Here is a 144179-nt window from a genome sequence, read left to right as displayed (position 1 = left end):
GGTTTAAACTTACAAAAATAGAGGTAAATATTAAGGTAACCACAAAGAAAACTAACAATTCTACACACACACACACACACACAAAACACAGAAAGAAAGAAAAACATAAACACTCAGTAAATACAAAATCAACAACAATGAAAAAGATGAGAAGAAAATATATAAAGAAAAACAACTCAGCACAGAAAATTAAGTGGAACAAAGGAACTGCCAACAGCACACACAAAAAAGACATCAAAATGACAGCACTAAAGTCATATTATCAATAATTAGGCTGAATGTAAATGGACTAAATACACCAATTAAGGGACAGAGACTGGCAGAATGGATTAAAAAAAACACACGACCTATCTATATGCTGCCAGAAGAGACACGCCTTAGACTTAAAGACACAAACAAATTAAAACTCAAAGGATGGAAAAAATACATATCAAGCAAACAACAATCAAAAAAGAGCAGAAGTGGCAATATTAATTTCTGACAAAAAAGATTTTAAAGTAAAATCCATCACAAAGGATAAGGTAGGGCACTATAGAGTGATTAAAGAATCAATACACCAGAAGGACATAACCTTCATAAATACTTGCGCACCCAATGACAGGGTTCCAAAATACATTAAATAAACTAACAGCATTGAAAAGAGAGATAGTCCACTCCACGTTAATTGTAGGAGACTTCAAAATACCACTTCCAGTGAAGAACAGAACATCCAGAAAGAAGCTCAATAAAGACACAGATCTAAATGCCACAATCAACCAACTTGGCCTCATAGACATATACAGAACACTCCACCCAACAGCAGCCAAGTACACTTTCTTTTTCAATGCACGTGGAACATTCTCCAGAATAGATGACGTATTAAGCCATAAAGCAAGCCTTAACAGAATCCAAAGCATCCAAATATTACAAAGCATCTTTTCTGATCATAAAACCATGAAAGGAGAAATCAATAACAGAAAAAGCAAGGAAAAAAAAAATGAAACACATGGAAACTAAACAACACCTTGATCAAAAACTACTGGGTTATAGAAGAAATTAAGGATGGGATAAAGAGATTAACAGAATCAAATGAGAATGAAAACACATCTTACCAGAACCTTTGAGACACAGCAAAAGCAGTTCTCATAGGTCAACTTATAGCAATAAATGCACACATCCAAAAAGAAGGGCCGAAATCAAAGCATTAACCCTACAACTCAAACACACAGAAAGAGAGCAGCAAAAGAAGCCCTTGGGCACCATAAGAAAGCAAATAATAAAAATTTTAGCAGAATTAAATGAAATGGGGAACAGAAAAACAATTGAAAGAGTTAACAAGACCAAAAGGTTGTCTTTGAAAAAGTTAATAAAATCAATAAACCATTGGCCAAACTGACAAAAGAAAAACAGGAGAGGAAGCAAATAACCCGAATAAGAAATGAGATGGGAGATATCACAGCAGACCCGACTGAAATTAAAAGAATCATAACAGAGTACTATGAAAAATTGTACCCCAACAAATTTGAAAACCTAGAGGAAATGGATGAATTTCTAGAAACCCACTACCTACCTATACTAACACAAATGGAGGTAGAACAACAAAATAAACCTATAACAAAAGAAGAGATTGAAAAGGTAATTCAAAAACTCCCAACAACAACAACAAAAAAACCCTGGTCCTAATGGCTTCACTGGACAATTCTACCAAACTTTCAGAGAAGAGTTAGCACCACTACTACTAAAGGCATTTCAGAGCATAGAAAAGGATGGAATACCCCTAAACTCATTCTGTGAAGTCAGCATAACCTTGATACCAAAACCAGATAAAGACACCACAAAAAAGAAAATTACAGACCAATATCCCTCATGGACACAGATGCAAAAAACCTCAGCAGAATTCTAGCCAATAGAATTCAACAACGTATCAAAAAAATAATTCACCATGACAAAATGGGATTCATACCAGGTATGCAGGGATGGTTCAATGTTAGAAAAACAATCAATGTAATCAACAATATAAATAAAACAAAAAACAAGAACCACATGATCTTATCAATTGATGCAGAAAAGGCATTAGACAAAGTCTAACACGCATTAATGATAAAAACTCTCAGCAAAATAGGAATAGAAAGGAAATTCCTTGACATAATAAAGGGCATTTATACAAAGCCAACAGCCAGCATCATCCTAAATGGAGAGAGCCTGAAAGCATTCCCCTTGAGAACGGGAACCAGACAAGGATGCCCTTTATCACCACTCTTACTCAACATTGTGCTGGAGGTACTAGCTAGAGCAATTAACCCAAAAAACCAAACCAAACCCATTGCCGTTGAGTCGGGTCCAACTCATAGCGACCCTGTAGGACAGGGTAGAACTGCCCCATAGAATTTCCAAGGAGCGCCTGGTGGATTTGAACTGCCGACCTTTTGGCTAGCAGCCGTAGCACTTAACCACTACACCACCAGGGCTTCCAGAAAAAGAAATAAAGTGCACCGTAAGGAAGAAGTAAAAGTATCTCTATGTGCAGATGATATGATCTTACACACAGAAAACCCAAACGAATCCATAAGAAAACTACTGGAACTAACAGAAGAGTTCAGCAAAATATCAGGATAAAAGATAAACATACAAAAATCAGCTGGAATCCTCTACACCAACAAAGAGAACATCGAAAAAGAAATCAACAAATCAATACCATTTACAATAGCTCCCAAGAAGATAAAATGCTCAGGAATAAATCTAACCAGAGACATAAAAGACCTATATAAAGAAAAGTACAAGACACTACTGCAAGAAACCCCAAGAGACCTACATAAGTGGAAAAACATAACCTGCTCATGGATAGGAAAACTCAAAATTGTGAAAATATCTATTCTACCTGAAGCAATCTACACATACAATGCAATCCCGATCCAAATTCCAATGGCATTTTTTAATGAGATGGAGAAACAAATCACCAACTTCATATGGAAGGAAAAGAGGCCCTGGACAAGTAAAGCATTACTAAAGAAGGAGAACAAAGTGGGAGACCTCACACTACCTGATTTTAGAACCCATTATACCACCACAGTAGTCAAAAAAGCCTGGTACTGGTATAACAACAGATGCATAAACCAATTGAACAGAACTGAGAATCCTGGCATAAATTCATGCAGCTATGAGCGGCTGATATTTGACAAAGGCCCAAAGTCTGTTAACTGGGGGAAAAATAGCCTCTTTAACAAATGGTGCTGGCATAAGTGGATAACCCATCTGCAAAAAAATGAAACAAGACTCATACCTCACACCACATACAAAAACTAACTCATAATGGATCAAAGACCTACATGTCAAATCTAAAACAATAAAGATCATGGAAAAAAAAATAGGGACCATGCTAGGAGCCCTAATACATGGCATAAGCAGAATACAAAATATTACTATTAACAACACACAAACACCAGAAGAGAAACTAGATAACCAAAGGCACTTCACCAAAGAAGACATTCAGGCAGCTAACAAATACAGGAGAAAACGCTCAAGATCACTAGCCATTAAAAAAAAAAAAATTAGAGAAATGCAAATCAAAACTACAATGAGATACCATCTCACCCCAAGAAGGCTAGCATTAATCCAAAAAAAAAAAAAATGTTGGAGGGGTTGTGAAACATCTCATAACGTGGATGAATCTGGAAGGTACTATGCTGGGTGAAATTAGGCAGTTGCAAAAGGACAAATATTGTATGAGACCACTGATATAAAAACTCAAGAAAAGGTTTAAACACAGAAGAAAACATTCTTTGATGGTTGCGAGGGTGTGGAGAGAGGGAGAGAGGAATTCACTAACTAGATAGTAGACAAGAATTATTATAGGTGAAGGAAAGGACAACGCACAATACAGGGAAAGTCAGCATGCCTGAACTAATCCAAAAGCTAAGAGGTTTCCTGAATACAACCAAACACTTCAAGGGACAGAGTAGCAGGGGTGGGGGTCAGGGGACCATGATTTCAGTGGACGTCTAGGTCAATTGGCATAACAAAGTTTACAGAGAAAATGTTCTGCATCCCCCTTTGGTGAGTGGTGTCTGGGGTCTTAAAAGCTAGAAAGCAGCCATCTAAGATGCACCAATTCATCCCAACCCACCTGGAGCAAAGGAGAATGAAGAACACCAAAGACACAAGGAAAATATGAGTGAAGAGGCAGAGAGGGCCACATAAACCAGAGGCTGCATCAGCCTGAGACCAGAAGAACTAGGTAGTTCCCAGCTACCACCAATGACCGTCCCGTCAGGGAACACAACACGGAGGCCCTGATGGAGCAGGAGAAAAGTGGGGTACAGAACTCAAATTCTAGTAAAAAGACCAGACTTAATGGTCTGACTGAGACTGGAGGGACCCCAGAAGGCATGGCCCCTGAACTCTCTGTTAGCCCAAAATTAAAACCATTCCCTAAGCCAACTCTTCAGACAAAGATTAGACTGGACTATAAGACATAAAATGATATTGGTGAGGAGTGAGCTTTTTGGCTCAAGTAGACACATGAAACTATGTGGGTAGCTCCTGTCTGGAGGTGAAATGAGAAGGCAGAGGAGGACGGGAGCTGGCTGAATGGATACTGGAAATGCAGGGTGGAGAGGAGGAGTGTGCAGTCACGTTATAGGGAGAGCAATTAGGGTCATATGATAATGTGTGTATAAGTTTTTGCGTAAGGAACTGACTTAAATTGTAAAGTTTCACTCAAAGCACAATAAAAATTAATTAATTAAAAAAAATGAAAGCAAGTCTGGTAATGCCATGCTGATGAACTAAAGGCACAAATGGGTCCCAGAATCTGAGCAGAGCTTACTTCAGGAGTCATTCGTAATGAAATACAACAATAATAATCAACACTCTATAGCACTCACTGCATGCTGGACACTGTTTCAAGCTCTTCACTTGCACCGAATCACTGGATCCTCAAATTACCCCATTATCATCAGTATTTTGCAGATGAGGAAACTGAAGTAATGAGGAGTGAGGTGACTTGCCCAAGCTGACATGGCTGGTAAGTAGAATACTCGGGAGTAGTGTGATGGGCACCTGGTTCCAGAGGCTAGGCCTGCCTGTGCCGTCGCTGCTAGTGTTAGAAGGGAGAGGGACTAGGAAAGGGCAGGTAACCCATCCCACCAACCACAATCCCAGGGTCTGAGGAGACCAGGGTTTAGGGGTTCTTACTTGTTAATCTCTACACCCTTTATCCCGCTGAACGGTGCATTCATCATCACTTTGAGGGTTAACTCTAGGACAAAGTATGGTTTGGTTTTCTGATTCTACTGCATTCTTTTTTATGGAACGCTCCTTGAGAGCAAGGTTGGTGAGACTTCGGCTTGCTTGTTTTGAACACGTCATCAGGAAAGACCAATTGCTAGAAAAGGACATCACGTTTGTTAATATAGAAGGTCAGTGCAAATGAGGGAAACTGTCCATGATATGATGGACACAATAGTGGCAACAATGGAGTCAAACATACCAACAATCATGAAGATGACACAGGACCAGGCAACATTTTGATCTGTTACACATAAGTTTGCCTTAAGTCAGAGCTGACTTGATGGCAACTAAGAACAACATTGCAATGCAGAACGGTCTTTGGAGTCAGAGAAGGCTGATCAGAGACCTGGATTCACTCCTTGGTAGTGGTGTGTTGGTGGGTCTGTTACTTAAGCTCTCCAAGCCCAGTTTTGTCACCTGTTACTATAGGTTAGGATGGTGTGTGATGATTCAGTGTCCAGGCTCTGGAATTATTTTTATTGAAGTCTTAATTATACAATAATTTTATAAGGCTGAATTGCTCTCGAACATAGAATAGCTAAAGATAATGGAAGAATTGGTCAAGTGCAAGAACTGAAGATTTCAAAGGGCAGCTCTAGAAGACAAAATATTATAATGAAATATGCAGAGACTGGAGTTAGAAAACCATAAGGGAAGAACATGCTCAGCATTTCTCAAGCTGAAAGAATGGAAGAAAAATTTCAAGCCTTGAGTTGCAATATTGAAGGATTCTTTGGCCAAAGCATTGAATGAAACAGAAAGCATCAAAGGAAGATGGAAGGAATATGCAGAACCACTGTACCAAAAAGAATTGGTCAATATTCAAGCATTTCAGGAGGTAGCATATGATCAAGAACCAATGGTATTGAGGAAAAAGAGCAAGCTCCACTGAAGTCATTGCCAAAAAACAAGTCTCCAGGCATTGATGGAATACCAATGGAGATGTTTCGAAAAATAGAGGCAGTGCTGGAAGTGCTCGCTCATTTATGACAAGATATTTGGAAGACAGCTACCTGGCCAACCAACTGGAAGAAATTCATATTTGTGCCCATTCCAAAGAAAGGCAATCCAACAGAATGCAGAAATTATCCAAACATCATTAATATCATATGCAAGTAAAATTTTGCTGAAGATAATTAAAAAATGGTTGCAGCAGTACATCGACAGGGAATTGCCAGTAATTCAAACTTGATTCAGAAAAGGACATGAGATGAGGTATATCTTTGCTGATATCTTGGCTAAAAGCATAAGATACCGGAAAGATATTAACCTGTGCGAAAGGCATTGGACTGTGTGAATCATAATAAATGATGGATAACATTGTGAAAATGGGAATTCCAGAGCCCTTAATTGCACTTATGCAGTACCTGTACATAGAACAAGAGGCAGTCGTTCCAAAATAACAAGGGAATGCTGTGTGGTTTACGATAAGGAAAGATGTGCATCAGGGTTGTATCATTTCACCATACTTATTCAATCCTTATGCTGAGCAAATAATCCAAGAGGCTGTACTATATGAAGACGTATGCAGCATAAGGATTGCAGGAAGACTCATTAACAACCTGTGTTATGCAGATGACACAACTTTGCTTGCTGAAAGGAAAGAGGACTACAGCACTTACTGATGAAGATCAAAGACCACAGCCTTCAGTATGGACTGCACCTCAATGCAAAGAAAACAAAAATACTCACAACTGGACCAATAAACATGACAAATGGAGAAAAGATTGAAGTTGTCAAGGATTTCACTTTACTTGGATCCACAATCAACACCCATGGCAGCAGTAGTCAAGAAATCAAATGACACATTGCATTGGACAAATCTGCTGCAAAAGACCTCTTTGAAGTGTTAAAAAGCAAAGATGTCACTTGGCGGACTAAAGTGCATCTGACCCATGGTATTTTCAATCACCTCATATGCATGTGAAATCTGAACAATGAATAAAGAACACCGAAGGAGAATTGATGCCTTTGAATTAAGTTGTTGGCAAAGAATATTGGCACAGTGAATAAGAGCTTGGCTGCTAACCAAAAGGTCAGCAGTTCAAATCCACCAGCTGATCCTTGGAAACTGATCACAATTGACTCAATGACAACAGGTTTTTTTTTTTTTTAGTTTGTTCAGAAGAACAAACAAATCTGTCTCGGAAGAAGTACAGCCGGAGTGCTCATTAGAAGCCAGGTTGGCGAGATTCATCTCACATACTGTGGACATGTTATCAGGAAGGATCAGTTCCTGGAGGAGGACATCTTGCTTGGTAAAGTAGAAGGTCAGCGAAAAAGAGGAAGAACCTCAAGGAGATAGATTGACACAGTGGCTGCAACCATGGGCTTAAGCATAGCAATGATTCTGAGAATGACTCAGGACTCGGCAGTGTTTTGTTCTATTATACATAGGGCCACTATGAGTTGGATCAGACATGATAGCAGCGAACAGCAGCAATAAGGCTGAAAACAATTATCAGTCTCCTACCCCAACTCTCCTTAACCGCGACTTATCATTTTTAATTTAAACTCTTTTAGCTGTTTTTTTTTTTTTTCTGGTATTAAAAAAAAAAAAACTATTTTAACCTCCACCATGTGTGTGTCAGTTTATCATACTGTAGTGGCTTGCATAACGCTGTGATACCAGAAGCTTTGCCACTAGAATTTCAAATACCAGCAGGGTCACCCTTGGTGGACAGGTTCCAACTGAGCTTCCAGACTAAGACAGACTAGGAAGAACGAGCTGACAGTCCACTTCTGTAAAAACTGGTCAGTGAAAACCTTATGAACAGCTGCGGGGTGCTGATATACTGCCAGAAGATGAGTCCCTCAGATTGGAAGGCACTCAAAGGACAACTGGGGAAGAGCTGCCTTCTCAAAGTAGAGTTAACCTTAATGATCTGGATGAAGTCAAGCTTTCAGGACCTTCATATGCTGATATGGCACGGCTCAAAATGAGAAGAAACAGATGCAAACATCCATTAACAATCGGAACATGGAATGTACAAAGTATGACTCTAGGAAAATTGAAAGTCATCAAGAATGAAATGGAACTCATAAACATCAATGCCCTAGGAATTAGTGAACTGAAATGAACCAGTATCGGCCATTTTGAATCAGGCAGCAATATGGTCTACTATGCCAGGAATGACAAATTGAAGAGGAATGAGATCACATTCATTATCAAAAAGAACAGCTGTCAGTGATAGCATAATATCCATACACCTACAAGGAAGACTAGTTAATACAATTAGTATTCAAATTTAAGCACCAACCACTAAGGCCAAAGATGAAGAAATTGAAGACTTTTACCAGCTTATGCACTTTGAAATTGATTGAACATGTAATCAAGATGCACTGATAATTACTGGTGATTGAAATTCGAAAGGTGGACACAAAAAGGATTGGTGGTTGGAAAATACGATCTCGGTGATAGAAATGATACTGGAGATCCCATGATAGAATTTTGCAAGACCAATGACTTCTTCATTCCAACTACCTTTTCCACCAACATAAATGGTGACTATACACATGAACCTTACCAGAGGGAATACACAGGAATCAAACTGACTACAGCTGTGTAAAGAGACCATGGAAAAGCTCAATATCATCAGTCAGAACAAGGCCAGAAGCCGACTGTGGAATAGACCATCAATTGCACATACATAAGTTCAAGATGAAAATGAAGAAAATTAGAATAAGTCTAATAGAGCCAAAGTACGACCTTGAGTATGTCCCACCTGAATTTAGAGACCATCTCAAGAATAGATCTGACACTTTGAACACTAATGATTGAAGACCAGACTAGAGGTGGAAAGACATCAAGGACATCACACATAAAGAAAGCAAGAGGTCATTAAAAAGAAAGAAAAGACCAAAATGAATATGAGAAGAGACTCTGAAACTTGCTCTTGAACATGGAGTAGCTTAAGCAAAAGGAAGAAATGAAGAAGTAAAACACCTGAACAGAAGATTTCAAAGGGCGGTTCGAGAAGACAAAGTAAAATGTTATAAGGAAATGTGCAAAGACCTGGAGATAGACAGCCAAAAGGGAAGAACATGCTGTGCATTTCTGAAGCTGAAATAACTGAAGGAAAAATTCAAGTCTGGAGTTGTGATAGTGAAGGATTCTTTGGGGGAAAGTATTAAGCCATGTAGGAAACATCAAAAGAAGATTGAAGGATTATGCAGAGTCACTTTATCAAAAAGAATTGGTCATCATTCAACCATTGCAGAAGGTAGCATATGATCAAGAACTGATGGTACTGAAGGAAGAGGTCCAAGCTGCACTGAAGGCATTGGCAAAAAACAAGCCTCCAGGAACTGACAGAACACCAGTTGAGATGTTTCAACAAATGGTTGCAGCACCAGGCATGCTCACTTGCCTATGCCAAGAAATTTAGAAGACAGATACGTGGCCAACTGAATGGAAGAGATCCATATTTATACTTATTCCAAAGAAAGGTGATCCAGCAGAATGTGGAAATTATCAGACAATATCATTAATATCACATGCAAGTAAAATTTTGCTTAAGAGCATTCAAAGCATTTGTAGCAGTACATTGACACAGAACTGCCAGAAATTCCAGCCAGATTCAGAAGAGAACGTGAAACCAGGGATATCATTGCTGATGTCAGAAGTATTCTGGCTGAAAGCAGAGAAGACCAGATAGATGTTTACCTGTGTCTTATTGACTATGCAAAGGCATCCGACTGTGTGAGTCATACAAATTGCGGATAACGTTCCAAAGAATGGGAATTCCAGAACACTCAACTGTGCTCATGGGGAACCTGTACTTAGATCAAGAGGCAGCGGTTTGAACAGAACAAGGGGATACTGTGTGGTTTAAAGTCAAGAAAGGTATGCGTCAGGACTGTATCCTTTCACCATTCTGTATGCTGAGCAAATAATCCAAGAAGCTGGACTATAAGAAGAAGAATTCAGCATTGTGATTGGAGGAAGACTTATTAACTGTCTGTGATATGTAGATGACACAACCTTGCTTGCTGAAGGTGAAGAGAACTTGAAGCATTTACCGATGAAGATCAAAGACCACAGCCTTCAGTATGGATTACACCTCAACATAAAGAAAACAAAAATCCTCACAAATGGACCAGTAAGCAACATTACGATAAGTAGAGAAAATATTGAAGTTGTCAAGGATTTCATTTTACTTGAATCCACAATCAACATTGCACTGAAGCAGCAGTCAAGAAACCAAACGACGCATTGCATTGGGCAGATCTGCTGCAAAAGACCTCTTTAAAGTGTTAAAAAGTAAAGATGTTACTTGGAGGTCTAAAGTGCACCTGACCTAAGCCGTGGTGTTTTCCATCACCTCATATACATGTGAAAGCTAGACAATCAATAAGGAAGATGGAAGAAGAGTTGATGCCTTTGAATTATGGTGTTGGTGAAAAATATTGAATATATCATGGAATGCCAGAAGAACGAACAAATCCATTTAGGAAGAAGTACAGCCAGAATGATCATTAGAAGCAAGGATGGTGAGGCTTCATCTGACATAATTTGGACATGTTATCAGAAGGTACCAGTCCCTGAGAAGGACATTGTCCTTGGTAGATGAGAGGGTCATCAAAAAAGAGGATGGCCACAGTGCCTGCAACAATGGGCTCAAGCACAACAATGATTATGAGGATGGAGCAAGACTGGCCAGTGTTTCATTCTGTTGTGCCTAGGGTCACTATGAGTTGAAACTGACTCGATCGCATGTAACAACAACATCTTAACCTGTTGTTAATTGATTTTTTTTTTTCATTTTTACCTACCCTCCCAGCTTTCTACTATGGTAAATGTCTATCTGGCTTTCTCATACTCCTTCTCACCAACACAAACACATACAACACACACACTCACGCACGTTCTTCCTTTCTCCCATATATTACCTCGTAACTTCGGTGCAGAGCAGTATTTACCGTGTACATCATTTTTGCTATGTAAATATTATTCATGACTGAGCCATAGATTATATTATTATCACCAATTACTACATTTCCTTTTTGTAAAATGCCTTGTTTTCCCTGGAGTTAGTAATTACCTCACTTTTTTGTTTGTTTGTTTGCTTAGTTTTCTATGTACTTATCACGACTTCACCCTGAACGCTAACTAAGTCAAGAGTGTAAAAATCTGTCCATTTAAAATATTGGGCAGGTGTGAGTTTTGCCTTTTCATGGCGACATCCCTCCTGGGGCCTAGGTACTCCTGCTCCAATGTTAGCCAGTCGCTCCCTGCACAACTGTCTTCCTGCATCTCTCTTCACTGTCATCCTGAAGATGATCTACAATTTCTCTTGTACTGAATCCCTGTTTTCTGAATGATGGATCTTTCTCATTTTCTCCCTTATTAGCTAGATTCTACTCTCCTAGAAACTTCCTAAAAAACAGACTTGTGGGAAAATAAAGTTTTCGAGACCTTTAATGTCTTAAAATGTCTTTATTCACACACTGGATTGATACTTTGGTTGGATATAAAATTTGTGTTAGAAATCACGGTCCCTCAGAATTGTGAAGGGTCATTCAATCGTTTCTGGCTTCCAGTGCTGATTTTGAGAAGTCTGATCCTGTTCTGATTCCCAATCCTTTTCATTTACTTGTTTTTCTTTTTCTCTCCGAAAACATTTGGTGTCTTCTCTTTGTCTGGAGTACACGGAAATTTCATGACAAAGTGGCTTGGCGTGAGTCATTTTTTAAATATATGGTGATGGCTTTGATGGACCTATTCAATGTTGAAACTCATGGTCTTCAGTTCTGGGAAATGCTCTTGATTATATTTTTGATAATATTGTCACCTCCATTTTATTTGTTCTTTATTTTTGGAACTCCTTTTCAGGTATTGAACCTCCTGCATTGTTCCCCCCCCCCTTTTTTTTTAAGTATGTATATTCTCTTATTTTCCCTCTTGGTCTTTTTACTCTACTTAGGGAGATTCTCTCAACTATCTTCCAACACTTTTGCTGAGTTTTTCATTTCTATGAAATTTCTAATTTTAAAGAACTTTTTTTCCCTCTGATGCTCCCTTTTCTCAGCTGATGTGTTGTTCCGTTTGTTCTTATTTTACAGATGCAGTCAAACTCATCGCTGCCAGTTGATTCCTACTCATAGCAACCCCACAGAACACAATAGAACTGCCCCTAGGGTTTTCAAGGAGTGGCTGGTAGATTCAAACTGCTGACCTTTTGGTTAGTAGCTGTAGCTCTTAATCACTGTACCACCAGGGCTTCATAGATACAATAATGTTTCTAATTTCAGTTTCAGTTAAGGAACTCATGCTAATCTTAGAAGGGTGTCTTTGGTAAAGAAAATTTTCTTATATGGACCCACATAATTAGTGTGTATATTATCTGACAAATAAAATTACTTTACTCAAAGTATACTACTCAATGGTAGACAACTACTACCACTAAGAAACCCACCATCACAAGAAGTTCATGTATGTGTCTTGGCTTTTGTGCATATATGTCAGTGAGTTAATAAAATTATTTAAAAGCAAGCATACGCAGGTAAAGCTTATTGATGGGTGGGCTTCAGCAATTGGGAGGAGACTCAGCTACTTCACTGGGGGACCTCTAGATGTCAGTATCTGTATGTTTCTTCTATCAACTTTGTCAGCTTACTCAAGAAGAAATGCACTAATCTTTAGCCTTTCATTTTACTTGGATCCACAATCAACAGCCAGGGAAATAGCAGTTAAGAAACCATATGACATTGAGTAAATCTGCTGCAAAGGACCTCTTTAAAGTGTTGAAAAGCAAAGACATTGCCTTGAAGACTAAGGTGTGTCTGACCTAAGCCATGGTATTTTCAATCACATCAATGCATGTGAAAGCTGGACAATGAATAAGGAAGACCGAAGAAGAATTGATGCCTTTGAATTGTGGTGTTGGCAAAGAATATTGAATATACTATAGACTGCCAAAAGAATGAACAAATTTGTCTTGGAAGAAGTATAACCAGAATGCTCCTTGGAAGCAAGGATGACAAGACGGCGTCTTACGTACTTTGGACATATTGTCAGGAGGGATCAGTCTCTGGAGCAGGACATCATGCTTGGCAAAGTACAGGGTCAGTGGAAAAGAGGAAGACCCTCAACAAGGTGGACTGACATAGTGGCTGCAACAATGAGCTCAAGCATAGCAACAATTGTGAGGATGGTATAGGACTGGGCAGTGTTTTGTTCTGTTGTGCATAGGGACACTACAATGCACCTAATAACAACAACAACTAGTCTTTAGGGCATAAACCTGGCTGCCAACATCCTGAGAATCTCTTATGGACAGTGGTCTGAGGGTAGGGTGTTTTAAGGAGTTACTCTCCACGCCCCTGTGTTCAACACAGTACCACTGTTCTTGGATAAGCATGGTGTTTCTGAGTAGAGTCCCTCTAATTCTACCTCTCTCATTTTCTGGGGGGTAGATTTGGGGCAGTTCATTGACTGCAGGGATCTAACTGCTCTGTGCAGGTTTTTAAACCAGCTCTCGTGTTCTTTGTCCTTCAAATTCCTACTTTTACCCCACTCCCAAGTCTTTTTATTAATCTGAGTGTAAACCTGGACTTCAAGGCTACTGCAAACCTAGGTTTCTACTTTCCTAGCTCTGCTAAGTCAGTTGCTCATTCATCTGTTTTGAAAAATCTAAAATTTTGTTACTGTCATCTTCAGTCTCACTTTCTTGACCCTTGAAGATTTATGCCTGTTGCAACCCCTTAACTGTCATTTTAGTGAGGTCTGGGGGGAGCAGGGGAAAACGCATGTGACTAATCTCATGTGTAAATGCAAGTTCCTCGAGAGGTTTCTTTCCTTCTCTGCAGGTCCTGTGCAGGTTACCAATTATGGAGGACAGCTTTTTTTTTTTTTTAATTCTTTACACTTTCTTCCAGACAACAGTTATATTTTGCTTTTAGGATTTACCTCTTCCCCAGCTCTCTCCTGCCCAGGGATGTGCCTGTGCCCCAGGCTGAGCCAATTTGACTCTCTCTCCTTGGGATTTGAATCCTCAGAGGAGGACAAACAGGTCTGAAAATACTTGTGGTCATCCAGCCCATCCAGGGCACCTGTCTATTACTAGACAAGTCTTGCTTTTCTTGCCTCCTAGACTCTAGAAGTCCTCTTTGATTCCAGCAACTAAGATTGTGTCAGCTGCATATCAGTTTGTTAATAAGTCTTCCACCAGTCCTGATGCCACCTTCTTCTTCATATAGTTCAGCTTCTCAGATTATTTGCTCAGGACACAGATTGAGCAAGTATGGTGAAAGAATACAATCCCGACACACACCTTTCCTGATTTTAAACCTCACAGTATCCTTTCATTCTGCCTCTTGGTCTATGTACAGGCTCCACATGAGCACAATTAAGTGTTCTGGAATTCTCATTCTTTGCAATGTTATCCATAATTTGTTATGATCCACGTAGTCAAACACTTTTGCATAGTCAATAAAACACAGGTAAACATCTTTCTGGCATTCTCTGCTTTCAGCTGAGATCTACCTGTTAGCAGCAATGATATTCCTCGTCCCATATACTCTTCTGAATCTGGCTTAAATTTCTGGCAGTTGCCTGTCAATACACTGCTACAACGGTTTTTGAATTAACTTCAGCAAAATTTTACTTGCATGTGATATTAATGATATTGTCCAATAACTTCCACATTCTGTTGGTTCCAATAAAGATCAAAGACCTACAGCCTTCAGTATGGATTGCACCTCAACATAAAGAAAACAAAAATCCTCACAACTGGATCAATAAACAACATCATGATAAATGGAGAAAAGATTGAAGTTGTCAAGGATTTAATTTTATTTAAATCCACAGTCAGTGCCCATGGAAACAGCAGACAAGAAATGAAACGACTTATTCCATCAGGCAAATCGTTTGCAAAAAACCTCTTTAAGTGTTAAAAAGCAAAGATATTACTTTGAGGATTAAGGTGTGCCTTACCCAACCCTTGATATTTTCAATTATCTCATATGCATGCAAAAGCTGTACAATGAATAAGGAAGAGCAAAGAAGAATTGATGCCTTTTAGTCATGGTGTTGGCGAATATTGGATACACTGCCAAAAGAACAAACAAGTCTGTCTTGGAAGAGATACATCCAGAGTGCTCCTTAGAAACAAGGATGACGAGACTTCATCTCACATACTTCGAACATGTTAATAGAAGGGACCAGTCCCTGGAGAAGGACATTATGCTTGGTAAAGTAGAGGGCCAGCAAAAAAGAAGATTCTCGATGTGGTAAAGTAGGGGGTCAGCAAAAAAGAAGATTCTCGATGAGGTGGATTGACACAGTCTCTGCAACGATGGGCCCAAACATAGCAATGATTCTGAGGATGGCACAGGACTGGGCAGCGTTTCAATTTGTTGTATATAAATTGGGTCACTATGAGTCAGAACCGAAGTGAAGGGACCTAACAACAACAGCAGCAACAATAGACTGCAGAAACTGCCTTGGTTCCTACTGATTTCAAGTCTATTTCCAGTCAATTCTGTTAACTTCTGATAACATTTCAATAACTTCTCTTTTCCTTAAGTTAACTAGAATTGTGTGCATCCAAAGAACCATGAGTGATGCAGAAACTCAAGTGCTTTCTATAATCTTACCAAAAAAAATGAAAAAAATTTCCAGATTATTGAATTACACCATCATCAAACCTAATATTCTCATGAAATCCCTGTTGTGAAATTTTGGGGAATAATTAGGGCAATGGAACCCCATAGCAGTCAGTTATTACTGCATAACAAAAATATCGCAATGTATTGGTGGCAGATCATAAGCATACATTTCTTGTATCTTCGTGAATCTGTGAGTTGACTGAGGTGGCTGTGCTTCAAATTGTGGGTGGCCAGACCTGCTCTGTTCAATGTCTCATTCTGGGGCCCAACCTGGAGGGGCAGAAGCTATTGAGTTATATTCTCCTTATGATGATGGCATTTCTGGCTGTGCCACTCCTGAGTTTACACATTCTTTCCTGTTTCATGTCTTCCTGACCGTGGCTTACATGGTAGGTGGGATTATAGAGGCCAAGTGTCTCTCTTAACAACCTCATGGGTCACACAGGCAGGTGATAAACAGAGCTGGGTAATAAACAGAGAGGTAGGACTTGTGGAAGTTTCTGGTTATAACTAATTATCTGGGTTCTAAGGACTGAAATGGAGCTCCTGGATGGTGCAATTGGTTAACATGCTCAGCTGTTAACTGGAAGGTTGGAAGTTTAAGTGCACCCAGAGGCACCTCAAAAGAAAGGTCTAGCAAAGTACTTCCAAAAAATCAGGCACTGAAAATCCTATGGAGCATAGTTCTATTGTGACATACATGTGGTCACCATCAGTTGGAGCTGACATAACAGCAACTGGTGGGTGAAGAATAAAATAGGCAAACATGAAAGTCTTGTTGTAGTTTTAGAACACACGAACAAGAGCCATAATGAATAGGGGCCTGTTGAGTCTCCAAGTGGGAGAATCATGGCCATCTTTCTAGTCCCCAGACCTGAGTCAGCCATAGACCCACACACCCTTGAAAGAAGGAGAGACTGCTGTCATTTGAGGATAAATCCTGCCGTAACACCCATAAATGAAGTGAACTTTCTTCCAAGCCCTCACCAAAGCAGCCTTGTGCCATTTGCCCAGTTTAAATGTGGTTTGGGAAAACGCCCTGACTTTCCAGGTCTGTTGGATACTGGCTCTGAGCAATACTGTTCCCTGAGGACTCCAACTGCCACTACTGCCCACCAGTCAGAGAAAGAGCTTCTGAGACTCAAGCCACTAATGAAATTTTGTAACATCTGCCCCAAGATAGGTCAAGCAGACCCCCAAACCCATGTGGTGGTTATTTTCCCAGTTCTTGAATGTGTACTTGGCAAAGATATTCTTAGCAACTGATAAGGTTGTACTTCTTAAATAATTCAAAACAAACATTTAAAAGCCAGCCTTACAGGTATTAAAAGAACAGTCTCATATTTGCCTTTAGGCTTAGATCCTTTAGTTTCTAATATAAGACACTTACTCAACTATTTGCCTTTTGGCCCTTCTCTCAGTGTGCTTGAACTGGTAATATCCCTGCTGAAATGGTGCCCAGAATAGCATGGATTATCACAGAGGTGATATGAAAAGGGAGAGTGTTTAGAGGTGATTGTTTCCCGGGATTAAGCCATTATTAATGAGGGCTAACATGGAAGTGCGTGTCTAAAGATACATCACATTGTTCATCTTCAATTTGTGGTCAATTAAATGTCCAGAGATTTTTTACTTCAATTACTGACAAGACAGAGATGCTTGTGAAAATTGATCTTTTTCATACATTTTTAATCAATGTCACTGAATTGTACATGTAGAAACTGTTGAATTGATGTATGTTATGCTGTGTATATTCTCAAAAACAAATTAAAAGAAGTTGGAAAATATAAAAAAAGAAGAAAGAAAATCATCATTAAAAAAAGTTTAGGTATGCTTTCTTACCAAATTCTGTTCTCCATGATCTTTGAAAATGTGAACGTGACTATAAAATTACACATAAATAATTCTAAAATTATTTTTATGATATAAAAGTAATATATGATCTTATTAATAGTAGAAAAATTTTGAATTCAGGAGAAGTATAAAGAAGACAACTTTTATAGCAAATGACATTGAGTGTTTTTTTTGTGCTTATTTACCATTCAATATTTTCCCATTTTTACAATCAAGTGATTTGTTTTTCATTATTGAGTTTTGAGAGATCTTTATTTATTCTGGATACAAGTTCTTTACCAGAAATGGTTTCTGTAAATATTTTCTCCCAGTTGGTGGCTTGTCTTTTCATATCCTTGACAGTGCCTTTCAAAGAGCAGATGTTTTTAATTGTGATGAAGTTCTATTTGTCAATTTTATTTTTATGGATTGTGCTTTTGGTATTGTATCTAACAAATTTTTGTCTAACCAAAACTATCAAATATTTTGTCCTTCTAGAATTTTTTTCCTTTATGCTTATGATCCATTTAGAATTAATTTTTGTATATGGTGTGAGGTATGAGTGAAGGTCTCTTTTTTCCCTTTTGAATATAGATGTCTGCCTTAGTTATCTAGTGCTGCTATAATGGAAACACTGCAAGAGAAATTTATTCTCTTACAGTTTAGAAGGCTAGAAGTCTGAATCCAGGGTGCCAGCTCCAGGGAAAGTCTTTCTTTCTCTCTTGGTTCTGGGGGAAGGTCCTTGTCATCAATCTTCTCCTGGTAGGGGAGCTTCTCAGCGCAGGGGGCCTGGGCTGAAAGGTCCCAGCTCTGCATTCTCAGGTAGGAGGTCTCCCTGTCTCTCTGCTCACTTCCCTCTTTTATATCTCAAAAGAGACCGACTCAAGATAAAATTTAATCTTGTAGGTTGAGTCCTGTCTCATCAACAAAACTACCTCTAATCTTGCCTTATTAACATCATAGAGGTAGGATTTACAACACATAAGAAAATCGCCTTAGATTACAAAATGGTGGACAGTCACACAATACTGGGAATCATGGCCTAGCCAAGTTGACACACATTTCTGGGGGACACAATTCAATCCACAAAAATGCCTAATCCTTTCAGAACACCTGTTGAAAATGCTATCCTTTCTCTGTTAAATTGTTTTTGTACCTTTGTCAAAAACAAATTGGTTATTTAAGTGTGTCTGTATTTGGACTCTATGTTGATTTATATGTATATCCTTTCACCAAAACTAAATTACCTTATTTAGTGTAACTTTATAAGTCTTGAAATAGAGTAGTTTAAGTTCCCCAATTTTGTCTTTTTCAAAATTGTGTTGGCTTTTGTTCATTTTGTTTTTCCATGTAAGTTTTAGAATTAGCTTTCTGTTTTCTTAAAAAAAAAAAAAGCAAAAACAAAAAACCTTTCTGAGATACTGATTAAGGTTGCCTTGCATCTATAGAAAAATTGAAGGAGAACTGATGTCATAAAAATATTGACATAGCCAACTCATGAACAAGATATACCTCCTTTTATTCAGGTGTTTGATTTCTTTTATCAATGTTCTGGAGTTTTCATTATATGGGTTATAAACATACTTCATTAAATTTATAACAAACTATTTCATATTTTTGGATGATATATAATGGCACTTATTGCTTCATTAAATTTATAACAAACTATTTCATATTTTTGGATGATATATAATGGCACTTATTGAAAAATGTTAAATTTCCATTATTAAGAAAGTATATAGAGACACAATTGATTTTGTATGTTGATCTCATATTGACCTTTTATACATTGATTTGCTAAATTTACTTATTCTAATAGCTTTCTGGGTATCATATGGATATCATTTTGAAGAAGAGAATTCCAGAACACTTAATTGTGCTCTTGAGGGACCTATACTTAGACCAAGAGGCAGTCCTTCGAACAGAACAAGGGGATACTATGTGGTTTAAAGTCAGAAAAGGAGTCTGTGGGAGTTTTACCCTTTTACCATATTTATTCAGTCTGTATGCTGAGCAAATAATCCAAGAAGCTGGACTATATGAAGAAGAATAAGGGATCAGGACTGGAAGAAAATTCATTAACAACCTGTGATATGCAGATGGCACAACCTTGCTTGCTGAAAATGAAGAGGACTTGTAGCACTTAATGACAAAGATCAAAGACCACAGCCTTCAGTATGAATTACACCGCAACATAAAGAAAACAAAAAATCCACACAACTGGACCAATAAGCAACATTATGATAAATGGAGAAAAGATTGACGTCAAGAATTTCATTTTACTTGGGTCCACAATCAACACCCATGGAAGAAGCAGTCAAGAAATCAAATGATGGATTGCCACGGACAAATCTGCTGCAAAAGACCTCTTTAAAGTCTTAAAGAGCAAAGATGTCACTTTGAGGACTAAGGTGAGCTTGACCTAAGCCATGATGTTTTCAATCACCTCATGCATGAGAAAGCTGGACAATGAATAAGGAAGACTGAGGAAGAATTGCCACCTTTGAGTTGTGGTGTTGGTGAAGAATATTGAATATACCATGGACTGCCAAAAGAACAAACAAATCTGTCTTGGAAGAAGTACAGCCAGAATGCTCCTTAGAAATGAGGATGAGGAGACTTCCTCTCACGTACTTTGGACATGTTATCAGGAGGAACCAGACCCTGGAGAAGGACATCATGCTTGGTAGATTATAGGGTCAGCAAAAAAGGGGAAGACCCTCAAGGAGATGGATTGACATAGTGGCTGCAAAAATGGGCTCAAGCATAGCAATGATTGTGAGGATGGCACAGGATTGGGCAGTGTTCCATTGTGTTGTACATGCGGTCACTGTGTGTTGGAACCAAATAGATAGCACCTAACAACAATAAGATACAACCTAATCTTGTAGACTGAGTCTTGCCTCACTAACATAAGTACCTCTAATCCTGTCTCATAAACATCATAGAGGTAGGATTCACAACACACAGGAATATCACATCAGGTGACAAAATTTTGGATAATCACATAATACTGGGAATCATGGCCTAGGCAAGTTGACACACATTTTTAGGGGACACAGCTCAAGCCATAACACTGTCCCTTCCTGCCTTTTGAAGTTTGTTTTTTGGGTAAATGCTGCCCTTTTGGTCTCCTATGGTTGATTGTTCTGAGTAGCACGTGCCACATTATAGCCCCGTCTATTGTTTGGCTGAAAGATGATCTCTAGGGTGGGTTCAGTTCCAGGTTTGGTGGGTATCTAAGGGCCATAGTCTTGGGGTTCCACCAGTCTCTATCAGACCAGTAAGTCTGGTCTTTTTTATGGATTTGAATTTTTTTTCTACATTTTTCTCCCATTCTGTCCAGGACTTTCTACTGTGATTCTGACCAAAGAGGTTGGTAACAGGGCACCATCTAGTTCTTCTGGTCTCAGGGTAGTGGAGGCTGTGATTCATATGGTCCATTAGTCCATTGAACTAATTTTTGAGACTGATTTTCTTCACTCCTCTTGGTTCCAGATGGGAAGAGACCAACAATTGTATCTTAGATTGCAGTTTGCAAGCTTTTAAGACCCCAGTTGCTACTCAACAAAGTGGGATGTAGAACATTGTCTTTATGGACTATGTTATGCCAATTGACCTAGATGTCCTCTGAGAATATGGTCCTACATCCTCAAGCCCAGTGACTCCGTCCCTTGACATGTTTTGTTATGGCTAGGAAGTTTTCATAACTGTGCCCCTGTGTGTTCTACTATATACATGGATATATGTGAAGCACATACAAATGCATGTGTAGAAACATTCTCTGCCAAGCCTATATATGCTCATGGTTGTACTTCTATATGCCATCCTGTACCTGATGTTAGTTTACTTCTAACCATGCGTTCCAATTACCACTCTTAAAATCTCCGGGGCTTAATTTAAAGTTTTACTCAACCTTTGAACCAGTTTCTGGGGCCTCATTAGTGTCTGCTCTCTCCACCTCGGGCCCATGTGGGGCGGGTAAAAGAAGGGGGAGAGGGACTGTGTGGAGTGATGGGGAGAAGAAATGCATACAATAGAAAAACTCAAGGGAAAGTGGAGGCAGAGCTTTAATGAAAACCCAGCTGGGAAATTTGCATCTGCAAGTTTAACCTGGAGAAAGCAAAGAAAGCCTTAGGAAGTGCTGGAGGAATCTAGGTTTGCTTATGGGTTTGCTGGATCCCTCCAAGGCGACATTTACAATCTACATTGGGGTATAGTTCACGGCAGGGACTCAGAACTTTCTTGGGGGATCGCTGCCTTTTGCCCAAGCATGACCTACTGGCATTTACAATTTTACTAATTAATGGAGCCTACATTTATGTTACTGTCTGCTGGGATAAATAAATAAGTCAAATCCCATCGTTTCTTCCCCAAGAAACAATTCTTTTTTTTTTTTTTTTAACTTGCACAGAAGAATCCTGAGTCGTAGTACCCAATAGCAGTCTCAGCATTCTCAAATCAAAGAATTTATGAGATTAAAGATACTTTGAGCTATTTTACAAATAGGGAAAATGCTGTCTAAAAAACAGCTCAAAATAGCAAAGAAAGGATAAGAATGCTTTCATTCCTGACCCCTATGTCAGCTCTCTCCCTCTCTCCACTATTCTGCACTGTTCTTTGTTTTTTTTTGTTTCTCCCCCCCTCTTCTGGATTTATTTATTAGACAAGTTGTTACTGAGAATCTTCTATTTGCAATGCACTGGTTAGCCATTGGGGACAGTGGTACACGCAGGGGAAAAGGATATGAATTTGGTTTTCTAGAAGTGTATACAGAATAGACATAAGTGTTCTCACACTCATTCTCTCTCTCATTCCTTTACCTAATTCTAAAAAACATCTTGAAGTGGCGAAGGTTTAGACTATCATGGGCCAAATGGAACCGATAAGTAAATAACTCCAATGCAAAAAAGAAGATGTAGGCTTTCAGAGTTGGGGTAGAATTTAAGGAAGGCTTCTTGGAGGAGGATGCTGTCGGGTCAGACCAAGGGCACTACAGCTGTGAGAATATCTAGTATCTCCATCAGGAATCTTAGTTGGCAAGCAACTTGGTGGAAAGTCAGTTTGTCTAGCTGACCTATAGATGATGTTCTATCTAGCCTCTTTCCCTTTATTTGAAAACTACCTTATAATTTCATATAAAACTAAATTTAGTTTTCCGTTCCCTTTTTCAAGTCCTTAAGCCACAATTTCTCCTTCTTTATTGGATTATTCACATCTACATATAAATAAGGTTTTCACTGGCTAAAATATATAAATAGTCTCTAGAACCTCTTCATCCTTTAATACAAAACAAAACAAAAAAACCTTCCCTCGATCCTTTATCCCTCCAGTTAGCACTCCATTTCTCTGTCTCTCTACCAAGAAAAAAGCATCAAAAGCATTTTCAAAATGGCGGCCTCAAATCCCTCACTTCCCATTCTCTCCTCAACCCATCCCGTTTGGGTGTATAACAGTCACCACCAACCTTGTCGAGGTCACCAACAGCCTCTATATTGACAGATTCAAAGTTGCTTCTCCACCCTCTTTTTACATGACCTTCTTACCAGCTTTCAACAACCTAAGACTGTTGTCTTTCACCCCCCACCTTTTTAAGAATATTTTCTGCCCCACACTTCTGTGATACTATAATAATTTTAGGCTTTTCTCTTATCTCACCAGGCCAATCCTTCCCAATCTCATTTACCTGCATCTAAATATTAACCTGCAGAATTCTCAATGTTCTCTTCTTAAGTAATTCAACTCATCCTAAAACTTTGACTACAATCTATATTCTGATGACTTCTAAATTTGCCTTTTCAGCCCTGACCTCTGCTCAGATGTCTAGACTCATTTATCAAACTATTTAATGTCTTCTCTTAATTCCATACTCCAAACCCTTAAAACTTAGACTCATATATCATATTCCCTATTTAATGTCTCCTCTTAATTCTGTACTGTCTTGTTTCCTACTATCTCAGTTAAAGTCACCAAATAAACTGATGGCTAAAACCAAAAGTCTAGGTACTTCTTTGATCTTCCCCACCACACCCAATTTCTTCAGCTAAGTCTGTTAGACCAATCCCCAAAATATAGAGGCTCATGTTTTCTGAAAATAATGGCTATTTTGTGTTTTCCTATTCAGTTTGTCTGTTTTTTTTTTTTTCTTAATGAAGTAATAAGCACCTCCAGGGAAATGCTGGAAGTAGCACCGAGACTACGTAATTCTTCTCTTGATCTTGAATTTAATGTGAATGATTCTAATTTTTTACTACTGAGAGTAATGCTTGCTGAAGATTTCTGGTAGATGCATCATTTGCTCAAGAAAGTTTCTTTCTACATGACTGCGCTACAAATGTTTCAGCACAAATGGGTGCTGGATTTTTTTTCAAAAAATTTTTTGACATTGCCATAAAGTTTTTCTCTTGTAATCTGTGGATTCTGTGAAATTACAGGTGTATAGGAGCTGCATCATCCTTGCATTCCTAAGAATTATCTGTCCCCCAATCAACTTCTGGGCTTGGAGAACCCTCATGCCCATTCCTGATGTTTGCAGCTCTTTGCTCTGACAGGTCCTTGGTTTCCTTTTTTTTTCTTCTTCTTCTTTTTTTTTTTTATTGTGGTAAATACATAAGTAACAATCTTCACATACACAGTTCAATGGAATTAATTACATTCATCATGTTGTACAACCATCACCCTGTTTATTCCCCAATTTTTCTATCACCCTTAACAGAAGCTCAGGGTCCCCCAAGCATTGTGTCTTCCTTTCCCTCTCCCTCCGGCCTGGCCCTGGTTCTGGGTTTCCTTTTGCCATGTGATACTATCTCTCCAGATCTTTCAGGGAATGCCTGCCTTCTGGTTTTCTCAAGCTGCTTTCCAGTTTTAGAAAAGATCTTTCTTTTCTGGTACTTTAGGATGAAGAGGCTAGAGTCTGTGCTTAGTCTGCCATCTTGAGGAAAGACAGCAAAGGACTAGAGTCATGTTGGTTAATGATATAAAGATAATTGAGGGTCATCCTGACTTAGGCGGTTTAACTTGATCCAGGATTTAATAACACATGCAGGGTCCAGTGAGATGATAACTCAGAGAAAAGAAGAGTGTCTCCAAAATTAAAGTTGGCTGAAGTTTAAGTGAGGAGAGAAAAGCAACAGATATGGGAAGAAGTGAAGATAGAAGAAATGTCAAGGCCTAGGAGTTTAATCAAAAGCCGATTATTTCCCCTGAAAATTTCTATCATCATCTCACAAAAATTGTTAAAAGATTCTTATGAGTACTGAATCTTGAATATCTCAAAGGGGGAAAAGAGTATCAATGGCAAGTTCCCTCTCTTCCAATCTGGCACTAATAGAACCAAAATGTATATAGCTTTTTAAGAGGTAGAAGAAATGAGGAAAGAGTAAGGTCACATTGCAGTTTCCTTCTAGAGTAATGGGAGCATTTCTTTGAATATCTGTGACTGTCCTAGGCCTCTATAGGATATTCAGTGGGGCAGCAGTTGGAAATCCTCACTCAGTCTTGTATGAATTAATTCAGCCCAAAAATACCCATAGGGTGTCTCTGATGTGCCAGGCACTGGGCTACACATCAAGATATCACTGTGAGAAATGCAAGCATAGTCCCTACCTTCGTGGAACATAAGGTCTAGTGGGGGAAGAGAGCACTAAACAAGTGTTGGATGCAAATGGGATGAAAAGTCTTAAACAGGCACGGATGGTATGGCTGGGGGAAAGAGGGTGCGTGATCAGGACACAGCAGGTCCACAGTTTTCCCTAAGAAATGAACTTTAACCCAAGACATAAGAGATGAGACAAAGAAGCACTAGTAAGCCTTGCCAACCAGACTCCTGTCTTTCCAAAGCTGAAAAGAAGTAGACTCCTGGTCCATCCCATCAATACGAAGGCAGGTATCCAGCTATATGGTCTCAGAATCACGGAATTCTAGAAGTGGAGGCCTGCTTGACCGCTGGCCATGTTACCATCATAGTAACCCAGCTTGAGCTGCCACCAAGTTGCCCTTGCATTGTGCTGCACTCCCTGTACTGTGAGAAGAGAAAAAAGACATGAAACCAGGGGGCTTTCTTCTGGGGCAAATGCTTTGTGAGAAAGACAGAAGTCACACTGCTTCAACAGCAAACCAGAGAGGACTGGAGGAAGGGTGAACATTTTAGTTGCACTTTTCTGATGATAGGTGACAACACAAACTGGTAGAAGTGAAAAAAAGAAAAAAGAAAAGCAAAGCAATTTATTAATCCAGGAAACAAAACACCTGGGAGTGTCTCTGGAGCTTGAAACACTACTAGATCTAGATTCTTGAATCTTAGAGATCTATCTCTGCCTTTGCTTTGCCATCGTTCTCCTTTGTGTTGGTTTCTTTGTCCACCAGGCTCTCTAATATGTGAAGAGATTGATATTCTCAGACAGCTCCAGGCTTGAATGGTCCACTGAAATCATGATCTCAGAAGAAAATCAATTCTTTCTCTATCAATGCTTTAATCACTCATCCCAAAAGGACTGTGGACCAGACACTAGATCTAAGGGGATGGAGCACTCTGACTGGCCATGGGTGGTCTTGTGCTTGCTCTTCCTTTGTTGCTCATCACAAAAGGACCCTGACTGGTTCTGCTGAGTTCATGTAATTGATCATGTATTAATCACTAGGTCTTCAGGGAGAGAGTAGTCTGATAGCCATCCATGTTCTTCTGCCTCCTCTTAACTGGGAGTGCTGGGGTCCCTTGACTGACTTCCCCATTTCAATTACAGAGAGGGAAATTCTTAAAAAGAAGGATCATAGAAGAGTTGGGTGTGAAGGGATCCACTAGAAAAAGGCACCTGTATACGCATTTTCTTTTTGAGTGTACACTGGGTTCTGGGATTAGAAGAAGAATAGTTCTGGTTACTTATGCTCTCAGTTAAGAGCACTGGATCTGGAGTCCAAGGTTCTATGTCCAAACTCTTGCTCTACCATTTGTTAGTTTCCCACTTTGAAATTTAGGTTTCTTCACCCACCAGCAAAGATTATATACACATCCATGGTTTAGCAATACTGCATTCAGCTTGGGTTTGCAGCAGCCTTGGTCACCAGCACAAGGGCTGTGTCCTGGGTAAGATCCTGATCAAGGACAGCAGCAAGACTTTAAGGGCGTTCCTTCACTTGCATGTCATAAGCAACTATTTATTTTGTCTGCTTCCTCAGTCTACCTTTTGGCCATTAACGTCTAAGGTTTTGCATAACAGACCTTTGCTGTTGCTGTTGGGTGCTTTCGAGTCGGTTCCAACTCATAGCGACCCTATGTGCGATGAAACACTGCTTAGTCCTGCACCATCCTCACGTTTGTTGTTATGCTTGAATCCATCCTATTGAGGATTTTCCTCTTTTTCACTGACCCTTTACCAAGCATGATGTCCTTCTCCAGTGACTGGTCCCTCCTGGTAACATGTCCAAATTACTTGAGACGAAGTCTCATCATTCTTACTCCTAAGGAGCATTCTTGCTGTGCTTCTTCCAAGTCAAGTTGGTTTGTTCTTCTGGAAGTCCATGGTACATTCAATATTATTCTCCAACACCATCATTCAAAGGCATCAATTCTTCTTCTGTCTTCCTTGTTCGTTGTCCAGCTTTCACAAACATATAAAGTGATTGAAAGTACCATGGCTTGGGTCAGGCATACCTTAGTCCCCAAAGTGACAACTTTACCTTGCAACACTTTAAAGACATCTTTTGCAGCAGATTGGCTTAATGCACTACCTCATTTGATCTCTTGACTGCTACTTCCATGGGCGCTGATTGTGGATCCAAGTAAGATGAAATCCTTGACGACTTCAATCTTTTCCCTGTTTATCATGATGTTGCTTATTGGTCCCGTTGTGAGGATTTTTTGGTTTTCTGTTGAAGTACAATCCATACTGAGGTCTGTAGTCTTTGATCGTCATCAGTAAGTGCTTCAAGTCCTCTTTGCTTTCAGCAAGCAAGGTGTGTCATCTACATATCACAGGTTGTTAATGAGTCTTCCTCAAACGCTGATGCCAAATTCTTCTTCACATAGTCCAGCTTTTCAGATTATTTGCTCAGCACGCTGATTGAATAGGTATGGTGAAAGGACACAACCCTGATGCATATCTTTCCTCACTTTAGACCACTCAACATCCCCTTGTTCTGTTTGAACAACTGCCTCTTGGTCTATGTACAGTTTCCTTATGATCACAGTTAAGTGGTCTGGAATTTCCATTCTTTGCAATGTTATCCACAATTTGATATGATCCACACAGCCAGATGCCTTTGAATAGTTAATAAAACACAGGTAAACATCTTTCTGGTATTCTCTGGTTTCAGCCAGGATCCACCTGACATCAGCAATGATATCTCTCATTCTACAAAGTCTTCTGAATCTGGCTTGAACTTCTGGCAGTTCCCTGTCTATGTACTGCTTCAACCACTTTTGAATGATCTTCATCAAAATTTTACCTGTGCACGATATTAATAATATTGTTCGATAATTCCCACATTCCATTGGATAACTTTTCTTTGAATGACCACAAATATGGACCTCTTCCAGTCAGTTGGCCAGGTAGCTGTCTTCCAAATTTCTTGACATAGATGAGTGAGCAACTCCAGCACTGCATTTGTTGAAACATCTCAATTGGTATTCCTTCAACTCCTGGAGTTTTGTTTTTTGCCATTCCGTTCAATGCAACTTGAATTTCTTCCTTCGGTACTATCAGTTCTTGATCATATGCTATCTCCTGAAATAGATGAACGTTGACCTATTCTTTTTGGTACACTGACTCTGTGTATTCCTTCCATCTTCTTTTGATGCTTCCTGTGTCATTCAATATTTACCCATCAAATCCTTCAACATTGTAACTCAGGCTTGAAATTTTTCTTGAGTCCTTTCAACGTGAGAAATGCTGAATATGCTCTTCCCTTTTGGTCTTTGAAGCTCAGGTCTTGCATTTTTCATTATAATGTTTACTTTGTCTTCTCCAGCTGCCCTTTGAAATCTTCTGTTTAGGTCTCTTACTTCATCATTTCTTTCATTTGTTTTAGCTACTTGATGTCCAAGAATAAGTTTCAGAGTCTATTATGACATCCATTTTAGACTTTTTTTCTTTCCTGTCTTTTTAATGACCTTTTCCTTCTTATATGATGCCCTTGACGTTATCCCACAACTCATCTGGTCTTCACTCATTAATGTTCAATGCATCGAAACTATTCTTGAAATGTCTCTAAATTCAGGTGGGATATGCTCAGGGTCACATTTTGGCTCTCATGAACTTGTTTTAATTTTCTTCCACTTCAACTTGAACTTGCATATGAGCAATTGATGGTCTGTTTCACAGTTGATCACTGGTCTCGTTCTGACTGAAGGCATTGAGCTTCTACATTGTCTCCTTCCACAGATGTAGTTAATTTGATTCCTGAGTATTCCACATGGCGAGATCTACGTGTATAGTTGCCATTTATATTGTTGAAAAAAGACATTTGCAATGAAGAAGTTGTACTGTGGTGGCTTTTGTTAAAAGCTATGCCACTGATATTTCAAATACCAGTTTGGTCACCCATACTGGACAGGTTTGAGCAGAGCTACCAGACTAAAACAGACTATGAAGAAGGACTTGGCAGTCTACTTCTGAAATAATTGGCCAGTGAAAACGTTATGAATAGCAGTGGAACATTGGTATAGTGCCAGAAGATAAGCCCCTCAGGCCTGAAGGCAATCAAAATACGACTGGGGCTGAGGAGCTGCCTCCTTAAAGTAAAGTTGACCTTAATGACCTGGATGGAGTCAAGCTTTCAGGACCTTTATTTGCTGAGGTGGTATGAGTCAAAATGAGAAGAAACATCTGCAAATGTCCATTAATAATCAGAAATGTATGAAGTTTGAATCTAGGAAAATTGGAAGTAAATAAAAAATGGACCGAATAAAGATTGATATCCTTGGCATCAGTGAGCTGAAATGGACTGGTATTGCCAACTCGAATTGGTAACCATATGGTCTACTATGCCCGGAATGACAAACTGAAGAGGAATGACATTGCATTAATCATCAAAAAGAACATTTCAAGATCTATTCTGAAGTACAACTCTGTCAGTGATAGGATAATATTCATATCCCTAAAATACTAGTTAATACAACTATTATTCAAATTTACGCACCAACCACTGTGATTGTAAAGGTTGTGTGGCAACTTGGCTGGGCCATGATTCTCAGTGGTTTGGCAGCTATGATATATTTTGGCAGTTGTATAATGATGTAATTACCTCCATGATGAGATATGATATAATGTGATCATCTCCGTGATGGGATTTTCTGTGAGTAGCCAATCAATTGAAAGGGAGTTTCCTTGAGGGTGTTGCCAACAACCAATATAGGTGGACTTTCTGGCAAGGCTTGAGGGCTTTTGCTCTTTCTGAATCTTGCAGCTGACCCCTGTTCATCTGACCTCCATTTCTTGGGACTTGAGTAAGCAGCTTACCTGCCAATCTTCGGATTCATTAGTTTCCACAGCCTGTCGTTCCAAGCCTTTCTGCCTGACCTGTCTATCTTGGGTTCACCACATCCTGCAGCTACATGAGTTGGGAGAAACCTCCAGTCTGAGCCAGGGACTTGGAACTTACCAGGCTCTACAACCGTCTGGGCCATTTCCTTGACATAAATCTCTCTCTACATGTTGTTGCTGTTGTTAGGTGCTGTCAAGTTGATTCTGACTTATAGCAACCCTATGTACCACAGAATGAAACACTGCCCTGTCCTGCACCATGCTCACAATTATTGTTATACTTGAGTGCATTGTTGCAGCCACTGTGTCAATCTATCTTGTTGAGAGTTTCCTCTTTTTTGCTGACCCTCTACTTTGCCAAGTGTGATGTCCTTCTCCAGGGACTGATCCCTCCTGAGAACATGTCCAAAGTATTTAAGATGCAGTCTCTCCATCCTTGCTTCTAAGGAGCATTCTGTTTGTACTTCTTCCGAGACAGATTTGTTCATTCTTTTGGCAGTCCGTGATATATTCAATGTTCTTCACCAACACCACAATTCAAAGATGTCAATTTTTCTTTGGTCTTCCTTATTCATTGTCCAGCTTTCTCATGCATATGAGGTGATTGAAAACACCATGGCTTGGGTCAAGGTGACAACCTTGCTTTTTAACACTTTAAAGAGGTCTTTTGCAGCTGATTTGCCCAATGCAATGCATCTTTTGACTTCTTGACTGCTGCTTCCATGGGTGTTGGTTGGGGATCCAAGTAAATGAAATCCTTTGACAATCTCAGTATTTTCTGTTTATCATGATGTTGCTTATTGGTCCAGTTGTGAAGATTTTTTATTGAGGTATAATCCTTACTGAAGCCTGTAGTCTTTGATCTTCATCAGTAAGTACTTCAAGTACTCACTTACAGCGTGCAAGGTTGTGTCATCTGCACAAAGCAGGTTGTTAATGAGTTTTCCTCCAATCCTGATGCCCTGTTCTTCTTCATATAGTTCAGCTTCTCAAATTATCTGCTCAGCATACAGATTGAATGGGTATGGTGAAAAGATACAGCACTGATGCACCAGGAAAACACCCACTTTGGCAAAAAAAAAAAAAAAAAAAACTGACAATATCAAGTGTTGACAAGGACCTAGAGAAATAGAAACATTCATGTATTCAAAGTGGTATAACTTTGACTTGTCTTTATCTACAACTTGTTTTTATCTAGTAAAGTTGAAAGTGTGTGTATTCTATGACATAACAATTGCAATTCCATCTGAGGGTATACTGGAGAAATTCCAGCACGTGTACCAGGAGATATGTATAAAGATATTCATGGTAGCAAGTAGTCCCAAAATGAAAATAATCAGATAACTATTAACAGCAAAGTAGATAAATTGAGTGTAGTATACAAAAGGACACATATTGCATGGTCTCACTTATATGAAATACCTAGAACAGACGAATGCATACAGATCAAAATTTAATAGCAGTAACCAGGAGTGCACTGAGGTTCTGTAAGAAACCCTGGTGGCATAGTGGTTAAGTGTTCAGTTGCTAATCAAAAGGTCACCAGTTCAAACCTACCAGCTGCTCCTTGGAAACCCTATGGGGAAATTCTACTCTGTCCTATACTGTTGCTATGAGTAGAATTGACTTGAAGGCAACGGGAGTTTTTGTAGAAGCCCTGGTGGTGCTTTGGTTGGAATTTGGCTGCTGTCTTAGTTATCTAGTGCTGCTATAACAGACATACCACAAGTAGATGGCTTTAACAAAAAAAAATTTATTCTCTCACAGTCTAGAAGGCTAGAAGTCCAAATTCAGGGAGCCAGCTCCAGGGGAAGGCTTTCTCTCTCTGTTGGCTCTGGAGGAAACTCTTTGTCACCAATCTTCCCCTGGCCTAGGAACTTCTCAGTGCAGGGATCCTGGGTCCAAAGGGCATGCTTCCCTCCTGGTTCTTTATTCTTGGCGGCATGAGGTCCCCCTGTCTCTATGCTGCTTCTCTCTTTTGAATCTCCAAAGAGATTGACTTAAGATACAACCCAGTCTTACAGGTTGAGTTCTGCTTCATTAACAGCATAGAGGTAGGATTTACAACAAGGAAAATCACATCAGATGACAAAATGATGGACCATCACACAATACTGGGGATCATGGCCTAGCCAAGTTGAGAGATATTTTGGGGTGACACAATTCAATCCATAACAGCTGTTAATCAAAAGGTTAGCAGTTTGAATCCACCAGCCACTCCTTGGAAACTTTATGGAGCAGTTTTCTACCCTGTTCTATAGAGCCGTTATGAGTCAGAATTGACTTGATGGCAGTGGGCTTGGTTTTTGGTTTGAGGTTCTATAAAAAGGGAGTGCTGATGGTGCAGCGGTTATGTGCTAGGCTGCTAACCAGAAGGTCAGTGGTTTGAGCCCAACAGCTGCTCTGCAGGAGGAAGATGTGGTAGTCTGCGCCTGTGAAGATTACAACCTTGGAAACCCTATGGGGCGGTTCCACTCTGTCCTATAGGGTCACTATGAGTCAGAATTAACTCGACAGCAATGGATTTGGTTTTGTTTTTTTGGAGGTTCTGTAAAGGGTGATGAAAAATTGGGGAATGGCTATAGATGACGGTTACACAACATGACGGATAAAATTGGTGTCTCTGAATTGTTCACTTGAAACGAAAATTGTGCGTAGTATAGTCATAACAATGGAATATTTGGCAGAAATAAAGGTGAACGAACTATAGCTTTACACAACAACAGACATGAACTTCACGAGCATGATACTGCACACAAGAAGGAAGCAAAAAAGATCACATAGAATGCAATCTTGTATTTACGTAGAGTTCAATATCGATTATGACTAAACTTGTTCACGGTTGTAAAGCTGGAAATGAATGATCACAAATGTCAGGTTAGTGCTTTCTCTAGAGGTAGGAAAAGGACTAGGATCATGGGGGACTCCTGGGGCTTCAATAATTGACAATTCTCTATTTCTTTTTTTTTTTTAATTGTTGTTAACTTGGTAATAGTTTAATGGTTAACTTTACAGTTTTTATATAAACAGTACATATGCTTTATAAACTTTTGTGTGGGCATGGTATATTTTTTAATTAAAAGAATATTGTTGGGTTGTATCTTCTGACTCTAAATGTTCAACTTCAGCTATTAGAGCTATTTCTAACCTGTCTAGGTACCATTGGAAAAAAAATTATTATTATTACAGATGGATTATGGCAAGTGAGGGTTAAAGTTTGCTTGCTTCTGAGTTGTGGCTTACTGCTTCTTCCCACAAATTGCCAGGCCTGAGTGAGCCCTGGTGTTGCAATTGTTAAGTGCTCGGCTGCTAACCCAAAGGTCGGTGATTCAAACCCAGTAGTTGTTCCATGGGAGAAAGGCTGGCCATCTGCTCCTATAAAGATTACAGCTTAGGAAACCCCCTGGGGCAGTTCTACTCTGTCCTGTAGGGTTGCCATGAGTCAGAATCGAATTGACGACGTACAACAACAACATCACAGATTAAATAATTTCCATGTTTCCTTTTAGTTTGATGTCTAAAAGCCTTAAGCCTATGTTCCAGCCTCAAACCCCTACCCCAGGGTCTCCTTACCTCTGGAGTGGCCCTAAGAGGTTGGAATATTTTTTATAGGAGCTCACGATATCTCAGTCAAGGTTAATATAAATCATTTATCACCTTCAGCTCAGAGCTGCCTACAACAAAGATTCTTGCTTCAACTAGAGACAAAGGACGATAGGGTAGAACCTCTCCCAGCGCTCTCTGTTCTCACCTTCCCTTCCCACTGAATAGAGGGTTTGGGTACAATGAAAAGGGCACCTTGGCTCAGACCTTCCCAGGGCAACCTCTCATCCATGTTCATAAACCAATCTCCTGTCCCTGCAGAAATACATAGAACTTCCATTGGGAAAACAACCCTAATTACAATATCCATGATTCTACTTAGAATACTTCATGCTACATGTGAAAGTACATACACGTATTTGGTAGGTGTTATGGATTGAATTGTGTCCCCCCAAAATACATGTTGTAAACCCTAATCCCTATTAAAAAAAAAAAGTGGTTATAATCTCATGTGGGAATGGGTTGCCTTTGTTATGTTAATAAGGAAGTATTAGTGTAGGGTGTGCCTTAAGTCAATTTCTTTTGAGATATAAAAAACAGGCAAGCAAGAGAGCAAAGATGGGGCATCATGGTTATCTAGTGCTGCTATAAGAGAAATATCCCAACAGGATGGCTTTAACAAACAGAAATTTGTTCTCTCACAGTCTAGGAGACTAGAAATATGAATTGAGGGCACCAGCTCCAGGGGAAGGCTTTCTCTTGCTCTGTCAGGTCTAGGGAAAGGTTCTTATCATCAGTCTTCCCCTGGTTTAGGAGCTTCTCAATGCAGGTACCCTGGGTTTAAATGACACACTCCACTCCGAGCTCTTATTTCTTGATGGTATGAGATCCCTCTCCTCTCTGCTTGATTCTCTCTTTTATGTCTCAAAAGAGTTTGACTCAAGATACAATCTAATCCTGTAGATTGAGCCTTGCCTCTTTAACATAACTACTTCTAGTCCTGTCTCATTAACATCATAGAGGTTAGGATTTACAACACATAGGATCACAGAATGGTGGACAACCACAGATACTGGGAATCATGGCCTAGCCAAGTTGATACAAATTTTGGGGAGGACACAATTTAATCCATAACATGGGGGAAGATAGATACCACACTACGTTAAGATCACCAAGGAACCAAGGAACAAAGATTTTCCCTCAGAGCCGACAGAGACAGCAAGATGTCCCCTAGAGCCAGCACCCCGTCTGTCTTTGGATTTTTAGCCTCCTAAATTGTGAGAAAAAAAAACTTCTGTTTATTAAAGCCACCCATTTATGGTTTTTCTGTTGCAGCAGCACTAGATAACTAGGACAGATGGGATCAATACATGAGACTGAAATGCTTCTTTGTGTGTTTATTTGGCCGCTCATTTTCAGGTTGATTTGCTCTGTGTCAGTTTGGATCCAGTACTCTAGCTGTCCGTGCTTGTGGCCAGAGCCAGCTCTCTGAAGGTGGTGCAGGATGCTCTGTGTACTTGAGTACTTGATGAGGCAGCCTGGGCTCTTTGGGCAGGACATGGATGCTGCTTCTAGTTCTGCCAACTTAGACAAGGCCTGCCATCTTGTAGTCATAAAGCAGGGCCAACGCAGCACCTTCTAAAGTGTGCCCTCACTCTAAGTTTGAGAACAGAGATTCTTGTTTCAAGGGTGGGGTCAGAATTCCCTGATGGTGGCTCCCATTCCGTGAGGTGGTATTGACCCAGGTATGGATGAAACTCCTCATGAATGGAGTTTTAGTGAATTGCCTAATACGCTTTATGCTCTTTTTGGCAGAGTTCCTATTGAACTTTATCCACCTTATGGCTGGGGGTCCTGTCATTTCTTGATTTTTGGTAAGTCATTGGTAGCACTTGATTTTCTTCCATGAGTGAATGTTTCTATTTGTAAACCAGGGCCAGGAGAGGTGTGGGTCAGCACAAGAAGTGTTCTGGAGTGACCAGGTGGGGGTGGAATGTCCTTCTGTGTATGAAATGAGCCAAAAGGAAGGGCAGTCTACTTGGTGCTTGAAGACCCTTGGGACATCTTATTGCTTTTTTTCCCTGGTGGAATGGGAACTTATTTGAGTGCCTTAAATGGTCAGGGTGGAGAAGCGTGCCTGCTGGGAGCCAGGCTGCAAGGGCGGCCCCTCTGCACCCACTGCCCCCAGCATAAACATCGAAGAATTCCTGAAAAGTCAGGTGCTGGGAGCCAGGCTGCAAGGGCGGCCCCTCTGCACCCACTGCCCCCAGCATAAACATGGAAGAATTCCTGAAAAGTCAGGAATATCTCTGTCATCTGTGTTATGTTTCTGTTTCATTTTCAGCCTGTGTATAGCAGAATGTATAAGCATAAAATTCCATTATAGATTTAGGGACCTTTGGAGGGGGGCGTCCTACTCATAATCCCCTGGTGAAATCCCAGGTAGGGACAGCCCGTGTATTACCTGGGGATCAACATGAAGTTGTCTTAGGGGGAAAACGAATAGCTCGACTATGGAAAACAAAAACAGGATGGTGGAATCCTGGTACTTACCGAGGCCCTTTTGTGATTAAACCACCACCCACGCATGATCTCATAAAAGTGGAAAAACAATATTTTGAATTTCTATTGGCAAGAAATTGGGATTATGACGCTGATTGGAGACCATATAGAGTAGAAGGAAGTTTTATTACTCCAAAACCGGGTTGGGGGTGTAGAGATTGGGCTAATTGTCCTTGGCATAATCGTGGACAATATGATGTAACCCAAAGTGGCTGGACTTCAGGAACTTGGCCACCCTGGACAAGATGGACAAAGCCTATGTGGCAATGGTTTTGCAAAAAGATTAATTGTTATAAAAACTGTGGAAGGTATTGCAAGATTAAGCATAAGTGTAAAGCAGTATGAAGTCAATTGTTACTTTGTGTAAAAATAAATCAACAAAATGTTCTCTTCAATTAAACAAAAACTCATTGTATTTGTGTGCGTATGCGGAACTGTACTATGTGTCACTTGGAAAATTATGTCTCTGTAAAATGATGTCATCTATGATGATTATATCTGGTACTGCCCCTTTGTTGATCATGCGATGTTATGCTTATGTAAGCTTATGATATAAAAGACCATGTAAAAAATAAAGAAGGGGCTTTTTTTTCTGCAGAATGAAAATATAAGACACACTACGTCTCATTCTTTTTCGCCAAACTCTACCCTTCCTCTGGTGACCCTGTTCTTTGCTGAGGCTGGCCCCCGGCACGTGCCCAAATATTAAATGGACTCCTAACAATAGTTAAAATGCCTACTAATCTCAGTGCCTCTTTCTTAGAAGAGGGGCTTTAGGTGACAGGAGGTGAGGTTTACGCTGGGAGGGTATTTCTCTGCCATCTGGATGTATCTGTGGCCAAAAAGCCATCAGCCTGGGTAGGCCCTCGTCTACTCCGTGAAGGTCCATGGAAAACGCTATCAAGAAATCAAACAGCATATTGTGTTTGGCAAATCTGCTGCGAAAAAATCTCCTTAAATTTTTCAAAAGTCAAGATGTTGCTTTGATTCAATTAACTTACTTAAATTAGACCTATTTAAATTGGTCTCAAAAGACACACTGCATTGCGTAAATCTGCTGCAAAAGACTTCTTTAAAGCATTGAAAATCAAAGGTGTCACCTTGAAGACTAAGGTGTGCCTGATCCAAGCCATGGTGTTTTTCAATCACCTCATATGCATGCGAAAGCTGGAGGATGAATACGGAAGGCAGAAGAAGAATTGATGCCTTTGAATAGTGGTGTTGGTGAAGAATTTTGAATACACCATGGACTGCCAAAAGAACAAACAAGTCTGTCTTGGAAAAAGTACAACCAGAATGCTCCTTAGATGCAAGGATGGCAAGACTTCGTCTCGCATATTTTGGATGTGCTCTCAGGAGGGATCAGCCCTGGAGAAGGACCTCATGCTTGGTAAAGTAGAGGGTCAGTGAAAAAGAGGAAGACCCTCAACAAGCTGGATTGACACAGTGGCTGCAACAATGGGCTCAGACATAGCAACAATTGTGAGGATGGCACAGGATCGGGCAGTGTTTCTTCTGTCATACATAGGCGTCCCTGTGAATTGGAATCGACTCAAAGGACCTAACAGCAACAAACTGGTTTCGTTAAAGCTTCATAGATGTAATTGATAAAGTCAATAACTCCGGTGTGTGCCAAGAATCTAAATACATTGTAAGAATATTTTGAGCAAAATAATAGCTGGATTTACCCCGCCCCCCACCAGCCCCTCCACCAAGTAAAAGCAAATTGACTTGGGTGATTTTTATGGATAGCAAAAGTGAAGATCGTATTGGTCCATGAGTTGCTGCAGGGGAGGTGACATGGGTATCCTGAGTTTGCTATGGTGGGAACAGTTTTACCACAAGGGGGAGCCAGTGAGCAACAGAGGTGACCAAACCAAAAAAAAAAAAAGCAAGACCCACTGCCATTGAGTTGATTCCGACTCATAGTGACCCTATAGGGCAGAGTAGAACTGCCCCAGAGAGTTTCCAAAGAGCAGATGGTAGATTTGAACTCCTGACCTTTTGGTTAGCAGCCATGGCACTTAACCACTATGCCACCAGGGTTTCCAAGGTGACTATAGACTCCACAATGTCTAGGGTTCATTCATGACAGAAATTACTTTAATTCCCTATAGCAGTGCATGCTATTTAGCAACATTTGCCAATAGTAGGAGCCTTGATGGTCCCATTCAGTGTGACCAACCACTAATGCTTTAATTTGTTTGAAATTAGTCTGTTCTAGCAAGTCAGGGGCTATACCGCACTGCAGAAGGTGGTGGTTTTATAGGACAGGAGAAAAGGTAGGGACCTTTTTCTCTTCTTCAAAACTTAAAAGTATCCATTGTTACTTCCCCAAAGCTTTCTATGATTATTTTTTCCCCTGAAATTTATCCACTTTGCTAGGAGTTTAGATGTGTCCGATTCTGGGTGTAATGACCCATATATTGCATGTGTCCTGTGTCCAGTGCTCTCAGACGTGACTGTGGCACCTGGTGCACCCCTAGAATGAGCGAAGGACTCTTGGATACAAGCCCTAGTTTAAGACCGACTTCCTCTAGGAATCCACCAAGGTCTCATTGGAGGCACTGACCTTTAAGACCTTTTGGACTAGGGTAGTGGGGCAGGGCCTTGGCATTGGGAAAGAAATCAGTTATGTATCCTGAGAGATGTGTGCTTCGAATGAATGGCTCTGATCATTAAATAATTACTTTCTGAGTAGATATAAATAATCTGTTCTGTTGTTAGTAGCTTGGATCTGAGCACTTGGTGATTCACTAGCCATACCCATAGTCTTACGCAAGACGAGTTGCAGCCTGCGGCGGATTCAGTAACTTTGGAAGACTGTATGTTCCCCAAGAGTGTAGGCTCCAGGATCTAACTGCTGGAGTTGAAAACACAGCCTAACCACTTACTGGTTCCATAGCTCTATTTACCTCTCTGTAAAATGGGTATAGTGATAGCACTGCTTTTGTAGGACTACTGTGAAAATAAACGAGAGCACTTGTAATAGTCCACAACAACAGAAGTTTATTGATGAACCACCTGTCCTGTGCTGACATCCTTGGGAGCCAGAGTGCTCAGGAATGTAGATTTTTAGGTCCTTTGGTCTGAATGGAATAACACAAATGTACAGTATTTGTTTCCCCTGTTTGTTTGTTATAACAGTTCATCATCCCAGGTAACTGGACTAAGTTCTCAAGGGCCACACACTTCAACTACTCATTCAAACTATGGCTTCTTTGTTCGTGCCCCCATTATAAAGATAAATAAGAACCATGTGACTGAGGGCAAAGACTGCATGGCCATAATAAAGGGGGCGTCATTTGTGAGGGTGTCTCAGTCTCATGGGTCCAACTCATACTCGTCTAACTGAAGCCCAGCACGCCCTCCCCTCCAGGCCCTGCAGACCCAGTAGAGCTCTGCTCTGCGGGAACACCATTCCTCAGTGCCCGCAGCTGGTTCTTAATCACGGTAGTGTCCTTGCGTGGCTCAGCTTTCCCTAGAGAGGCCAGTTGTGTTGGATTTGAATTTCCAAATCCCCACTGAGTTTTCTGTTACTTCAGTAACAAAGAGTCACTTAAGGGCTAATAAGGAACCAAGAACGAAAGGCAGAGGTAGAGTGGTTTTTTTAGGTTGTTTAACTCTCCCCTTCCACTCGTAAACTCAATAAAAAGAACTGGTTTTCTTCAGGTAACTCTTCACCAACGGACAATAAATCCAAGCAGACTTGTTGGAAGATCAGCAAAAAAAAAAAAAAAAAAGATTCTTCTCACTGAATTCTATGATGGAAAGGGCCGCTGAGTTGCTCCACTGGGGCTGGCTTTGGGTTCACCCCATAATCCGAGGTAGTGACATTTGATGTGGTAACTAGGAGTCTGGGCCACCAGATTAAGCTCTTGGCTGATCCCCAAAGTAGGAACTTTTTCTCTCCGTCTGTCTATCTACTCACCCAACATCTTAAGTTCTCTGAATTCTGGCTTGACAGATAGCTAAAATTTCTGTTATAATTTTTTTCTCAACCTTATATTTCCAAACCTATGCTTAACATTTTTAAGTAATGCCTTTTCCTTCTGTCATCCTAGGAACTTACAGAGGTAGCTTTTTTTTTTTTTTTAATGAAAAGAACATGCCGAAGGGATTTGCAAAAAGCCCTTCCCTATGTCAGTCTCTGGTCTGAGGAGCCTCTACTTTCAATAAAGCTCACATAATGATACAATGAACAAAAACATAGTTTAAAGGTCAGCTAGGGAAAAATGGCTAGGTGTACGGCCCATTAATCCTAGAGAGAAATCTTCAATTAGAGCCTCATCTGCCCAAAGAACTGGGTTGGGTTTGAATGAGATGATGAGAAAGCTTAAGGGAATGTTGCATTGTGAGTTAATTAAGTGAAGCACCCAGTAACCGAGGTCCAGAGTGAAGCCTGCCATGATCGTTGTCATGGATTGAATTATGTCCCCTCCAAATTGTGTGTATCAACTTGGTTAGGCCATGGTTCCCAATATTGTGTGGTTGTCCTCCATTTTGTGATTGTAATTTTATGTTAAGAGGATTAGGGTGGGATTGTAACACCACCCTTATTCAGGTCACCTCCCTGATCCAAGGTAAAGGGAGTTTCCCTGGGGTGTGGCCTGCACCACCTTTTACCTCTCGAGAGATAAAAGGAAAGGGAAGCAAGCAGGGAGATGGGGACCTCATACCACCAAGAAAGCAGCACCAGAAGCAGAGCGTGTCCTTTGGACCCAGGGTCCCTGCATCTGAGATGCTCTTCAACCAGGGGAAGATTGAGGACAAGGACCTTCCTCCAGAGCCAACAAAGAGAGAAAGCCTTCCCCTGGAGCTGACACCCTGAATTTGGATTTGTAACCTACTAGACTGTGAGAGAATAAATTTCTCTTTGTTAAAGCCATCCACTGCGGTATTTCTGTTATAGCAGCACTAGATAACTAAGGCAATCGTAAACCTCTCTGCATAGCTGCTGCTGAAAGCTAGCCGTGCCTTGATTCCATGGAGACTGGAGGAGCCAGGGGCCTGTTGTGCTAAGGACAAAGCGGCTTAAGGACTTGGGAGGGGTGGCTAAAATGGCTTTTCTCTATGATTAAACAAAAGTACTGGAAGACGGGGGTAACTGAAAAGAGCAAACTCCAACAGCTTTGCAGGGCCCAGTAGTTTACACCATTTCTCCCTGGGTTGAGTCACACTGAGAATCCTTCCCGAGGAAGGAGAAAAGATACAGGGTGGGCTAGGAAACCAACTACTTCCCTTTTTGATACCAAGTCTGGAAACAACATCAATGTTCTCTGAATTCTCTCACAGAAGGCACATAGGAGACTAGATGGTCAACAATGACTCTAGGGCAAAGACGAGAAGCTAAGGGGACAGGGAAACTAGAGTACTGGAAATGGTACAACCAGAATGGAGTGAATGCGAATGATGACACATTGTGAAAAATGTAACTAATATCACTGAATAATTTGGGGAAAAGTTGTTAAACGGGAACCTAATTTGCCGTGTAAACACAAATCACCTTAAACACAGTAAAATACTATTAAAAAAAAAAGAGCAAGGGACTGAATGGTGCCCTCAAGGTGGTTAGCTCAAATGAGTCTCAGTTCCCAGGTTGTCCACACTGGACTGGGCATCTAGGCCTCTACAGGGCCAAGTGGAAGGTAAAGAATGCCCGTAATATGTGTATGCATTGTGGTGCACTGACATGCTCACAGTTGCCAATCTGAATTTTTACAATATCCCTGGAGGCAGAGGTTTTTATTGCATGTTATGGATAAGAACACGGAAACACAGAGCCGTTAAGTGATGTCCCAGGCTCCCACAACCGGCTCGGGGCTCTTTCCACTGCATCAGCCTGTCCCTCAAGCTCTTAGAAAACTCCTCAAAGCATAAGAAACAAAAACCCTTGCTTAGGGCCAAAAGGTGAAGGAGGGATAAAAGATTATTATGGTAAAGTTATTCCAGTTGAGATCCATGGTCTTTGGCACCAATGGTTTAAAATAAAAGCCAAGAGTTCGCAGGATGAAATTCCCTCCACAAGAGGTCAGGACAGTGAACTGAGTCTCTGGAGTCTTGGTGTCTCTTGGAGCTGGGCTGCTACAGGGTCTAGAGAGACTCTTATGGGGGAGAGCAGTCCTATATGCAGAGAAATAGCATACAGAGGTGTGAGGGAAGCTCCTGAGAAAGGTGGTTCTATTCTGTCCTATGACCTTCACTGCCTTCCTGAAGGTGGACTGGGAAGTAGAATTCAGGTTCAAGGCACTTGGGGAACAAGGCCACAGAAATGGTGGTGAAGTTGGAGCACTGACCCCCTTTCCCCACCCTGGGCCCTGCTGGCTACACATTCTTCACTTTTGGGAAAGGGCATCCACTCTCATGGGGTTTCCCTGCCACTCGGGCAGGCTGGCCAGGCTGTCAGCCACTTCCTTCTGCACAGGCCAGCCCCAGGCCTTGAAGAAAGGCACTAGGTTCTTCTGCACTTTTTCAGAGAACTTCTTTACCCACAAGTTCATCTTGCTGGCGTTGTCTCCAGGCAGGCCAGAGAAGGTCTGGTACTCAGCAAAGAGCTGGATGAAGGGCTCCCACCCAAAGGCTTCCTGGAGCTGGGAGAGAGAGAAGGTGCCAAGTGAGGCATCTAGCCTACCAAAGCCACCTCACATAACATGGCGACTGTGGGAGAGAAAGAAGGGGCAGAGTGAGGCATCATGTTGGCCAAAGTGACCCCACATGCATGCTCACAAGTATGTTACAGTGATTTCATCCTCAGACCATTAACTTCAGTCTTAATATCTGCTGCCATGTCCCCACCCACCCTGGCACAGAAACAATCTCAAGGACTCATCCCGCCTCTTACCCACAAATCCTACAACCCCTCAGGCTAGTAGGTGGGGTCACAGGAAACCAAATGTCTGTCATGAGCTGAAAACTCAACAAATGATCAGAAAAAAAAAAAAAAACCCAAACTTGTTGCTGATTCATTGATTCCGATCATAGCAACCCTACAGGACAGAGTAGAACTGCCCCATAGGGTTTCTAAGGAGCAGCTGGTGGATTCGATCTGCCGACCTTTTGGTTAGCAGCCAAGCTCTTAAACACTGCGCCAGCAAGGCTCCTAACAAATGGCAGTCATCGTTATTAGCTTTCATTTAAGAGGATTAAACTTCCAAGTGTTTTCCTAGGCATCATGGCAGGTTTGGAGGCTGGCTGAGCTGAGAAACCCTGGCATCTTCCATGTCTGGCACTTTGGGACCCCATAAGCTGGGAACCTCCAATGTTCCTGGACCCAATAAGGCCTTTAGTTTTTTTTTATAGCCTCTGCTGACCCGTGACTATCTGCTGTGTGGAACAATGCCTTGGGGTGAAAAATGGAAGAAGCAGGTATATCTCAGGGGCTCAATGAGAGCAACTCATACTTTACGGAGAGGCAGCCACTGGGAAGCCTCTGGCAGGAGGCCCTTGATAGCTAAGACTATAGAGCTTTGGAATTAGCGGGGACCTTGGGGCTTACTGGAAATCCTGGTAGTGTAGTGGTTAAATGCTATGGCTGCTAACCAAAAGGTCGGCAGTTCGAATCCATTAGGCACTCCTTGGAAACTCTCTGGGGCAGTTCTACTCTGTCCTATAGGGTCACTATGAGTCGGAATCGACTTGACGGCACTGGGTTTGGTTTTGGTTGGTTTGGGGGCTTCTTGGAGTCCCTGGTGGTCCAATGGTTAATATGCTTGGCTGCTAACAAAAGGTTGGAGGGTGAAGTCCACACAGAGGCACCTCAGAAGAAAGGCCTGGAGATATTCCAAAAATCCGCCAATGAAAAGCCCATGAATCACAACAGTCCAATCCACAACTGATCATGGGGGTGGCACAGGACTGTTCGTTTGTGTGTGCTGTCACCATGAGTCGGGGGCTGACTAGACAGCAGCCAACAACAGACTTTCTTCACAACCTTGGGGTTTTCTTGTTGGGTTGGTGGGTTATTTAGTCATTCATTTTGGGTTCAAGTGGGGTGATGGCAGTTCGAGAACCTTGCTACCAGACAGATCTCCTCAAATACCTCTGGTAAAACAGTTGTCCTGTAGACAGTTATTAAGATGTGACATGACTCTCACTTGACTCATAAAACTAAGGCGAGGAAAAACAGATCAAAACAAACAAAAAAAACCCTACTATTTATGGAGCACTTATTAGGGGACAAGGACACTTCAGGGAGTGAGAGCTGTGACTAAGTCCTGGGGTGTCTAACTCAGAGTCTCTGTCCTTGACCTTGTGCTGTATTAGTCACTGCCAAGGACTGAATAATGTCCCCCCAAAAATGTGTTTATCAAATTTGGCTGCGCCATGATTCTCAGTATTGTGTGGTTGTCCTCTACTTTGTGATTATAATTTTATGTTAAAGGGGATTAAGGTGGGATTGTAACACCCTTACCAGGTCACCTCCCTGATCCAAAGTAAAGGGAGTTTCCCTGGGGTGTGGCGTGCACCACCTTTTATCTCTCAAGAGATAAAAAGGAAAGGGAAGCTAGCAGAGAGTTGGGGACCTCCTATCACCAAGAAAGCAGCACCAGGAGCAGAGTGGTCCTTTGGACCTGGGGTCCCTGAGCAGAGAAGGTCCTAGTCTGGGGGAAGATTTATGAGAAGGCCGACAGAGAAAGCCTTCCCCTGGAGCTGACACCCTGAATTTGGACTTATGGCCTACTTTGGTTTTTGGTTTTGTTAAAGCCATCCACTTCTGGTATTTCTGTTATAGCAGCACTAGATGAATAAGACAGTCACTATTATTTTTTCTTTCATAATACTTCCCATTTCCTCTTACTTATCGTCACAAAATCATGGGGAGGTGAGAGGGACAGGTGGCATTATCTTCATCTTAGAAATTTATAACCTGAGATACCTGGGTGGTGAAGGAGTTGGAGGGCACCTGGGGTCAGTGGGTGCTACTCATCTGTGATGTCTGGGGTCCCACCTCCCACCTTTCTGTCCAGTACCTGAAGGTATGTCTCCAGGGCTGTCCACACACTCCAGTTGCTCAGGGGGGCTCCCTTGCCCAAGTGTGTCTTGATCCTCTTCTCCCTTTCTGGAGGCTTCAGTGCAGGGTGGGCCTGGGCCCTGGGGATGCCCAGAACTGTCTCATTCACGTAGACCGACCACAGATTGCAGGTGGCCTCGGTGGTATGCGGGGGAAACTCCCACCCAGACCGCTGCTGGTTGTGGCCCAGCTCATGGATGGGTCCCCACAGGCCCCCGCTCCTCATGCCTGCCTCATTGGTGAGCTCCAGCACCGACTCCAGGTGGCACATGATGGGGTACCCTGAATGCATCCAGCCTGGAGGACAGGAGGAAGAGATGAGTGTGTGAGGTTCACCCAAACCTGTCTTCATTCCTCTCCATTGTGTGATTTACCCTCCCCATTCTGGTGCCCCAGTGATTGCAGGATCTCCTTGCTGACTAGAACGTAGATGCTCTCCTAGACTCGGACAGGGTCTAATATGTCCCTAGTGCCCCTCCCAACCTCCCTCACCTGAGTTATGCCTCCCCTTGCTCTGGCCCTAAAAAATATGCACGCACTTCACGCAGTCTTTCTGGCTACAGCACGCACTTCATGCAGTCGTTCTGGCTACAGTCTAATGTCTCAGTTTTTCGTGGACTTCCTTCCCACATGTGCTTGCGCGGTCATGTCCTGGGTCTGCGTTTGAAGGTCCTCAAGGGCTAGAGCAGTGCCCTTCTTTGGTCCCCAGCGTAATCCCTTGTTCTCCGGGCTTACACTCCATAATGGTGATGATTTTGTCCAGCCTTCCTACTTTATAGAGAAAACTGACGTCCAGAGAAAACTTCTCCATGTGGAAACCAAAACCACAACCACTGCCATCGAGTCAATTCCGACTCATAGCGACCTTACAGGACAGAGTAGAGCTCCCACATAGGGTTTCCAAGGGGCAGCTGGTGGATTCAGACTGCTGACCTTTTGATTAGCAGCCAAGCTTGTACGTGGAAACCAGAGCTCCTTAGTTTTCTCTACATGCCCCTTTCCTCTAAACCACTTCATCTTTAACATAAGCCTCTTCACTCACGTCCTCTTTTTGTTGCCCTCTCTGACTTATGTTTGAAGGAACTATGTCATTCTTCATCCTCTCTTTGAAACACTCTAATTGCCGTCTGTGAGTGCTGCGTGGCATCTTTTTAGCTTGTTCTACCATCCTGTGGGAAACGCTGGTGGCACAGTGGTTAAGAGCTACGGCTGCTAACCAAAGGGTCAGCAGTTCAAATCCACCAGGCACTCCTTGGAAACTCTATGGGGCAGTTCTACTCTGTCCTATAGGTCGTTATGAGTTGGAATCAACTTGACAGCAATGGGTTTGGTTTTTTTGGTTTCACCATCCTGTGAGATCTCATCTTGCACGTTTAAAGGATTTACCTTCTCATGTGTGAGCATCTTTACATCCCCAGTGAAGCTCATGCATTTTACGTCTTTTTTTCTCCCCACTTCACTAGTAAAGTTATGCTTTGCTCAAAATGGGCTTTTGAAAAAGGCAAAATAACAAGTGGGTGGTGCCCACTGACTGGGTGCCTCTCCCAGGCACCCACCCGCTGAAATCTGCACGTCGGCTACGATTCTCTCAGGGCGGTGGAAGGGGAAGGGCTGGGCGCCCAGCCTGGCCACAGCTGCCATCATCTTGTCCCAGAGGCGCAGCAGGGGCTCTGGGTCGTTCAGGGAGCGCAGGTTAGCGGTCGGCATCGTCAGGATGATGTTGTCCGTCGCCAGCTCCCCCCAGGGTGCCGGGCTCTCCTGGATGACCCTCCTCCACTCCTCCTGTGATGTCTGACCTGAGAATAAGTATAATGGATCCTTTCACCCACTTCTCCAACACTCCCTGGTTGAAAAACACAACTGGGGCCCCAGGAGGGGACACTGAGGCAGCGCATTATTATCGTATGTGTCTCCATGCTGTGAAGTGAAGGAGGGGTCTCTATAGCCTTCTCTCCATCCTGAAGTCTCCATGGATGCAGGGTGCTCTGCATCCCTAGAGACATGCTGTCCCATAACCCTGGACACAGGGCGTCCCATATCCCTGGACACAGGGCATCCCATACCCCGGACATCAAAAAACCTAAACAAACCAATTGCTGTTGAGTCGATTCTGACTTATAGTAACCCTACAGAACACAGTAGAACTGCCCCATAGGGTTTCCAAGGAGTGCATGGTGAATTCGAACTGCCAACCTTTTGGTTAGCAGCTGAATTCCTAGCCACTACGCCACTAGGGTTTCCACCCTGGACACAGGGCATCCCATATCCCTAGACTCAGGGTGGTCCATATCCATGGTTGCAGGGCATCCTGTATCCATGGTCACAGGGTGTCCTGTATCCCTGGCTGCAGGATGTCCCATATCCCTGAATGCAGGGTGTCCCATATGCCTGGACGCAGGGTGTCCCGTATCTCTGGATGCAGGATGTTCTATATACCTGGACATAGGGCCAATATTCAGTTCTTTCCTTCTCTTCCACACACTGACCGCTCCCCTCCTCTACTAACACAGCCGAGGGTCTGCAGATCCCCTCCTGCCTCAGCTCAGCCCTGTTCCCCACTCACCCAGCCTGTAGTAGGGGGCTGGCACAGCCCTCCTGAAGGTGATGGGCATGGGGCCCAAAGTGCTGCCCTTGGGCACGATGATGTAGAGCAGGCCCCCCCAGAGGCAGGAGACTGAACGCTGGGGCTGGTCCATGCAGCACTGGTGGGTCACCACGGGTGCTCGGCACAGCTTGCTGGCCTTGCTCAGGTCATCTGTGTGACAGCCCAGCTGTACCTGCAGGAGAGACCCACCTGAGTCGGGAGGAAGGGCATCCCTGGGGGTGTGGCCTGGGGTGCAGGGCATGGGGATGAGTGTGCCATGGACTCCACTTCCCCTCTCCATGGGCCGTGAGTGGAACCCTACATGTGATAGTGCACCCAGTCTGCAGAATTCTCTTCCAGGGGCTCACAGCTCCATGGGGGGGTCGCTATCTGAGTGTGAGGGATCAAGTGGGACAGATGTGTCCCTGCTCTGGGTACTGGCACTGGGCCCAAGCTGCACGGTGGCTCTGAGTGGGAGCAAGCCCAAGGAGCTGGTCAGAAGCTGTGCCATCTGGCCTGAGGGATGGAGGATGAGGTGTACCCCCCCTTTCTCTAAGGTCCCCTTCCTGGTCAGATGCTCGAGTCCTGTTTCTGTCTGGGCTTGGGGTTGTTTTTCTTAGGTCTAATGCTGCCAGTCTGGAAAGGACACTGACACAGGGTCATCAATGTGGTCAGAACCAGCTCTGAGAATGGAGGAGGCTGGAAGTCTCGGTTCTCGGGGAGGGCAGATTTCGGCAGGAGATGGGATTAAGTAGCTCCCTTCAGGTGTTGAGGAAAGAGGCCAAACTCAGAAAGACCTCGTGCTTGTGGGGTATGGTGAGAGGCTGTCCCTCATAGCTGGAATCTCACAACACCCCCGTGGGTAGGGAAAAACCCTACATGTGGAAATCAGGGGCTTGAGTTGATCCTGGATATGACATGAGTGGCTCTGGGGCCTTGGCTCTCTGAAACTTAGCTGCTTCATCTGTAAAATGGGCAGAATAGCACCTTCTCATACTCCGAGTAGAGTCCCCGGGTTGTGCAAACTGTTAAAATGCTAGGCTGCCAACCATAAGGGTGGCAGTTGGAGTCTACCCACAGGTGCCTCAGAAGAAAAGTCTGGTGATCTACTTCCAAAAATTCAGCCACTGAAAATCCTGTGGAGTATAGTTCTACTCTGACACACAGAGCCACCACGAGTTGCGGCCCAACTGATGGCAACGGATTTTTGGTACCCTGGGCAGCACGGCTGTGCACGAGAGCAGGACACGGCCAAGGATGCAGCTACGTGGCGTTGGGAGGTATCGCTGGGGTGCTCTGGCCTTACCTTCAGGCCAGCAGAGGTGGCGGCTTCCGACAGAGAGACTTCTGCACTCTGCCCTTCTGGGAGGTAGAGCCCTGTGCTTACCCAGGAATCACTGCTGCCTGCCAGAAGCCAAGAAGAAGGCTGAGTGCCCGCTGTGTGACTCCGTCTCCACCTGTCCCGCAGGAGGGACAGCTTCTCCCCTGCTCCCCACATTCACTCATGTGTCCTGACTCATCCTCCTCCATTACCTGAGGCAGAGCAGGGCAGGCCTCCCTGCTGTCCATCCTGCCTCTTCCAGCTACCCACCACCCTGGCCCCACCTGGGTGCTCCTCACCCACACACCTGGGTTGTTCCCATCAATCTCCACTGTAATGGGGTGCTCAAAGAGGTGCAGGGTGGAGGGGCAGGTGCCAGTTCCGAGCCCCTGGGCCAGCTGGGAGCAGTCGGTGCCCGAGCGGGCCAGCTCTGTGGCCAGGCAGAGCAGTGCAGCCTCACGGGAGTCACTGGCCACAGGGTTGTCCCGGCTCACGACTGGGAGGCCGGCCTGGCGCAGTGTCTTTCTGAGCAGTCGGTGCAGGGAGGCATAGACGGGAACACCCTCGGCGGGAATCTGCAGGAAAGCGGCACCATCCATGCCCAGCCTGGTCAGCCAGTTCTTCTCCATGGTCAAGGCCTCCTGGAAGGTGGACAGGGCCCTGCGGAAGTGGTAGTTCTTCATCTCGGGTGTGGGTGTTGGGAAACGGCCTGGATTGAGGGTCTGGGCCAGGATGCTGAGGCCGAGGGGGTTGAGGATGAGGTTCCCAGGGAAGCTGGCCAAAGCGGACTGGCCCGGGTGCTGGGAAGCCCACCACCAGGCTTGGGCCCCAATCAGCAGCCCCCCACCCTCGGCCACAAACTCCTGAAGCTCCTGGGCCTCCTGGCCACTGTACGCCTTACAGCAGTAGACACACAGGTCCCTGGTCACCTGAGGCTCCAGGCTGCAGGCCAGGCCCCTTGCCGAGAGCAGGGGACACAGGCTTTTCAGATCCGTGTTCACCCCAACTTTGCCTGCCCGGTTTCTGGCCAGCCAGCGCACAGCGTTGAGCAGAAAGGCCCTCATCTTGGGAGAACACAGCAAGCCCTCGTGGGCAGCCAGCACCACTCGGCCACGGCCATAGCGGGCGGCGGCCAGGAAGCAGCCGAGGTTGGTGTCCAGCCCGAGGGGGAAGGCCAGCGCCCCATGCACAAGCAGCTGCGAGGGGATTCCTCCAGTCTGGATGTCCAGCTCCGAGACCCCGTCCAGGAGCTGATGCTGATCCTGACTGAGGTCCTCCCCACACCTGGAGACAGACAGAGGGTGGAGGGGCCACAGTCAGCTAACGAGTCAAAGAGCTCACTGAATGGAGAAATCAGTGCTGGGTGGGAAGACAGCCTTGTTCATATTATCTGCTCACTCTTGTCAAGAACATCTTGGATTTTAGTATGCAACATCATATTTCATCAAGTCTAAAACCTAAAACTTACTGCTGTCGAATCAATTCCTACTCATAGAGACCCTATAGAACAGAGTAGAACTGCCCCGTAGAGTTTCCAAGGAGTGCCTGGTGGATTCGAACTGCTGACCATTTGGTTAGCTGCTGTAGCACTTAACCACTGTGCCACCAGGGTTTCCAATCAAGTCTAAGACATGTTAAATAAAATAAACATGGAGTTGTGTGGTTGGCAAAATGACATGGACAATACCCCTAAGACTTACCTTTACTGAAGCTTAAGCCTAGCTTTCCTGTAAATCAGGCCACCTTCATTGACCAGTGAGATGCTGACAGCACTTCAACAGGAAATTGTATAGGCCAATCAGAAATAAGCTTTGTTTGCTTCTGCCTTTTGTCAACAAAAAGCCAGTCACTGTTAATACTTGGTGGAGTACCGTTCCACTTTCAGTTCAGTGCTACCCAATTTCCAAATCTTCTGCCTGAGTAAACCTCATCCAAGAGATTAATTTTTATTATTGACTCAGCTTCTTTTGACAGATATATTTATAAACCTTCTAACAATCGGTGGCATTTCATGGCTCAATTGGTGGTATTAAAATATTTTTTATACGAAGAGTTAAAATGACTTCCTTGGGCCAAGTATGAAACAGAAATTAGTCATAAGGCCATTTATAAAAAAACAACAGCTTTATAACTGAATCCAATTTTAGGCACGTTTTCTCTTCTCAGCATGAGTTTAGCAGTATTTAGCAGTACTTAATCGGCACGGATTAGCAACACTCATCTAGGCAACATATGCCAGTCTAGCACTGAGTGACCAACTTTCCCAAGACAAAAGGGAAATTAAATGTGATTAACTTATCAAAGCAAAAGGCAAGATACTCATCTAAGCTTTAAAAGACATTGCAACTATAAACTTGAGTCCCCTCACCATTTCCTGTTTGAGAACAGCTAGCTTCTCACTCAATGACTGGTTGATCAAATTTTTCTTCCAATAGCAGTGTTTGTTCTCTCCTTGTTGTTGGGTGCTGTCAAGTAGATTTTGACTCATAGCGACCCCATGAAACAGAGCAGAACTGCCCCTAGGGTTTTCTATCTTCATGGGAGCAGATCACTAGGTCATTCTCCCACGGAGCCAGTGGGCGGGTTCGAACCACCAATCTTTTGGTTAACTGAGTGCTTAACTATTGCCCCACCAGAGCTTCTAGTGATACACAAAACACTGATGTTGTCACACACCAAACCAAACCCAGTGCCGTTGAGTCGATTCTGACTCATTGCGACCCTATAGGACAGAGTAGAACTACCCCATAGAGTTTCCGAGGAGCGCCTGGCAGATTCCAACTGCTGACCCTTTGGTTACAGCCGTAGCACTTAACCACTACGCCACCAGCGTTTCCGATGCTGTCACAGACTTAGTGAAATACTGAAGAGGAAGGGAGTGACCTCGTTTGCATACCTAGAAACCCACATTCTCCAAATGCAAGCTTCCAGGAATTCTTCCCATGTAAGTCAGCTAAGTGTTGAATATTTTGGCTTGAAGTTTATATCTTTTTAAATAATTAAACACAAACATGAATTAATTTAGAAAAAATAGCCTATTTTTCCTGGAGAAAATAGTCCTGCTCATAATTGTCTCAGGGCTAGTTTTCTGCAAAACAAACAAACAAACAAACAAAACAAAACTGTTGCGGTCAAATAGATTCCGACTCACACTATTGTGTTGTTAGGTGCCGTTGAGTCGGTTCTGACTCATAGCGACCCCATGCACAACAGAACAAAATGCTGCAGGGTCCTGCACCATCCTCACAACCATTGTTGTGCTGGAGCCCATTGTTGCAGCCACTGCGTCAATCCATCTCGTTGAGGTCTTCCTCTTTTTCACTGACCCTCTACTTTATAACCATGATGTCCTTCTCCAGAAATTGCTCCCTCCTGATAACATGTCCAAAGTATGTGAGATGCAGATTCGCCATCCTTGCTTCCAAGTAACATTCTGGTTGTACTTCTTCCAAGACAGGTTTGTTCATTCTTTGGGCAGTCCATGGTATATTCAATATTCTTTGCCAACACCATAATTCAATACAGTCCATTCTTCTTCGAAGTTCCTTATTCATTGCCCAGCTTTCACATGCATATGAGGCAAATGAAAACAGCATGGCTTGGGTGAGGTGCACCTTAGTCTTCAAGGTAACATCTTTGCTTTTCAACACTTTAAAGAGGTCTTTTGCAGCAGATTTGTCCAATGCAATGCATAGCTTGATTTCTTGACTGCTCCTTCCATGAGTGTTGATTGTGGATCCAAGCAAAATGAAATCCTTGACAACTTCAATCTTTTCTGTTTATCATGATGTGGCTTATGGGTCCAGTTGTGAGGATGTTTGTTCTCTTTATGTTGAGATGTAATTCATCAGTAAGTGCTTCAAGTCCTCTACACTTTCAGAAGCAAGCTTGTGCCGACTCATAGCGATCCTACACGACAGAGTAGAACTGCTCCATACGATTTCCAAGGAGCAGGTGTTGGATTTGAACTGCCAATCTTCTGATTAACAGCCAAAAACTTAACCACTGTGCCACGAGGGCCCCATGCAAAGGAATGCTGGGTAAAACTTCATTCTGCAGGCTCCATGTGCCTGCACTGACCTAGAAATGCATCACAAGTAAATTGTTCCTACAGTGAAACCTGTGAGAGCTGGAACTGCCTTGCTTATCCGGTCTTGCAAGTTTTCCACCTTTGGCAGGGTGCGGTCTTACAACTTTCACATCACTTGTTTTAGTGGAAAATACTTGAGTTTCACTTCTCTGACAGGTTTCTGCCTTACACAGGTTCTGGCTTTCCCAGGTTCTACTGTACAAACACACATTTTATAGTCTCACTGAAATTTGGTAGCTATCTACTCCTTTTGTTTTGAGAAATGGTCAAAAATCTGATGAATACAGAAAAGGTTTTATATTTCAAGATTTTTTTTTACCAATTCGTAAATAATCTGAATGCCCAACCCCAGAAGACTGTTTAAATGTCCATCAATAAGGATTGGTTAAATAAATAATGGTTTAGCCATAGATAGAATACTATGTAATAACTAAAACAACTATATAATATTTTATAATATAATATACTAAATTTAAAAAGATCAGGTTCCAAGATACTGTGCCAATTTTTGACAAGCCAATTTTTGAAAAGCAAAAACATATATAGAAGCAAAATCTAAAGCATAATTATCAAAATGTCTTCAGTAATCATCTTGGCTAGAGGGATTATAGGTAATTTCAATGATTTTTATAAAACTTTACGGTCTTAATTTTCTAAAGTTAGTATCTATTCCATTTATAATAAAAAATAAAACATTAAAAAATAATTTATTCATTCAGGTAACAAAACGGCTTTGAAAAAAGTATCTCTTGCCGAGACAGTTTCTCCTTAATCTCTCTAAAGCATAAAAATGAGGAGATAAAAAGGGCCTGTGCCTGACTGGAACCTAAAGTTTGGAAGTTAAAACCACCAATCGGTAGGTACCTTGAAAGAAAAGCCCTGGCAATCTGCTTCTGTTAAGATTATAGGCAAGAAGTCTGGGGTCTTAAAAAACTAGCGAGCAGCCATCTAAGATGTATCTACTGGTCCCAACTCACCTGGAGCAAAGGAGAATGAAGAACACCAAAGACACAAGGAAAATATGAGCCCAAAAGACAGAACTAAAACCAAACTAAACCCGCTGCTGTTGAGTTGATTCCAACTCATAGCTACCCTATAGGACAGAGTAGAACCATCCCATAGAGTTTCCAAGGAGTGCCTGGTGGATTCAAGCTGCCAATCTTGTGGTTAGCAGCTGTAGCACTTAACCGCTACACCGCCAGGGTTTCAAAGAGACAGAAAGAGCCATATAAACCAGAGACTCCATCAGGCTGAGACCAGAAATAGATGGTGCCCAGCTACCACCAATGACCGCCCTGACAGGAAAAACAACAGACAGTCCTTGATGGGGTAGGAGGAGAGTGGGGTGCAGAATTCAAATCCTAGTAAAAAGACCAGACTTAATGGTCTGACTGAGACTGGAGGAACCCCAGAGGACATGGCCCCCGGACTCTGTTAACCCAGAACTAAAACCATTCCTGAAGCCAACTCTTCAGACAAAGATTAGACCGGACTATAAGACATAAAATAATACTCCCGAAGACTGTGCTTCTTAGTTCAAGTAGATACACAAGACTAAATGGGCAGCTCCTGTCTGGAGGTGAGATGAGAAGGCAGAAAGGGACAGGAGCTTGTTGAACGGACACGGGAAATTCGGGGTAGAAAGAGGGTGGGGACTGTGCTGTCACATTGTAGGGAGAGCAACTAGGGTCACATAAAGATGTGTGTATAAACTTTTGTATGAGAAACTGACGAGCTGTAAACTTTCACCTAAAGCACAACAAAATAATAGTAATAGTAAAGATTACAGCCAAGAAAACCGTATGGAGCACAGTTCTACCCTGTTAACACATGGGGCCACCTCTGTTAACACATGGAGCCACCATAAGTCAAAATCGACTCCATGGCAACTAACGACATCAGGTCTTAGTCTTGCCATCCCGTTTTTAAACTCACTTGGCAAATGTAACATGGGTTCAGGGTTCAGGCATCAGTTCTGTCGACAGCTTTTTTCTCCCCACCTGTAGAGACTCCAGGCTTATTTGTGGGGTGATGACAATGAGGTATAAGACTTAATGATAAGAAATGTTCTGCTCTAAGAGTCTTCCACATGGCCTCATCTGCCCTCCCGAAGTCTCAGGTATGATAGGAAATCTTCAACAAGGAGAGTTGCAGCTCATGAAATTGGGAAACTGAAAGTTTACGCTCATGTGTTTATAAAAATGTTTAAATACGATTATCTTGCTGAGTCGGTCCCTGCGTGGGCTCTGGAGTTTGACCCATCAGGGTGTGGGTCTTGCTTCTTTCTTGGGCAGAACACCCATGTCATCCTGTGAAAGCTACTTCCCCTCTTAAAGCTGCCATTTCCTAATTTGTTTCTGGGGGGCATCACATGAGACAACATTCATGGATTGGCCTATACAGTGCCTGATGCATAGTAAGTCATCAATACACGTTAGTCATTACTTAAAATGCATAATATTCAAAGAATATTTATTTAATGATTAGCCCATTGCCATCGAGTCGATTTCCGACTCATAGCAACCTTATAGGGCAAAATAGAACTGCCCCGTAGGCTTTCCAAGGCTATAATCTTTATGGAAGCAGACTGCCACTTCTTTCTCCTGAAGACGGGACGGTGGATTAAAGCAGACGACCTTTAGGTTAGCAGTCGAGAGTCTTAACCACTGCACCGTCAGGGCTCATTCTTGCCAGACTACACACCTGTAATTTTTGAACTAGATGAAATTTCAAAGGGCGTTGATAAATAATGAAAGAAAACAGAAATTTAGCTAAAAAAAAAAAAAATGTTCTGTATCTATCACAGGCTTTTGTCAGAGAGGGCTAATTTTTTTTTTTTAATGTAACTTCTACAACAAAGAAAAATCTTTTGTTTCTTAGGATTTTTTTTTGTCAGAACATAATGAAAAAACCTTTCTTCCGTGGAGTGGCTAATGGGTTCCAACCATTGACCTTTAGGTTAGCAGCCTAGTACTCAACCAGTGTGCCACCAGGGTTCCTGTATTTGATGATCAGAGACTTTACAGTACTTAAAGTCACAGTTCTGAATATTGACCCTCATTGGACAACACCTTTGGTGTAGGTGACATATAAAACTATACGGATGCATCCTGGCATTTTTGAAGTTGTTTAGAAAACACCAACACTGAATACCACCTGTTATGCATTGAATTGTGTTCTCCTCAAATATGTGTCAACTTGGCTAACCCATGATTTCCAGTATTGTGCGGCTGTCTACATTTTTGTGGTCTGATGTAATTATCCTCCATTTGTGATGTGTTGTGAATTTGAACCTCTATATGTTAATGAGGCAGGATTAGGGTGGGGTGTATCTTGAGCTACACCACCTTACAAGAGGGCGTGACTCAAGTTGTGCCCTTACTCAAGTCACACCTTACCCTTACTCAAGTCACACCTTTTATCTTACAAGAGACAAAAGGAGAGAGAAGCAAGCAGGGACAGGGGAGCTCACCACCACCAAGAAAGAAGAGCTGGGAGCAGAGTGCATCTTTTGATCTGGTGTACCTGAGCTGAGGACTTCCTAGACCTAGGAGATAAAGAATTATAACACCAGCGATGGCACAAGGCAGTGAGAAATGGTGGCAGAGAAACGGCAGCAGTGAACCGGCAGAAGTAGAGCCAGGAGGTAGGCAAGAGATGGTGTAGTGGGTGTGCTGACCCACGGAATGAGAGAGCTGAGCACCTTTGGGCAGGAGGTTTGCTAGCAGAGTGGGGTACCTCTGGGCACTTGTCAGCAGAGCTAGGCTTGCCAATCCATGGAGCTAGAGAACTGAGTGCCTTCAACCCGAGGCTTAATGGTGGAGTGGGGTGTCTCTAGGTGCTTATGGGTGGAGCTGAAGAGCTCTGTAACACTTGCCTGGGCAGGGCAGAGGCTCAGCCGAGGGGCTGAGAGAGATAGGCAAAGAGAGAGAGAGACAGACTGAAAGAGAGGCCTCCCTGCAGCATGGCTAAGAAGCAGTCCTGACCAAAGCGCTGTGTCCTGAGTTGTTCTGATCCTGAATTGTAACCTGTTATGCCACGACACATGGAGATCTCCAAGGAACACCGGGCCCACAGATGCTGAAAGGAGACACGACCTTCCCCCAGAGCTGACAGACAGAAAGCCCTCCCCTAGAGCCGGGGCCCTGAATTTGGACTTCTAGCTGCCTAAACTGTGAGAGAATAAATTTCTCTTTGTTAAAACCATCCACTGTGGTTATTTCTGTTACAGCAGCACTAGATAGCTAAGACACCACCCTACACGCAAAGTTACTAAAGGGCAGGACTACATCGTGATGTCTCTCTGGTTCTAACAGCACCTGGTACTGTGCCTGGTGCGGGGGAGAGGCATCATATAGAAACAGCAAGGCATGCCGCAGACACGAGCGGACATCAGTTCTCCCATCCTCTGGGTCATCAGCTCCATGTGTAGTTCATCTTCTCTCTATCCCAGTACTGAAAATGCTCCGTGTCCCTGGCTAGACCCTCAGTCATACAGGCCTTGTCTGTTCCATCCACCGTGGTTACTAATCTACTTCATTTCACCAGAGGTGTTTGGTTCCTCATTTGTTTCCTCAGCTCTGAAATCTCCCTTGTTCACTTCATTCTGCTTCTTGTTTTATTTAATATATGTTTTCATAAATTCATTCCTGGCTTGAAGCATTCGCAGGGAGTCTGCCTGGCCACTGGGTTTCATTTTTCTTCCAGATGTGGCGGTTTTCTGTTACCTTTCATACAAAGTTTGTCTCTCTTCTATTTCCCTTGTTATTTATATCTGTTCACAGCACATTCACACGGTTATTAAATTTTTCTTCCTCACACCTAGCATGGGCAGCTCTGCCCAGATCTTCCGTGTGTTCTGATATAGCTTGGGTCAGTTCTCCTTGATGCTCTCTGGCTTTCCTGGCTTTACACACACAGACACGCACATGCTGGCACACAGGCAAGTGTGTATGCACACGTGGAGAGACACACGCACACACACGTCCGTACCCATCCACCTCCTCCAATGAGACTGAGGCCTATGCCATGTGTCTCTCCACGTGTCAACCATCTGATGTTGGTGGGACTAGGGAAGGGCTAGTATCTGCTGGGCTGACTACTGTCCTACTGGGGGCCTGGTCTCTCCACCCTTTTTTTACTTTTTAATTTTATTGTGGTAAAATATATATAACGAAACAATACTTGCCATTTAACTATTTTAAATTTTCAGTTCGATGACATTAATTACATTCGTCATGTTGTACAGCCATCACCACCATCCATTCCCCAAACCTCTTCTCCATCTCCCAAACAGAGGCTCGGCGCTCACGAAGCAGTAACTGCACATACTCTCTCCAGCCCAGCCCGGGTGACCACGAATGAACCGTGGTCTCTATACATTTGCCTGTTCTGGATATTTCAGGGAAGTGGAATCACGCAATGCCCGTCCTTTTGTGACTGACTTATTTCACTGGGTATCATGCAGCCAAGGTTCATCCATGTGGTAGCATGTGTCAGAACTCCACTTCTCTTCATGTCTGCATATTACATTGTACGCGTACACCACATTTTTTTATCCATTCTTCTGCTGATGTGCACTTAAGTCGTTTCTACCCCTTGGCTATTGTAAATAATGCTGTTACAGACATTGGTGTACAAGACCACACCCTCTTAGCAGCGAGGTTGGCTTGATCTTGTCTTTGTTGCTGTTAGTTAACATCACATCACATCGGATCTGACTCATGGAGACCTTATGCACAAGAGAAGGAAACATTGCCTTGTCCTGTGCCATCTCCACAATTGTTGGTAGGCTTGAGTCCACTGTTGCAACCACTGTGTATTTTGAGTGCCTTCCAACCTAGGGGGCTCATCTTCCAGCACTATATTGGACAATATTCTATGTGGCCAGGCCTTTCTTCCTAGTCTGCTTACTCTGAAAACTCTTTTGAAACCTGTCCACCATGAGTAACCCTCCTGGTATTTGACATGCTGGTGGCATAGCTTCCAGTATCACGGCAACACGCAAGCCACCATGGTATTACAGACAGACAGACAGGTGGTGGGCTCTATGTGTAAGTGTAATGAAATGTTGACGATCTAGGGTCAACTTTTCCTCTTAGCTCTTCTGTCTTGGTATAAAAGCAGCACGTGCCCTCATGTCTGATTTCAAATACTGAAGTCAAGTACCTGCAATGTCCTTGTGTGGTCATGTAAACTGAGGTGCAGTCAATCCCTGTCCCTGCGGCTTGGATGGGAGGAGACCTTTTGTTGGTTTATGGAGATTGTCCCTCCTGGCGGACCGGTGGGGTGGAGGCAGGGCAGCAGTCGCCTTAGGGTGCTCTGGGCCTGCCAGCAGAAGTTTGGAGTTAAGAAAACTTGCTGGGCCAGTCCAGGGGCCTTTGACCAAGACTGCTGGCAGAAAAGCTCACCAAAAGCCTCAGAGTGAATATCAACTTGATGCAGGAGGACTCTGTACTGGGAACCTTGGCTCAATAGAAGGGCCTTCTTAGTGTTTAGGTCCAGGGCTGTCCAGCTCCAGTGCAGTTCTAGCTGAGGCTGGAAGCCTCTGAGACTCAGCTCCCTTGGCTGTGTGTGTGCCAGGTCCAATCAGGGGGTCCCTGGTGCCCCGTGCTGCTCCATGGGCCTGCCAGGCCACCAACTAGACAAGGAGCAAACATCTAATGGACTGGATGGTACCAAAGTTCACCAGTGTCATAGCATGTCAGGGAAAAACCAACAGGGTGCTGAAGGCCACCTTCCAGGCTTCCCTGGGCTGGCATTTGAAACAAATGCTGCCGTTTGAAATGAGCATGCCTCAGGGCTTCTGGACCATGTGGAGGCCTTAAAAGGACAACCAGCATCAGGCTTTCTGTTAGTAAGACAAGGGCTTGAGTAATCGGAAAGCAAAGAGACAGGGCATATTTGCAGGTTAACTGCATGTTAACAGGTTTCAGGGTGATGCATGCGACCTCGTTTAATCTGTACCAGAGCCTGGGGAGTAAGCATCTATTCCCAGTCAGGTGGTAAGGCTGACAGGGACTCAGCTTTACAGCTCAGGTGTGCAGGCTCCAAAGCGCAAACTCTTTCCTCTCTACAGTGTTGGGGTGGGGGCACAAATTTGCTTAACTTTTAAACCAGGGGTTCTGAAAGAACTCCCCTAACACACACACACACTTTACACTGATAAATGTATAAAGTTCTTTGACACATATGATAGGTAAATGCCTCTCTTGCCTCCTCCACCCCCACATTTTTCTGTAGTTTAAGCATTCTGAAAAGGCAGAAAATCCGTATAAAATGTTTTCTTTCAAGCTATAATTATAGAAAATGTGAAGAGTACAGAAATGTTTAGAGGTGAAAATAATAACCACCCATTAAACTATTACCAGAGATATACTAGTAATACTATCATACTTTCTTCTAACTTTACATATTCCTAGCTATACCTATATCGTTCTAACAAATCTGGCACCATATTGAATACAGAGTTTTATATCTTACTTAGTTTTGTCAGCTACATAAAGTTATGTTCTCGAAAAACTTTTTTCAACAACATAAATGGTGACTATACACGTAGATCTTGCCAGAGGGAATACGCAGGAACCAAACTGACTACATCTGTGGAAAGAGACAATGGAAAAGCTCAATATCATCAGTCAGAACAAGGCCAGGGGCTGACTGTGGAACAGGCCATCAATTGCTCATATGCAAGTTCAAGTTGAAGAAAATGAAATCCTTGACAACTGCAATATTTTCTCTGTTTATCGTGATGTTGCTTATTGGTCCAGCTGTGAGGATTTTTGTTTTCTTTATGTTGAGGTGTAATCCATACTGAAGCCTGTAGGCTTTGATCTTCATCAGTAAGTGCTTCAAGTCTTCTTTGCTTTCCACAAGCAAGGTTGTGTCATCTGCATATCACAGGTTGTTAATGAGCCTTCCTCCAGTCCTGATGCTGCGTTCTTCTTCATATAGTCCAGCTTCTTGGATTACTCCCTCAGCATAAAGACTGAATAAGTACCGTGAAAGGATACAACCCTGATGCATGCCTTTCCTGATTTTAAATCATGCAGTATTCCCTTGTTCTGTTTGAACAACTGCCTCATGGTCTATGTGCGGGTTCCTCATGAGCACAATTAAGTGTTCTGGAATTCCCATTCTTCACAATGTTATCCATAATTTGTTATGATCCACATAGTCAAATGCCTTTGCATAATCAATAAAACACAGGTAAACATCTTTCCGGTATTCTCTGTTTTAGCGAAGATCCTTCTGACATCAGCAATGATATCGCTCATCCCACGTCCTCTTCTGAATCCATCCGGCTTGCATTTCTGGCAGTTCCCTGTCAATACACTGCTGCAACCATTTTTAAATTATCTTCAGCAAAACTTTACTTGCATTTTTTATTAATGATATTGTTTGATAATGTACACGTTCTGCTGAATCACGTATCTTTGCAACGGGCACAAATATGAATCTCTTCCAGTCAGTTGGCCAGGTAGCTATCTTCCAAGTTTCTTGGCATAGACAAGTGAGCACTTCCAGTGCTGCATCCATTTGTTGAAACATCTCAATTGGTATTTCATCAATTCTTGGAGCCCTGTTTTTTGCCAATGCCTTCAGTGCAGCTTGGCCTTCTTCCTTCAGTACCATCAGTTCTCTATCATATGTTACCTACTGAAATGGCTCAACACTGACCATATCTTTTTGGTACAGTGACTGTATGTATTCTTTCCATCTTCTTTTGATGTTTGGTGCATCGTTCAATATATTACCCACAGAATCCTTCAATGCTGAAAAAAAACAGTTGATGTCAAGTCCATCTCAACTCATTGTGACCCTGTGTGTGTCAGAGTGGAACTGGCTTTTCAGTGGCTGACTTTTTGGAAGTAGATGGCCAGGACTTTCTCCAGAGACATCTCTGGATGCCCTCAAAACTCCAATCTTGTGGTTGGCAGCTGATTACATTAACTGTCTGCACCACCCAGGGACTAACAGAGTAAACAGTGTATCTCTACACACTATTATGGAACCCAATGGAAGAAATAATGTGAATGGAAAAAGGTGGAGAAAATTGGGTATATATGCTATTGCCTCATCCAAGAAAGAGAAAAATACCGATATGTGTGTGTGTTTGCTTATATATAAACAAACAATGGAGAGATGAACCATAAGATTAAGAATGAAAAAGGTTACCCACAGAGGGAGGGAGGAAGGGAATTGTATGGGGGCACAGGGACGGAATACAGATGTCTTATTATCTTACTTTGCATTCACATAATTATTTTACATAATTTAAAACAAAATCTAAGTCACAAAACGAATTCCAAAAATCCAAAGTAAAATGAACCAAATGACTCTACTCTACATGCGTATCCACTTGGTGTTACAACTACAGAGAGGAGAAGTACTCTCAGTGACTTTAAGGCACAAACACAAAACATACCTCAGGTTCAGTGGCAGAGATGAGAAATTTAGGCGTGATGAAGAAAAATAGGTTTCATTTGTGGGAGAGGAGTGTCCTTTGGCAATTAAGAGGAATTAGATGGGATTTAAGCTGTTTGTCCCTTAGTATTAGAAGCAAAGACAAGTTAGCATGAGTCAGATCCACCCTAATGTCTCCCAGTGCCACCTCATCATCCACCCTCCGAGGTGGGGAGGGCTTCAGGGAATGCCCACCTCGGGGCTGAGGGGCCGGGGCAGGACAGGGCCAGGGCTGAGGGACCAGGGCAGGACAGGGCCAGGACTGAGGGGCCGGGGCTGAGGGGCCAGGGGCGAGGGGCCGGGGCAGGACAGGGCCAGGCCTGAGGGGCCAGGACTGAGGGGCCGGGGCTGAGGGGCCAGGGGCGAGGGGCCGGGGCAGGACAGGGCCAGGCCTGAGGGGCCAGGACTGAGGGGCCGGGGCTGAGGGACCAGGGGCGAGGGGCCGGGGCAGGACAGGGCCAGGCCAGGACAGGGCCAGGCCTGAGGGGCCAGGACTGAGGGGCCGGGGCTGAGGGGCCAGGGGCGAGGGGCCGGGGCAGGACAGGGCCAGGGCTGAGGGGCTGGGGCAACACAGGGCCAGGGCTGAGGGGCCAGGGCAGAATAGGGCCAGGGCTGAGGGGCCAGGGCAGGACAGGGCCAGGGCAGGACAGGGCCAAGGCTGAGGGGCCAGGGCAGAATAGGGCCAGGGCTGAGGGGCCAGGGCAGGACAGGGCCAGGGCTGAGGCGCCGGGGCAAGACAGGGCCAGGCCTGAGGGGCCAGGGCTGAGGCGCCGGGGCAGGACAGGGCCAGGCCTGAGGGGCCAGGACTGAGGGGCCGGGGCTAAGGGGCCAGGGGCGAGGGGCCGGGGCAGGACTGGGCCAGGGCTGAGGGGCCAGGGCTGAGGGGCCGGGGCAGGACAGGGCCAAGGCTGAGGGGCCGGGACAGGACAGGGCCAGGGCTGAGGGGCTGGGGCAACACAGGGCCAGGGCTGAGGGGCCAGGGCAGAATAGGGCCAGGGCTGAGGGGCCAGGGCAGGACAGGGCCAGGGCTGAGGGGCCGGGGCAAGACAGGGCCAGGGCTGAGGGGCCAGGGCAGAATAGGGCCAGGGCTGAGGGGCCGGGGCTGAGAGAAAGCCGGACAATGAAAAAGGAAGAACGTAGAATGAATGCATTTGAATTGTGGTTTGGGTAGGTGAAGAATACTGAATATACCATGACTGTTACAGAAGAGGAAACCCTGGTGGCATAGTGGTTAAGTGCTATGGCTGCTAACTAAGAGGTCAGCAGTTCGAATTCGCCAGGTGCTCCTTGGAAACTCTATGGGGCAGTTCTACTCTGTCCTATAGGGTTGCTATGAGTTGGAATCGGCTCGACGTCGGTGGGTTTTTTGGTTTGGTATTCCAGAAGAAAATAAGTCTCAGAAGAAATACAACCAAAATGCTCTTTAGAAGTGAAGATGGCAAGATTGCAGCTTGCTTACTTTGGACACGTCATTGGGGAAGACCAACTGCTAGGAAAGGACATCATGGTTGGTAAAGTAAAGGGTCAGTGAAAACGAAGCAACCTTCTATGAGATGGACTGACACAACAGCCCCAGTAATGGGCTCAAACATGCCAGCGATCCTGAAGATGGTGCAGGACCTGGCGACGTTTGGTTTTGTCACACATAAGGTAGCTGTGAGTTGAGGGTGACCCCATGGCAACTAACAGCATGCTCCAGGCACCGGACCCTGGGAGACGAGTAGGGAATAAGACACACTTTTCTACGGAGCTGGTCGTAGCTGGGCTATAGGAAGAGTGGGCTAAAGACGCAGCCCCTCTTACGCATCAGTGCCTTTGGGATTTGATTTGTATCCTGGATTGTATTTGTGCTGACTCCAGCGCTGAGTGGAAAACCGCTTGCATTAAAATGCAGGCTCACTGAAGGGCAGATGGGGGAGCTTCAAATCTGTTAATTAAAGCGAGCCAAACTCCCCATCAGGGGAATACCACTCACCTGACTTGAAGTGGGATCTTGGGCACCTTCTTCGAGACCTTGAACCGGCCTTTGTCCCCATAGGTATCAGTGAAGTACACCCCAGCCACACTTGTCACCTGGTTTCCAGGGAACTCAGACAGCACCTTGTCACGGCCATGCTGACTGGCCCAATACCAGGCTTGGCCCCCGATGAGCAAGCCCCCTCCACGCTTCACAAACTGGACCAGGCGCTCCGCCATGGTGTCATTGTAGGCGTTGATGCAGTAAACCCCCAAGGACTCTCCTGGTTCTTCCCCAGCCTGTGCCTTGACACCAGATTCCTGAAGGATGCCTACTAGGGGTGTCAGGGATGGGTGCACGTCAATGGGAGCCCCAGGGGTGGGGCAGAGCCAGTGCACCGCGTTGAGAAGAAATGAAGCCAATCCAGTGTCCATAAGGTAGCTCTCATGAGACACCACCACCAGGCGGCCCTGGCCATAGGAGGAAGCAGCGATGAGGACCTGTCCCTTATCATTCACCATCACCGGGAAGGCGGCTTCTCCAATCAGCAACAATTCACAGGGCACAGGATCTTTTGGGATATTCCAGCTTGTCACCCCATTCATGAGAGCCTCGAAGGCTGCAGAGGGAGTTGCCATGGCTCCACCGGGTTCTGCAGAGGGAACCAGAGACTCAGCCCAGTCAGAACAGACAGGGAAGAGGTGAAAAAGCAAACCACTGTGTGCATTCACTCAAAAAGCACACACTGGGTTCCCCACTGCGTGCCAGGGGCTGTTCTAGCACAGGGGGTGCAACAGGGAGGAAAAAGACAAGGCCCCTGTTTTCAGGAGTCTGATACTTCAGAGGGGGAGGATATTCAGTAAATTAGGAGATAAGCAGGCAAACAAAATACAGCAAGTAATCATTGCTATGGTGAAAATAAAGTGGAGTGGCTGGAAGGCTACCAAAGCCTGGGTGACAAGAAAGGCCTCTGTGAGGAAGGGACATCAAGCCAAGACCAGAATGCTGGGGAGAAAGGTCTTCTTGCAATGGGAGGTACTTGTGCAGACTCCTGACACAAGAAACTGTTAAAGAAACAAAGACAGTGATGGGCTGGAGAGAGTACTGGGTGGTGGGGGGTGCTGGGTAGGTCCTGGGTCCTCGTTGCTCCCGGCCAGTTAGGTTGATGGATGTGAGGTGACTTAGTATTTCACGTCTTTGGATGGAAGGTTAGGGACCTGCCAGAAGCTGCATTGTGCTCAGTGTTTCCAGCCAAGCGGGGGAGGCCCTACCTTTGTCAGGGTAGCATCCTGGGGTTTCTGGCAGTCTTTTATCCAGTGTCTACACTGGGCTGTTTAGTCCCTTCAAAGCAGCTCTCTGGATAAGCTGCCTGCCCTCAATTTTCACGTCTATAAAGGAGAGCACTCTGTCCTTGGAGAAGTGTTTGTGAAGGTCAGGAGCTCACAGGTAAAAGTGCCTGGGGTTGGGGCCCAGGATCCCACACACACTGAGGCCTGAGCAAATGCCAGCATTTTTCTGGTCACTGCCCTTCTAGCGTTCCCACATTACAAGGACAGTGAAGCCAATGCTATGGTGCCCCCTCCCCAAGGCCCAGGTCTGGCGGCCTCTCCTGCGCACTCAAGCGCTTTGGGTCTCTGAGTGGAAGGAGCCAGGACAGTTGATGCCTGGCCAGCTTCACCCTGTGGATGGTGCCAGTTGATGTCATGTGGGAGGCTACCAAGTGCCTGGGGGGAGGGTCCCTAGAGGAATCAGAGCCCCAAGGCACAGTGGCTGACATCTCAATCGCACACCCTATTGACTTCCCCTCCTACGTGCCTCAGTCTCCCCACTTCCTCCATGGCTGCTGGACTCACTTCCCAACAACTCCGGGAGTGGAGTCCTTGACTCAGGCTTCGCCTGGAGCAAAGGGAAACTGAGTCAGATACGACCCCGGCCACATTGGCCTCCTTCTTCCGACCTGGTTCCCTGCCAGCCAGCCTGGATCCGACTCCCCGTCTTCAAGAACTCCCTCCCACCTTTAGCGGACCACGGTCTGGGCTCAGCCCATCTGGCTTCCCGGGTTCCCTTAGTCGCCTTCCCCGGGCCCTCCCTGATCAACCCGACCTCCGGGGACTAAGTGCGCGCCCACGTCCCCGTCACCCGGGACCCTCAAGCCCTGGGAAGGGGAGCCGTGAGTTGGAGATCGAGCGGACCAGAGCGCCGGACGCAGCCCTCGAGGAGAGGACAGGCCGATAGCCGGCCCGGTCCGGGTCCCCCACGTCCTGCCTGGGCGCCCGTCCCCCGCCCACCCCCGAGGGCTGCCCGCACGGTGGTCGCGGTCACCTGGACTGCCGGGGCTCGGCGGGGCTCGGCGGGGCTTAGAGGGGCTCGGGCGGATGCGGCGGCACTTGTGGAAGGAGGTGTGGGCGGCGCCTGGGTCCCTCCTCCCCCGCCGCCCGCCTCCTTGTCCCGGACCCACCCACCTGGGCGAAGCCCGGGTCCCTTCTTCCTGACCCACCCACCTGGGCGGGACTCGGGCTGGGAGGCTGGGGCTGTGTCCGGGTCCCTCCCTCTGTCCCTCCTTCTACCTACTTCCTTCCTCCGTCCCTCCCCCTCCGTCCTTTCCCTCTGTCCCTTTCCTTTTCGTCCCTCGGTCCCTCTTCCCGAAGTCCCTCCTCCCCTCGGGCCGCACCGGGGCCGCATCTGGACCGCACCTGGGCCGCACTTGGGCCGCCTCTGCGCAGCGCCTGGACCGCATCTGGACCGCCTTTGCGCAGCGCCTGGTCCGCCAGGGGACCCGGGTTGCCGCGTCCCCAGCCGGGCGGGCCAGGGTCTAGGGTGCCACCTGGTGGCCAGCAGGGCGATCCGGACTTCGTCCCCGCCGACTTGCCTCAGTTCACACTTGGCAAAGCTGACAACCTTCATTTCCCATAGTTTCTCTTGAACTAACCCAATGCTACTCTATGACTGCGTTTGTCTTGAGAACCTCGCCCAATATACTTTCAGCACTTTAACCCAGTGTCACTGTTTTCTTTGAGAGTGGGGGCAAAAGCACGAAGTGCGGACACCTATGCTAACGCGTCAGGGGATGCTCCCCCTGCTCCTTCCCTAACGGGAAGTGGTGGGACTTTAAAGAGATGTGTCTTCGGGAACCACCTCGGGGAGGCTACCGTGGTCTACGTGCGGGTGCAGAAACTTACTCTATCTTACGCATTTTTAACTGTGCCCATTTACCACTCTGTTTGTTAGGGTGCAAAGTATATTTGGAAGGCTCGCTTTCACAACAAGGAGGTCATGTCTTCCTTTTATTTATTGCCAGGCAGTGGGTTTACCAATAATTTAAAAAATGAAGCTTAAAAGAACAATCAGACAACGTTTTCACTGCTCACATTTTCAAAGTTTAAAAATTTGGATAGGATTCAGGCTTGTCATGTAAGAAAGCAAACTTTCTCAGGCTTTGGTGGTGAAAGTGTGAAAGGGTACAACATTTTTGGAAGATAAACTGAGGATATTTGTCAAATGTAAATCTTTCTACCTACCTGCCTTCTTTCCTTCTCTTTGGTCCAGTAATTCCACTTTTAGACATTCATTCTACCTAAACCAAAACCCAACCCGTTGCCATCGAGTCGATTCCAACTCATAGCAACCCTATAGGACAGTGTAGAACTGCCCCATAAGGTTTCCAAAGAGCAGCTGGGGGTTTTGAACTGCCGACCTTTTGGTTAGCAGTCCATACATAAAAGTATAGGCAGTGATACAAGCCTCCTTCCTTGTGTGGGTTTCTCTTTGCTCTTCCTCTTGGAAATTTGACTGCATTTGGTCCTTGGCCAAAAGGCTTCCTCTGAAGAGTCAGCTGTTTACTCACTCATTCAGCAGACACTTTTTGAGTATTCTTTACATACTTATGCATTTATTCAAGATGTCAACAATAAAACTAGGCCATGAGGACCAATGACAGTAAACGCAGACCGACTTATGACACTTGAAGCCTAGTGAGGGAGACCCCGGTCATCAAGTGATCAGACCAATAAAGTAAAATTCCCACTGTGATGGGAAGGAAGAGGAAGAGGTCTTTGTTGTACTCAGGAGAAGGATTTGGTGCAGCCAGGAGGTTAGAAAAATCTTACAGAGAAGTGATGACTGAGCTAAGATAGAGGAAAGAGTAGAAGTTTCCTAGGAGAAGGAAATGCCACTGAGGTAGGAGGGACTGTTGCACATTCAATAAACTTAAAGTGAACCCACAGGCTAGGGCCTGGGAGACAGCAGGAGCCACGGTGTGCAACAAGGCTAGGGAATTAAGTGGGGTCATGCCAAGTGGAGGCTACACCTCTGGGTCAGTATTTAGGGTTCATGGGGAGATACTGCATGACTCTACGCAAGGCTGACACCATCAGAATTGCACTTTGTAATGAGCACTAACTGCAATGTGAAAGTGGATGAGAAATGATATGAGGGTGTGTCAGGGGTCCCCAAGACGACCTCCAGGCTCGTAATTCACTAGAAGGACTCACAGGACTCAGAAGCTGTCATACTCATGGTTATGGTGTATTACAGTGAAAGGACACAGATTAAATTCAGCAATGGGAAAAGGTGTAAGGGCTGAGGTCCAGAGGACGACAGGAACAAGCTTCCAAGCATCCCCTACCAGTAGAGTTACATGGACAGACTATCATGGATTGAATTATGTCCCCCTCAAAATGTGTGTATCAATTTGACTGGGCCACAATTCCCAGTATTGTATGATTTTCCCATATGTTGTAAATTCTGCCTCTACGATGTTAAGAGGGAGAATGGGCGGCAGTTGTGTTAGTGAGGCAGGACTCAACCTACAAGTTTGGATTGTATCTTGATCCAGTCTCTTAAGATATAAAAGAAAGAAGCAGCAGAGAGGCAAGAAGACCTCATACCACCAAGAAAGCAGCACCAGGAGCAGAGCTTGTCCTTTGGACCCAGAGTCCCTGTGTGGAGAAGCACCTAGTCCAGGGAAAGATTAATGAGAAGGCCGACAGAGAGAGAAAGCCTTCCCCTGGAGCTGACACCCTGAATTTGGACTTTTAACTTACTTTACTGTGAAGAAATAAATTTCTCTTTGTTAAAGCCATCCACTTGTGGTATTTCTGTTGTAGCAGCACTAGATGACCAGGAGCCAAGTGTGACAACATGGGTGAAGTTGCCAACCAGGGAAGCTCACCTGAGCCCAGGTAACTGGGTTGGTTATTGGGGGTTGCCACATAGGCATGGAGCACCCATGTGACTGACCTCTACCTCAGCACCCACCACCAGAGCAAACACAGGCATTCACCGTAAATCACACTGCTGGGATGGACTTAAGTGGCCAAACTGGTACAGGTGGCCCAAGGACTCAGGCATACAAAAACACTTAGCCTGTTCCGAGGGCTCAGGAGCCTGGGTGGTCCTGAGGGTGAGCCTTCCTTTGGAATGTTGTGCAGGGTTTGAGTAACCCAGGTCACTGAGTTAACCCTTTTCTACCCAGAGGTGATGGGGCAATTCAGTTAGGAGGCCACTGCAGTCATCCTAAGAGACATGTTGATGGCTTGATGGGAGGCAGGGCTGCAGAGATGGAGAGAAGGGGACAGACTTAAAAAACTTTCAGCAGATAGCTAACAGGACTTGGTGACAGTTTAGTCCTGAGAGGGACTGCATGGGAAATGGACAGTACAGCCTCTGGGAGATATGATGTGGGTGTGGCCTGACTGCTTGCTAGAACCTTCTGTGTGCTTCTTTTTAGTTCAACTCCATAGGCTAGGATAATATTTTGGTGATTTTCTACTAGTGATATTATTAACTTCTCCTTGACGTCACAAACAGGGTAACCATGCAAATTCTCAGTAACTCTGCAGAAGACAAAATTGTATATGCCCATCTTTTCCCCAGAAACATTTCTATTTGATGGTTTTTTGTTTTGTTTTGATTTTTAGTGATACAAATAATATAGGGTAAAAACTACAGAAGATGAAAAGAAAAAGTATTCCTCTGCATTCCCAAACATCTTTGAATCATTTATCAGAGAGGTAACCACAGTCATCAAGTTCTGAAACCCTTCAAGGCGTTTTTCATGCATTTCCACACACTCACGAACTCTGTGTATGTATAAAATCTCTTTTTCTATATTAACTAGATCATATTATACCCACTGATCAACACATGGAAAACCTGGTGGCATAGTGGTTAAGAGTTTGGCTACCAACCAAAAGGTTGGCAGTTGGAGTCCACCAGGTGTTCCTTGGAAACCCTATGGGGCAGTCCTACTCTGTCCTACAGGGTCGTCATGAGTTGGAATCCACTCAACAGAAACAGGTTAACAAACACGTTGGAAGGGTACACATTGGAAGATAAACTAGGTTTTTTTTTTTTCAATCAAATGTAAATCTGTCTATCTTCTCTTTAGCCCAGCAATTCTACTTTTAGACATTTTTTGATAGATATGCATAAAATATAGATAGTTATACATAGAAGGATGTTGATTGTAGCATCATTTTTAAGTGTTCTAATAGAAAGACAACTCAAAATTACCTAATAAGTTTGAACTATCAGTAAGTTAATGGTGGCTAAATTAAGACACATCATACAATAGAACACTTTCCAACTGTTTAAAATAAATCTGTAAGTATTAATATGGCAATGTTTAAAATTTCTAAAATGTGAGGTGAAGTTGTAACCTGACCCTACAAATGCCAGTAAATTTTCCTTAGTCCTTAAGCCTGATTTGGGGTTCCCCACATGTGCAGAAGGGCCAGCTGTGACTGTTAATGGACCTCAACAAAGGATGCAGCAACAGATGGAATGAATCAGAAGAAAAGTCATCACCCGGACCCTAGTCCAAAGCAAGAAGACTGACAAGAGCCACGTTACCTCCTGTTTCCTGGCCTCTTTCTAGGGTTTTACCTCCCCAGTACAGCTGCACAGCCACCATCTTGCTGCCCAAATCACACATAAGCCCTGCTTCCCCATAGCTCTGAGAGTTGGATCTGAGGAACTTCCTCCCAGCTCCTTGCTGTGAGCATTGCAATGAACTTACTTTCTCTTTCGCAAAGGCTGGTGGCCAGATCATTGGCAAGTCTCAGTGTGTCAGACAAGGACCCATCTTCCCGGGTTTAGCAACAAAGTTAACTGAGTTCTGAGGTTTCTTACCAGGAAACAACTGACCTTTTGGAACTGCAGTGAAAGATGGAGACCAAAAGAGTGGGTCAGAGAAGTTCATCAAAGGTGAACTTAAAAACCCCCAAAAACCCAGTGCTCTAAGGTGAACTTGGTGCTGGTTATATGTTTGTGCTGCTTAGCTTGTAACCAGCTTATGTCTACATAAATCCCATTCTTGTGGTAGTAAAGTACCACTACTGTTCTAAAAATACCCCTTAAGAACATTTTGGTGTTGGTCTAACAGAAGAAAGGGCTTCAAACAAAGGCGGTTTTTTGAGGTCAGAGAGCAAAAGTGGAAGCATTCATCAATGGACCTGCCACTTGGGAGCAGATGCTGGCTAAGGCACGGAAACAAAGCAACAACATTGGCTCAGCACAGAAGTCACTGAAAATTTAGGAAAAGAAAGATGGTGACTAGCATGGATCCTAACTAAAGCTTTCATTGCTGATGTGAAAGAGCAGACCCCAGATCTTCCCCTTCACCAAGGGGAAAACAGAAACTATTCAACGAAAGTCAACAAACTCTCATGGACACCTCTTCTGTGAGGCACCATGGAGAGGGAAGTGCTACTGTGGTCAGCAAGATCACCCTGTAGAGAGAAGAGTGGACATGAAAACGGTGATCATATCTGTGGATATAAGAACTGAAATTGCCTACAAATTAAGTGCAAGGGGACAGAAAGGCAGAAACAATTATTTCTGATCAAGGGATCAAAGAACTTACAGAGGTGATACAAAAATCTTAGCTTTGGACAGTATCTGATGCCTGTGTGCAAGCAGGAGCTGAGGGCATTAAATGTGAGGATCTGTCATATCCCAAAGCATAGAGCTCTAACAGTGAAAATCTTGATTTGAGAAAGACAACATGTCCATCATGGCTGAACCTTGTTAATAGGGACTACAGTGTCAATTCTAAAGAGACGTTTGGAAGGTTTTTAAGAAACGCCATGCAGTAACACTGTGGTTATTTCTAACCAAATCCCAGTTTTGTTCAGACATTCTGCTTTTCTCTAAGAGGTTCACAGGAAGATGAAGTCATTTCCAGTCCCAAGGGCAGATGTGTACTAGTGAAAGCCGAAATTCGAGCATGCTCACCATAGTGATGGGTTCTTTCTGGGTTTGATGTCATGAATATACATAAACAATATGATACTTCATTCTGCAGCATTTACAAATCAGGTTTGTTATTGAAATAGTCCGTTTTTTAAATAGAGGACAGGCCCTGCAGTCACTTCGGTTTGCAGAGTTATTCACAAGTATGCATCCCAGGAGCCAGCATTCATAGTCACCGGCCTCCTTCGGTGGTTTTTAGTTCTAAGTTTAATTCAGTGCAGCCCTGTAGATTCTTACCCATAATGGTCTTCTTTCTCCCATAAGAATTTGGAAAGGATTAGCACACGCTAATTTGGGATTCGAGATGGATGAATGCACCTCTGTGCATTTACTGGTATGAGTCACTGGGGAGGTTTATGAATTTACTATTTAAGATGACCCAGAACAGGTGTCTACAGCTGTTTTGAGAAGAAGCACCGTGGTAGCCATGAAAACGCTCCTCTCTCAACTCCAATTGCAGGGAGTGGGCGGGGTGTGTTGACAGACAGATGGCCCCAGCTGCCGGACTCTGAAATACAACACTATGCTGGCGCCAAGGCCGCACTTTCAGGGGGTTCTCCAGAGATTGCTGCAGGGATTCAAGGCAGACCGTTCTTGGGAGGAGGGGGATCTTCTGATGGGTGACTGGCTTCAGGACCCCCACTGGTCTTACCAAAGCTTTCTTGGACCTGCCCTGCAGGGATACTTTCCTTCTTCCCTCTCTCCTTCACGTGATGCAGGTTTGAAGACTTCCCCGACCCTCTCTGACTTCTCCATTTGCCCTCAGTCATTTCCCCTAATACATCCATAGCTTGCACACCTAATCCTGTTTTGGCTTCTGCTTCTTGGAGGGCCCAGGCTAACACAAGTACTGTTATATCTGGTAACATTAAGACGCTCAAGTTTATTATTAAAATCATGTTGTAGTAGGAGTAAAGAGCAAACCCATTAACTTGAGAGTATTTATGTTTCTTTATTACATTTATGATAACTTTTACTCAGATTATAGCATGTCCTTTCTCCAAGGGCAGGTTCTTGCCTGCTTCTTCATTTAAAGCAATGAAGCTAGAGCTTGCTACTTCTCTTGACAGATGGCCAGCCCTAATTCAGAGTTATGAAAGTGTTCCTACTCTCCTGGGGTGTATTCATGAAGTTAATCTGGGCCTAGTACCCTCCTCCCATAAGCAAATTTTCTCTGTTTGGATCGTGGTGGTGGGAGCCGGAAGCATTCCAACCACAGATGTATTGGAGCCATCATTGCCGCTCCAGAGATATCCATGCTGAAACTCTCTTCCTCCAGTAAGAAACAAGGGAGGGGCCTCCTCTTTCTAACCCTCTTCTCCCATCTCCAGGCCAGACAGAAAGTTTGGTTTTGTACTGGAGACTGCAGCCATCTGGGAGCCAGGGCAGCTGAGTTAGCCCACAACTGAGCTTTTGAAATGTCAAAAGCCTTAATTAAGGCTTATTTATTACTGTTCCCTTTGCAGCAGTCTGGCTCCATGGCTACTCAGGCACCAAAAACAAAACTTCTCTGTTTAAAAAAAAAGCTGGTGTTGCCCCTCACGTCCACCTCTATCTTGGTGGAGGATGGGGGAAGGTTTATGACCTCTTTCAGGTTCTTGGCTCCTGTTGACGGCACAGACCCCTCACAGGTGGCCCTGGACTGTTGGTGTGCTCGGGGTTGGCGGGGGGGTCATCTCTACATCTGTGGGGTCTCTTCACTCAACTTCTCCATGTTCTGGGCCCCTTGATTTATTTTAAGTTGGGTCATTTCATTCCGTTATACATAAAGTTTCTATGCATCGGAGTCAACTGAACAGCACCTAACAACAGCAACAATGTTGGGTATTTTCCCTCATTTGGGGCACTATCTCAGTCCTCAAACTACACTAAACAATTTTGGCAGTGTGCGAAAGTGAATTTATGTCAAAATTTAGGCAGTTCATGGAAACAATTTTTTAAGAAATATGTACGTATTTCTTAAACATATTTCTGAGTTCAAGTATGGTGCAGATGAAGATGAGTAGTTTTTTAAGACTAAAACTTATTCAAGCGTCGAATGAACAGGCGTGCAGGAAAGCTTATGGTCAAGTTTATGGTCCTTCTTGAAATGTTTCTCTAACCAGGGACAAATATCATAGGCCTTCTTGGGGAAGAATACTACTTGGAAATGTTCATCCAAAGCCCTGGTAGGCATTCATTAACTCAACAAATACTGGAAACCTACTAGATGGTGAGCTTAATCACTAGATGCCTGGTGAGGTAGGGGCGGGCTTTGTTTCTTGGAAAGAACACCTGTAGAAACAAAAGACGGTGAAGCATGTTTGGATAGTTGGGTGATATGTAGCGTGGCTAGAACTAGAATAATGGGGAGATAGGATGAGCCTGGACCCATCAGATGGATCCAAACAGTTGGGGCCTGGTTAGCCATGTTAAGGGCTTGGCTGGACTGTATCTCAGTCAATATGAAGCCACTGAAGAATTTTTATTTGAGTTTATTAAAAATTTTTTTCAAAGGAATACATGCACAAGGTACAAAATTAAATAGTACAGGACCGAAAACGAAAAACACGGTTTCCCACCCCACTCTTTTGAACTCTAGTCCTACAGGCAAAGCGTTTTAACGATTTCTATTTTTAAACTTCTGGTAACTAACTTCCTAACTTTAAATAATATGTTTGAACAATAACTTCTCAACTTCTCAGCTCTTGACAGTCTTCAATAATACCCCATTACAAAAGATAAGGATTTAACTTACACTCTCCCCACCTTTCCTTTCCATCTCCTTCTCCAAATTTTTAAAAGATACATCATTATTTTTTAATACTTCTGTTGGTTTAATTTATAACTTTGAACAATATACTAATCCTCAAGTTCTTCTTCCATTAACTGCAGACCTTATCTCTTCATTCTCACTTTGAAGATATAAGTAGCCCTACTCTTCCTTCCCTCTTCCCCCAATTAACTTTCAACCTATTTCTGCTTTCTTTTTCCTTATTTTGTCAGCATTATTTTCATTTTCTGTTCTGAGCCAAAAACTAAGCCTTTCATACTTTTTCTAATTATCAATAAATCGTATCTACATTATCATTATCATGGTTATGTAGATACTATTTACTGAAAGCCTAGTCAAGGCTAGGATATTTTCTTCCTACACACTTAATGCCCTGATGCCTGTGCCACTTGACAGAGAATGTACCCACCACCAATGCCAAATCCAGTCTCTTCTTACACTCCATGGGTAACTCAAAATCATGCTCCGTTTTATCTTGCTTCATAATTACATCTGAATTTCTCGAGATACTTTTGTCTTTTTGTTGTTGTTGTTGTTGGCTAAGGAATAATGTGTGTCTTTCACATTCCCAACAATCCAGACTCTCAATGATACTATCTTTGCCAAGGAACACACCTTCTTCCCAGAGTCCAAGACTGTGCACTCTTCATCTGAGATGGGTCTGTTGATAACTGTTGCTCTAGAACAAGGCATTCTGAGTGAGCGCCATTGTCTTCTGGATCCCCATTCCTTCCTCTTTTCTGGTTTTCATCCTCATTTTGCTGGACAATTTCCTCAAGGTACTTTCTCAGCATGGGGGCAAGGGAGGTAACTTTCCGAAAATTGGCATGCCAGAAAATGTATTTATTTTGATTTTACTCTTGACAGGTTGGCTTGTTATGGAATTCTGGGTACAAAAACACTTCCCATAAAATATTTTAAGACATTGCTCCATTGACTTTTAGCATTTAGTACTGCTGATAAAAAATCTGCTGCCAATCTATTTCTTGTTCCTTTTTAATTGAGCTAGTTATGGTACCATTTTTTGTTGCCTTTTTTTTCCCCCTTGCCGGGCACTTGTAATATATTCTATCTTTAAAGTTCCAAAATTTCACAAGATTGTATCTAGATGTAGATTGTATTGGATCTTTTCAAACTGGAGATTTATGTCTTTCTGTTCTTCAATGCTTTTCCTTTTTTTTTCTTCACCTATATTTGTTCTTTCAGGAACTCCTGACAGTTAGATATCGATAGTCTGTGTCTCTTTCCTTTCTTCTTATTTTCTTTTTGCTCTGTATCTTGGGCGAGTCCCTCAACTTTATTTTTCAGCCTGTCTACTGGATATTTTTGGGAGTCTCATCTATTTTCAAAAGGCTCTTTTTATTCTGAGTTTTTCCTTTCTTTGAAGCGTCCTGTTTTCATTTCACAAATACATCTCAAATCTCTATGAAAATACAATTAGAATTTTAAGTTTTTTTTTTTTTTTTTTTTTTTCTGCATTGACTATGTCTCCTCTAGAGTTTATCTTATTCTTCAAACTCCTAACTCTACCTGGTTATTTTCCTTACATCCACCCCTATGTCTGGGAATTTCTGGCTGACTGTTCACATTTAAGAATGACTGAAACCGTTGACTTTTGTAGGTGGTTGGTATGGGTTTTCTCTGTAATTGTGTGGTTAGTTCTGTGTCTCTAGTATGCTACTTCTATAGATGGAAGCACTGGGCACTTGAGTAGGGGTCTCAACTGTCAGGAGAGAATTAACTGAGTTAGGAGGCCCCTAACTTCATGAATAATTGAATTTCATTCTGAAGCACCAACACCTACCTCTCCTCAGGTATTTTATTCAATTTCTTTATTAAAAACAAAAAATCATTTTGACTGGTACCAAGAGTGGCCTGCCTGTATTGTATACACAAGAGTGGGGTAAGAATGGGATGGGGTACAACTTTACAACTGGCATCCTTCTTTAGTCAACAGAATTATCAGGTACTCAAGGCTCTTCGGGGTTCATAGGTTCAGATGAGCTTATATTCTGGCTGAAAGGTATCTCTTCTCTTTCTTTCATTATCATGCTTCATCCACTTTCTCTCTTCCAGAAATGTTGAGATCTTCTCCACTTATATCCAAATCCCTTCTGTTTTCTTTGCTGAGAGGTATCCATCCTCTTTTGAATTTCTTGACTTCAATTTCAATGGGGCCTAGGGAGGGAAGGGAGGTAAACACAAATGTTCAGTCCATCATTTTAAATTGGAAGTCCCACTGCTGGCTTTTAGACAGGGGAGCAACAGGGATAGCTTTACATTTTTAAAAGATCCCCATCTATACTGCTGAAAATGGATTAAAAGTACAGATATCCTGAAAGACTGAGGGTCTAATTTCCTGTCTGAGAACATGCAATGTCTGGGACTTTAGGGGTCAGGCACTTTACCAAAACAGCCCATCATTCAAAATCCAATAAACAAGTAGAATGCTGTCATGGTGCCCTAGGGAGAATGGCTGAGACCCGAATAACCAAGAACCTAGACAGCTGGGGTGATGCTAAATAGCTCATGCTGGCATGGTCTGTTAGGAGGAACTTCAGGAGCCTACCTCAAAGTCTTTCCTCTGGTCTCACATTGAGATAAACAAAGTGCATTTCTGCTCTGATAAATTAGATGAGGGGTAAAGTAGAAGAAGCCAAAGCCCTGGCAAGAAGGGGCATTCAGGTCCTTCTGTCTTCTGGGTGGTTTCTTTATTTACTCATTTATTCGGCCATTCAAAGCACTGTAGTTAAGGACACTCATTTTGTAATCAGAGTGTCTGGGGCCAAATCGCATATCTACCACTTACTAGCAATGCAACCTTAGGCAATTTATTTAATCTTTATTAACTTCAGCTCTTCATTCATAAAATGGAGATAATAATAATTCCCACTGCATAAAATTATTGTCAAGATTAAATGAAACAATCTATATAAAGGACCCAGTGCAATACTTGGTACATACTCAACACTTCATAATTAAGAGCAATTGTTTTAAATGAAGTCCCAGGGTGGTACAAAAGGCTAACACACTCAATTGCTAACTGAAATGTTGGAGGTTCAAGTCCACCCAAGGGCTCCTCTGAGGAAAGGTCTGGGGTCTATTTCTGAAAAATCAAGTCACTGAAAACCCTGTGGAGCACGGTTCTACTCTGACACACATGAGGTTGCCATGAGTTGGAGTCAATTTGATGGCAACTGGTTTTTTATTTTAAATGTGGAATGAATAGTCAACACACACTTTACTGAACATATCCTATGTTCAAAGCACCTAGACAATGGACATTGATGATATAAGGAAAAATAATTCTAGCATTAAGACACGATAAAAGAATCCAAAGAAAGACATTACCTAGGTCACTTCTTATTGTGTATGTATCCACTCAATTCCATAAAGAAAATAAAATAGCATCTTCCAATAACTAAGAAAAAAGAAGTGAGCTAAAGGAAAGCTGGTTGGGTGCACACGACATTAATCCCAGAGACCCAACTCTGGTTACAACTACAAAAAAATGGGACAGTTCTGAATAACATTAGAAGAAAACATGTGAATTTGTGGTAATTAAATAGAAGTGGGGTCAGCTACTCAACTGGTGAGTAAGTCTTGACAGTGATAGATTCTATGTGACCATGGAAATAAAACACCATCATAAATTGGATGCTTACTCTTTGCAAAGGACAAACACCCTGTGGGACTGTTTGGGCTTGTCAAGTGACTTCCGCTCTTGATTTATTCAAAGAAAGAATGTGACCTGATGGAGTTGAATAAAAAGACCCAAGTAGCTTTCATAACCTTATCGTGAATTTAGAGCCATTTCTTTAGACCCATGAAGCAATGTCCCAGATTCTTTCAAAGGCTGGTGTCTAAAATGTGGGGTGGGGTAGTATTAATTACAATCGCATCTGAAAGTGCCATCCGAAAGTGAAGTGTAGCTCTAAAGTAATACTGAGTTAGATAATAATAACAGGAGCTGATATTTTTTCTTAACGACTACTAACCGCCAGGTTCTGATCACTTTTAGAGGTATTATAGGATTTAATCCTCATAATAACCCTAGGAATCGATCCCATTTTATAGATGAAGAGCTGAGTCAGAGAGAAGTTAAGGAACCTGCCCAGGGTCATACAACTAGCAGGCGAAAGAACCAGGATTTGGATGCAGGGAGTCTGCTGCCAGCACCAATAACCTTGCCCCTAAGCTGTGTGGACAGACTGGGAAAGGAGGCTCGTTACTCTGTGGGCCAGCTTAAAGTGGAACCATCTCCTAGATGTGTATCCACTGTGTGGTTCACAAGCCATTCCAAGATTTTCCTCAGAGTCTTCTGAAAGACCCTGTGAGGCCAAGGCATTTATCCCCATTCCACACACAAGGAAAGGGGAATACTGAGATCAAATGACTTTCCCAATAGCTAACCCTAATCCTGGACCCCTTCCACTACACCAGTCTGGTTTCCAACTGTTTGAAAGCTACCCAAACACAGGACATGTGAGTCATCAGGGAGCTGTCAGGGTATTAGGGTGAATTTGTGTTCCCATTAGTTCTATGGTCAGGCTTTGGGAACAAATGACCAGAAATCAAAGCCTGGAAAGAATGCTCAGGCTGTGAGGATGAGAACCACCCTCTTCTGCGGCCTATGACAGAGAATCAAGGCTGACACGAAAGCAGGTGCCAGAGCCCTCAGGACAGGGCTTCAGGACAGAGCCATTCCAGGGCCAAGGGCCTGAGGGCGGAGAGCAGAGGGAAAAGACTCAGACACAGGCACCTATTTCTGAGAAATCTGATGCCCCCTTTGCAGTATTCCTAACCCACCTCCTGGAGACAGACTAGGGAGCGAGATCTGGGGCAATGAGCTGTGGACAAGGCCAGAGCCCTAGGAGACGGAGCAGAGATGTGATTCCATCTCTGCCTGCCTCCCCAGACCTCTCTACCTGCCACCTGGATGGGTACTCCTTACATCTGGGTGAGGAGGTACAATTTCATAATATTTTCCTTCCACTCCGGCAGGTAGGCCAGGCTGGTAGCCACTTCTTTCTGGATGGGCCAGGCCCAGGCCTCGAAGAAAGGCACCAGGTTCTTCTGCACTTGGTGGGAGAACATCTTGACCCACAGGTTCATTTTGTCAACGTTGTCTGTGGGCAGGTTGGTCTGGTTCCTGTACTCGGTGAAGAGGCGGATGAATGGCTCCCAGCCAAAGGCCTCTTGTAGCTGGAGGGAGAAGACAGGAGGGGCAGAATGAGACTCATGGCTGCAGGAAGAGACCAACAAATGCTACAATATGCACATGTAACATGTTGAATCCTCTTGTAGCTGGAGGAAGAATACAGGAGGTGCAGCATGAGATACCTGGCCTGTAACAGGAGACTGACTATCCACAACAACATACAGGTCCAATATTTAACCCTTAGACATTCACCTCACATCTATGAGTGACTCTCTCGGCTTTGCCTTATCTGAGAGCCGCAGGCCTCCGCCCCCACATCCTCATTTTAGAAGGGGCTTCGAGGCTAACATAGAGCTTGGTTCAAACTGTTGTTGTTAGGTGCCATCGAGTCAATTCCAACTCATAGTGACTCTATGTACAACGGAACAAAACACTGCCTGGTCCTGCGCCATCCTCATAATTCTTGTTATGCTTGAGCCCATTGTTGTAGCCACTGGGGCAATCCATCTCCTTGAGGGTCTTCCTCTTTTTCGCTGACCCTCCACTTTACCAAGCATGATGTCCTTCTCCAGGGACATCATACTTTGGCTTAAACTAGGTGCTCAAACATGATGGCTTTGGTGATAATCACAATGATTGTTATCAGTATTTACTACCAACACCATTACTCATATATTTTACCAGACCATGAGGCAGTGCTCAGAGATTACACAAGAATTAGAAAGCCTTATCTCTAACAGTTTCAAAGTTAAACCCCAACAACCGGGAAACTCCCACCCTATCCTGCCATAATGAAATCTCTATCAATCCCAGGTCTAGGCCTTAGGGAAAAACACGTCAGGTAGAAGTTACCGTCTACAGCACCCATGGAGGCAGCTCCTGACTCATGGTGACCCCATGCACAGTGGGATTGGACCCTTGTGACCCACAGGGTTTTTACTGGCTGATTTTCAGAAGTAGATCTCCAGGTCTTTCTTCCTAGCCTGTCTTAGTCTGGAAGCTCTGCTGACACCTGTTCAGCATCATAGCAACACACAGGCATCCAACGACAGATGAGGGGTGGCTGCGCATGAGGTGCACTGACCAGGAATCGAACCTGGGTCTCTTGCATATACAGTCTGTGTAGCTAGACTTAAGAGGCAGTCATAATTTGAGAAAAGGGGGCCATCCCAGGGCCACTGGAACTACTCCCAAGTGAGCCAGGATTAGGAGCCTCATGGTCCCCCAGAGCAGCTTCCACTTCACTTCACAGATTAACAGCTTCTGTCCCCGAGCGTAGGAGTCTGAGGAACGATGTTAACACGGTGGCTCCCCAGCCATCTCGCTATCATCTGCAGACAGTGGCTGAGCAGGGAGGGGCTCAAGCAGGTGGAAGGTCCAGATGGACCATGCCTGGCCTGAGCCTGAGCTCCAGACTCCATGCATGAAGCTCTCCCTGTGAGTGGAACACTGACCCAGGGGCTGGGGTGGGAATGGGGGCACTGATGGCCATGTAGGGCAAAGGCAGTCTCCTTGTCTGGGCCAGTGAGGAACCGTGGATTGCCTCTGTGAGGTGAAAACTGAGGCACAGCCAAGTCACAGGAGAAGTTATACTGAAGAAAGTGTGTGAGGGATGGGTTTGGTTGCAGATGGCTACTAAGTGGTTGAGTTTGACTTCAGTCTTTGGTATGTCTGACTTCAAGCCTGACATACCAACTCTATTTAAAGGACCACATCTCTCTCCACCCTTTTCAACCTTGCTTGGTGCTTTCTCTCACTCTCATGTCTCTTCTAAACCCCAGGTGGAGGGTGGGGCCGAACCAGTAAGTCCACGTTAGAGTTAAGCAGAGCGATGATCCGAGAGGTCCCTGCATCCCGCAGTTTGACTATTAACCTAAAGGTTGGCAGTTCAAATCCACCCAGCGGCACCATGGACGAAAGGCCTGGTGATCTGCTTCTGTTAAGATTACAGCTAAGAAAAGGTTACGGAGAACAGTTTGCTCAGTAATACATGGGGTCACCATGAGTCAGAATTGACTCAACGGCAGCAACGGGTTTGAATATTTTTTGATGATCTGAGAGATATCATGGTCCCACTTGGTCCACATCAGGGGCTCCCGTGACTGGGGCAGGAGACAAGGTTACTACGTATCACATACCAATGCTGCTCTGGCAGCCCCTGCTCGCTGGGGGGTCCCACCACCCCTGCTTTCACTCAGTACCTGGAGGTACGTTTCCAGCGCCGTCCATGCGTTCCAGTTCTTTATGTTGGGGCCCTTGCCCAGGTAGATTCTGACCCTCTTCTCCCGAACGGGAGGCCACAGGGCGATGTTGGCACGGCCACGGGGGATGCCCAGGACCGTCTCATGCACGTACACACACCACAGGTTGCAGGTGGCCTCAATGGTGTGCGGGGGGAACTCCCACTCCTGCCGCTGCTGGTTGCGGCCCAACTCGTGCACCGGGCCCCACAGCCCTTTGGTCCTGATAAGCTTCTCATTGATGAGTTCCTGCACCGACTCCAGGTGGCACATGATGGGGTACCCTGCATGCATCCAGCCTAGGGGAGAAAAAGACAGGGTCAGGGTGCTCCCACCCATCTGCGAGGCTCACCTCTGGGCCAGCAGCCCCAGAGGGCTTCCAGCATCCATGCTGCTCAGAGGGCTGTGCAAATCTGGCCTTACTTCGTCTCTCCTTCTGGGGCAGCCCTCCATCTTCTCTCTGACCAGGAAAAGTGTGGCTATGAGGTGTGAGGTAGGCTATGAAAGGCCTGAGCCTGACTAGCGGCCACCCTCTTTGACCAAGGAACATCCAAGAGAACCTGTATCTCCGTGGCCTCGCCTCTAAATTCAGAACTCTTTGATACACAGCTGCCACATCAACACTGCTTAATAGTGACCAGCCATGTGGGCCAAGAAAGCTAGGATCTATGGAAATTTCCGTGGGTCTCCTTAAACTCCATACTTCCCTCAGTTGTAGACTACTCAGCCCTTACGGAAGAGCTCTTCGTTCAGTGTCTTCTCAAAGCTGTCCAATTCCCTCTCCCAACACCTAGGTGGAGGCCCCACACCATGCTTCCTTTTTTCTTGGATGCCCGGATGGACGGCATCCCAGATACGGCATTTTCTGCACTGGTCCCACTGTGTGACGATACCTCTTGACATGCAGGCTTATGTAGTCATCTCTTTCTTTAAACATAAATTTCTTCCCTTCCCATTTGAATAGTAAAGCCTGCATCTGGTATGTCTTTTACCCTACTGGCTGCTCGCTCCCTGGCTGTGGGCTAAGGGGAGGCCCCTGGGCAGTGTGCACAGAGTCCCTCAGGGGCATCCACCCACACAATGTGGACCAAGGATCCCCACAGGGCACCCACCCACATGGTGTGAACCAAGTGAAGGCCTTCAGGCAGAGTGCACAGGGACCCCATGGGGCACCCACCCACATGGTGTGGGCCAAAGGAAGAACCTCAGGCAGTGTGCACAGGGTCCCCAGAGGCACCCACCCACATGGTATGGACCAAGGGAAGGCCCTCAGACAGCGTGCGCAGGGTCCTCAGAGGCACCCACCCACGTGGTGCAGACCAAGGGAAGGCCCTCAGGCAGCGTGCACAGGGTCCCCAGAGGCACCCACCCATATGGTACGGGCCAAGGGAAGGCCCTCAGGCAGCATGCACAGGGTCGCCCAGAGGAACCCACCCACTGAGATCTGCACGTCGGCCACGATCCTCTGCGGCAGGCGCAAGGGGAAGGGCTCGGCACCAAGCCTGGCCACGGCTGCCATCACCTCGTCCCAGAGACGCAGCAGGGGCTCGGGGTTCTCTAGGGTGCGCAGGTTAGCAGTGGGCAGGGTCAGGATGATGTTGTCTGTTGCCAGCTCCCCCCAGGGACCTGGGTTCTCCTGGATGCGCCTCTTCCACTCCTCCTGGGATGTCTCCCCTGGAACAGAGGTCACGGGCTTGAAACTCACTCTCCCAGACCCCTTGGGGCGAACATGCAGGCTGCACCCCAGGAGGACAGCACCAAGGTCCCGGCCACCATATCCCTCCTCTGTTCTTTCTCTCGAGGAGTGTGGCTTGGTCTTCATCTCCTAGGCCCGCAGGCTGAAGCTCAGGACACCCGCCATCCTCCCCTCCACCCAGGCCTGTCTCTCTCCTCCCACACCAACAGCCCCGCCCCTCCTTGTCCCCTCATCTCTAGAGCACCTGAGCTCCAAGCTCCGCTCACCCAGCTTGTAGTAGGGGGCGTGCACGGCCCCCTTGATGGTGATGGGCACGGGGCCCAGCTTGCAGCTCTGGGGCACGATGATGTAGAGCAGGCCACCCCAGAGGCAAGTGATGGACTTGGTCGGCTTGTCTAGGCAGCAGCGGTTGATCACGAGTGGTGCACGGAAGAGCTTGCTGGCCCTGGTCAAGTCATCAGTGTGGCAGCCGATCTGGATCTGAGTGGAGACAGCCCACCCGGGTGGAGGAGCAGGGTTACCATGGGGGGGGTATGGAGGGGTAGCCCGGAAGTGGGCGCCCAGGAAGGTCAGGGGCTGCCCCCCCACCCTGCGGGCTGTGTGTGGACCCAGGAAACTCTCAGTCCATGAGGCCATTGGCCTGAAGATCATGTGCCAATACCCCTAAGGGACACAGCAGCCCCATGGTGGGTCCTTATAAGACACTCAGGTGAGGGCACCAGGTGTCACCCCTGAGGCTAACACTAGGAGGGCAGGCCCCACAGGGTCCTCTGGTGTCTTTGCTGCAGGTGAGATCTTAGGTTGTCTATTCTGCTGCAGTGACTCTGGCACGGGGGATGGGCGGAGGGGACCTTGCCTGGTGCTGATTTGGGAGAAGGCCCAGGGGAGGCATGAGAAGGCTGAAGGGGTACAGGGTCAGTTCTCCTTCTCCTTCCTCCTGGGCCCTCTCTTATCAGAGGGAAAGGGTCCCCTAGTCCTTAGAGTCCGTGATTGTTTTCCTGGGCTTATGCTAAACAAGCTCCCAGACAGATCCAGGCATAGAACAGACCCTAACCATCCTAAAGACCCCCAGGAGGAATAGAGCAGGCAGAAACGTAATGTACCAATGGTGTGTGTTTGTGCATGTGTGAGTTTGTGCGTGTGAGTGTGCATGCGTGAGTGGACTTATTATGTGTGTGAGAATGTGTGTATATGTGAGCATGTGAGTATGAATGTGTGTGTGTGAGAATATGAGTCTTCGTGAGTGTGTGTGTATGTGTATTTGAGTGTGTGTGTGAGCTGAAGGTGGGCCAGGACACCCAGGAACAGCCTTCAGGTGGGCTGGGGAAGGAGGCAGAGTCAGAAGGGCCTGAGGCTACAACAGGAGGTGCATATGGACCTCAGAGTGGGCTGAGTGTAGGGAGCACTTGCTGGGTGCTAGGGTCCCTGTGACTCCCCACGCTAGGACCTAAGTCACTGGCACAAGGCTCAGAGCCGGATGCTGGCTAGGTCTCCCCACACTAGGACCGAAGTCACAGGCACAAGGCTCAGAGCTGGATGCTGGCTAGGTCTGAGTCCTGGGTCCTGATGTGTGTCAGCTCTAGACACTCACGTCAGTGAGCTCTTCTGCACTTAGCTCCCTTGTCTGTAAAATGGGGATAAAAAGACCTGCCCTGAATCCCTGGAGGGTTTCTAGGAGGATCAAATCAGACACAAGGTGGGAAAGCAGGAGTGCCAGTATCTTGGTGAGATGGACGTGGCCTTACCTTGAGGTCGGCGGAGGTAGCCGACTCAGGCAGGGAGACCTCTATGATCTGCCTGGCAGGTATGTAAAGCCCGGTGCCCATCCAGCAGTACCTGGTGCCTGCCAAAAGTACACAGGGTTCCTGGTTAGCACAAACAGGTAAGTGCTCCAAAAGTGTGGAAGTTTAAGTCTACCCAGAGGCATCTTGAAAGAAAGGCCTGGTGATCTACTTCCCAAAAATCAGCCATTGAAAACCCTGTGCAGCGCAGTTCTACTCTGACACATGTGGGGTCACCATGAATCAGTCAACTCCATGGCAACTTTTCTTGGTTTGCCAAAAGCACAGGAAGGGCCGACTCCCTCCCTCCATGGCCCCATGTCCGTGCATGTTGCCACAACCCCTTGGGGCCTCTGCACATCTCTTTTCTCCCACCCATGTGGCCCTGACTCTTCACGCCCAACATCACCTAAGGTTCCCACCCCTGTCTTCTTGAAAACACCTGGCAAAGGATGTGGATAGCCTTGGATGCCATCAAATCCCTGACCTGCTGTGGTCGCCACACCCTCCTCACACCCACAATGCCAAGCCCCCACCCTGACTGCACACCTGGGTTGGTGCAGTTGACCTCCACGGTGATGGGGGACTCTGACGGGCGCAGGTAGGGGCTGCTGTAGACGTCCTCGATTTCTGGGACGAGCAGGGAGAGGTCACTCCCTGAGTGGGCCAGGCCAGTGGCCAGTGAGAGCATGGCGCCCCGGCAGCAGTCGTTGATGACGGGGTTCTCGCGAGTGGCCACGGGCAGCCGGTATCGGCTGAGCAGCTTCCTCAGGAGCCGGTGCACGGACGTGTAGGCGGGGATCTCCTCAGCAGGGATCTGCAGGAAGGCTGCTCCATCCGGGCCCAGCTTGGCCAGCCAGCCCTTCTCCACATTGCCTCTCTTCCGGCCCATGATGACCTGGAACTCGGCCAGGGTAGAGCGGAAGTGGTAGGTCCTGATGCCTGCTTTCGGTGTGCGGAAGGGCCCAGGGTTCAGACTCTGGCTGGTGATGCTGATGCCAAAGGGGTTGAGGAGGAGGTTCCCCGGGAACCTCGCCAGAGGGGACACGCCCGGGTTCTTGAAGGCCCACCACCAGGCCTGGGCGCCCACGAAGAGGCCCCCGCCCTCTGCCACGAACTCCTGCAGCTCCTTGACGTCCACGTCGCTCACAGGCTCGAAGCAGTAGACGCTGGCGTCACTGGTCAGCTGGGGCTCAATGCTGGCGTCAATGCCCCCCACCGCCAGCAGGCTGCTCAGTGCCCGCAGCTCCGTCTGCACCACGATCTTGCCCCGGCGGCCAGCGTCCAGCCAGCGCACGGCATTCAGCAGGAAGGGGCCCAGCTTGCTCACTGTGAACAACACCTTGTGGCCAGTCACCACCACGCGGCCCCGGCCGTAGCGGGCAGCTGCGATGACACAGCCGTGGTAGGAGTCCAGCCCCAGCGGGAAGGCCAGCGCCCCGTGCACCAGCAGCTGCGACGGGAAGCAGTCCGAATTGGTGATGTCCAGCTCCGAGATCCCATGCAGGAGTTCCTCTCTGTCCTCAGAGAGGTCATCTTCACAGCTGGAAAAGACAAGAGTGCTCCCTGTCAGAGGGGTCCCTCGGCGTGAAGCCCTCAGAACAGGACGCATGCAGTAAGTGCTGCGTGTGTGAAGGAGTGGATCAAATAGTTAAGTGCTCGACTACTAGCGAAAAGGTTGGCAGTTTGAACCCACCCAGAGGTGCCTCATAAGAAAGGCCTGGTGATATGCTTCTGAAAGGTCACAGGCTTGAAAACCCTGTGGAACAGTTCCACTCTAATGCATGGAGTTGCCATGATTTGGAATTGACTTGAGTGTATTTTTAGCTCCTGCAGGGGAGCTGAGAACCAAGTGGGCAGATCTGATCTCAGTGGGCAGAGAGACTTGTTGAAGGAGGACAGGGTCCTGGCACTAATGTTGCTCTGGTCAGTCTCAGAGAATAAATTCTCCACATGAAATCCCCACATAAAAAGGCAGCCGTGCTGTGCTTACTTAATGCTGTATCTTAAATCTACTTCCAAAATTCAGCCAATGAAGACCCTATAGACCACAGTGGGACACTGTCTGATCCACAGCTGATCATGGGGCTGGTTTGGGACTGGGCAGCATTTAGTTCTGTTGTGCATGGGGTCGGCATGAGTCCCAGCGACTTGACAGCCACTACAAACAACAATATATCTTATTCTGAATTTAATTCATGTTTATTTCAGCCCTTTATGCATGATATAAAGAACTGAGTGGGAAAATGTGGCTTCATTCTTATAAGGAGTCTTGTTTATAAATTTCTCAGTAATTTTCTACAAATAAAGTCAGTGGAGAACCAAGAGTGGGGCGCAAGGTAGGGCAGGAGGGCTGGCTGGCCTCAACTCTGGGGGACCCCTAGTGGGATTACAGTGCGGGGATGCAGAGTGACCTCCCAGAGCTGGTTATGCCACTCTTGTTTGATAAAGCTGTGGCGATTAGATGGTCAAAGGCAGGTGAACCCCGGAAGAACGCACAGTATGTTCACCCTGTTTGTGGCTGGCAGAACTCTAACTGGCTGATGGCAACACTGTCAACCTCTTAGCAAGTATAACCCTCTCCTAAAGGTCACGGGATCTCCCCACTAGATGAGTCTCCAGCTCCTTCAAGCACTAACCATTACCATCACACAAACCTGACCCCAGGCTTGCCAAACAGCACAGTGACCACAACCTTGCTTCCTATGGTCATCTGCCTAAACCGAGACAGAAGCCATTGGCCAGGCCAGCCAGAATGTTTTAGTTTTGCGACATTAATACTTCCCTTGCAGCATCTTGGACATTCTATACTTAATTTTTGTTTTTTTATTTTAGTATTTTAACTATGCATACAAGATTAAACAGAAAAATGTGTTTTAATTCTTACGATAAGGAGTTCTGTTTATGAATTTCTCGCAACTCATTTTCTACAAATGAAGTCTGTGAAGGGGTGGGTTACTGCATTTTAAATTAATGCATCCAGTGGGGGAGGGTCCCTCCTCTTCGATTTTCTGGGAGATTTCATGTAGGTTGATATTATTTTTTCCTTGAATGTTTGATAAAATTCATTAGTGGACCTTTCTGGGCCTGGAGTTTCCTCTGTTGATTTTTTTTAATAATTTTTTTTTTCTGAAATAAGATTTATAGATAAGTTGCAATTATAGTACAGGACTTCCTGTGTACCTTTTGCCCAACTTCGCATAATGTAAACATGTTATACAAATATAGTATATTTGTCAAAACTAGTAAGTTGGTATAATACTGCTAAGTAAACTCCAGACTTTAGATCTTTCACTAACATCTTTTTTTTTCCCCTTTATTGAGATTCAAACCTGGATATCACATCACATTTAGTGTTGGTATATTTTTCATTACGCCTGAATTTACTTACTATGCATTTTCTGTTTCTCATGAGTCAATTCTGGCAATGTGTGTCTGTCAGGAAATTTGTCTGTTTTATCTAAATTAGAATTCATTGGCATAAAGCTGTCGTTAATATTTGCTTATTATCCCCTTCTAATATCTGTAGGGTCTCTAGTAATTTCCCATTTTTCATTCCTGAAATGTATAATTTGTGTCTTCTCTCTTTTTCTCACGATCAGTCTACCTAGATTTTTATCACTTTTATTACTTTTTTCACCGAACGAGCTTTTGGCTTTACTGAATTTCTCTGTTTTTCTTTCTATTTCACCAATTTCTGTCTTTTACGATTTTCTTCTTCCTTCTTATTTTTGGTTTAATTTTATTTTTCTTTGTTAGCGTACATGGGCCATTGAGTTTAAACTTTTCTTCTGTCCTTATATGAGCCTTAAAAAGTATAAATTTCTCTCTAGGCACTGCTTTAGTTGCATTCCACAAATTTTGATATGATGTGTTTTTATTTTTATTCAGTTCAGAATATTTTCTCATTTCTTTTGTAATTTCTTCTTTGATCTATGGAGTATTTAAAAGTGTGTTTTTAAATTTAGAAATATTTAGCTATTTTCCAGATGTGTTTGTACCACTGACTTCTAATTTAATTCCATTACGGTCAGAACATACTCCATATCATTTCATGGCCTGGCATGTGATCTATCTTCATGCATGTTCCATGTGCACTTGAAAAGAATGTATTTTCTGCTGTTGTAGCCATGCTAATAGTTTATGCATTCAAAAAATAAAATTAAATCAGTAATAATGGGGAAACACCCACATGGAACAAAAACAAACCAAATGAAAAAAGTATGTTCTAAGTGACTTTTGAACTCAGTACTCACGACTTCACATGCTCAGTGCAGTATATTCTGAAGACAAGAAGAACTGCAAAGATCTTGAACTTAGTAAGTTTGTTGTTAGTGCTGTATAGGTACAGCAAACACGGAGCTGTTTTGTGTGTACTCTAGTAAGGAGCCATGGTGGTGCAGTGGTTAAGTGTTTGGTTGTTAACTGGAAGGTTGGTGGTTCAAACCCACCAGCCGTTTGACAGGAGAAAGATGCAGCAATCTGCTTCTGTAAACATTTACAACACTGGAAACCCTATGGGGCAGTCCTACTTGTCCTATAGAGTCACTATGAGTCAGAATTAACTCAACAGCAATGAGTTTTTTGGTTTGTAGAACTGAGTAAATATCGAAGGGTGTTGGAAACCAGGAATCTCATTATGGGAGAAAGAAGATACAAATGTGGAACGGGTGATAGAGAAGAACCCTGTGGTTTTGGATTAAAATTGGGGGTATCGGTATGTATTTATTAACATATAAATATAGTCCCTGGGTGGCAGAAACTGTCAAATTCTCAACTACTAGCTGAAAGCTGGTGGTTTGAACCCACCCAGAGGCACCTCAGAAGACAGGCCTGGCAATCTGCTTCCTAAAGGTCACAGCCTTGAAAACCCTGTGGAGCAAAGTTCTACTCTGACACACATGGAGTTACCATGAGTCAGAATCAACTCAACGACAACTAACAATAACATATATATGTGTGTTTGTATATTTTCATGTATAGCCATATATACACATACACATACATATATATATACACAAACATCTTTATATAAACCAAAACTAAAACCGGTGCTGTTGAGTAGATTCCAATTCATAGTGATCCTATAGGACGGAGTAGAACTGTCCCATAGGGTTTCCAAGGAGCACCTGATAGATTTGAACTGCCAACTCTTTGGTTAGCAGCCATAGCTCTTAATCACTATGCCACCAGGGTTTATATACATATATACATACATATATTCATATTTCCTGACTTGGTCTTCTGAGGAATCTGGAAATAATGCCACTCTAGATGCAATGAGCACACCTAGATCGTGGTTTCTAAATATCATTCACCATTATAAGGAACTGGAAACCCTAGTTAAGTGCTACAGCTGCTAACTAAAAGGTTGGCAGTTCAAATCCACCAGGTGCTCCCTAGAAACTCTATGGATCAGTTCTACTCTGTCCTATAGGGTCACTATTAATCAGAATCGACTTGACGGTAATGGGTTTGATTTTTGGGTTTTATTATACAGAACTAGGATTCCCTGAAGAAATGGCTTGGACAGGAAAGGTACAAGATAAATCTTGTCATTTCAGAATTTAAGGACTAACTGCAAACATTGATGGGGGTGTGTCAAAGGACTCAGAAGACAGCTTAATGGGGCTTTCACATGCCAAATTTGGAACAATTAGACCTTCAAAAATACTGACTATAAATGAATTCCAACACATTTGATTAAAAAAAAAAAAAAAAGATTCCTAAGTATGGATCCATGATAAGAAAACAAAATTTAAATCAGCCACAAAACGAACAAGTGTTTTGGGAGTGGGAAGGAAAAGCTCTTGTTCCCAGAAGGACGCCAATGACGTCTGGGAGAAACCCTTAAGTCCACACTTTGAGTGCTATAAGCCCTCAGCACTAAGGCCTCAGGTTACAGTGGGGGCACAGGGCAGGGGACCTGTATCAGAATGGGGGCAGAGGAGGTTTTTGGAGGAGGTTACACTTGAGATGAGTCTTGAAGAAAGGATTTATCCAAGTGGTAAAAGCAATGAAAGAACCATTTTATAACCATTTTGTCACCGCCTTTTTTGTAATACTGCCTCAGGCCTAGATCCTCAGTGGATGCTAGAATCACTGCGTGAATGGTGGTTGGGGGACTAGATATCCATACAGACTCAAGTGATCACACCACAGATCCAATTAGTTAAAAACGTATGACTATAATGGGAAGATCTGGCAAGCTCCAGCTTAACTAAAAGACCAATTTCAACATCACCAATAATAGGACAGATTGACCTCGTGTGCCTCCCAATTTAAAATAATACCAACCCTACCTGAAATCTCCCAGAAAATCAAAGAAGAGGGACCCTTCCCCACTGGATACATTAATTTAAAATGTGGTAACCCACCTCTTCACAGACTTCAATTGTAGCAAATTAATTGTAAGAAATTTATAAGCAGAACTCCTTATTTTAAGAATTAAAACACTTTTTTCAATTTAATCTTGTATACCGTGGTGACAGATACAACATCTACGTGGTATTCTTGCCAAAAATGTCTGAACTGAGTGTAATCATGAGAAACTAGGCAAATCTAAATCAAGGGGCATTCTTCCAAACAACTGAACTGGAAAACAAAAAAAGCTGGGAACTATTTTGATTAAAGTACACTGAAAAAAATGTAATGCTGGTATTTATTGGAGCCTATATTTTAAAAAAAAATCTATAAAAGACATTGTTGGGACAACTAGGGAAATCTGCATATGGACATTAGATGATAGCACTGTATCAATGCTAAATTTTGTGAGTGTGATGAATGTATTGCGGTCATGTGGGAGAATGCCCTTGTTCCTAAGAGACAACTGCTGAATATTTAGGCGTGAAGTGTCCTGGTGTCTACAGGTTACTCACAAATGGTTAGGCAAAATAATCTCTCTGTGAGTGTGTGTGTTTAGACACCATATACAGCAGAGTGTTAACTGCTGGGGAATCTAGATGAATATGGTGATGATGGCATTATTCTCACGACTTTTCTGTAAGTGTGAAAATATTTTTCATTAAGAAGCTTGGTTAAAAGTAAAGATAAATACAAGAAGAATAGAACAATTATATGTAATTTCTAAACAGCAAGGGGGAGAGGGAAGAAACCCAACCAACTGAGCAAAAGCCAGTAAAAGAAAATTTAAAAAGAAGCAACAAGAAAGCATAACTACAAAAAGTGAAAGAAGATGATAGCAACTATAACAAGCAAATCAATTTTCTCAATTATACAAATGCATTATATTTCCAAGTAAATGACACAGGCTTTTTGATTACGCCAAAAAAAAAAAAAAAAAAATCAAATTTATGCTAAGAGATACATCTTAAAAACAAAGACCAAGAAGGACAGAATAAAAGGATCAGCAAAGACACAAAACAAAAAAGAGACGGAGTAGTAATTATAATATCAAACAAAATCGAGTTCAAAGGAGAAAGAAGGGTATTTTATACTGATAAAAATGTACAAATAAAAAAATGAGTTTTTATATATCTAAAATATAACTTCGAAATATATAAAAGCCACATTCAATTCCAAAATCATAGGAGTATGAAACAATTTTTTAAAATAATTCTCTTATTTTAGATCAAGTATGTAAAAACAAGACACAAAAAATAGAATAACCCAATTGATCTGATAGATAAGTATACCAATTCCAAATTATAGTAACTCCATAGGACAGAGTAGAACTGCCCTCTCGGGTTTCCAAGGAGCTCCTGGTGGATTTGAATTGCTGGCCTTTTGTTTAGCAGCTGAGCTCTTTGACACCAGGGCTCCAGAGATAAGCGTAACCGCTGCCATTGAGTTGATTCTGACTCATAGCGACCCTATAGGACAGTGTAGAACTGCGCCATAGGGTTTCCAAGGAGCTACTGGTGGATTCGAACTGCTGACCCTTTTTTGGTTAGCAGCCGTAGCTCTTAACCCCTACGCCACCAGAGTTTCCAGAGATAAGTATATAAAAAAAAAAAGTATAGAGATATGCAAATAAAAGAACAGTTAAGAAATACTCTTAAAAAAAAAAAAAACTGCTTTGACCAGAAAAAAATGCCAATTAAAAAAAAAAATGTGCCAATAGTTCTGTTTGCATTTCCTAATCAGTCCTCATTATCTAGAGATGTACTATATTTATGAATGAAATGATGCAACGTCAGGAATTTGCTCTAAAACAATCTGGGCGGGTGAAGGAGTGGATGGTGCCCTGCTACGGCCACCGACTGCTCTGACAGGGATCACAGTAGAAGGTCCCAGACAGAGCTGGAGAAAAATCTAGAACAAAATTCTAACTCACAAAAAAAGACCAGATTACTGGCCTGACTGGAGAAACTCCGAGTATATGGGCTCCAGACACCCTTTTAGCCCAGTAATAAAGTCACTCCTGAGGTTCACATTTCATCCAAAGATTGTTGTTGTTGCTAGGTGCCATGAGTCAGTTCTGATTCAGTGACCCTATGAAAAACAGAATGGAACATTGCCTGGTACTGCACCATCCCCACAATTGTTGTTATGCTTGAGCCCATTGTTACAGCCACTGTGTCAATCCATCTCGATGAGGGTCTTCCTCTTTTTTGCTGAATCTCTACTTTACCAGCATGATGTCCTTCTCCAGGGACTGACCCTCCTGGCAACATGTCCAAAGTATGTAAGACATAGTCTTACCATCCTTGCTTCTAAAGAGCACTCTGGTTGCACTTCTTCCAAGACAGATTTGTTCATTCTTTTAAAAAAAAAAAGTCCGTGGTATATTCAATATTCTTTGCCAACGCCACAATTCAAAGGCATCAATTCTTCTTCGGTCTTCCTTATTCGTTGTCCAGCTTTCGCATGCATATGAGGTGATTGAAAACACGATGGTTTGGGTCAGGCACACTTTAGTCTTCAAGGTGACGTCTTTGGTTTTCAACACTTTAAAGAGGTCTTTTTGCAGCAGATTTGCCCAATGCAATGTGTCTTTTGATTTCTTGACTGCTGCTTCCGTGGGTGTTGATTATGGAACCAAGTAAAATGAAATCCTTGACAACTTCCATCTTTTCTCCTTTCATAGAATTGTTGCTTATTGATCCAGTTGTGAGGATTTTTGTTTTCTTTATGTTGAGGTGTAATCCATACTGAAGGCTATGGTCTTTGATTTTCATCAGTAAGTGCTTCAAGTTCTCTTCACTTTCAACAAGCACGGTTGTGTCATCTGCATAATGTAGGTCATTAATGAGGCTTCTTCCAATCCTGATGCCCATTCTTCTGCATTGTTTGTTCAGCATACAGATTGAATAGGTATGGCGAAAGGATACAACCCTGCCGCACACCTTTCCTGACTTTAAACCACACAGTAGCCCCTTGTTCTGTGAGAACAACTGCCTCTTGATCTATGTACAGGTTCCTCATGAGCACAATTAAGCGTTCTGGAATTCCCATCCTTCACAAATGTTATCCATAATTTCTTACGGTCCACAGTTGAATGCCTTTGCAGTCAATAAAACACAGGTGAACATCTTTCTTGTAGTCTCTGGTTTCAGCCAGGGTCCATCTGACATCGGCAGTGGCATTCTTGGTCCCACAGCCTCTTCTCAGTCTGGCCTGAATTTCTGGCAGTTCCCTGTCTATATACTGCTGCAGCTGCTTTTTAATGATCTTCATCAAAATTTCACTTGCCTGTGATATTAATGACATTGTTCAATAATTTCCACATTCGGTTGGATCGCCTTTCTTTGGAATGGGCTTAAATATGGACCTCTTCCAGCCAGTTGGCCAGGTAGCTGTCTTCCAGATTTCTTGGCATAGACCAGTGAGTACTTCCAGCGCTGCATCTGTTTGTTGAAAGATTTCAGTTGACCTTCTGTCAGCTCCTGGAGGTTTGTTTTTCACCAATGCCTTCAGTGCCACTCGGACTTCTTCCCTCAGTACCAAAGGTTCCTGACCATACGCTACCTCCTGAAATGGCTGAACGTCGACCAATTCTTTTGGTATAATGACTCAGTGTATTCCTTCCATCTTCTTCTTTTTTTTTTTTAATATATTTTTTATTGTGCTTTAAGTGAAAGTTTACAAATCAAGTCAGTCTCTCACACAAAAACTTGTATACGCCTTGCTACATACTCCCAATTACTCTCCCCCTAATGAGACTGCCCGCTCTCTCCCTCCACCCTCTCTTTTCGTGTTCATTTTGCCAGTTTCTAACCCCCTCTACCCTCTCGTCTCCCCTCCAGGCAGGAGATGCCAACATAGTCTCAAGTGTCCACCTGATCCAAGAAGCTCACTCCTCACCAGCATCCCTCTCCAACCCACTGTCCAGTCCAATCTCTGTCTGAAGAGTTGACTTTGGGAATGGTTCCTGTCCTGGGCCAACAGAAGGTCTGGGGGACATGACCACCAGGGTCCTTCTAGTCTCAGTCAGACCATTAAATCTGGCCTTTTTATGAGAATTTGGGGTCTGCATCCCACTGCTCTCCTGCTCCCTCAGGGGTTCTCTGTTGTGTTCCCTGTCAGGGCAGTCATCGGTTGTAGCCAGGCACCATCTAGTTCTTCTGGTCTCAGGATGATGTAGTCTCTGGTTCATGCGGCCCTTTCTGTCTCTTGGGCTTGTAATTACCTTGTGTCCTTGGTGTTCTTCATTCTCCTTTGATCCAGGTGGGTTGAGACTCATTGATGCATCTTAGATGGCTGCTTGCTAGCATTTAAGACCCCAGACACTACTCTTCAAAGTGGGATGCAGAATGTTTTCTTAATAGATTTTATTATGCCAGTTGACTTACATGTCCCCTGAAACCATGGTCCCCAAACCCCTGCCCCTGGTATGTTGGCCTTCGAAGCATTCAGTTTACTCAGGAAACTTCTTTGCTTTTGGTTTAGTCCAGCTGTGCTGACCTCCCCTGTATTGTGTGTTGTCTTTCCCTTCACCTAAAGTAGTTATCTACTATCTAATTAGTGAATACCCCTCTCCCATCCTTCCGTCTTCTTTTGATGCTTCCTGTGTCATTTAATATTTTCCCCCATGAAGTACTTCACTACTGCAACTCAAGGCTTGAAATTTTTTCTTCGGTTCTTTCAGCTTGAGAAATGCAAGCGTGTTCTTCCCTTTTAGTTTTCTATCCCCAGTTCTTTGCACATGTCATCGTAATACTTTGTCTTCTTGGGCCACCCTTTGAAATCTTCTATCCAGTTCTTTTACTTCATCATTTCTTCCTTTTGCTTTAGCTACTCCATGTTTAAGAGCAAGTTTCAGAGTCTCTTCTGACATCCATCTGGGTCTTTTCTTTCTTTCTTGTCTTTTTAATGACTTCTTGCAGTCTTCATGGATGATGTCCTTCATGTCATTCCATAACTCGTCTGCTCTTCTGTCATTAGTCTTCAACGCATCACATCTATTCTTGAGATGGTCTCCAAATTCGGGTGGGATATAATCAAGGTCGTACTTTGGCTCTCGTTGACTTGTTTTAATTTTCTTCAGTTTTGACTTGAACTTGCATATGAGCAATTGATGGTCTGTTCTGCGGTTGGTCGATGGTCTGTTCTGTGGTTGGTCCCTGGCCTTGTTCTGACTGGTCATGTTGAGCTTTTCCATCGTCTTTTCCCACAGTTTGTCAATTTGATTCCTGTGCATTCCATCTGGTGAGGTTTTGTGTGTATATTATCACTGTTTATGTTGGTGAAAAAAAGTGTGCGCAATTAAGAAGTCATTAGTTTTGCAAGATTATATCATGTGATCTCCAGCATCATTTCTATCACCAAGGCCATATTTTCCAACTACCAACCCTTCTTCATTTCCAACTTTCGCATTCCAATCACGAGTAATTATTAATGTGTTCTGATTGGATGTTCAATCAATTTCAGACTACAGCAGCTGGTAAAAATCTTTAATTTCTTCATCTGTGCCCTTAGTGGTTGGTACATAAATTTGAATAATAGTCATATTAACTGGTCTTCTTTGTAGGTGTATGGATATTATCCTATCACTGACAGTGTTATACTTCAGGATAGATCTTGAAATGTTCTTTTTGACAGTGAATGCAACACCATTGCTCTTCAAGTTGTCTTTCCTGGCATAGTAGACCATAAGATTGTCTGATTCAAAATGGCCAATACCAGTCCATTTCAGCTCACTAATGCCTAGGACATGGATGTTTATGCATTCCATTTTGTTTTTAATGACTTCCAGTTTTCCTAGATTCATACTTAGTACATTCCACATTCTGATTATTAATGGATGTTTACAGCTGTTTCTTCTCATTTTGAGTCATGCCACATCAGCAAACGAAGGTCCCGAAAGCTTGACTCCATCCATGTCATTAAGGCTGACTCTGCTTTGAGGAGGCAGCTCTTCCCCAGTCGTCTTTTGAGTGCCTTCCAACCTGGGGGGCTCATCTTCTGGCACTATATCAGACAATGTTTCACTGCTATTCACAAGGTTTTCACTGGCTAATTCTTTTTAGAAGTAGAAGGCTGGATCCTTCCTCCTAGTCTGTCTTAGTCTGGAAGCTCAGCTGAAACCTGTCCGCCCTGGGTGACTCTGTTTGTATCTGAATATTGGTGGCACAGCTTCCAGCATCACAGCAACATGCAAGCCCCCACAGTATGAGAAACTGACAGACACGTGGTGGATCCAAAAAATGAAAAAAAAGAACAGGCATTTTAGGGTCCGACAGACTTGGGTTTGTAGTCCACATTCGAGTTACAGCCATGTGGAATTACTTAACCCATCAGACCCTCAGTTTTCTTCTCTGTTTAAAACAAAACATATACAGCCTTGGAAACCCTATGGGGTAGGTATACTCTGTCCTATAGGGTTGTTATGAGTTGGAATTGACTGACAGCAACAGATTAAATGATGGGCATAGATGGGTTCATTGTTCTATTTTCTACTTCTGTATATGTTTGGAATTTTTTTTTAAATAAAATGTTTCTTCTAGAGGTATCTAACAAGTATTTATAACTCAGTAGGTATAATCAGACCTACGGTTTGTGATGAAAGGGTATTCACTGTATTTTTATGTATAAGAAAAAAAAAATAGGAACTAGCCTAAACATGTACTAACAGGTGAGTGGTTAAATGAATTATGGAACAATTCAACTGTGGCATGCCATATATATGTGCTATACAGCCACTGTCCTCAGACCTGGAGGTGCAGTGGAGGCCATCGAGGAACAAGCAGATGGGAGAGTAGAAATGTCCAGGGAATTGTCTGCCATGCAGGGGACAGGGATGAGCATTAGCTGCAGCAGTCACTGTGGGGTGAGTGTCCCTTACTCTTGGCGTTCTCACCGTGCCAGAAGTGGATCTTCTCATAACTTACTGAAGACTTCATTTTTCTGATTGTCAAAGTAATATCTTGTTCTAACAAAAATTTCAGTCAACTTGACAAAACTTGCCGACAGTTTAATCTTTTAGAAGGTTGAGGAGACCCCAAGATCTAATTTAGGACTTAATATGGACCAGTAAGAAATGTGCAAAAATGTGGCTTAAAATGTCTTAATTCACATGCATGTGTTCAAATGAGAGTTAAAAAATAACCAGACACTTTGGCAGACTAACCAAACCCATGGGGCTTTCACCCTGAACCTCATTCAACCTGTGATGGGGATAGTCTTAACTTTCTTGGGTTCTCCCAGAAGCATCTTGGTGGCTTGCATTGTCTAGTATTTCTACAATAATTTGAAGATACTTTATACAGTACCACCTGTTACAACAAGTGTGAAGAACCATTCAAAAACTCAACAGTACAAAAACCAAACCAAACTCATTGCCATCGAGTTAATTCCAACTCACAGCTACCCTATAGGACAGAGTAGAACTGCCCCATAGTATTTCCAAGAAGCGTCTGGTGGATCTGAACTGCCGACCTCTTGGTTAGTAGCCAAACTCTTAACCACTATGCCACCAAGGTCTCCGCTTAACAGTAGGCAAGTGATTCAATAAATAAGTGATACACACAGCAGATGGGAGTCCCTGGGTGATGCAAATGGTTAAGCGCTTGACTATGGTTAAGCCGTTCAAACCCACCCAGAGGTGCCTCAGAAGACAGGCCTAGTGATCTGGTTCTCAAAGGTCATATTCTTGAAAACCCTATGGAGCAATTCTACTCTGTACACATGGGGTCGCCATGAGTTGACCAGATGGCAATTAACACAACAAGAACAACAAAACAATAACACATTGCAGTCACATGCATTGAATCAAATGTAATTTTGAAGATTATGAAGAATCACCAATCATATTTATGAGCAGAATTGTAGTCTAAGGAGGCGGCCACAATGAATACCTTGCCGTTTCTGTGCCTTGGGGTATTTTTAAAATCTAGGGTCACTAAGAGTCGGAATTGACTCGACGGCAATGGGTTTGGTTTTTGGTTTGGTAGTTGATGATTTAGGATAAATCCATGTCTAGTGCCCAATTCTCCTCCCATGGCCTGGGAGCTACCTGCATGTGAGGCTGCTCCCCACCCGCTCATGGACTCACCTGACTAAGACGGGGATCTTGGGCATCTTCTTAGAGACCTTGAAGAAACTCGTGTCCCCTTTGTTGTCGGTGAAGTACACGCCAGCCACACTGGTGACGAGGTTCCCAGGGAAGGTAAACAGGACCCTTTCATCATCGCCCTGGCTGGCCCAGTCCCAGGCCTGGCCCCCAATGAGCAAGCCCCCTCCCCGCTTCACAAACTGGACCAACTTCTCAGTCATGGTCTCATTGTAGGCATCGATGCAGTAAACCCCCAGGGAGTCTTTGACTTCCGGCTCTATCTTGGACTCCAAGTTGGAGCCCTCAAGGATTTTGGCCAAAGGTGCAAGAGATGGGTGAACACCAATGGGGGCCCCAGGGGAGGAGCACAACCAGCCCACTGCATTGAGGAGAAAGGGCGTCAGCTGAGCCTCCACCAGGTAGTCCTCGTGGGACACCACCACCAGGCGGCCACGGCCATAGGAGGAGGCAGCGATGAGGACCTGGCCCACGTCGTTCACCATCACCGGGAAGGCAGCCTCTCCAGTCAGAAGCAGTTCACAGGGGATGGCATCTTCAGGGACATCCCAGCTTGTCACCCCGTTCATGAGGGCCTCAAAGGCAGCAGAGGGAGTCGCCATGGCTGTACCGGCTTCTGCAGAGGGAGGCGGAGACTCAGTGGGTGGAAAACAGACAAGCAGGCTAGCAGAGCAGCCCCTCCCCCGCTAGCCTAGGCGAGTCTTCCCATTATGCAGGTGAAACTAACATGGCCAATGACTCAGCACTTGCCAGGGTGTCTGCAACCCAGGGGACCCCATAGTGCCGGTCCTCTACGTTTCCATCACAGAGGAAGGAATGAGGGGGTGCAGCATGCTCTCTCACCCTGCCCACTTTGTGCCCACGTGCTTGTATTAATTCCACTTTAGGGAACCCAGAACTTTAGTCCAAGAAGTCTGGGCTCTCAGGGAAGGTTACAGAGGAGGAGAAATTCTCTGGGCTGGATCTAGGACCCAGACCACCGGAAGTGGAGGTAACACACAATGAAGTGGTGACAGGGTCTTACTGCACTGGGACGCAGCAGAGAACTGATGCGCACATCTGTGAATGTGTGTTCACCAACATCCCTCCTTCTTCACCACCAGCCCACCCCCGTCTCCCTCCCCACCCCCAGCGTGCCCCACAGCATGACCTCACTGTCTGCACTGTGCTGAATGGTGGCGCCGCCAAAGACAGAGCATCTCCAGAGCCAGAACACCCAGGTCTTCCCGTCATCACTGTCCACTGGGCTGCCCTGGGGTGCCACCACCTCTAATGCTTAGGGCCCGGGCCAGCTTCACTGTCCCCAGCCTCACAGGACACTCACTTTCTGTCCTTCCCCAACCACTTCTGAGAATGCACTGCTCCTTCATTTCCATCTGTGGGCCTTCTGCTCTGCCCATTTCAGAGAACACGCTCACCCGCAGGTAATATGGCATTGTGGTTGCATGCCAACACTCTGGAGTTAGCTTGTCTGGGGTATCCTAACTGGGACTTAGGCAACACAGCTCAGACAGTTTCCTGACTAAGTAGGGTAATGGTGTCTACCACATAGGGCCGTTCTGTGGGTTAAAGGAAAGAACACAGGCCAAGTGCCTTTCAACCAGTATTCAATTATTTATACACATGTGCGTGTGTGTCTGGGCTGTATCCTTCCATCACACTTATTCAATCTCTATGCTGAGCAAATAATCCAAGAAGCTAGACTATAGGAAGAAGAACATGGCAACAGGATTGGAGGAAGACTCATTATACAACCTGTGATATGCAGATGACACCACCTTGCTTGGTGAAAGTGAAAAGGACTTGAAGCATTTACTGATGAAGGTCAAAGACTACAGCCTTCAGTATGGATTACACTTCAGCATAAAGAAAACAAAAATCCTCACACCTGGACCAATAAGCAACATCACGATAAATGGAGAAAAGATTGAAGTTGTCAAGAATTTCATTTTACTTGGCTCCACAATCAACATCCATGGAAGCAGCAGTCAAGAAATCAAATGATGTATTCCATGTCATGGATTGAAATCTGTCCCCCCAAAATATATGTCAACTTGGTTAGGCCATGCTTCCCAGTATTGTGTGTTTGTCCTCCATTTTTTGATTGTAATTTTACGTTAAAGAGGATTAGGGTGGGATTGAACACTACTCTTACCCAGGTCACATCCCTGATCCAGTGTACAGGGAGTTTCTCTGGGGTATGGGCTGCACCACCTTTTATCTCTCAAGAGATAAAAATGAAAGGGAAGTGAGCAGAGAGGAGGACTTCATACCACAAAGAAGCACTGGGGGCAGAGTGCGCCCTTTGGACTCCGGGTCCCTGCATGGAAAAGCTCCTAGTCCAGGGGGAAGACTGATGAGGGCCAACAGAGAGAAATGAGACCAACAGAGAGAAAAAGCCTTCCCCTGGAGCCGACGCCCTAAATTTGAATTTTTAGCCTACTTTACCGTGAAGAAATAAATTTCTCTTTGTTAAAGCCATCCACTTGTGGTATTTCTGTTATATCAGCATTAGATGACTAAGACACTGCATTAGGCAAATCTGCTTGCAAGAGACCTTTTTAAAGTGTTAAGAAGCAAAGATGTCACTTTGAGGACTAAGGTGCGCCTGACCCAAGCCACGGTGTTTTCAATCGCCTCATGTGCATGCGAAAGCTGGACAATGAATAAGAAAAACCAGAGAAGAATTGACGCCTTCAAATTATGATGGTGGTGAAGAATATTGAATATACCATGGACCGCCAGAAGAACAATCTGTCTTGGAAGAGGTACAGCTAGAATGCTCCTTAGAAACAAGGATGGCAAGACTTCATTTCACATACTTGGACACGTTGTCAGGAGGGATCAGTCCCTGGAGAAGGATATCATGCTTGGTAAAGTAGAGGGTCAGCGAAAAAGAGGAAGACCCTCGAGAAGATGGACTGACACAGTGGCTGCAACGATGGGCTCAAGCACAGCAACAATTGTGAGGATGGCACAGGACTGGGCAGTGTTTCCTTCTGTTGTACAGAGGGTAGATATGAGTCGGAATCAACTCAATGGCACCCAACAACAACATCACGCCTATACATTACACATGGGCACACACATACATATTCCCTTTTAATTACTTGGCTAAGAGTAAACCATTTAATTTAAGCATGTGAGTAAGGAAATTCTCACAAAGTGGAAAAAAAATCTAACCTAATGTCAGATTTTACAAATGCTGAATTAAACATTTAATGACTTTGATTTTATAGTTTTCATAACTTGGGAGCCAAAGCTGCATTCTCCTCCAGCTCCCCATCAAGTCCAGGCAAAAGGTAGGAGGAGGAGACCCTGCCGGATCCTGCTTCTCCTCTCCCTTCTCCCCAGAATCACTACCTTGTTCTATCTATTCAGCAGATAATAACACTCAGGCCTGACGCTAACACCTGTGCTGACAGTGACGCTCGCCGTACTTAGTTCTCAAGCATTTCTGCAGGCCGTCGAAGCTCCTGGCCCACGCCCTGGGTCTTTGGGTGGCCAGGCTGCAGGTGGAGGGCCTGGGTCTGGTGTCACTGATGAACTCAAGACTACCACTTTTAGCTGGTCTCTAAAACTAAAGAAAGGAACCCTGGTGGCACAGTGGTTAAGTGCTTGGCTGCTAACTGAAAGGTCGGTGATTCGAACTTACCCAGCAGCTCTGCTCAAGAAAGACCTGGAGATCTGCTCCAGTGAAGATTACAGCCTAGGAAACCCTATGGGGGCAGTTCTACTCTGTCACACAGGATTGCTACGGGTTGGAATCGACTCGATGGCACACAACAACAGTGAAGAAGTCCTAAATTGATTGTTTTCCTCCAAAGTCGTTCCTCTCAGGTAAGGGACCTAAGCACTGTCTCTGGCTGCTAAAGGCGGCATGCCTACCACCGAGAGCTGCTGAGAAGACCCGCCCAGCACACAGCTGTCCCCCACCCGCCACTCCTGGCTCACAGGCACAGTCAGATGCAAGCACTAGTGCGCAGGGTCACACTGTCCCCCTGAGCCCACTGCCACCGAGGCATGAGCCCTGTCAATGCCCTCCCCCCACATCTCCAGTCACAGAGCACTAGCCTAGCTCAGTCCTTAGATATCCCAGGCCTAAAGTGACCTTTTAGGTTAAGTTGCCTTTACAGTGGAAACCCTGGTGGGATAGTGGTTAAGTGCTACAGCTGCTAACCAAAGGGTCGGAATCGACTCGATGGCACTGGGTTTGGTTTTTTTTGGTTTGCATTAACAGTCAGGGGGTGGCTGTGCATGAATTGCAATGACCAAGAATTGAACCCGGGTCTCCTGCGTGGATGCCAAGAATTCTACCACTGTGCTTACGGATGCCCTCATTGACCTGGAACCCTGGTGGTGCAGTGGTTAAGAGCTTGGCTGCTTACCAAAAGGTCGGCAGTTGGAATCCACCAGCCCCTCCTTGGAAACCCTGTGGGGCTGTCCTACTCTGTCCTACAGGATCGCTATGAGTTGGAATCTACTCGACTGTAATGGGTTAAAGTGACCCAGTTCCTAAGTGGCCACTCTGGTCTCGCCTCTACTCTGCCAGAACCACTCTGATGGTGCTTTCTCCCAGGAAAGAAGCCCCAGTGCTTCCCCTTTGCCCAGGGGGACAGCTGAGCACTTGTCATGATATTTAGATATTCAGCTCCTGCCCCCTCCCCTGCCCCGCCCTCACATGCCAGCTTCCATTTTAAATTTTCCTTCCCTCTCCCATATCTTTCCATCTGTTGAAATCCTATACTGCTAGGAGATACACAAGAAAAAGGAAATGTAAATGGCCAATCAGCCTATGACAACATGCTCAATCTCACCAGAAGCCAAGGGGATGAAAATATGAGTGTGTCCCATTCCCACAAAACTGGAGGAAAGAGAAGGACGGGGGAAGAAGAGGAAAAGAGCCCACGATGAAGACTGATCATGTCCAATGCTGGAAAGGCTCCCCTTCTGCTGGAAGGACTGGCAACCTCTGCGGTCCTTCTGGAAAGGAATCTGGTGGAGGTGACTCAGTTTCAAAGGTGTGCCTATCTTAAGACTCCGCAGTCTCTCTCCTAATAACTTTCCTTAGGGAAACAGGAGTGGCCGTGATACAGATCTGTGTACAGGGAGCCCACTGCCACACGGAACCTAGACACAGAAGTAGACGAACGACAGCCTGAGGACAAGACGACAGAGACACGGCACACAAGACTCCCAGGTTCATTTTTGATTCCCAGGGATACAGGATCTTTAGCCCATACCCACACCTATCCAACTCCACAGACCCCCAGACATTCCAAGGCACCCACCATGACGCCCTGTGGCACAGCCTCAGCTGCGCACAATCCACACCCCAGACAGGCTGCCATCAGACCTTTTCTCACAGTCTGCGCACACCTGGAGCGGGACTCGCATTGCATCTCAGGAGTCACCCTTTAAGCTAGTGCATGGGAGAGGTGTCCCTGGAGAAGTGACAGGGATACACAGTGTGGAGATTGAGCAGCAGAGGAGAAGGACGAAGAGGAGGGGGTTCTTCAAGTCTTCTCCTTCTATCTGTTTCCCGGGCTTGAGTGGGAGGCCGAGGGGAAGGGGTTGGCTGGGACCCCAGGCCCCTTCTCTCTGACCATCTTCTTTCCTGCACGTAAGATGGCAGTTTTGGTCTTTGTCTGACCAATGCTGGGGGTGTGGCATAAAGGTGCTGAAGTGTAGTATAGAATATCCATCCCGTAGCTATGAAACAGGGTGACTGAAATCTAGTTTGCATCTACCAGAAGAACATCCTAGATACATTTTAAATGAAAGCTGCAAGTCACTGCCATATGTAGGGCATGAACTCATTTTTGTATGGACAACAGTCATAATGATAATAGTGGTGGTGGTAGCTGTTGTTGTTAGGTGCCGCGGTGTGGGTTTCAACTCACAGTAACCCTATGTACAATAGAACGAAACACTGCTCCGTCCTGTGTCATCCTCACAATCGTTATGGTTGAGCCCGCTGTTGCAGCCCTTTTGTCAATCCATCTTCTTGAGGATCTTCCTCTTTTTTCTTGACCCTCTACTTTACCAAGCAGGATATCCTCTTCCAGGGACTGGTCCCTCCTGATAACATGTAGGTTGCAGGTACTATTATAAGCTCTTTACATGAATTATTTAATGCTGACAATAAGCATATGAAGTATGTACTGTCATTACCCAATATTTCCATGTTAGAGATGGGTGGGAAAAACTGATACCCAGGGAACTTATTTCTTACTTAGTCACACCTATGGTAAACGGTGCACCCAGGATTCAAACCAGGCCGTTTGGTGCTGGAGCACATGTTCTTAAATACCGGCCTGTGTAAGCTTGTTAAATACCAGACTTTTAAATCTATGGAGGCAGCATGTCGACATGCTGACGCTGTGCCTTTACACAGGCTGTGCACCTCAGATTGCTGCTATGAGCTACTATCACAGTTACAGACAACAGAGGTGATACATGTTCAATCAAGCAGACAAACACACATTAATGACTGGGCATATAAACGCCTGGATAGATGGATCATCTCCCCCATCTGTCAGTCGTGCTGCGGTAGCTTGTGTGCTGCTCTGATGAGGGAAGCTATGCCACCAGTATTCCAAATATCAGCAGGGTCACCCATGGGGGACAGGTTTCAGCTGAGCTTCCAGGCTAGGAAGAAAAGCCTGGTGATGTACTTCCAAAAATTAGGCAAAGGAAACCCTGTGGATCATGACAGAACGCTGACTGATACAGTCCTGGAAGATGAGTTTCCTGGGTTGGCAGACACTCAAAATACACAGTGGCCACAACCACGGACCTGAGCACACCAACCATCGTGAAGATGGCGCAGCACTGGGCAACATTTTGTTTTCTTCTACATGGGGTCGCCATGAGTGACAGCCAACTTGATGGCAACTAACATAACAAGGTGGAGTAACTGTACCTCCCTCACTGGCCCAAAAACTCTTCCTTTATCTCCGTCAGGTCGTGACTTTGCCTAAGATGACTATGAAGTCCTCCTCTGCGGCCTGAACCTAGTGGCTGGTCCTGCTCCCACTTTAACCAGCCGTCAGTGACTCCGGCACTTGACTTGGAACCCGAGGCCGCCTCTTCCTGCCTGACCAGAGTCCTGCCTGCTTGCTGTCCTGGCTGGGTGAGTGCAAATGGACAGCTAGGGGGAAAGCTTTGTATTCCCTTCTGTTTCTCTCCCTGATAGCTAGAGGCCGAACGGTCCTTGAGCCTGGTTCCTGCTTTCTCTCCCTGGGTCTACTCTCCCCTTTTAGCTTGCTGGAACCAAAGCAGAAGGTCCCCCAGGTCCGACCTGTAGCCCCTTCCACAAAGAGCCCATGGAACCCAACCTGGGCTTTCGCACTGGGTATTCTGAGTGTCTTCCAACCCTGAGGACTCATCTTCCCGCACGACGTCAGACAATGCTCTGTTGGGATCCACAGGGCTTTCACGGACTAATTTTTGGAAGTAGATCACCAGGCCTTTCTTCCTAGTCTGTCTTAGTTTGGGACGGAAGGTGAGCAGGGGATTCACCAAGGCTGTTGCACCACATGGTGTAACGGTTTGATTTCAAGTCTCCTAACTAGAATAAGCGTCTGAGCTTAGGGAATACACTTTATGGATTCCCCGGGAGAACGAACAGGAAAGAGGATGACAGGCGTGGTGTACGGCACACCTCCTGCAGATGAACGGCCTGACCTGGAAACTGATCAATATCACAAACATCCAATTCCATAGGTCTTCACCTCTTCTTACGTTCTCTTCCATAGTCTCTTGTTTCCTTTTCCTTTTACGTTTATCTTTTTCAATGTCCATCACCTTCTACTAAGCTAGAATTGGGACTGGTTCTATCCCTCCCTTAATAATTTTCCTCACAGAAGTAAGAGTAGCAATTACACAGATATATGTACGAGGGTGCGCACTGCCACACAAAACCTGGACGTGGATATAGGTGACCAGACACAATGTCTATCCTGGACAGTCTCAGCTCAATCTTCTGTATTTAATTTTCAATTAAAACGGTTTAATTCATAATTTAAAAGAATATGTAAAGCTCATGGAAGGATATAGAAGGTAAAGCAATAAAAAATTAAACTCTCATAAACCTAAAAAGCCATTTTGCCCTTGAGTAGACAACTGGTCTCACTCATCGCGATCCCATGTGTGTCAGCGGCTGGTTTTTTGGAAGTAGATCTCCATGCGTTTCTTCGGAGGCACCTCTGGGTAGACTCGGGCCCCCATCCTTTCAGTTAGTTGCCGACCTTAACTCTTTGCGCCACCCGAAGACTCCCCCATATACCTACCCACAGTTTAAACAAGCAGTTTAAGAAAGATGTCTCTGAAGCTCCTCTCTGCCCCTCAGCCCAGCTCCCCCACCCACATACAGCGAGAAAGATGTTGCTGTTTTTCCCCTCCCTGCACTCCCGTCCTAACTCACGACCCCCGCCCCCCCCTTCTCACCCGTGTTCACTCACTCCTCTCAAGGGGTCACTCTCAGGAGGGCGGTGTCATGGAGGAGCCTCAGCCCCTGCGGAGCCAGGAGACCTGAGCTTTTAAAAACCTAGAGGCTGCCTCTTACTGGCTGTTGATCTCCCGGGCTCACAGAGGGCTCCATCAAATGGACACTGTGGAACGAAGGCGGTGCTGAACCCGAGGGCTGGCAGTGTGGACGTCTGCGTCCTGGCGCGGACCCCTCCGCCTCCTTCCTTCAGGCTTTCCCCCGCGTACCCCTCTCCCAGGCCGGGAGCCAGCTCCGCAGAGAGCATGTCGGTGACGTCAGGGGACGAGGGGCCGGGAGGGGACTGGAGGAGCGCCTGACGCAGGAATTCTGCAGCCGCAGGCCGCGTCAGTGTGTGGGTGGGGGGCAAAGACTCCTTCTCGCCCCCGCCTCCCCGCCCCCCGTCTCTAGCGGACAGCGCACTGGGCGCGTGACCTCAGCCCCAGAGACCGTGTTTGCCAGGTTCACAGAGCAGTGGGCCAGAGGGATGCTCGGTCCCCGCTCCCGTGTGGCCTGGGCCGCGGTGTCCCTCCGGCCTACCGCTGCGAGCCCGCACCAAGCCCACAGACACGACAGGAGACTGCGTCTGAGCCTGCAGGGTCGCTGCGGCAGGAGCCTGGGCCAAGAAAGCCCGACAGGGACACAAAGAGCGCGGCTGCCCCGGCCCCGCCCCAGTTCGATCCCCACGCCCAGGGCCCCTCATCCGCTCCCCGCGGGGTCCGTGGGCCGCTCGAGGGCTCGGCTCGGGGTGGGGGCGGCGGACGCGGGCGGAGCGCGGAGGGTCCCCGGCCGCCTCCTCCCACTTCCTCCTCGGCCGGGGGCGGCGCTTGGCCGGGGACAGCGCTTCTTTGTGTCGCCCGCCGAGCGCCCGGCCCTGCAGCGGCCGGGGACGCGGGGCCCCATCCTGCGGAGCACACGGCCGTGTCCTCGAGGGAGCGGGCCCGGCTCCAGGGCGCAGCGCTCAGCTCGCCAAAGAAAGAGCTTAGAGCGCTGCTACTGGATAGGCGCCTGGGCCTACTGCCGAGGCAAACAACCGGAGTGTAGGGATTGCTGAACATGCTTGCTTGCCTTTTTGTACGTTGAGGAGAAGGAAACACCCGATCTGTTAGTGCTTAACCTGAGCGATAGGGGAGGGATGGCTTTTTTTTTATAACCCTCTGCATTGTTATAAAAGTGCTACTTTAAAAATTAAAATTCATAATCTATTACATTTCAAACAATAGGTAGCTAAGGCTGTTCTTCTGTGCACAATTTCAACCCCTCTTCTTCCCCAAAGGCCTTTGTGATCATCAGCTGACAGCTGCCCCTCCCTTCTACAGAAGTACCCGTTCCCATTCTGGATTGAGTTTGGCTGCTAACCAAAAGGTCTGCAGCTCGAATCCACCAGCTGCTCCTTAGAACCCCTATGGATCAGTTCTTCTCTGTCCTATAGGGTGGCTGTGAGTCGGAATCCACTGGACTGCAACCAGTTTGGTTTGGTTTTTTGGTATTCTGGGTTGGGAGTTGGAACCCACCAGCTGCTCCGGGGAAGAAAGATCTGGCCATCTGCTCCTACTGAGACTACAGCCTTGGAAACCCTATGGGGGCAGTTCTGTGGGCTGGAATAGACTGGAGGGTAATGGGTATCTGGGTTATATCCTCCCCTGGGGGAGCCCTGGTAGCACAGTGGTTAAAGCAATCGACTGCTAACTGAAAGGTGGGCAATTCGAAACCACCAGTGGCTCTCTGGGAGAAAGATGTGGCAGTCTGCTTCCATAGAGATTTACAGCCTTGGAAACCCTATGGAGTTGCTGAGTCAGAATCGACTCCACAGCAGTGGGTTTTGGGGGATAGTTCTAGTACGTGAAATGCAGGGTAGCGCTGGCCTGTAGGAGCCCAGACTCTGGGGCCTGATGGCCGGGATTTGAATCCCTGTGCCGCATTTCTACCATTGGTGTGATTTGCAGCAAGTTACTTATTTCCTCTGTGCCTCGGGTTTATGACCCGTACTGCTTTTTGGAATAAGTACAGCCAGAGTACTCCTTAGAAGGGAGGATGGAGAGATTTGTCTTCTGTTCTTTGGGCATGTTATCAGGAGGGACCAGTCCCTGGAGAAGGACATCATGCTTGGTAGAGGGTAAGCGAAAAAAAGGAAGACCTTCAATGAGATGGATTGACACAATGGCTACAACAATGGGCTCAAACATAACGGTGAAGAGGATGACACAGGACTGGGCAGTGTTCCGCTCTGTTGTGCATGGTGTCGCTATGAATCGGAACCAACTTGATGGCACCTAACAACAACAATGTTGATGATAAAATTAGCACCTGTATTACAGGCTTATTGTCAGGTGAGTTCATATTTGTAAAAAAAAAAAAATTTTTGGTGAGTTATATTAGGTGGGTTAATATTTGTAAAGTAAAATGTGTAAGGCTGCATGCATGTTAAATAAATACTGAGATCCTCAGATTCCATATTTCATGTTTCAGGCAAACACGTACCTTTTCACCCTGCCTAGCTTTGTGATCCAAATTCAAGCCATATTGTCTTTCCTTTTCTCCCTCCAATCCCCCTTCTCCAAACTGAATCAAAACGGATAACCATTTGCAGGGCCTGTGGGGGGTTAGCACAGCGGCTGGCTGGTGTAGGGCTGGTGCAGAGGAAACGGAAACACCCGGGATTCAGGGACCTGCCCCGTCACTGTCACCACCACCTGAGTGACAGCGACCTGTCCTTCCTCACCGCCGGGGCTCAGCATTCTCAGTAAACACGGAGAGCTGATGCCCCTTGGGGTGGGAAAGACCCGGACTATTAGCACCTATGCAACACAAAAATAAACCCAAGCTAAAATCCCCTCATATTGCCTTCCATGAGAATTTGTAAAATTAAAAAAACGCATGTACTGCTTACGTACATGAAAGAAAATAATCAAAGGCCAAAATATACTCAGGAAGGATACAAGGAACCTGCCTCGGAGGATGGGGGGAGCTTGGTGGGGGAAGGGGCTTTACTGTCAGGTTTTTGTTTTTTTGTTAAGAAAGGAAGAAAGAGCTCTGAAGCAAAGCGATCAAATGGCCGCATTTGATAAGTCTGTGGTATTATTTTCTGGTCTTATCTATAGCTTTGAAATAATTCATGATTAAAAATATACCTTTTTAAAGGCTGGGATGTCTTAGGCGCTTCACGATGAGGCTCCGGGGGACACAGAAACGCACCAGGAGAGAAGGACGAGGTAGAGAGGGCGAGGGGCGCAGAAATGGAGATGGAAGAGCCCGCAGGGGGCCCTCCGAAAGCCAAGGCCTCCTCGGCACCCTGGCCTCCAGGCCCAGCGCCAGCCCCGCGCTCCGCAGGCCCCTGCCCGCTCCGGCCCGCTCGCCCTCCTCGCCCACCCGGGCTGCCCGCGGCCTGCTGCCGTTCCAGAAACCACCCGGGGACCAGACTCACCGCGGCTCCAGCAGCGTCCACGGCGGCCACTTCCGACGGGCAAGCGCTCTCCGCAACGATGCGGCGCGGAGACGGGCGAAGGCCAGGGATACGAAATGGGTGCTGGAGGCGATGGTGGGCGGGGTGCGGGGGGCTGCGGAGCACTGAGGGGCGAGGAGGCTGCTCCCGGAGCCGATTGGCCGCCGGGGCGGAGGGCGGTGCTTGGCCGGGACGTCCCCGCCGCAGCGCCCCGCTCCGGCCGATCGCCGCCTCGCCCCGGTCGGTTCCCACCCGCCGAGGTCAGTTCCTGGCCAGCGCCCAGGCCACCGCGATGGAGACCCCGCGTCTGGCGCCAGCCCATGAGTGCCTCGGAGCAATTTGTTGAAAAATAAATCCATGCCACTATTAGCGAACGAGGGAGGGGTTGATATATGATGGTGTATTTTTTATATAAAATAACACGCTATTGTTTCCAAGGACGAGTTAAATCTGTATGCATTTACCAGGCGGGAACAGCTTTCTCTTTTTTTTTGGAGCCCTGGTGGCACAGTGGTTACCCCAGCCAACGGCGCAGCGGTTAAGAGGTGCTAATTAAAAGGTTTCAGTTCCAATCCATTAGAGCTCCTTGGGAACCCTGTGGGACAGTTAGTTCTACTCTGTCCTGTAGGGTCTCTATGAGTCGGAATCGACTCGACGGCAATAGGTTAGGTTTTAGGTTAGGTATTTACTAGGATTTAGGTCCTATAGATTTTTAAAAAATAAACATTTAACGTGGTTGCAAAACGGAGAATTTGCATTTTTGTAAGCAAAAAAAAAATTTTAGACATATTTTATGTATTTATATAATTGTAGTAATTATATGAGTAATTATATGGAAGTAATTATATGGAAGATATTTATCAAATTCTTAGAGTCAGTTTTGTCAGGAAAAATCGGTTTCTTGTGTCTTTTCTTCATACACTTCATCAACGTTTACACGGTAATATGTATTATTTTGTAATAAAGAATAAATAAATTCAATCAACTAAAAAATAAATGGATACAATATCCTTACTCCCACAGCTGATAAGGATAGGATTTCTCCCTGTGTGGGCTTCTTGAGCGTGGCTCCTAGTCCTGACCCGCTTTCACCAGGGGCCGGCTTTGGGCCTGAGCCGGTTCTGCCCTGAATCCCCATCTGTCCATCTTGCTTGGTGAACTCACCTGTACAACCTGAGGAAAAACCATGTGTCGCTTTTTATGGCTGGCCCCAGTGGCCAGGGGAAGAGCTCCGCAGCCTCTGCACCTTCTGCGGCTTGCTCACCTCTGGTGCCACCCTGGCCCCTGTTAGCCAGGCGCCTAAGCAGAAAGTGTGCCAGACCCTAGTGTCTCCAGGAGGAGAGCCTGATGAAGCTCTCTGCTACCACAGCTCATCTCACAGGTCCAGGCTGGGCTGCCACCGCAAGGCAGAGTCCCAGGTAAAGGGGATTAAAGGGCCACAGCCTGTCTTCCGAAACAGTTTGGTCACAGCTCCCCAAACCAGAGCAAGCGTAGGCCAATAACTGTGTTTTATTCTTCCTTATTCTGCCTGGTCCTGCGCCATCCTCACAATTGTCGCTGTGCTTGAGCCCATTGTTGTAGCCGCTGTGTCAATCCGTCTCATTGAGGGTCTTCCTCTTTTTCACTGACCGACTACTTCACTAAGCAAGATGTCCTTCTCCAGGGACTGATCCCTCCTGATAATATGTCCAGAGTATGTGAGACGTAGTCTCACCATCCTTGCTTCTAAGGAGCATTCTTGTACTTCTTCCAAGACAGATTTGTTCCTTCTTTTAGCTCGATGTTAAATCTTATATTCTTTCTTATTGTCACTTCCCTTGGAGCGTCTTTTCCTTCTTTCCAGCTTCCTGCCCTGATTAGCCCTGCTTCTGTAATGGAGACTACCCTGAAATCCTGTAACTCACTGAGATGGCTTTTGAGATACCAGGCTCTGTATATACTTAGCAACACGCCTATGAATGAGCAATTTATCAAAAATCCATTCTAAAAATATTACACAGTTCTTTAAAAGGATGCTTTCAATCCATACCTTGAGAAAAAAATTATGATCCTGGTTTTGCAGGAAAAAATGCTATCAAGTTTACGTTTACCTAAGCATAGGGAAAGTAAGGAGGTATTTAGATACTTCAGTAAGAGGGGGATTGTTAAATAGTAATTTTTTCTCTTGATACTTTGTATTTTTAAAATGTTACAAGCATTATTCCGAAATAAATAATAGAACTATTCAACAATAAAACTTTTAGGTGTACACCCGATGGAAATTTATAAGCATATGCACGAAAAGACATGTACTAGAATCTTCAAAGAAGTGCTATCCTCAATTGTCTATAATTGAAAATGATCTAAATGCTAATCTTCTTGCTTCCTCACCCCTAGCGCTACCACAGCCTTTATTAGCTGGGTACATAAACAGCTGTTGTTGTTAGGTGCCATCGAGTTGGTTCTGGCTCATAGCGACCCTGTGCACAACAGAACGAGACACTGCCTAGTTCTGCGACATCCTCAGGATCATAGCTATGCTTGAACCCGTTTTTGTAGCCACTGTGTCGATCCATCTTGTTGAGGGTCTTCCTCTTTTTTGCTGACCCTCTACTTTACCAAGCATGATGTCCTTCTCCAGGGACTGATCCCTCCTCCAACAACAGTATAATATTTAAACAAATTGTGATGTGTTCACAGCGAAATATGTACAGCAATGCAAACATACGAGTCACATGATACGCAATATGGCTGAATCTCACCAACATATCGGAGAGTGAAAGAAGCTGGAAACAAAGGAGTATATATTGTATGATTATATTTCTATAAAATACAAAAGTAGGTAGAATTAATCTTTGATCATAAAATTTATAAGCTACCAGTAATGTTCTTGTCATGGATTGAATTATGTCCCCCCCAAAAGGTGTGTATCAACTTGGCTGGGCCTTGATTCCCAGTATTGTGTGATTTTCCTATATGTTGTAAAGCATGCAGTTGTGTTAGTGAGGCAGGACTCAGTCTACAAGATCGGACCGTGTCTTGAGGCAATCTCTTGGGATATAAAAGAAAGAAGTGAGCAGAGAGACGGGGGACCTCATACCACCAGGAGCAGAGCAAGTACTTTGGATCTGGGGTCCCTGCACCTGAGAAGCTCCTCAACTAGGAGAAGATTGAGGACAAGGGCCTTCCTCCCAAGCCCACAGACAGAGAAAGCCTTCCTCTGGAGCTGAAGCCCTGAATTTGGACTTTTAGCCTACTTTACCATGAAGACATAAATTTCTCTTTGTTAAAGTCATCCACTTGCGGTATTTCTGTTACAGCAGCACTAGATGACTAAGACGGTTCTCTAATAAATTTATGTGCTGGTCCCGGGTATACTGAGTTTGTAAAAATTCATGGAACTGTATATTCATATGTTTATGTATTGATGCACGTACACATCATATTGTAATCAAGTGAAAGCAGTACTTAAGTTCCAGAAATGTAGTAGCTTAGAAGCCTGAGTAGTACTCCTGAGTCAGTCAACATGCATACAACATACTGTAAAGGTATCACTGGGATGGCATGAAAATGCAGAGGCGGCAAAGCCAAAAGCCAGGAAACATTAAACAAAACCAGAAACCAACACAAAAGCTAATTTTCACTCCAGGGTTTTGAAAATTCCTGGAGAATGTACGTGGGTGACTTTGTGGGGTTTCTTGTCTACAATATTGAGGCCATTCTCACATAAAGGGGGTAGTTTAAAAGGACATATCTGAACAAAGCTCAAACACCAAAGGGATACTTGTAAAGGGTAAAAGTAAATAAGAACTAGATTGCAAAACACACAAAAAAAGACATCAGTGCAGCTTGCCTGTCTTAACCCTGCTGGAGGTGGACAGAAAAAATCTTGGAGAATTAGTAACTACAAATCAATTCCCCACATATGTTTGCAATTTGAATCCAACCTACCTGTGTGGTTTGAAAGATACTAAACAAATAATTTAATTTGTAGTGGTCCCAGTTTGGTAGCATTCCAAGTTGGTAGAAGCAAATACAGATTCTGTCTGGGGAAACTTAACTTTAACCCAGCTAGAAAGAAAAATATAGGCGAAAAGATTCCTTAGAAAATAAGCAGCTCATAATAATATTTTTTTTGAAAAACCATGTAACACGCAAGGAAACAAAGTGCCATGAGTGAGAGTTGTCACAAACAAGAGTCATCAGAAATAGACACAATTTTATTAGGCATAGGATATTAAAAAAAAAAAAACTATATTTGATATACTTGAAAAATAAAGGGGAAACTTGAAAACTTGGATAGGAAGTAAGCATATTTATAAAAGAATCAAACAGGACTCCTAGAAATGAAAAATGGAATGATTGAAATAGAATAGTTCAAATAAAAAAAATTATTAAAGAGATTAAGAAGGTAAAACAAAGGTGAAGAGAGAATTATTTTTAGTTTTTTCATCGTGCTTTAAGTGAAAGTTTACAAATCAAGTCAGTCTCTCATACAAAAACTTCTACCCATCTTGCTTGCTATGTACTCCTAGCTGCTCTCTCCCTAATGAGACAGCACACTCCTCCTCTCCACCCTGTATGCCCCGTGTCCATTCAACCAGCTCCTGTGCCCCTCTGCCTTCTCATCTCGCCCTCCAGACAGGAGATGCCCACAGAGTCTTATGTGTCTACTTCAGCCAAGAAGCTCATTCCTCAAGAGTATCATTTTCTATCTTATAGTCCAGTCCAATCCCTATTTGAAGAGTTGGCTTCAGAAATGGTTGCAGTCTTGAGCTAACAGAGGGTCCAGGGAACATGACCTCCGGGGTCCCTCTAGTCTCAGTCAGACCATTAAGTCTGGTCTTTTTATGAGAATTTGAGGTCTGCATCCCACTATTCTTCTGCTCCATTAGGGACCCTCTGTTGTGTTCCCTGTCAGGGCAGTCATCAGTGGTAGCTGGGCACCATCTAGCTCTTCTGGTCTCAGGCTGTTGTAGTCTCTAGTTTATGTGGCCCTTTCTTTCTCTCGGCCTCATAATTTCCTTATGTCTTTGGTGATCTTCATTCTCCTTTGGTCCAGGTGGTTTGAGATCAACTGATGCATCTTAGGTGGCCACCTGCTAGTATTTAAGACCCGAGACACCACTCACCAAAGTGGAATGCAGAACGTTTTCTTAATACATTTTGTTAATGCCAATTGACCTAGATGTTCCCTGAAGCCATGGTCCCCAGACCCCTGTCCCTGCTACTCTGGCCTTCGAAGCATTCGGCTGTATTCAGGAAATGTCTTTGCTTTTGGTTTAGTCAAGTTGTCCTGACCTCCCCCGTATTGTGTGTTGTCTTTACCTTCACTTGAAATGGTTCTTGTCTGCTATGTAATTAGTGAATAACCCTCTCCCTCCCTCCCCACCCTCGTAACCATCAAAGAATATTTTCTTCTGTTTAAATTCTTTTCTTGAGTTCTTATAATAGTGATCTCATACAATATTTGACTTTTTGCAAATGACTATTTTCACTCAGCGTAATGCCTTCCAGATTTCTCCATGTTGTTGGATGTTTTATGGATTCATTGTTGTTCTTAATCATTTAGTAGTATTCCCTTATGTGAGCATAGCATAATTTATTTATCTATTCATCTGTTGATGGGCGCCTTGGTTGCTTCCATCTTTTTGCTATTGTAAACGGTGCTGCAGTGAACATGGGTGTGCATATATCTGTTTCTGTGAGGGCTCTTATTTCTCTAGGATATATTCCAAGGAGTGGGGCTGCTGAATCGTATGGTAGTTCTGTTTCTAGCTCGTTAAGGAAGTGCCAAATCGATTTCCAAAGTGGTTGCACCATTTTACATTCCCACCAACAATGTATAAGTGTTGCAGTCTCTCCACAGCCTCTCCAACATTTATTATTTTGTGGTTTTTGGATTAATGCCAGCCTTGTTGGAATGAGATGGAATCTCATTGTAGTTTTGATTTGCTTTTCTCTAATGGCTAATGATTGTGAGCATTTCCTCATGTATCTGTTAGCTCCCTGAATGTCTTCTTTGGTGATGTGCCTTTTCATATCTTTTGCCCATTTTTATATTGGGCTATTTGTCTTTTTGTAGTTGAGCTTTTGCAGTATCATGTAGATTTTAGAGATCAGACTCTGATGAGTTCTGTCACAGTCAAAAACTTTTTCCCAGTCTGTAGGTAATCTTTCTACTCTTTTGGTGAAGACTTTGGATGAGCCTAAGTATTTGATTTTCAGGAGCTCCCAGTTATCTAGTTTCTCTTCTGGTGTTTGTGCACCGTTAGCGATGTTTTGTATACTGTTTATGCCACATAATTAGGGCTCCTAGCCTTGTCCCTATTTTTTCTTCCATGACTTTTGTCATTTTAGATTTTATATTTAGGTCTTTGATTCATTTCAAGTTAATTTTTGTGCATGGTGTGAGGTATAGGTCTTGTTTTATGTTTTTGCTGATGGATATCCAGTTACGCCAGCACTGTTTGTTAAAGAGACTGTTTTTTCCCCACTTAACAGATTTTGGGCCTTTGTCAAATATTAGCTGCTCACACGTGGATGGATTTATGTCTCGATTCTCAATTCTGTTACATTGGTCTATGTATCTGTTTCTGTACCAGTACCAGGCTGTTTTGACTACTGTGGTGGTATAGTATGTTCTAAAATTAGGTAGTATGAGGCCTCCCACTTTGTTCTTCTTTTTCAGTGATGCTTTACTTATTTGGGGCCTCTTTCCCTTCCATATGAAGTTGGTGATTTGTTTCTCCATCTCATTAAAAAATGTAAGTGGAATTTGGATCAGGATTGCATTGTATCTGTAGATCACTTTGGATAGAACAGACATTTTTAGCATGTTGAGTCTTCCTATCCATGAGCAAAGTATGTTTTTCCACTTATGTAGGTCTCCTTTGGTTTCTTGCAGTAGTGTCTTGTAGTTTTCTTTGTATAGGTCTTTTTTGCCTCTGGTTAGATTTATTCTTAAGTATTTTATCTTCATGGGGGCTACTGTAAATGGTATTGATTTGGTGATTTCCTCTTCAATGTTCTCTTTGTTGGTGTAGAGGAATCCAACTGATTTTTGTATGTTTATCTTGTATCCTGATGCTCTGCTGAACTCTTCTATTAGTTTCAGTAGTTTTCTTGAGGATTCTTTAGGGTTTTCTGTGTATAAGATCATGTCATCTTCAAATAGAGATACTTTTACTTCTTCTTTGCCAATTTGGTTGCCTTTTATTTCTTTGTCTAGCCTAATTGCTTTGGCTAGGACCTCCAGGACACTGCTGAATAAGAGTGGTGATAAAGGACAACCTTGTCTGGTTCTATTTCTCCAGGGGAATTCTTTCAGACTCTTTCTATTTAGGATGATGTTGGCTGTTGGCTTTGTATAAATGCCCTTTATTATGTTGAGGAATTTTCCTTCTATTCCTTTTTGCTGAGAGTTTTTATCATGAATGTGTGTCGGGCTTTGTCAAATGTCTTTTCCGCATCAATTGATAAGATCATGTGGTTCTTGTCTTTTGTTTCATTTATGTGATTGATTACATTCATTGCTTTTCTAATGTTGAACCATTCCTCCATACCTGGTATGAATCCCACTTGGTCATGGTGAATTATTTTTTTGATATGTTGTTGAATTCTGTTGGCCAGAATTTTGTTGAGGATTTTTGCATCTAAGTTTATGAGGGATATAGGTCTGTGATTCTATTTTTTTTGTAGTGTCTTTGCCTGGTTTTGGTGTCAGGGTTATACCAGCTTCATAGAATGAGTTTGGGGGTATTCCAGCCTTTTGTATGCTCTGAGATACCTTTAGTAGTGGTGGTGTTAACTCTCCTCTGAAAGTTTGGTAGAATTCTCCAGTCCAGCCATCAGGGCCAGGGCTTTTTTTTGTTGTTGTTAGGAGTTTTTAAATTACCTTTTCAATCAAAGAGAGAATTATTGAACTGGATCACAGGGAGAAACCCCAAGAAAGCTTGCAGAAAATAGTGGCTGAAGGCTACAGAACCCTGCCATCATTTTAGTAGCTGCACTATTCTGGAAATAAAGCAAAGTAGCTCAAGTCCTACCAGTGTGGAAGGGCCTTAAAAACACACTGTGTTTTCGGTTGAGACATGAGAAAATGGCCTACAAATAAGAGTTACACCTTTGGAGTAAAGATTAATGCTCTTGGAGAAAACTGAAAGGATCCATTCCAAACAAAGTTTAAAACTAAATTTTGATAGTATAAAAGTAAACTGCTGGTATGTTATCTCTCTTCCCCACCCCAATAAAAAATCCTTTTTGAAAAACACGAACATCAACTTCAGAACCTCTATAATACTCATCCATGATGTCCTGCATCCAGTCAAAAATTAGAAGGGGGCTAAAAACCAGAGTGAATGGCCAAGAAATCAAGAGAAACAATACATAATAGAAACAGACTCACAGATTATTCAGAAATTTGAGTTTCTATACAAAGTTGTTAAAATAACAGTGATTAATATGTTTTAAAACAACGGAAACAAGGCTAGAGAATTTCAGTATAGAGCCGAAACCCATAAAAGAATAAAATGGAAATTTTAGAATAAAAAATAATAACTAAAATTACAAATTCAATAGATAGGTTTAACAACAGCAAATCAGACAAAACAGATAATTCCAAACAGGAATAAAGGACAGTGGAAAGTACCCAAAAAAAACACACAGAGGGAAGAATGGATGATGAACAAAGAGATGAAAAGATCTAGAAAGCACATAATTATGAGACATGGTGAAAAGGCATGACATATGTGTAACCAGAGGCTCAGAAGGAGAGGATAGAAAGAATGAAACAGAAATAACATGCTAGTAATTAATGACTGTAATTTTCCAAAAATAGATGAAAAACATCAAACTACAGAATGAGGAAACTGTACATTTCAAAGAAGAAAAAATGTAAAGAAAACTAACCCAGATACATCATAGTTAAACTGCTGAAAACCAAATTCAGTAAGAAAATCTTAAGAGCAGGAAGAGATAAAGGATGCATCGCCTTCAGGGGAACTATACAGCTGAATTTCAAAAGAAATCTTGGATAGAGAACACAATGGAAGTGCTTAAAACCAACAAAGAAACAAACATCAGCAACAAAACCTGCCAACCTAAAATTCTATGTTGTTGTTAGGTAACGTCTGACTCATATAATCCTGGGCAAAGCAGAACAAAACACTGCCCAGTCCTGTGCAATCCTCACAATCTTTGTAATGTTTCAGCCTATCTTTGCAGCCATTGTGTTAATCCATCTAGTTGAAGGTCTTCCTCTTTTTTGCTCATCCTCTACCAAGCATGATGTCCTTCTCTAGGGATTAGTCCCTACTGATAACATGTCTAAAGTACATGAGATGAAGTCTCACCATCCTTGCTTCCAAGGAGCATTCTGGCTGTGCTTCTTCTAAGACAGATCTGTTCAGTCTTCTGGCAGTCCATGGTATATTCCACATTCTTTGCCAATGCCATAATTCGAATGCATTAATTCTTTTCTTAGGTTGGGAGAAACTCAAATACAACTGGGGAAGGGTTGCCTCCTCAAAGTAGAGTCAACCTTAATGATGTGGTTGGAGTGAAGTTTTCAGGAAGTTCACTTGATGAAGGGCATGTCTCAAAATGAGGAGAAACAACTGCAAACATCATTAATAATCAGTACGTGGAATGTACAAAGTAGGAATCTAGGAAAATTGGAAGTTTTCAAAAATGGAATGGAAGCCATAAGGATCAATACCCTAGGCATTAGTGAGCTGAAATGGACTAATATTGGGCATTTTGAATCGGAAAATCATATGGTCTACTATGCTGGAAATTACAAATGGAAGAAAAATGGTGTCACATTCATTGTCAAAAAGAACATTCCAAGATCTATTCTGAAGTACAGTGTTGTCAGTGATAGGACAATATCCATACACCCACAAGGAAGACCAGTTAATAGGACTATTTCTGAAATCAACACACTAACCTCTAAGGCCAAAGATGAGCAAGCTGAAGATTTTCACTGACTTCTGCATTCTGAAATTGATCAAACATGCTATCAAGATGCATTGATAATTACTGGTGATTGGAATACAAAAGTCAGAAACAAAAAAGAAAGATTAGTATTTGGAAAATTCGGCCTTCACGATGGAAATGACACTGGAGATCCCATGATAGAATTTTGCAAAACCAACAACTTCTTCAATGCAAATATCTTTTTTCAACAATATAAATGACGACTATATAGGTGGACCTTGCCAGATGGAATATACAGGAAATTAAATCAAGTGAGGATGGAAAAGCTCAATATCATCAGTCAGAATAAGGGCAGGGATGACTGCATAACAGATAATCAATTGCTCATATGCAAGTTTAAGTTGAAGCTGAAGAAAATGAGAACCAGTCCATGGGAGCCAAAATACAACCTTGAGTATATCCCACCTGAATTTAGAGACCATCTCAAGAATAGATTTGACACACTGAATGATAATGACCAAAGATCAGACAAGTTGTGGAATGAAATCAAGAACATCATACACGAAGAAAGCAAAGGGTCATCAAAAAGACAGGAAAGAAAAGACCAAAATGGATATCAGAAAAGACTCTGAAATTTGCTCTTGAACACAGAGTAGGTAAAGTGAAAGGAAGAAACGATGAAGTAAAAGAGTTCAACAGAAGATTTCAAAGGGCAGTTCAAGAAGACAAAGTATCAATGAAATGTGCAAAGATCAGGAGTTAGAAAACCAAAAGGTGAGAATATATTCAACATTTCTCAAGCTGAAAGAATTGAAGAAAATATTCATCCCTCGAGTTGCAAGATTGGAGGATTCTATGGGGAAAATATTGAATGACACAGGAAGTGTCAAAAGAAGATGGAAGGAATATACAAAGTCACTGTGCCAGAAAGAATAAGTCAACTTTCGACCATTTCAGGAGGTAGCATGTGATCAAGAGCTGATGGTACTGAAGGAAGAAATCCAAGCTGCACTGAAGGGAATGTCAAAAAACAAGACTCTAGGAATTGATGGAATGTCAACTGAACGTTTCAATAAATGGATGCAGCACTGGAGGTGCTTGCTCATCTCCATAAAGAAATTTGGAAGACAATAACTGGGCTAACTGACTAGAAGGTATCCATATTTGTTCCCATCCCAAATAAAGGTGATACAACAGAATATGGAAATTATCAAACAATATCATTAGTTTCACACAAAAGTAAAATTTTGCTGCGTATCATTCAAAAGTGGCTGCAGCTGTACATCAACAGGGAACTGCCAGAAGTTCAATCCAGATTCAGAAGAGGACTTGGAAAGAGGTATATCATTGCTGATGCCAGATGGATCTTAGCTGAAAGCAGATACCAGAAAGATATTTACCTGCGTTTTACTGACTATGCAAAGGCATTCAACTACGTGAATCACAACAAATTATGGATAACATTGTGAAAAATGGGAATTCCAGAACACTTAATTGTGCTTATGAGGAACCTGTACATAGACCAAGAGTCAGTCATTCATACAAAGCAAGGGGATACTGAGTGGTTTAAATTCAGGTAAGGTATGCATCAGGGTTTTATCCTTTCACCATACTTATTCAATCTGTATGCTGAGCAAATAACCTGAGAAGCTGGGCTGTATGAAGAAGAATGGAGCATCAAGATTGGAAGAAGACTTATTAACAACCCGCATTATGCAGATGACACCACCTTGCTTGCAGAAAGTGAAGAGGACTTGAAGCTCTTACTGGGATGAAAATCAAAGTCTACAGCTTTCAGTATTATTTGCATTTCAACATAAAGAAAACAAAAATCCTCACAACTGGACCAATAACCAACACCATGATAAATGGAGAAAAGATTGAACTTGTCAAGGATTTCATTTTACTTAGATCCACAGTCTTGGCACATGGAAGCAGCAGTCAAGAAATCAAATGATTTATTGCATCGGGCAAATCTGCTCCGAAAGTCCTCTTTAAAGAGTTGAAAAGCAAATATGTCACTTTGAGAACTAAGGTGTGCCTGACCCAACCATGGTGCTTTCAATCACCTCATATGCATGCTATAGTTGGACAATGAATAAGGAAGACGGAAGAAGAACTGATCTTTGAATTTTGGTGTTGGCTAAGAATATTGAATATACGCCATGGATTGCCAGAAGGACATACAAATCTGTTTGCAGGAAGTGTAGCCAGAATGGTCCTTAGAAGCAAGGCTGATGAGAATTCATCTCACGTACTTTGGACATGTTATCAGGAGGGACCACTCCCTCGAGAAGGACATGCTTGGTAAAGTAGAGATCAGCACAAGAAGAGGAAGACCCTCAAGGAGATGGACTGATACAGTGGCTGCAACAATGGGCTCAAGCATAACAATGATTTTGAGGAAGGCACAGGACCAGGCAGTGTTTCTTTCAGTTTTACACAGGGTCTCTTTGAGTTGGCTTCTACTCGACGGCACCTAACAGCAACAGCGTAACACACTATGGATTATGCCTAAACATGAAGAAAGTAAAAGCCCTCACAACTGGACCAATAAACAACATTATGATAAATGGTGGGGGGAAGAAAAGAGTTGTCAACAATTTTATTCTACTTGGACCCACAGTCAATGTCTATGGAAGCAGTAGTCAAGAAAACAAATGACAGATTGCATTGGGAAAATATGCTGCAGAAGACACCTTTACATCTTAAAAAGCAAAGATGTCACTTTGATAATTATAGTGTACCATGCCATCATCTTTTCAATTGCCTCATGTGCATGTGAAAACTGGACAATGAAAAAGGAAGACACAAATACTGATGCATTCTAAGAGTGGTATTAGTGAAGAATATGGAATATACTGTGGACTGACAAAAGGATGAACAAATCTGTCTAAGAAGAAATACATCCAGAATGTTCCTTAGAAGTGAAGATGGTGAGACTTTGGTTCATTTACTTTGAACATGTCATCAGGAAAGAACAATCACTTGAAAGGTATATCTCGTTTAGTAAAGCAGAGGGTCAGTGAAAATGTGAAAAACCCTTAATGAGTGGGATTGACATAATAGTTATAACAAATTGATTCAAACATACCGGTGATCATGGAGATAGCTCAGGATCTGGCAGTGTTTCCTTCTGTTATATGTAAGGTCACCATGAATCAGAGCTAACTCAATGGCAACTAACAACAACAACATAATACACAGAAAGAACTATTATAAGAAATTCTTCAGGATTAAGGAAAGAAGTCCTATATAGGAGCACTGAACTGTAGAAAAGAATAGAGAGTACTGGAAAAAGTAAATATACAGGTAGATACAAAACTAGAGTAATATTAAAATATTAGATCTAGAACACGTAGCTTCCAAACAAAGTGAAGAAAAAAAAATAGGAAAAGAAAGAAAGAAAATAAGGGGGGGGGGGCGGCAGAAATGAAAGAGATTTAAAAAAGCAAGAAAAATAAAAAGCAAAATGAATAGATCATAGAAATAAATCTAATTGTATCACTAATCACTATAAATATAGACTAAATTACTTATGACAAGCTAAAACTGCCAAGCAATATTTTTAGAAATTCAGCTAGATAAATTCAGATTATATATATTTAACACATAGATTCAGAATGATTTAAAGTCATGGGATGAAAGAAAGATGAACCTGGCAAAACTGATTAGAATTAAAAGATAACAACAATATAGGATTCCTACATTACATCAAAATGTTAATTCATTTCAATTTATGAATACCATAACCTCAAAATATACAAAGCAAATATATAGATAGATCTACAATTAAAAAAAAAAAAATCATCAATCCACCACCATAGTGAGAGATTTTAACATACCTATTTATCCGCCAGGTTCTCCTTGGAAACTCTATGGGGCAGTTCTACTCTTTCCTATAGGGTGGCTATGAGTCAGAATTGACTCGACGGCACTGGGTTTACTGGGTTATTTCTGTAATTGATATTCAAGCAGATAAAAAATTGGCAAAGACGTATAAGACTTGGATTATATAATTAGAACACTTGTTTTAAAGGCATACGTAGAATATTACATACTTAAAAGTTACACATGTTTTTTTCAAGCACACACAAAATAGTGACCATGTAGTAGGTTATAAAGCTAGCTCCAACCAATTTAAAGGATTTGGTATCACATATTCTCTGACTACAATGTAAATGAGTAAAGCAATGTTTACTACAAGACAATAATTTCAAAACTTCATATGGCCGACAGAAAATTAAGATACCCTTGTTGAAAATTCACAGCTCAAACAAGAAACTATAAATGAAATTTTAAAATTCTTAAAAAAAAATGCTAACAAAGATATTAATATAAAAAAGCCTTTAGATGTGGCAAAAAAGCAGTGGTATAGTGAAATCTTTCCCCTTATTGTCAGGACAAAACAATATGTCCTCACTATTTCTATTCACCAATGTACTTGAGGTCCTAGCCAGTGCAGTAAGCAGAGAAAAGAAACAAAGGATATAAGGATTTGAAAGGAAGACACAAAACTGTCATTATTTTCAGATACGACTGAGAAAAAGATCCACTGGTAAATTTATAATTATTAATGGGGTATATCAGGTTTGGTGCATGTATAAACAATATGCAATGTGAAATTGCATTTCTATATGCCAGAAACAATCAACTACAAAATATAACTTTTATAAAAAGAACTATTCACAATAGCCATAAAAATCCTTGGATAAATGAATTTAACAAAAATGAGCAAAAGGAAAAAAATGAAAAAATTATAGGACACTGAAAAACAAAAAAGATAACAGAAATAAAGAGCATCATGTACCAAGTTAATAGATGGATTCAATGTCTTAAAGAGGTCATTTCTCCTCGAATTGGTCTGTAGATTTAATGCATATTAATAAAAAACCAATAGGTTTGTTGCTTTGCTTCTTTGTTGTTTGGAGAACTTGACAAGTTTATGTAAACATTTTATATGGAAGAGAAAATGTCTGTGAATGGCTAAAACACTCCTGAAAAAGAATAATAAAGGGGAGTGGGACTTATGCTATGAGATTTCAAGCCTTATTATAAAATTATAGCAGTTAAAACAGTTTAGGATTGGTGCTGGCGTAGACAATAGATAACGAAAGAGAGCAGCCAGCTTAAAACAAATTCATGCATTTATGGAAAACTTGATTCATGTATATTACTAGTACTGGGACAATTGAATAAATAACAAACTAAAAATAAATTTCCAGGTACATTAAGACTAATAGCCAATGGTAAAACTCTAAACATCTTATATACAATATAGTAAAATGATTTTATGACCTTGAGGGGACAGTTTTTTTTCTTTGCAATGAGACAGACTATAAAGGAAAATATTGGTAACTTGAAATTAAAATTCGAAACTTACATGACTGAGAGAGACAAACAAACCTACAGAGAGAAAATCTAAGTGCCATACTGAAAGTAGATCTCTGTGGCATATATATCTAACAAAAGATTGACTAGTATCCAGATTATATAAGGCACTCCAAACGAGTCAATAAGAAAAAGACAAACAACCTGATATGAAAAAGATTAAAAGACAGGAACCAGAATTTCACAGAGAGAAAGGAAGCACAATAACTCATCAACATATAAAAAAATAAAGGTCAATCTCATTAGTTATCAGGGAAATGCTAATTAAAATTGCAATGGAATGCTATTTCATACCCACCAAATTGGCTAATAGTGAAGTTTGACAATATCAAGGTATGACAAAGACGTGGAGCAACAGGATCTCTCATCCGTTGCTGGAGGGAGTACAAACTGGTTCAACGCTTTGGAAAACAGCTTGACAGTACGCATTAAAGCTGAACATACACAAATCTTATAACCCAGCAGTTCTACTACGTACATACTCTAGAGAAAGCTCTATACATGTGCACCAGAAGTGACCTACAAGAATGTTTAAAACCACAAAACCAAATCAGCTGCCACAGAGTCGACTCCAACCCATGGTGACCCCAAGTGCATCAGTGTAGAAATGTGCTCCACAGGGTTTTCAATGGCTGGTTTTTCAGAAGCAGATCACCAGGCCTTTCTTCCAAGGAGCCTCTGGATGGGAACTTGAGGCTCTAACCTTTCGGTTACCAGCTGAGTGCAAATAATTTGCACCATCAGGGACTTTCCAGGAATGTTCAAGGACATTATTTGTTAATATCCTCTGTGGTAGGCAGCCTCTAAAATGGCCCCCAATGACCCCTCCCTCCTGGTATTCACACCCTTGTATGACCCCCACCCTTTGAGTATAGGCTAGATCTAGTGACTTGCTTCTAACAAATAAAAGATGGTAAAAATGATGGGATGTCACTTCTGAGATGAGGTTATGAGAAAAATCTTGCTTCTGTATTTCTCTCTTTCTCACTGGGGGCCCTCACTCTGGGGGAAGCGAGCTGCCATATTGTGGCTACCCTCCACATAGTGGCCCATGTGACAAAGAACTGATGTGTCCAGCCAAAACCAGTAAGGCCCAAAGGCCTGCCAACAGTCACCTGAATGAGCTTAGAAACAGTTCTCTCCCACCCCGAACCTTGAGATGACCATATCAGTTGCTGTTGAGTGGACTCTGACTCATGGTGACCTTAACTCATGGCAACCCCACGTGTGTCAGAGTAGAACTGTGCTCCATAGGATTTTCAGTAGCTAATTTTTGGAGAGTAGATCACCAGGTGTTTTTTCCAAGGCACCCCTGGGTAGACTTGAACCTCCAACCTTTCTGTTAGCAGTCAAGTGGGTTCACCACCTGAATCACCCAGGGATTCCAGAGATGACTAGAGACCCAACCAATACATTGATTATAGTCTGTGAGGGACCTTGGACCAGAGGCACCCAGGTAAGCTGATCTCAGGTTCCTCATTCACAGAAGCTGAGATAATAAATGATTTGTTTGTTTGTTTTAAGCCGCTAAGTACTGGGGTGATTTGTTACCCAGCAATAGATAACTAACACATCTCCCAAACTAGTAGTTGTTGTTAGGTGCCGTTGAGTCGGGTCTAACTCATTATGTACAACAGAATGAAACACTGCCCTGTTCTAGGCCACCCTCACAACTGTTGTTATGCTTGAGCCCACTGTTGCAGTCACTGTATCAATCCATCTTGTTAAGGATCCTCCTCTTTTTTGCTGACCCTCTACTTTAATAAGCATGCTGTCCTTCTCCAGGAGGGACTGGTTCCTCCTGATAACACGTCCAAAGTACAGGAAATGAATTCTCATCATCCTTGCTTCTAAGAAGCTCTCTGGCTTGACTTCTTCCAAGACAGATTCGTTTGTTCTTCTGGCAATTCATGGTATATTCAATATTCTTCGACAACATCAAAATTCAAAGACATCATTCTTCTCCTTTGGTCTTCCTTATTCATTGTCCAGCTCTCACATGCATATGAGGCGATTGAAAACACCATGGCTTAGGTCCATTTTAGTCCTCAAAGTGACATCTTCACTTTTTTAACACTTTAAAGAGGTCTTTTGCAGTAGATTTGCCCAATGCAATACACTGTTTGATTTCTTGACTGCTGCTTCCATGGGCATTGATTGTGGATCCAAGTAAAATGAAATCCTTGACAACTTCAGTATTTTCTCCATTTATCATGGTGTTATTCCCAAACTTTGTTGTTGTTGTTGTTGTTAGGTGCTGTTGAGTTGGTTCCGACGGATAGCGACGCCATGCACAACAGAATGAAACACTGCCCAGTCCTGAGCCATCCTCACAATCGTTGTTATGCTTGAGTTTATTGTTGCAGCCACTGTGTCAGTCTACCTCGTTGAGGGTCTTTCTCTTTTCCGCTGACCCTGTACTCTGCCAAGCATGATGTCCTTCTCCAGGGACTGATCCCTCCTGACAACATGTCCAAAGTATGTAAGATGCAGTCTCGCCATCCTTGCTTCTAAGGAGCATTCTGGTTGTACTTCTTCAAGACAGATTTGTTCATTCTTTTGGTAGTCCATGGTATATTCAACATTCTTTGCCAACACCACAATTCAAAGGCGTCAATTCTTCTTCGGTCTTCCTTATTCATTGTCCAGCTTTCACATGCATATGATACGATTGAAAATACCATGGCTTGGGTCAGGCGCACCTTAGTCTTCAAGGTGACATCTTTGCTCTCCAAACTAGAACAACCTAAATGTCCATCAGCAGTTAAAGATAAATAAACTATAGTATTTTCAAACAATAAGCCGTGAAAAGTAAGGAAGCATCAATAAGGGTGAATCTCAAAAACTTAAGAATATGTACAGTACAAAGTCACTGATACAAAATTTAAAAATAGGGGAAACTAACCCACACATATATTGCTTTGGAATACATACATGAATGGTAACACTATAAAGAAAAATAAGGGAACGATTAATACAGAAATCTTTACACTCCCCACTTCTCTGAGGATAGGAGGAGAGTACAAATGAGTTGATACACTTGGGGCTTTTAAAGTCCTGTAACATCTTATTTTTTGACCTAAGAGATGGCCAGGCATTCATTTCATTATTCTTTAAACCGGTCTTAGATGTTTTATATACTATTTTGTATGCATGGTTCAAAATATTTTTAAAAAATCACATCAAGGCAAAAAAGAAAACAAAGAATTAAAATGTAATCGACAAGTAAGTAGTCTGGAAGATCAAAGTATGAATGGACAGATGGATCGTCAGCGGGGCAGATAGTCCGTCCTTTCTGTCTGATAAGATCCGCACTTCATCCCAGAAGTTTCCCTGATTACCTAAAGGTCTTTTTCTCCTATATTTCAGGCCCTATCCTCCGTGCAGATTGAGCCAACTCCGAGGCCAGCTCTGTATTTCAACAAATAACTGCAAAGCCCAGCACCTATGCGCTCTCTTTATTCCCCACTAACGTCTGCGGAGTCCCTGCACCCTGTCACCACCAGGATGACCTCCCTCCCACCCTTCCTCGGAGCCGGGGGCCCGGGCCCTTCGCGTAGGCGAGGACTTTCACCTCCGGTTCAGCCCCGGAGGTGAAGACGGCGCCTCTGCGGTCCCTTCAGCTCCCATCTTAATGGCTCGCTGCAGAACCCAAATCACAGGAAAAAGGGATCATCCTTTCCTGACGACAAGCACGGGGAGAACAATGAGGCGAGAATGAGACCCAGGCCCAGCTGCAGAGAAACGTCGGAAAGGATCCCGGACTCCGAAGCACGGAGGTCTCTCCGTAGTGCTCGTCCTCGGGGCCCCGGAAGAGGCCTGATCCAGCCCAGCCCTCCCGACACGACGCGGACTCACGGCCTCCCAGGCCCCTAGGCCTGCACGATCCCCCCCAGGACATCTTCCTCTCACGGTCCCCCCGGACACCTTCCCCTCAGGATCCCACCCCCACCCCCGACACTTTCCCCTCACGACCCCCCTCCGGGACGCCCTCCCCTCACGACCCCCCTGACGCCTTCCCCTCACGACCCCACCCGGACACCTTCCCCTCACGGTCCACCTCCCGGACACCTTCCCCTCAGGATTCCCCCCTCCAGGACGCTCTCCCCTCACGACCCCCCCCACAACTTCCCCTCACGACCCCACCCTGACACCTTCCCCTCACGATCCCACCCGACACCTTCTCCTCACGACCCCGCCCTCCAGGACGTCCTCCCCTCACGACCACCCCCCCCACACCTTCCCCTCACCATCCCCCCCACACCTTCCCCTCACGACCCCCCCGGGACACCTTCCCCTCACGATCCCACCCCACCCCCGACACCTTCCCCTCACGATCCCTCCCTCCAGGACGTCCTCCCCTCACGAGCCCCCCACACCTTCCCCTCACGACCCCCCCACACCTTCCCCTCACGACCCCACCCCGACACCTTCTCCTCACGACCCCCCCCGACACCTTCCCCTCACGATCCCACCCCCCCCCACCTTCCCCTCACGATCCCCCCGGGACACTTTCCCCTCACGATCCCACCCCCCCGGACACCTTCCCCTCACGATCCCTCCCTCCAGGACGTCCTCCCCTCACGATCCCCCCCCGACACCTTCCCCTCACGACCCCGCCCGGGACACCTTCCTCTCAGGAACCCCCCCGACACCTTCCCCTCACGACCCCCGGGATACCCTCCCCCGCTGTGGCCTGTGTCGCCCCCGCCTGCCCCGCTGCAGAGCCAACCCCTCGCTGACACTGAACGAACGCACAGCCCCCGAAAACGCACAGTGCCCCCCGCCCGGGACCCCTCCCTTGTATGGTCTGCGTCACCGCGGACCCCGGCGGCCCGGAGCCCACCCCGAGCCCACTCACCCTCTGCTTGCTGCTCCTGCAGGCGGGCTGGGTGGGAAGGACCCGACCAAGAAGTGCGGATTCCAGCTCCAGCGGCTCCTTAGCTGAGGTGCGGGCGCCCGGGAGGGAGGGGACGGGCGGGGAGCGCGGGGAGGGGCGGGGGAGGAGCGGTCCCCGGGGCGGATTTGCAGCCTGGGCCGGGGCTTGCTGGGTCCCGCCGGGGTCAGTCTCACCTCGCCCTGGTCAGTGTCTGCCCCCACCAGCCCCCGTCAGTCTCCGCCCCCGTTGGTCAGTCTCCGCCCCGCCCCGGTCAGCCATTGTCCCCCTCTCCGTCAATCTCCGCCCCCATGGCCAGCCTCCGCCCCCATTGGTCAGTCCCCGCCCAGCCCCGGTCAGCCATTGTCCCCCTCTCCGTCGGTCTCCGCCCCGGGTGGTCAGTCTCCGCCCTGTCCCGGTCAGCCCCCGCCCCCATTGGTCAGTCTCCGCCCTGCCGGTTCAGCCATCGCCCCGCCCCGTCAGTCTCCGCCCCCATGGCCAGCCTCCTCCCCCATTGGTCAGGCCACATCGCCTTGGCGGGTCAGTCTGACCCCAGTGCCCAGCCGCGAGTGCCGCGGTGCAATTTGTTGAAAAATAAACCCGTCAGACTTTCTGAACAAGGGAACGGTAGATGCATGACGATACATTTTTCTATAAAATAACACAGCCATTTCAAAGGACAAGTTAAACCTGTGAGTCCTAGATACATCTTTAATAAAAAAACAACTTGCATTAAAATGGAGTGCACACGACCTTTTATAAGAAGACAATTCAAACCCGTTTATTTGAGGGGAGGGGCCGTAGAAGGTCACTTGCACTGCTTGCCTCCAGAAGTGATGAACACAGCTATTGTTTCTCAACTTCGTCACCAATGGGCCGTTTTAAAACGTTTGTTGTTGTGTGCCCTCCAGTCAAATCTGACTCACAGCCACCCTGTAAAAAAAGGGAGTAAAACAGCACCATATGGTTTCCTAGGCTGTAATTTTTAAGGGAGCACACACATAGCCAGGTGTTTTCTCCCTGGAGCCGCTGGGTGGGTTCCAAATCCCTTTTGGCTAGCAGCCGAGTGCTTAACCATTGCGCCACTAGGGTCTCCGGAGCTTCAAATGCCAACCCTTGTGGGCGCAGAAGTCAAGCAAGCAGGTTAGATAGGCCACCTGGAGCCTGCTTAAGACACCTCCCCCATGGCCCTCATTGCTCTCTCTGTTATCAGGATGTGCTTAGGGCTTGGCCCAAGTTGGGGGCTCAGCCTGGGGGCCTGGGAGTGAGTGCGACTGCCACCTTTACATGTCAAGGGTTCCTTGAAGGCCTCCTGTCTGTGATAGGACACTGAAAGAATATCTAAAGGAAGAATAAAGAAACAAAGCAAAAATTAAAGCCTAAAGTTTTGTTGATGTTGTTTTTCATTATGAATTTAAACAGAAAGGTAGAAAAATAAATCTCCCATCATTCCAAATTCCAAAGAAAGCTACTGGTAACATTATCAATCATTTTTTTCTTTTTGAATGTCTTTTTTTTTTTTTAACATAGTTGCAACTGTGCTTAATTAATTTAATCACTCAATAATTCTTACAATATTTTATTTTGAAATAATTATAGATTCACAGGAAGTTGGAACCAAACCTACGGCGGTTGAGTGGATTCCAACTCATAGCGACACTATAAGCCTCCCATTTGTGCAAGTTGTGGGAAATGTGACTAGTTTTGGCCAATAGACTGTGAGTAGGATGTGGAAACCTCCCGGTCAGAAGCAGTTAAAGACACGAATTTATCATAGTCTCATCCTCTGCCGTAGTGCTATAAATCCCACATATCGAGAAAGCAACACCACAGATAGCAGGAGTCTGGGACCCAAATGGAAGAGGACACCTTGACCTATATCTAACTTTCTGGGAAGTGTTATGGGTTGAATTATGCCCTCCCCCCAGCCCCCCCCCAAAAAAAAAATATGTGTTGGAGTAAGAACCTCTATACCTGTGAATATAATTCACTTGGAAATAGAGGTTTTTTTGTTGCTTTAATGAGGCCGTATCAGTGTAGGGTGTGTCTTAAACCAATCAGATTAGGCACAGAAGCAAGATAGGGGGACAGATGGGGGAAGATAGAAGATGAAGAAACAAGGATCTTACCACAGATCCTACGGAGAGAGAAATCCTTCCTCTAAGCTGGTGCCATGAATGCCTCCTAAACTATGAGAAAATACATTTCTGTTCATTAAGCCACCTACTTGCGGTGTTTCTGTTATAGCAGCACTAGATGACTAATGGAGCCCTGGTGGTATGGTGTGGTTAAGAGCTAACCAAAAGCTTGGCAGTTCGAATCCACAAGCTTCTCCTTAAAAACCCTGTGGCACAGTTCTACTGTGTCCTATAGGGTCGACATGAGTTGGAATCAACTTGAGGGTAAGAGATTTTTTTTTTCTTTTTTTCAGATGACCAGTGATGAAGATCAAGGACTACAGCCTTCAGTGTGGATTACGCCTCAACATAAAGAAAACAAAAATGCTTACAACTGGATCGATAAGCAACAATTCTGTAAATGGAGAAGAGATCGAAGTTGCCAAGGATTTCGTTTTGCTTGGATCCATAATCAATGCTCATGGAAGCAACAGTCAAATCAAATGACGCATTGCATTGGGCAAACCTGCTGCAACAGGCCTCTTTAAAGTGTTAAAAAGCAAGGATGTTGCTTTGAGGACTAATGTGCACCTGATCCAAGCCACGATGTTTTCAATCGTCTCATATGCACATGAGAGCTGGACAATGAATAAGGAAGACTGAAGAAGAATCGATGCCTTTGATTTATGGTGTTGATGAAGAATATTGAATATACCATGGACTGCCAGAAGAATGAACAAATCTGTCTTGAAAGAAGTACAGCCAAAATACTCCTTAGAAGCAAGGATGGCGAGGCTTGGTCTCACATACTATGGGACATGTTATCAGGAGGGACCATTCCCTAGAGAGGGACATCATGCTTGGTAGAGCAGAGGGTCAGCAAAAAACAGCAAGACCCTCAATGAGATGGATTGGCACAGTGGCTGCAACAATGGGCTCAAATATAACAACGATTGTAAGGATGGCACAGGACTGGGCAGTGTTTTGTTCTGTTGTACATAAGGTCACTATGAGTTGGAGCTGACTTGACGGCACCTAACAACAACAGGTAACTAAAACAGAGAGAGAAATAAACTTTTGTTATGCCAGCCACCATTATGTTGTTTTCACAGAATAGCGTACAGTTAATTATCCTGACTAATATATGGGCTATTTAACTTCTGTTCCCCCTGCTTTTTTTTTTTTTTTACTATTATATATAATACTGCATTAAAATTATTCTGGATTAAATATTTTCCATATTTGAGATTATTTTCTTCTTTTAGATTATCAGAAGTGGAATTAATGGTTCAAATAAGATCAATATTTAAAAGTTCTGAGACTTCCAAGTTGTTCATTTGACCATAAGTCTCTTGAGTTGAGTGCCATTTTTACTAGAATATAAAGGCTTCCACAACTCGTCTGGTCTTCAGTCATTAGTGTTCAGCACGTAAAATCTATTCTTGAGATGGTCTCTAAATTCAGGTGGGCTATACTCAAGGTCGTACTTTGGCTCTTGTGGACTTGTTCTAATTTTCTTGAGCTTCAACTTGAACTTGCATATGAGCAACTGATGGTCTGACTGATGATACTGAGGTTTTCCATCGTCTCTTTCCACAGATGTAGTCGATTTGATTCCTATGTATTCCATTTCACATTAAAAAATTTTTTTTTTTTAATGTGTATAGTCACCGTTTATGTTGGTAAAAAAAAAGGTATTTGCAATAAAGAAGTCATTGGTCTTGCAAAATTCAATCATGTGGTCTCCAGCATCATTTCTATCACCAAGGCCATATTTTCTAACTACTAATCCTTCTTCTTTGTTTCCAACTTTCCCGTTCCAATCACCAGTAATTATCAATGCATCCTGATTGCATGTTCAATCAATATCAGACTGCAGAACTTGGTAAAAATCTTCAATTTCTTCATCTTTGGCCTTAGTGGTTGGTTCATAAATTTGAATAATTATATAATAATTAGAATAATAATTAACTGGCCTTCCTTGTAGGTGTATGGATATTATCCTACCACTGATAGCGTTGTACTTGAGGATAGATCTCGAAATGTCCTTTTTTACGATGAACATGTGTCTTCAAGTTGTCATTCCCAGCAGAGTAGACCATATGATTGCCTGATTCAAAATGACCAATACCAGTCCATTTCAGCCTACTAATGCCTAATGCGTTCTATTACATTTTTGAAGATTTCCAATTTTCCTAGATTCATACTTCATACATTCCAGGCTCCAATCGTTAATGGATATTTGCAGCTGTGTCTTCTCATTTTGAGTCATGCCACATCAGCAAATGAAGGTCCAGAAAGCTTGACTCCACCCATGCCATTAAGGTTGACTCTACTTTGAGGAGGCAGCACTTCCCCAGTCGTATTTTGAGTGCCTTCCAACATGAGAGGCTCGTCTTCCACCACTATATAAGACAATGTTCCACTGCTATTCATAAGGTTTTCACCGGCTAATTCTTTTCAGAAGTAGACCACTGGGTCCTTCTTGCTAGTCTGTCTTAGTCTGAAAGCTCAGCTGAAACCTGTCTACCATGGTTGACCTTGCTGGTATTTGAATACTGGTAGCGTAACTTTCAGCATCACAGCAACACGCAAGCCCCCACAGTATGACAAACTGACAGATGCATGGACAATGCACCAATAGACTCAAGCATAACAATGATTGTGAGGGTGGCGCAGGACAGGGCAGTGTTTCCTTCCGTTGTACATAGCGTTGCTGTGAGTCGGAACCAACTGGTTGGCACCTAACAACAATAACAGAAAGACTTAATCATTAAGATCAAAATCATATATTCGAGCAGATGAAACATAAGCAGAAATTTCATTGTTATTTTAATTTCTATTACTTTAATTATTGATGAAACCAAACTCGATTTTCATACATTTATTTTTTAATGAGATGGATTGACACAGTGGCTGCAACAATGGGCTCAAGCATAACAACGATTGTGAGGATGGGGCAGGACCAAGCAGTGTTTCTATTTGTTGTACATAGAGTCACTATGGGTCGGAACGGACCCGACGGCACCTGACAACAATAACACTTTTTAACAGATTTATTAAGGTATAACTGATCTACAAAATTAATTACATGTATTTGAGGTGTACAATTTGATATGTTTTGACATTGGTGTGTACCAAAGTAAACCATTACCACAATTGAGATCATGAACAAATCTATTACCCTCAAAAGCTTCCTCATGTCTTTGTAATTCTTCCCTTCTGCCCATGCCCAACTTAAAAGATATTGCTTCACAATCTTCTAGCTTACATTGTTTCTGACGGTAAATCTATCAGCTGTAATCCTTATTTTGTTCCTTTCTATGTAATGTATATTTTTTCTCTGACTGCTTTTAAGGTTTTCTCTTTGTCATTGGTTTTGAGCAATTTAGTTAAGAAATATCTTGGTGTAGTTTTCTTCATGCTTCTTGTACTTGGGGTTCCTCAAGCTTCCTAGATCTGTGGATTTATAGTTTCCATCAAATTTTGAAAATTTTTTTGCTATTATTACTCCAAATATTTCTCCAATTACATGTTCACCAAGCTGTTTAGTATTGTCTCACATTTCATAGATGCTTTGTTAATTTTTTTGGAGACTTTTTCTCTATGTGTTTCATTTTGGATAGATTCTATTGTTACGTCAAGTTCAATAATCTTTTCTCCTGCAATATGTAATCTGCCATTAATCCCATTCAGTCATGTTTTTCTATCAGTAATTGTAGTTTCCATCCCTAGAACTTAGATTTGGTTCTTTTTTATAGCTTCCATGTCTCTACTAGAGGACAGTAATGGCTCAGTGGTAGAATTCTTGCCTTTCATGTGGGAGACCCGGGTCTGATTCTTTGCCAGTGTATCTTATACACAGCCACAACTCATCTGGCAGTGGAGGCTTGCATGTTACTATGATGTTGAACAGGTTTGAATGGAGCTTCCAGGCTAAGATGGATTAGCAAAAAAGGCCTGGAAATCTACATCCAAAAAAAAAAAAAAAAAAAGATCAGCCAATGAGATCCTGTGGATTGTGACCATCCAATCCCATTGTGCATGGATCACTGTGAGTTGGGGGCCAACTCTATGGCAGCTAACAATAACAACAATAACAATTGTAAAATAGTGTTTAAATATTGTGTTAAAGTGTTTTATTATTGGAAGGATCCAAACTTTTAGGTAGATAGCTCACAGAAATACTATTACAGTTTTCAAAAGTCATTGGCTACTAATTCTAGAGGCTTTTGAAAAGTATTGCTCTTAAATATCAGGGAACTTCCACCAGATCAATGTAGTCAGAAACATATGTATGACAAAAGGAAAGATGTTGCCTGTCACTTCTCTGGAAAAGAAGTAGAAAGAAAACCCAAAGGCCTTTAGGACTGGAAAGAACCATTCATGGGTGTTTTCGTGTTTTTAGGAATGGCATGTCATGACCAACCTAAGAACTTTCCTCTGGGTTTCAGGAGGGTAGGGCAAAGAGATTGAAGGGATTTGGAGAGAAGGAAATACTAAGAATTTCCTCAGCAAATACAGGTAGCTAGAAAAGCAAATCAAATGTCCTTTTAATTAGCTCCAAATGCTTAAGCTGGGAAAATTGACTCTGGCAGGGACAGAAGGCTAGCCGGCAGGCAGCTTTGAAAACTGTCCGAGAGGCGATCAGTAACAGGCAGCCTTGAAGTCTTCATCCTGATTATCTGCAATGAGTCACCCTTTACAGGACAAAGCTACCGCCTGGTACAAATCAGAAAGCAGTAGGGGAGTGAGTGAGATTGATGTCTTAAAGCTTCGGAGATTAATCTTCGCAATCATTCTTTGAGGGTCTTTTCCCTGTGGCTACTGCCTGGGCCAAGCTTTTAACAGAAAAATCAGATGAACAAACTAAAAAGAAAACCTAATTTTCCTTCTTTTATTATGACAGTTAAACAGAAAAGTGGAAAGAAGAAAAAAAAAATCACTTGTTTTACCCTTCCTGTTATTTACCAAGTTTCCATATGTCATTGCCTGTGTTCACTCTGTGAGCAATAGAAGCAAACTTTGACTAATTTAAGCAGAAAACACATTTATTAAGGGTTACTGAATAGCTCATGGCAGTGGTGATTCAGTGGCAGAATTCTTGTCTTCCATGGGGAGGACTTGGGTTTGATTCCGGGCCAATGCGCCTCATGTGTAGCTACCACTTATCTGTCAGTAGAAATTTGTGTTACTGTGATGCTGAACAGGTTTCAGGGGATCTTCTAGAGTAAGACAGACTGAGAAGAGAGGCCTGGAATCTACTTCCAAAAGTCAGCCAAAGAAAACCCAAGGGAGCACAATGGTCTGATCCACATGGATCATGGGTATGGTGGGGGACTGGGCAGTGCTTTGTTTCATTGTGAATGGTCGCCATGAGTTGGGGCCACTTGACAGCAGCTAGTCACAACAACTGAATAGCTCACACAGTCTCTTAGACCCAGGCATGGAGTTCACAGAGTCAAGATAATGTTCAAAAATTATTGTGCAGAACTGCTACCACAAAGAGCAGCCTGCACTGCCGACACCATGGAGTACCAGAGGTTGCTAGAACTGTATTGCCCCTGATTCTGGAAACTGGGCTCGTTGCTGTCGCTAGTGCCAGTCTCACCACCTTCCATTCTGGGCAGTTTCTCCATCTCTGCACCGCTAGTGCTTGCTCCAAATTCTGACAGCAAAGCCCCTAAGTGACACAGCCTGGGTCACAAGTTAGCACTCTGCTGCAAGGGAGTGTGAGAACACGTTAGCCTCCACTAAGAGAGAAGACCCCACCCGGAGAAGATTCAGATGCTTGGTGGAAAAATAATCATGACAGACATCGTTTACTGTCTACAACTTTGGCTACCCCAAATCAACGTATTTCCTTCTTCTCATTTTAACAAGCCTCCCCTCTTGGAACACTCATATGACACAGCTCACACAGAACACACTCTCTCTCTTCTCAAAAGTTTGTAAGACTCATCAGTTCAGGCTTTCACCTCCAAGACTGGAATTCCTGGATGGAGCCCATTCCTTCTCTAGAATGTCAACATCCTGTCTGGATATTCTGCGAAGTACAGAGTAACCTTCAAAGTGAACCTCCACGGGCACACCCTACATTAAATGGTAGCGGAAGGGAGACGAAAGAAGAAGAAAAGTAGTTAGAAAGGCAAATATACACAGCATCCCAAGGGGGAAAATACGTGCAGAGGCTATATCCTCCTTTCTGCAGCTGGTCATGGGGACACGGTGTTTGTGACTATATCCACCTCCCACCCCACGATTCCTTTGCCCTCAGCCATCTCTTCAGCTTGAGTCTTTCACCAAAAGGGTTATTGAAATTCTTATTTCTCAGGAGGGGAAAATGTTGAGAGTGAGAATTAGGTATGTAGAAACAGACAATTATGTCCCTCATACACTGCCTGTTAAATTCCTGTTTTCCTCCTTTTCCTTTTATAGGCTTATCCTTTTCAGAGGCTGCTTGGGTGGCATAAATGGTTAAGTGCTAGACTCCTAACTGAAAGATTAGAGGTTCAATGTCACCCAGAGGTGCCTCGGAAGAAAGGTATGGTGATTTCCTTCCGAAAAATCAACAATTGAAAACCCTATGGAGCACAGTTCTACTCTGATACACATGGGGTTGCCATGAGTCAGAGCTACTTCAGTGGCAATTGGTTTTTATTTTTGGTTTATTCTTTTCAGGATATTTCCTCAGTCAGTGCCAGTAAATTAAATTACTTGGGACGCCTGAGACTGCAGGAGTTCCTAATTAGTAGCTGCTTGTGAAAGACAAAAGCCCTGTTAGTACAGTGGTTAAGTGCTCAGATCCTAATGCAAAGGTTGATGGTTTGAGCCTATCAGGCGCTCTGTGGGAGAACCATGTGGCAGCCTACTTCTGTAAAGATTTACAGCCTTGGAAACCCTATGGGGCAATTCTACTCTGTCCTATAGGATCACTATGAGTCAAAATCAACACAACGGCATTTTTTTTTTTTTTTTGTGAAAGACATTCTGGACCAATACAAGGGAGGAAAGTGCTGTTAATGCAACAGCAAAATAAGATGAAATTCTAAACAACAAAGCCATTATGATGGTTACGGTTGTGTGTCAACTTGGCTGGGCCATGATTCTCAGTGTTTTGGCAGTTGTATAATGTTGTGATCACTTCCCTATTGAAATTTGTTTGTGATCACCCCCATGATGGAATCTGATGAGTGGTACCCATGGGGGCAGGGCCTGTGGTGGGTCAGCGCCCCTTCAGCCTTCATACCTCCACCCTCCACTGCCTACTTCTTTCCAGCTCTCCTTGCCAAGGTTTTTGGCTTGCTCTGGAACCTGCAGCCACCTTCTGTTCATCTGACATGCAGTTCTTGGACCTTGAGCTAGCAGCTTACCTGCCAATCTTGGGCTTCAGATTTTCACAGCCTGTGAGCCAGAGTCCTGCTCTCTGACCTGCTGATTTTGGGTTTGCAGCCCCTGCAGCTACGTGAGTCAGGAGAAGCCTTGTGGTCTTGTCTGACAATCTTGGAATTCATCAGCCTTCACAGTATGTGAGAAAGAGCCCTGCTCACTGACATGCTGATCTGGTTTTGCCAGCCTCTGCTGCTACATGAATCAGAAGAAGCCTCTATCCTGATCCACGGCCTTGGGATGTTCCAACCTGTACAATTGTGTGAGTTTTTTCCTTAATATAAATCTTTCTACTTGTATATTTATATGCTTTACTCGTTTTGCTTCTCTAGAGAACCCAGCCTAAGATTTCCATTAAGAAGAAACTTGCTTTGTAAAGTGAAACACTGAAAAATATTTGAGAATAAAATCTGGTTCAGTATTTAATAACCATAAAAATATCCTCAAAGTTTGTCTGTAAAAGAAGCCTGTTGGGGAAATTTTAGTTTCAAAGATTAATTGTTTTCTTGCGTGAAATTTAACATTTAATCTCCACAGGCCTTTCAGAAAATTATTCACCATGGTTAAGAACACTTAAATTAAATTAATGTGTGTAACATTAGAGCATCTATAAATAGTCTTGTCTTTTTGTTAATCAAAAGTCTTGGCTTGTCATTCTGTTTTCTTGATACATGTACAGATAAATAAAGGATTTTGGTAGATTCCTAATCTTAAAACAATGTGTCTGAATGACTTTTGATATGACAGTTGTCATGAATTAAATTGTGTCTGCCAAAAATATGTGTATCAATTTGTCTAAGTCATGATTCCCAGTATTGTGTGATTGTCCACCATTTTGTCACCAGATGTGATTTTTCTATGTGTTGTAAATCCTATCTCTATGATGGTATTAGTAGCAGTTATGTTAATGAGGCAGGACTCAACCTATAAGGTTAAAAAAAAAAATTAGGAGGTTCCAATTATTAATGGATATTTGCAGCTGTTTCTGCTCATTTTGAGTCATGCCATATCAGCAAATGAAGGTCCTGAAAGCTTGACTCCATCCATATCATTAAGGTCAACTCTACTATGAGGAGGCAGCTCTTCCCCAGTCATATTTTGAGTGCCTTCCAACCTGAGGGGCTCATCTTCCAGCACTGTATCAGACAATTTTCCACTTTCACTGGTTAATTATTTTCAGTAGACTTTCAGGTCCATTCTGCTAGTCTGTGTTAGTCTGAAAGCTCAGCTGAAACCTGTCTGCCATGGGTGGCCCTGCTGATATTTGAATACTGGTGGCATAGATCCCAGCATCACAGCAATACGCAAGCTCCCACAGTACAACAAACTGACAGAGAACTGATAAAAACCCAGAAAAATTTTTTTTGTAGACATAGACAAGATTATTTTTTAAAATTGACATGGAAAGGCAAAGGAAGTAGAATAGCTAAAAATAATTTTGAAAAAGAATAAAATGTG

General features: G+C 44.0%; 2 protein-coding genes across 5 annotated transcripts; both read right to left on the bottom strand.

Moving 5' to 3' along the window:
• Positions 1–39294: 39294 nt before the first annotated feature.
• On the bottom strand, positions 39295–67130 carry TCAF2 (TRPM8 channel associated factor 2). 2 transcript variants are annotated; one of them, XM_049894104.1, is made up of 8 exons: positions 67046–67130; positions 64742–65375; positions 49519–50495; positions 49197–49294; positions 47870–48083; positions 46863–47102; positions 45266–45603; positions 39295–42886 (listed from the first exon to the last, which is right to left on the bottom strand). In XM_049894104.1, exons 2-8 carry the CDS (start codon positions 65359–65361, stop codon positions 42632–42634), a joined length of 2742 nt encoding a protein of 913 aa, XP_049750061.1. In that variant the 5' UTR covers positions 65362–65375; positions 67046–67130; the 3' UTR covers positions 39295–42631. The 2 variants fall into 2 exon arrangements, with proteins under 2 accessions (XP_049750061.1, XP_049750062.1); XM_049894105.1 differs by lacking the exon at positions 46863–47102.
• Positions 67131–75429: 8299 nt separating this feature from the next.
• Positions 75430–133332, bottom strand: TCAF1 (TRPM8 channel associated factor 1). Of its 3 annotated transcripts, none has more exons than XM_049893661.1 (9): positions 133201–133332; positions 101083–101716; positions 87177–88171; positions 86592–86689; positions 85113–85326; positions 84585–84824; positions 83112–83449; positions 80704–80954; positions 75430–77927 (listed from the first exon to the last, which is right to left on the bottom strand). In XM_049893661.1, exons 2-9 carry the CDS (start codon positions 101700–101702, stop codon positions 77918–77920), a joined length of 2766 nt encoding a protein of 921 aa, XP_049749618.1. In that variant the 5' UTR covers positions 101703–101716; positions 133201–133332; the 3' UTR covers positions 75430–77917. The 3 variants fall into 3 exon arrangements, with proteins under 3 accessions (XP_049749618.1, XP_049749616.1, XP_049749619.1); XM_049893659.1 differs by lacking the exon at positions 133201–133332 and adding an exon at positions 113013–113763; XM_049893662.1 differs by lacking the exon at positions 133201–133332 and adding an exon at positions 109566–109669.
• Positions 133333–144179: the final 10847 nt, after the last annotated feature.

The sequence above is a fragment of the Elephas maximus genome, chromosome 8, assembly GCF_024166365.1.
Source record: "Elephas maximus indicus isolate mEleMax1 chromosome 8, mEleMax1 primary haplotype, whole genome shotgun sequence".
Lineage (NCBI taxonomy): Eukaryota > Metazoa > Chordata > Mammalia > Proboscidea > Elephantidae > Elephas > Elephas maximus.
This window is presented reverse-complemented; position numbering and strand designations above follow the sequence as displayed.

Excerpts from the sequence above, each read along its gene's own strand:
- TCAF2 (XM_049894104.1), bottom strand. The coding sequence starts at position 65,361 with ATGGCAACTCCCTCTGCAGCCTTCGAGGCTCTCATGAATGGGGTGACA. Across the intron at positions 49,295-49,518 it reads GATTGATGGGAACAACCCAG|GCAGCAGTGATTCCTGGGTA; the intron begins GTGTGTGGGTGA and ends GGCTTCTGGCAG. Across the intron at positions 42,887-45,265 it reads CCCTGGAGACATACCTTCAG|CTCCAGGAAGCCTTTGGGTG; the intron begins GTACTGGACAGA and ends TCTCTCTCCCAG.
- TCAF1 (XM_049893659.1), bottom strand. The coding sequence starts at position 113,352 with ATGGGCTGGCGCCAGACGCGGGGTCTCCATCGCGGTGGCCTGGGCGCT. Across the intron at positions 88,172-101,082 it reads AAGATCCCCGTCTTAGTCAG|CTGTGAAGATGACCTCTCTG; the intron begins GTGAGTCCATGA and ends TGTCTTTTCCAG. Across the intron at positions 83,450-84,584 it reads CGACGTGCAGATCTCAGTGG|GCTGGATGCATGCAGGGTAC; the intron begins GTGGGTTCCTCT and ends TTTCTCCCCTAG.